Here is a 144179-nt window from a genome sequence, read left to right on the forward strand (position 1 = left end):
GAGAGCCTTGGCCCCATTGGGAGGCAGTGAGGAAAAGGAGCAGCTGGAGTGGGCGTGGCTTGCATTTGTTAGGATAAAGGAGGATAATGGGAAATAAAATTATCCAGACAACGATGTCTCTTGTGACTGTGCGCATAATGTAATAAGCACTAGGGAGCCATTAAGGAGGATTTTCTTCAAATATTAATATTCTTGTATAAGTATATTTTGTATTGTTTTAAAAGCAACATAGAATTCTTATTTCAACTGACAATTTCCCCTTTATTTTTTTTATTAGATTAAAACGTAAAAACAAAACAAAACTAACTAATCTTCGAACCTATGGGGAATCGTATATGAATACAAATAAGAGAAATAAATGTAAAATAGTTACCATTAGATATTAGTAGGATAGAGTGATTATATTGCATCCTCCTAGAAAAACGAAGAAGTGAGAAGATGTCAAGCTTCCAAGCAATGAGGATGGCGGAATACAAGAAGGGGAGCACCCCCACGGGTGGTATCTCTGTGGCTTGGTTTCTCTCTGTTGGGAGTGACTGCCAGCCAGCACAGGGAGAGCCAGGAGCAGACCACCAACCACTTAGTTGCTACTCCCCAGACTCAGACAAAGATAGGGCCCACTGCAGGATACCATATTCCATGCCAAGTGCCCTGACTCATTTCAGTCTTAATGGAGGAGATAATAATGATGGTCATTTTATTTTGTAGAGAGTGCTTGCTATATCTTCTTCTATCTCTGTAGTCTTTCAACAGTTCTCTGAGGAAAGCAGGATAAATGAAATTTGTTCAGCCTCAGTTTAAGGAATTGCAGACAAGTCCAAACAGATTAGGCCTTTGCTCTTTTCTACTATAGATAATTATTTATGCCTCTGAATTTTCCTTATTTATTACAGCTTTATATGTGAGGAAAAACATTCTAGATAACAAATAATACTCTAATTGAGAGCAGATTTTAACACTGTTTTTAACCAAATGCTTTATAATCCATTCCACGTGGTTGAAGTGCTATTTACTTCTGGTTCTGTTAGTTTTCCATTAGGCACTTTTCATGCATTAACCACAAAGCACTTCAGTGGATTCCAACTGAGTCTGTTAGTCAGATGGCAGTAAGATTGTATTTTTACTCCTGTAATTCATCACAGAAAACACTTAATTAGTTGGGAGCTTTAAAGCATGTCTCTAGAACTAAAGATCTGGCTTTTTTTTTTATTGGGACAATCTAAGATCTCTACTAAAGATTTGGGCTCTAGCTTGCACTCACTGGTTTAAAATCTTGGGTGAATTTTATGCACAGTTGTTTTGTTTTTTAATTTAAAGTTTCTTCCGTTCTCCTTTGCTTGCTCTCTCTCTCACACACACTTAGTCTCATCTCATTTTTTTTCTTTGTTTGTTTTTTGGTTGGTGCTGGGGCTTGAACTCTGGGCCTGGGTGCTATCCCTGAGCTCTTCAGCTCAAGGGGAGGGGAGTGTGCTACCACTTGAGCCACAGCCCCACTCCCAGTTTTCTGGTGGTTAATTGGAGATGGGTCTCATGGACTTTGCTGCCTGGGCTGGCTTTGAACCTCGATCCTCAGATCTCAGCCTCCCAAGTAGCTAGGATTACAGGCGTGAGACACCAGCACCGGGCCTAGTTCTTTCTCTTTTTTTGGTGGTACTCAGGGCCTTGTACTTCTAGAAAAGTGCTCTACCATTTGAATCATGACCCTAGCCTATACTGTTCTTTAAAAAAAAAAAATGGTCGCAGGGCTTGAACTCTGGGCCCCGGGCTCTGTCATTGAGTTCTTTTGTTCAAGGTTAGCACTCTAACATTTTGTACCATAGCTCCATTTCCAGTTTTGGTGTAGTTAATTGGGGATAAAAGGATAAAGGGGACTTTTCTGCCCAGCTGGCTTCAAACAGTGATCCTTGGATCTCAGCTTTCTGAGTGATGTGAACAACCAGTATGTTGCTTGTAATGTTTTAATTTTTTATTTTTTTTTCACCTTTCCGTTGTTGTTTTCTCACTTTTTAACCTGGTGCTAGCCTTAGACTAACATTCTCCTACTTATATTCACTGTGTAAGTGGGGTTACACATGCAAAGGTTTTTGTTGAGATGGGGTGGGGGTTACTAAATTTTTACTTAGGCTGAGCATGATGCTCCCAGACTCTGCTTCTAGCTGCATCCAGTTTCAATTTAGTTCTCCTTGCTATCTACTCAGCTTGTTTTATGCGATGGCACATACATTGACATTGATACAGGGTCTACCAGGGTCACAAGTAGACTTGAATCCTAGCCAAGCCAAATAACACAGAGGAAATTGTGTGTGTGTGTGTGTGTGAAGAATTAGAGAGAGTAAAATTTTTCTTTATGTTCGAGTTCTTTCAGCGTCGGAATTGGGGAAAATTCAACATAGTAGATTCAGCCATATAATAAAATTACATAGTATAGAATAATACAGCATGAAATTATATGTGAAATTGCAGGCTGAATATTAAGTCTATGGTTGAGAAATATTAATATAATTAAATGAGAAGATGTTGGGACACACAGGAAGGAAGACAGCAAGTTTACTCTTTCCATGTGAACCAAGAAGGTCATTTTAATGTTCTTATAGAGGAGGAGAAATGGGGACTTGACACAAATGGTTTATTTTTTTAAATGCTTAGACATTTGAGAATTTCAAAAGACAAGAGGTCACATACCATTGGAAGCAAAGCTTATTCCCCTTTCCTTAGTAAAAATAGCATTTAACTAAATGAATTCCTTTGTCTACATTCTGTTTGAAAATATGCAGCAAATGCTGTTCAGAAACTGAAGGAAAAACTATTTCTCAAGGGAGTTTACAAATGTAAACATAGTAATGAAAGTCTGCTTGGATATAATTTATAGTGACTGTTGATAAAAGACAAAATAGTATTCTTTTTTTCTCCTTCATTTTTTTTCTCATTTATGACTTGTTCAGAAGTTTTGATACTTCAAGAAAAATTTAGTCCTTTTTAGGTAGACTTCAATACTTGCACCCTGTGTGTAGGGTTTATGTTATACCCCAGTAATGAAACATTACAATGTGACAAAGTACTATTTCAGTAATCATTCCTTATCTTAAATAATTAGAGAGAACCTATTGGCTCAGAGACCAAGAGAAATGTTCACAATGTCTTAAGGAAATATTTACTTTATTCATGGCAAAACATTAATTTGCTTTTAGAAATATTTTCTAGAAAATAAGTGTCTGAATAACTATCTTCATTATGAGGAAGCATTGGAAACACATTTCTGAAACAAGTTATGTTAATATGGACATATTCTGAATTAAGCAGGATTATTCTTGAAGGATTTGGGAATATATTATGGACAAAATCCTTTATATTTCCTTTCTACTGTAACTCAGTAAGCTGGATTTTCTGACCTATAAGTCAAAAATAGTTATGTTTAAATACCTGAGAAAATGGTTTCTTACTCAAAGCAGACAAATGCATTTCATCAATTATCTATCTATCTATCTATCTATCTATCTATCTATCTATCTATCTATCTATCTACCTATTTATAATCTTTTCCACTTTCATGCTATTTAATGGAGAAAGTCAACACATTTCCTGGTAATTGACTCCTGACCAATTATCTTCATTTAGCTTTGATTTTAGAAAAATGTGTAAGAGAAACAATATTAAAAATTGAGCCCGTGAATATGAAGATTAAGCTTTGCTGAGGGAATTAATTTGTTATTGACATAGTGATGTAAATAAGGCAGGATGGTGCCATAGGTTCTGTTAGAGGCTGATTGGTTGGGGATCAAGCCTTCCAGAAAAAGGAAAAGAGAATTGTTGCTTTGAAATTCAGAAAGAAATACGTACTTATTTAAGGATGGATGATCAACTACAAATACATGAATAAATTGTTTGGCCTGGTGGGTTTACTGTAATATAAAACAAAATCTATTAGCTTCAGTGATCTATATTCTTTACCAAGTTTAAAATAAAGACCATATGTCACTAGCAGAAGTGGATTTTTAAGCACAAAGTGATGTCTGAGTACTAGACTGATTTTAGTATCTATTTGTATAACTTCTTTTCTTGTTTGGTTTCTTGCCTTTGCTTGTTATTCATCCTTCATTTGAAAATAATTGAATCAAAAATTAAAGTTCAAACATTACTTAATTTTCTGGTGCTATTAGATAAAAATTCTAGTAGGATGTAATCTCATATTTAATCATTTTTATGGTGTTGATATTTTCTTCTACTTTTAGCAACCCAATATATAATCAATCAGTGATTACTACATTAGAGATGTGAAAAAAATTCTGTAAAATCCTATGCTTTGATCGTTTGTACTTTTTTTTCCAAAAGCTTATAGCATGTTAGTAGTTTGGAGGCATGCTCAAGTGGTACAGTACCAGCTAATGAGCAAAAGTATAAGGTACTGAATCTGAATCCTTGACTTGGGCAAACAAACAAAAAGAATATAAACATGTGAAGTGAAATACATAAAGTTCAAAGAATGTACAAATTGCAGATCACTAGTCCCTGTATTAGCTACCCTTTCAAGATATTAGAGAGAAATCATCATTACTTATTGAGAAGGGGTTGCTTGATCTCTTCTCTCAGCCTGTAGGTGACCCAGATAAAGTGATAATTACTCCAATAGATTGTGTGGCCCTTTGGATAAAAAATATTATTATACACTCAGAAAAGTAAAGTTGATTCTCCCCAAGCATGAAACGGTGATGCAATTTCCTTGACACATGGGACATTAATTTTTTAGATTTAAGCTTCAGTCCAACTAAAAACAGATACAATATTTGTACTTGGCCCAGCCTCACCTAGGTTGAAACTTGTCCCTTTGAGTTGTTGATGTGTGTCTCTTGGAGATTCCTAACACAACCTAAGAATTTTTGAGATAGATCTAAACTAATTTAATTTAAAAATCTTTTGTCAGGTCTTTGCATGAATATATCACAAAATCATTTGTTAAGTAAAAAGGGACAGAGAAATAAGCAGAAAATGAGTTTAGATACACTTCTTCTTTTTAATCTCTTCAGTAGGAGGGTTTGAACTCAGGACTTGTTTTTGTTAGGAAAACACTTCTATCACTCAAGCTATAATTCCAGACCTCTTGCTTTAATTATTTTTTTCAGATAAAGTCTCATGTTTTCGTTTGGGTCAGCTTGGGAATATGATTCCCCTAGAGGTGCTTCTCAAATTTCTTGAATTACAGGCATAAGTCCTTGAGCCTGGCAAAATACAGGCTTTTTGAAAACTTCCTGCTGTGTTTCAACCACATCTGATGTATTTTCCCTGTGTACCATTGTAACAATATTATGGAATTTCCTTGTCACAGCCTTGTTCGTTATAGTAGTTTTCATTTTGTATTGTTTCTTTTTTAAGAATATGATTATAGAAAGATGTATTTTTGATATTTCCTTCTTATATCACAATCTAGTATAATTCCCAATTGCTTATATAAAATGTGAGTCCTGTTCTTTATCATTTGTTGGTTCATTTATCTGTCTTTAGGAAGGTAAGAGGGAGCACAGAAATGGAGAAACAAATGGTGAACAAACGCAGCAGTGGTACTCACTAGACACTATATTGAAAATGAACTCTACAACTTGTGGGTGGAGATGGAAGGGAAAAACTAGGAGACATCAAGGGAATGGGTGACATTGTTCAAAAAGAAATGTACGCTTTATCTGACATGTAACTGTAACTCCTTTGTACATCATATTTATAATAAAAACAAAATACAGGTAAAAAGAAAAATGCATTGTACATATTTGTTTGATTAAAAGTAATTTGTCACAACTACATTAAAAATGATATAATGTACTCATAAGCACCCCACCAGGAAAGAACATTTTATAGTACACACAAAGTTGCAGTTTTAAGAGGTATGTGTTCGCTGAAGATGATGCTCAGTGGTAGAGCACTAGGTTTTTTTTTTTTTTTTATCTCTAGCATTATTATAAAAGGAAGAAAAAAGTATGTTTTGTAAATCATCTTGGTTTGTGATAGGCCCTCATAATCTGGTCCATTTTTAACTGTTGGAAATCTACAGATTGTTCTGAATCCACTAAAGTTCTAAGAGTTCCCATTATATTTTGGCTAATAAAAATTTTAAAAAGGATCAAGTCAAAGGCATGGAAGTAAAGTGTAAAGCAAAAAATGTTTAGTAATTGAGCTTGTTAACATTCAAATATATTAAGAAATTTAAAAAGCATTAGACATAAATATACAGGAATAATTTCATTTCAAGGTAAATAAGGGACAGTTATAACACCTACCCTCTCCATACCTCCTAGGGTAAGGCTTTTGATTCAAGTGATAATACTTGGCTATGATATTTTTTCAAACAAATAGAACATATTAAGTATATATAAGATTAGCATTCAGAATTAATTTACCATATTTAATCCATTCTATGGCAATTTTCTTTACTAGTGTAATACAATGCCAACTCTGACTTTTATATTTATTCAACCCAAAGTAAGTAGTAGTTATAATTTCTTCTTTTCCTTTTTGCTTAGGGTAAGATGGAGAAGGGGTGAGTAATTAGATGTAAGAAAATTATGTAAATTTTAATGAATTATACATTCTCTATAAAATAATTACAGAATGAAAGGATAGGATTATATAAAAATTATGGATGAAATATGTTGATTGAAAATTCCTTTGTAATTGTAACATATAAATATAGAAAATAATTTTCATTAATATTATACACATATATATTTTTTCAATTGGCTTCTTAGGTACATTGCATAGACAAAACTATTATTTATAACCTGCATAAATTATTTCCTATTTTTGAGTGCTCTAAAATGATGGCCAAATCAATATATTTTATATTCGTGGTACTATTAAAACAACAAATTATATTCTTATTTTAGCAGTTTCAGTATATTTTCTCTATAATTCTATATGTTAGCGTATCTTTTGTAGCCCTCCACAAAACTAGAACTTCTACCTTTTCATAATAAACTTCCTTTAAGCTAGTATCGACATCGTACAAGTTTTTGGAATGCTTTCTTAAAATCGTCATTAAAGATTGTATAAATTAGTGGATTTATGAGGGAATTCAGGTAACCAAGCCATGCCAGAAAATTTGACATTTCTTCAGAAATTTTACATTTTTCACAGATATTAACAACCAATTCTTTTACAAAAAAGGGAAGCCAACATATTACAAATGCACCCAAGATTAATCCCAGGGTAGTAGCTGCTTTGCGTTCTCTTGTGCCTGAGATTTTTTGCCTTCTCCAAGATTTTTCATGTTTGAGCTCACATCTGGGACTTTTTCCTGTGCTATGCATTTTATCAAAGTCGGTTGACGGATCAGATAAAGACTTTTCTAGCACGTAGGATGTGGAGACCAGTTTAATGCTTTTCTCGTCACTCTTCAACAGGACTTGGCCATTCAGTTCCTCCTTTGCAATGCGACTTGCTTGCCTCCTGTGGTATAATGTCCTTGCTGCTCTATATATTTTGTAGTAGAGGATCAAAATTAGTACTAGTGGGATATAGAAGGCTCCAAACGTTGAGTAAATGGTGGAAACAATATGGTCGTGTTTGATGATACATTCATCCTCACGGCTAGTTCCTTGGTGTCTCCAGAAGAGAGGAGGCATAGAGATGAACACAGATATAACCCAAACGACTGTTATCATAATGCCAGCTTGCTTGGGAGTCCTCTTCCTGGCATACTCCACGGCATCTGTGATTGCCCGATACCGATCCAAAGCAATGGCGGACAGGTGTAAGATGGAGCATGTACAACAGATGATGTCGACACTCAGCCAAATGTCGCACACTACCTGTCCCATGATCCAACTCTCTCTCACAATATACACTATACTGAAAGGCATCACCAGAACAGCTACAAGAAAATCTGTTACTGCAAGGGAGCAAATTAAATAGTTGGCTGGGTGGTGCAGCTTCCGGGTCACAATAATAGCAGCAATCACCAGGGAGTTGATAGTAGTTGTCATCAGTGCCAGCCCAGACAGAGTGAGGGACACCAGAATTTTGGACGGCATTCGGTTTAACAGTTCCTCTGAGGTCAAGTTTTGTTCAGACGAGTTTAGGAAATCCATGTTTTTAAAGGTTAATATAGATAAAATATGGATACCTGTAACAAAGGAGGAGGAGAAAAAAAAAGCAGTTCAGAGGCTTTGGGAATTTTTTCTTTCGTATAGAACAGTCCTTTAAAAAGAATATGTGCATGTTTTCCAGAATATGGATTGCAAAATGGAGTTCAGATTTTCTGTCATTTATATAACCCAATGGAAATAGTAACAGTAACTACATAAATTCTGGCTTTGTCTTTCTTTTTGTCTATTGAAGAAGAAAATTAAAAGCAAATATTGTTAATATATACTTGGGCATTATATAATGGAATATAAAAAAGTATTGCATTAAGTTCATTATGAGAAATAATAAATTTTATCTTTAATTCAAAATTTCTTTGAGAACATTATTTTTGTGCTCTCATAGAGACCAAAGGATTTTTTTTACTATATTTTATGTCAGAATATAGAGGTTATATAATTGGAATAAATTTTTAAAAATCAGTATATTAGAATTTTGTGATTATTTTGTGGAAAAAGTTAAGAAAATGTCAGTGTTTAGTAATCTCTATAGATATAAGAATGAATTTGGTTTAAAAAGATTAAAAGAAAAAAAGATTAAATGAGATAAGTTGGAGTCAAATAACCACATAACCATATAACCCATTATAATAATAATGATATATGGACAAATAACTCAGAAGCTCAACTTACAAGTGAAGTGAGTTCATAAAATGATACCTGCCCTAAAAAGAAAAGTTTTTCTATGTAGGTCACTACTGTAGTTACAATGTCACCTTCTGAAAAAGGCCACTCCACTCATGGTTATAATTCTTGCTCTAGTTTATGCCTTTACTTAATTCCAAGTTTCACTTGCCTACTATATGCAAGGTTCTGGCTCCAATCCTGAGTATGGCAAAAAATGAAAAAGAGCAATCAGAATGTAATGATGTAAGATGAATACTTTTTATAAGATGTTTGTTCCATTAATCTTTCTTTAATAATTCTTGCCAGTGATTGATTCTTAGGAAAAGACACAGTGGAGGTAGAAATCTGAGGTATTATTCTCAGTTATAATTGTTACTATAGTTTCAAACCCCTTAAATATATTTACTTTAAAGTTGTAATGTTTCACTTGTTATAATTGATCGCTTAATAATGTAAACTACTTTATATTTTATAACAAGATATAACACAATCAGATATAAAACATGATTAAGTATATTACAAATACCTTACAAGTGATGAACCTTTGCTCCTCTATTTGTGTTTGTGTTGCCAATGCTATTTTGCTTTTCAGATATTTGGTGAAGCCAAATGCTGCTAAGTACATGGAGTGGCAGAAGAAATTTAAAGGCCTGCATTCTAGAAAACTGGTAGAAGTCCATTGTGTAATACAGAAAAAGTCGTCTCCAAATTTCCCATAGCAACACAATTTGTAGAGGGCAACTAAGATAATTCTAGAAAAAGTATGCAGTCTTAAGTCATCTTTAGAAATCACCTGGAACATTTATTAAAGCACAGATTCCTGGGTCTCACCTCTAGAAATTGTGATTCAATAAATGTTGTGTGGAGCCATAAATTCATGTCTCTTAACAAGGTCCCTGATGTGAGTGGTTTGAGAGTCAGCTTGTATAGGCTTAATCAACATGGGTTCTCTTCTGTTTATATTTTTGTTCAGTACTATAACATCTAATATTTTTCTTTACTGAAAGCAGCTCTGATATATTTCAGCTATACAGCTTTTTCAGCATCTCTATTAGGCATTCTCATTTCTCAATGATGCCAACTAAAATTCTTAGATTCTTTTTTCTGTTCTTATTACTTTCTTCATTACTTTTTATTACTTTCTTGGCCTTCCTGCTTTATGTCTATTAACTTTCTTTCTTTAATCATCTCCATTCTGTTTAGCTTGTTAAGAGAGTTATGGCATATGATCATATTTCTTGTACCCAGTACTAGATCAGAGGGCCTAATAAATAACAGAGTGCTCAAAAGAGCCATCAAAACAGTCATTAAAATTCTCCATGTGCATCTTTAATACTAGAAGACCTTACAGTCCTTATGTATTTTCCCTGGGAATCTATTTAGAAATGTCAATGGTCACTTGTAAGATGACATATTAGAAATGTGGTAGATTCATTTTTATTTACTTCCAATCCCCCCTTGACTCATCATAAAATTTAAATGGCTTGTTAAATTTGAGACCTGACTAGTTTCTCAGTTGGCTAATTTCTTTTTCAGTGGTGTTTATTTAGAGTTATAGTAACTTATGAAAATTGTTGATCTTTTCTATGCTATACACAAAAATAACTTTCCATTTTAATTTGCCTGACAGATAGTTTTGGCATTTGAGATCATCTTCAAAGTATATTTTAAGTGACATATTTGACAGGAGACCCTGTATGGAAATAGATATGTAGGCTTTAATTATAGATATCAATGTTGTAGGAAAGTGGACCAGCTTAAAATTAGAAGGTAAATCACTTGATAGTTCAACTGATTTCTCTAAGTATCACATTTTTTAGCAGCTACATTATCCTTAATAAAACGGTTGCTAAATGCTAGTGTGTGTGTATGTGTGTGTGAGAATAAAAACTTTTGTCATATTTTAGATAACAGAATTAATCTCATATAAATTAATTTGCAGTTTGCCAGAAGTCCTTCCAATGTTACATTCAGAAGCCTAGTTGACTTTCTAAAAGTGTAGTAGGTGCTTAAATGCTGCTTTTGTTAAGACTGACCCTTTACTTGAGCCCTCAAAAAAAAAAAAAAAAAAAAAAAGCAAGTGAAAGTTTGGCATAGCTTCTCTGCCTCTATTTGCTCTAAGCTCTTCTCTCTGCACTCCCTTTGCAATCACCTTGGGTTTCAGGAAGGACAGGACTGATTCATTTTTATGACAGGGGACTGGAAGCATTAGGAAGTTTCAGTTTTTATCTGAATCAGTGATGACAGTGATAACCCTGTCTTTGGAACCTCTCCCTAAACAAGGACTGAAATAATGATCAGCCAGACCATACTTAGACCATGCCTTCTCCCAGTTCTTTGGCTCTTCAACACGATAACTTCATGTCTGTACCCAAAGTGGACTGAAATGTTGTATTCCTGTGGCTGCTTGTATCATGAAACAAATTTCGTTTCTTTGTCTTTCATTTCTTAGTCCCTCCCCATCGTCATTTATTTATGAGGTGCATGGGCTGGGGATGGGAGAGGGCTGGTCCTGACAGATAGAATTCCAGGAGTTTGGGCCTGGAGCATGAAACTCCAGTTCCAAAAATCACAATAATAGAAAACAGAAAAAATAAATGCAGGCAATCACATAGGGGTTTCATTTTCCTTTTGCATTGTTTTTCTCCCAACTCACAGTTAGAAATACAATAAACTATTTACCTTCATTACCTTCAAACAAGAATTTGTACCAGCTTCCTTCATGAACCTTTGTATTTTAAGTTTCTACTGGAATCCTCATTGTGCTGAGAGATGGGGTCACTCAACAGAGACTGCATTTCTCATGCCTCTTCTACTCTTATCACACACAGTACTCTGAATCTGAAATAATTTTACTGATAATCAAGAGTATTCTAAATAGAGTTTGTGGTCTCATCAGTTATATTCAGCATTCATATTTGCCAACTTGTTGATTTAGGATTGTGATGTATTTACTTTCTTTTTTTGTTTTTCTTTTTAATATATATTTTATTGTAAAGATACTTTACAGGGGGCTTACAGTTACATAAGTAAGGTAATGAGTACATTTCTTATTGAGCATTGTTACCCCACTTTTGTTTTTTGCCTACCATCCCTTCCCTTCACACCTCCCCAACTCCTCCCTTCACCCCCCTCTGATAGAGTGTCTTGTACATCTCATTGCTACAGTGGATCAACTGGTATCCTTTCCTTGTGTGTTTTTTAAGTTTTTTAAAATTTAAAAAAAAAATTATTTATTTATTTATTTATTTATTTTTGGGTCCGGTCGTGGGGCCTGAACTCTGGGCCTGGGCACTGTCCCTCAGCTCTTCGGCTCAAGGCTAGCACTCTACCACTTGAGCCACAGCGCCACTTCTGGCTTTTTTCTTTTTGCTTATGTGGTGCTGAGGAATGGAACTCAGGGCCTAAGGCATGCAAGGCAAGCCCTCTACCACTGAGCCACCTTCCCAGCCCTTTATTTATTTTTTTATTGTGAGAATACCGTAATGATGTATTTACTTTCTGTCTGTACACAATACTTTTAATCTAGTGCTTATTTATGCTCAGGTGTCTGTGTTATTGTGCTATCCAATTACATTGTCCTCAGGTTAAATCATTAGCTCTTGGGGAGTAGTTTAAGTCACTTTCTGTTGGGAGTAATTGATGGAGGGTTTGCACAAAGTTTATATAATATTTAAAGAAGAAAGATGGTAAAATTAATTCTGTGAGGGCCTCACGAAATTCTAGTCGCAGGCAATTTCAATTTTCTGAATCTACTTTTGCAAATGCTATACTGTTAGAATATTTTTCTTTTTCTATTTTCTTTTCGTGGTTCTGGAGTTTAAATCCTAGACCTTCGCTTGCTAGGCAAGTGCTCTAATTTTTAATTCATGTCCCATGTGTCCTACTCTCCAATTCTGAAAGATACTCTGATGTAGGTACAGTTATTATTTTTCTCATTGAAGAGCCAAACTCACTTTTGTAATTAATCCACTTTCATGATAATTTATTTACTCTCATAGTAATGATATTAACTCGTTATTTATCTCATAGTAATGACATTAACTCGTTCACAAGGGCAGAGAATTCACAACCTGCACACCTGCATTGTGGGTTACATCTCAAATACAGGAACTGTCAGATACACATCAAACCATAGCAATTATCAAGTCTCATATTGTGAATCAAGCCCACAAGTTCAACCAACTTTCATCCAAAGTCTGACTCCTCCATTTACTAGTGTAAGCTCACTAGAGTTGCTTCAACTTTCAAAAACTCCCTTCATTATCTTCATGTGAAGATAATAAAATTCAAACCAGATGAACATGAGTATAAATATGGATATAAATATGAATATAAATATCAAAAGGGCCTTACAACTAATATACTCAGTTTGTGACACCTAATATACTCAGTATGTGTGCCTATATATATATATAATTTGTTGGTTGTGGGGCTTGAACTCAGAACCTGGCTGCTATTCCTGAGTCCTTTTTCTCAAGGCTAGTGCTCTACCACTTTGAGTCACAGCTCCATTTCTTTTTGTTTTTTTTTTTTAGTTAATTGGAGATAAGAGTCTCCCAGGGACTCTTCTACCCAGGCAGGCTTTGAATCATGATCAGCTTCCTGAGTAGCTAGGATTACAGGCATGAGCCACAGGTGTCCAGCTCAATATCTATCTATCTATCTATCTATCTATCTATCTATCTATCTATCTATCTATCTATCTATCTATCTAAAACTATAGTATCGGGTCAGAAAGTTCTATCTTCAGGATTGTGGGAAGAATTGGGAGTGCCATGAAATGTCTCTAAGAAGTTTTGGTTAAAATAATAAAGGTGGGCACTTGTGGCTCATGGCTATAATAGCCTCTGAGGAGCCTGATATTTGACCATAGTGGTTTGAATCCAACCTGAGCAGAAAAGCCTGTGAGACTCTTATCTTCTCTTAACCACCAAAAAAAAAGGGGCTAAAATGTTAGAGCCCTGAGTTCAAGCCACAGGACTGGCATGCACACACACACACACACACACACACACACACACAGAGCTAAACACGAAAGAATGTCTGGTTGTGATTTCTAAATAGAAACTGGTTTCTGTGGTTTGATACTAAGCAGAAAATGTGGCAGCAGGGACCTGAACAATTATTGTCTGTTGTTTTAGAGATGACAGCAGCCCAAAGAGATACTTGTGATATTGTCACCTGCCTCTGGGTCCAGATTTTCTGTGAATCTGACATTTAGGTTCACATTTGGTCATGGTACAACTGGTGATTTGAGTTTCCCATACTCACATCAATCTTTATAAATAGTCCTTCTATAAATACATTTCTTCCTCACTATGTACCACGAGAAAGAGGATAAGTGAAGTACGTGTATAGCTAGTGAGTTATGAGTGTATATATGTTGTGGCAGTAAACTGAGCATTTTTTAAATGTGTCACAAACCATTTTCACTTTGAATGGGAGCCGTTGTCATCTGTTAAGGAGGTGGAGGCGTGGATCACGAAGATAAAGCACAGTTGCTAAGAAAAAGGAATTGATCAATGACAAAGAAAAGACTTATGTGCATTGCTTAAGGCCATTTAGAAACCAATCTACAACAATACAAGTTTTCTCTGGAAATGCTCAGGGGCCATGTAAGAACAGAAAAGGAACTTTGTGATTGATATATCTTGCTCTGGAAGGAGCACAAGGTTCCAAAGGAGTTGAAGACATTAGCAGAGATGGAGTGAAAGTCCAATGATAATACACACAACAACTGGGAAATTGGTTGTTATTACAAGAAGAGGTAGTATTGATTTGAAAAAAGATAATCATTTTGAGATGAAGCTCTTAATCTTCTCTCATCTTAAAGTTCTCCTCTTACTCCAAGATTTTTGTGTTTATCTTTCAGCCTTTGAAGGAAGATTCCTCAAGTAAGCTTCTTTCAAAATGGCTTGAGCTAGTGTTTCTCTCAGAGAAACATTACAGAAGATCAGGCACATTTCCTTTCAGACTTTTCTTCTAGCTCAGTGGTTCTCATGGTGTAGTTCCTGGGCAAGAATCATCGGGAGGGGGGGGGGGGAGAGGGGGGGGAAAGGAGAAGGATTGGGATTGGGGGGGGAGGAGGGAGGCTGGGAAGGGATGTGAAGGGTAAACCAAAGGAGGAGGCTGCAATGCTTGGTAAGAAATGTACGCATTATCCTGCCCATGTAATTGTAACCCCTCTGTACAGTATGTTCACAAATAAAATAAAATTAAATTAAAAAAAAGAATCATCAGCATAACCTGGGGCTTTTTATGTGTACATTCTTGTTTCCATCTATAACACACTGAATCAGGAACTTTGAAAGTACAGTCCAACAGTCTACATTTTAATCTCTGCCCCAGGTGCTTTTCACTGCATTGCAAGATAAAAGCATTGCTCCTGCTGTTCATGACACCTTTCCTAAGACACATTTCATTGAAACTCTCAATTATCCATAAATCTTTATACAAATTTCTACCACAGCTTAAAGTGAGAAGTGTTTTCCTCTCAAAATGGTAGTTACTAGAGGCTAGGGAGTGTAAGTAGAGGTAGGAGAAATGGGAAAAGCTTATCAATGTTTACTAACTTCGAGTTAGATAAGAGCTAGAAGTTCTGGCGTACCTTTACGAGTTGCGAAACTACAGATAATAAGAGTATTCTGAACCTTTCTAAAAACTAGAAGAAAGAATTGTGGTAGTTTTTGCCATAAGTCTATGATAAATGTTTGAGGAGATAAATATATTGAATCTAACTTAATGTAATATAGACATATATTATTCATTAATATGTACAACATTGATACTTTTGTATATCTGTTGAAATAAATAAACAACCAAGTCAGTGAATAAAGAAAATAAGTAAATGAAAAGAAAGCCCTCTAGTGCCTTTCATGATATGTAGTTAAAGTGAGATGATACCTGTCTGAAGAAAGCAGGTCTTTACCAGAGCCCAAATCTGCTCTGACCTTGATCTTAGAGTTTCCAGCTTCCAGAACAGGGACAAATGCATTTATATCATCTTTTTTTTTTTTTTTTTTTTTTTTTTGCTACAGTAGCCTGAATGTTTGAAAACACTCTCTTATTGTCCTACTATGTGTAGGAAGAAGAATAAATATACATAGTCCCTAGAAGGCATTATAGTTGGGAATTCCAAAGATTGTCTGAGATCAGACGAAGATAAAAAAATAAGGAGGGACGTCTTGCAATTTCAATTGGTGGGGCTTTAACCCAAGTAGAGATAGCTTTAGCCAATAACTTTTTTTTTTGTATTGATTTGAAGAATTCATGGTCACATGGATGTCACTTGTCTTTATATATCTTGGCTAAATGGTATGTTGCATAAGACCTCTAAAATTAGTGTTTTGAGAATATAATCCTTGTCATTTGTGTTAATTCTGTGCCTGCTTACTGTCCTCAAAATGCTTTGCAAAAGTTATTACTCATTGGGTGTCTTGCCAATTATTCTAAAGATGTTATCATCTAGTGTCCTTGGAATATGACTATTGACTTTATTTTTATGAAGGCAGCATATTGTCAGGCTCCTTTTTTGCTTATATGGAAAGCACAAAATAAAATAACCTGTCTCTTCCTAAATCTTGTTTTGGTTCATATGGTCCATTTCAAATTTATAATTTTTATTCTCCTGTTTCATAAATTGACATACTTACTTCTTTTACACAAAAGTTTGCTTTCATAATATAAATGAGAAAGTAAATAATATGCAAATGACAATTATATTTTGGAATAACTTATAAAGGTCATGTAATGCAGTATATTTGCATCTAGACCCTCCACTTGTTCATTTTGTTAATGGAATTAATATGGATTTATGGAGGATGTTAAACCAGATTAAAGAAAGGAGGTCATTCATAAGAGACTATACTACACAGAGGATAGGATGCATAGTAAGTTATTCAGGACCTGGGAAAGACTGGGAATGGAGACCATGCTAATGTCTTTCTAGATCCAGTCATCAATACAGTTTTCTTTGGTATTTACTCTTGATTATTTCTCTCTGTGTGTATATCAATTCATTATGAAGTTCTGGCCCTAGAGTGGTATAACCTTTTTGTTCAACTGGTCTTCATCCAGCAGCTAATGAATCCAGAACTTCCTGGAGCAATATCCACATCTGGAGGAAAGAATTCAGATGGGTTTTAGAATAAGGGGCTGTCAGATGACATCTGAGAATGGAGTCAAGAATTAAGGTACAGAGAAGAAAGAGGCAATAATAACTAATGTCAGCGAAGAGGAAATTATTTCAAACCATGAATGTAAATGTAGTACCAATTAGTTCTTGTTGATTACTACCGCTTACTTATTTTTGGTGATATGTTTACTGCCAGGGTGTCAACGTCTAGTGTGCTGGGGTCTCTGGGTAAGGGTCACGAAATCACCAGGACACAGGGGATGCAGCGTGCAAACAGCAATTGCCACTGCATGTTGTGCTTTATTGTTAGTGGGTATTTAAAGACAAGCAAGCATAATCTTTGCCAAGATTTGATCAGAAGACATCCACACAAAAAATTTCCACAGATACATTTTTGCTTGACCTATGAGACAATGTCTAGTTATATTGCTATCTAAACTATTTTAGAGCAAGCTCAAACCACTTCTCCAATCTCAGGAAAATGCTTGACGAGTTGTTCATCTATGTTTAAGCAAGCAGAAGAGCTACTTCCTCAGCTCCCAGGAGTCTGTGACATGTGTTTTGAGATAAGGAGAGAGAACATTTTCCCTCTCTAGCCTGGCGTTCCAAGAGCTTTCCTAATCCAAAACACAGTCCTCAGATAATCCTGAGGCAGGAGCCTGCATCATTCTGTCCCCTCAACATAGACCCAGAGTCTTCACACGAGGGTAAATACATGACAGCAGAATACTGGAGTAACTTACTGTAGCTATACTCTCAGTGGGAGATGAAAGGATTCAGATCAAGGATAATGACTATTCTGTTATATATCCTACCATGGATGAACACTTTTATATCATGGATAAACAACTTCAATAGTGAATTTATTTGCCATTAGAAGATCCCTGGAGAGTTTGAATATGGTGGCATTCTTCCAAGGTAAGGAAAACCAGATCAGATGAATATCTGATAGCCAGGATAGTTTTGGAAATTTGAATCACTGTGGTCCCACCTCTTTGAAATGTGGTCAAATCTTGGTCTTAAAGTCACATGTGAATGGTAGGGGCAGTCTCAAAGGGAATGACTCTACTGCTTTTTAGAGTCCCAGACTTTTATGCCTTCTCTTCCTCTTAGTTCGTTGTGAAGAGTTAAAGTAAATCTTCAAGTAGAGGTAAGTGGGGAGTTATGATAATTGTTTCCCCACTATGCAAAAACATTAGTGGTAAACAACTTTATGGGGCTTATTTGGGTATTGGAAGGAGAGGGGGAATCAAAGGATGTGGGATCCTGAGTCCTGACAAAAGGACGGAAAGCAAAACAAAAATCTAGCCTAGACTACAAAGAGTTCCTGGAGCTAAGCAGAATTGAAAAATACCTTTGATTTCTCCATATTAATCTCTGAATATTTCATGAGATCCCGGTGCTCAGGGACCAGAAGAAATAAGACCCAAGTATAAAACAATTTACAGTACAATTGAACAGACAAAACACATGCCAGATAACTTTGAAAAAATTAGTGCTATGAATTTCATGCTAGTCAAAAGCCCTGACCCTAAAGTGCAAGCATAGATCTTTCTCTGCAATTCTTTCAACAACATGGGTGCCAAAGGGTCCTATACCTACAAGTCTTTGGTTCTGAACTAAAACAATGGATTTCCTACACAGGACCCAATGTTGTTAGATTCTGAAGCTAACAGAAATGTTAAAAGGCAGAGTCTGGGGGTAATCCTGAAGAAGGAGGGAGAAAGAAGGAAGGAAAAACAAATTAGAGGCACTGAAGTTAACACAGGGTTTCTTTATATTTGGGTAATGAGGAATATTAGGATGACCCTGTAATTTGGTAGAGATACTAGAAATAATTTTTGCAGGAATTTTTTTCCTGCATCATTGAATACTTTTAAAAGCAATAGTACAACTTCTGATTATTGGTAAAAAGCCCATTTTTTTTTTTTTTTTTTTTTTTTTTTTTTTTTTTTTTTTTTACTGAGAAGCAGTTGCATGTTAGTCCTTTTTTTTGTTTGTTTTTGTTTTAGCTAGTAAGGGCTTGAGACATACCCTCCAAGAAAGCTTTTTGCTAGTTAATTTGAATTTTTGGCTCAGGATGTCTTCAAACCTCAGTAACCCAAACTCAGACTCCTGAACTGCTAGTATCACAGGTATGAGTCACTAGCATCTAGTTTATATATTACTTCTATCAGCATTTTAAACAAAAATGTTCTTAGGGTGAATTTGAGTTATTTGGTAAATAAGTCAACTGTGAAAAACAAATCAGAAAAACTAGGGTATTCCAATGAATATGGCCAAGGATTCATATATGGTTGTGTTATTGGACAGAAGGTTAACTGACTCATTATTCTTTACCTAAGATGATTAACTTCCTGTTCATTAAAAAATTTAGTAAACTGTTATTATAACAGTATAAAAGTAGTATTTAAAACATTAAATAAAGAGGACTCATTCAACTTAATCTAATTATTGTATGTTTTTGGAATTTATCAGGAAAATGGAATTTAAAAATGAAGCAGAATTATTCTGTCGATTAGGATCACCAGGAAAAGATTGCATTTGCCTGATTTACTTGGAATCAACTTATTTTTTTTTAATTTTGAGCAATCTTCCCAAGTAAGGAAAAATAAAATTTCGGTGATTTTTTTCTTAGCTACTTGAGAAATTATGTACATATAAAATTGAAGAGTAAAAGTATTAAAATAAAATACTTAGCTATGCATTTGCAAAACAAGGTTCAACTTCTCTGACTTTCACCAGTCCTCAGCTCTTTTATGGATGTATTGTGACTCATGACAATATTAATCTGTGGCACTAATCAGTATTAATCAGATTAGCTATAGGGAAAGAATGCTGAAACCAATCCACTCACCTGCCAGACTCTCAGGAGCTCTATCTCTTTTGTAGTGCCTCCCATGGCCACACTGCATTGGAGGTAACTAGTGGTCAGTTGTTATTTACTTCTTAGGGGGCAGAGAAATAGCCAGTTCTATTAGCTAGTTCTGTAATATCTGAGTTGCTGAGTTGCTATTCACTGGCACAAAGTTAGAAAAACCCCAGACAAAGGCTGCCAGTAGTCAGCCTTTGTCCCTTCTGCATGCTTGCTAAAAAGCAAAAGCACATCTCTCCCTCAGGCAAGTTTACCAAACTGGCAGCTTTGCAGAAGGCTACTGACAACCTTGAGGCTCATCACCAGCTGCACTGAGTGGCTGTATTAGTCAGGAGCTTATAATAAAAATAATTTCTGTAATAGTGTCAATAGCACTGATAGTATTGGTCATGCTGACCAAGTCCAGATTCTGTTTTGCCTAGGATCCTGTGACTCAAGGCTATGTTTTTGCTATGTTTTGCTTCTGTAACCTTGCTTGCTTGCCTCAGTAGCAGGGCTTTAAGCCCACCAATTGAAGACCGCAGCCGAGTGGTCCCACTAAGGGCAGCCTGTTGCAAATTATTATGTATGATATTTACCATAAAGAACAAATGAATGTAAAGGTCATATAACTATAACCAATGAAAATGTGCCAAACCCGCCTTGCATGGCTCCTCTATGTAACCTGCCCTGAGTAACCTACAGCTCTGGAGTCTGTGCCGCATCCCTGTCAGGTCAGCTATCCACTTCCCCAAGAAAGTCATCTTTTTACATGAGGCTGTCTGCGTGGTGGACTCTAGTGGGATGTAAAATCCCCACCTGGAGCAATGTGGAATTCCCTCCCCTGGACCCCATAACAGTCCTTAGCCTTACCTTTGTGCAACAAGCTCCTACTTAAGACTTTATGAATGGTATTGACTAGCTGGATTTATCACTTACCAATATTGTTGGGGTGGGACTACGGAAACTGCTAGTCGATGCCTGTTGGGGGGAGAAGTCATCACACAAAACCAGAGAAATTTGAAGGGAGTGAGTCTGGCCGAGATACATTGGATGTATATATGAATGTGTCAAAATAAAACCTTTTTGTACAACTAATTGATGGCAATAAAAATCGTGGAGGAGAGAAGAGATATCTGAATTGTATAACTTTTCTGAAGTGTCTATATGTTATTTTTCCTTGGGCTTCTCTTTATGGGTACACAGTATACTTTCCCCGAATTTATTAGGCATGTAACCTTTGGGTATGTGTCCTAGCAGACACTGTTAGTGTTATCCCGGTCTTTGGTCCTCAGCTCCACCCAGACCAGAGCTCCGCCCTGCCCTACAGTTCCCGCCCTACAGCTGGCCACTCTCTCTCTGCCCACACCCACTCGCGCTCGCACATTACCTCACTTCCACCCTCACTGCCCCTGAGACCGACCCTCGACTTGGATGGGCGGCCGACGCTGTGTGCTCCCTCTCCCGAGGAGGTATGGCCCCTCTAATAAACCTTACAATAATGTTTCTGCTGTGCCTGCCTGCCTCTGTATGTCCCCTGGGAGGTTCCTGAAGGATCCTTTCAGATACATTTGCGAGTTCTTGGAACGACAGCTTGGAAATGTGAAAAAAAAAAAAAGTTCCAGGTGCTTTTCATTCGATGTCAATATCATACATAGGTTGCCTGCGGACTAGAGTAATTATTAGAAACTAGTCTAGACAAGTATGAGCAGGTTGCATCAACAGCATTCATTTCAAATGACTAATCAGATCACGAATCTATTAATTTAAATAGAGAATACAGAAAAGTGTAGGAAAAGGAGAATTTTGGAACTAACTTTTGACATGAATTATAAAACACATAAGATAGATGATACAATTTATGTAATTTTTCATATCTTAATAACAAGTATACCATTTCATAGTTAAGGAAACTGGAGCTCAGAGAGATCTAGTTATTCATTTATTGTCTCACACTGACACAGCTGGGATTCAGTGCTGTTTGCTTCCCTACCCATAAGAATCCATTTAAAATTGGTTTCCTTCACCACTATAAACCAACAGTGACTCTTTGATTTATTAACCACCATGACAGGTACCCTTTTCTGGTGCTTGTAATGTTTGATTCATTTTGTCCTTCATCTAGAATAAATTTCCAAAATGCCATTGGGTAACCACCCTAAGAACTATCATCAAATGGTGACTAGGCAGTTGTTTTCAATTTGCTGGTTCCAGAAATTCTGCCTTCACTGATCTGTGGTGTGACATGGACACTGAGACTTGGTAATGACCTAAATGATTCCAGTGTGCAGCCAAACTGAGAGCCATTACTTTCATACATCAAGATGGACATATAAATATTTTTTTAATAAAGACAAAGGAAATGAATCAATATTGTTTTTCATTTAACAAACCCATTAAAAATGCTGCTGGGTCAAAGAATTTTTTCAGATGGAACATGAGCAAGTTAAAACTTGCTGTTTTCCTACTTAATAATGTTCATATTCAGTTGGGACACTGTGGTGTCAATATGCACTTATTTCATTAGTTAGGTTATGGAGTCATTCCCATTTAATCTAGAAATCTCATAATTCTTATAAAAACCATGGTGGTTTCACATGACATCCCAGTGTAAATTTAATTATTTCACTAGGAAATCACATTATCAAAACAGCATGACATATCCCCATATCAATATCTGAAATCCTTTTACCAAAGCATTCTTTTTACATCATGTACTTGTTTTTCTCATTCTATCACAGTTGGGATTTTCATAAAATGGGTGTAAGCAAACTACCACGTTTTCAAAGTTGTTGCAATATTATTTGAAGCTAAAGTTTGGAATTTTAGAAGTTAACTTTTTCCTTTTTCCTTTTTTCTTTTTTTTTGGTCAGTCATGGGGCTTGAACTCTGGGCTTGGGCGCTGTTCATCAACTCTTCAGCTCAAGGCGAGTGTTCTACCACTTGAGCCACAGAGTCATTTGGGGCTTTTTTTTCCCCTGCTTATGTGGTGCTGAGGAATCAAACCCAGCGCCTCATGCATGCAAGACAAGCACTCTACCACTGAGCCACCTTCCCAGCCCCCTAACTTTTTTCTAATATGCAAAACTGATTGGGAAAGTTCATTAGATTTTTCTACAAGTGATGTAATCTTTATTTTAAAGACAAATACTAAAGTAGCATTAGGAATAATAACTAGATTGGGTTAGAAATAGCTTGGTAGGTTGGTGTGTCATGCCAAAAAGGCTGGCAAGCCATCACACTGAGCAATCAGGCTGCTCCTTTTCTATCCTTAACCCAGCAGGCCCTGACCCCTGCTCACATTGAGCTCTGCTTCACAATCGGCAAGGATGTGGCTTAATTAACAAGATGCAACTAAAATTCAAGGAGTTTCTAACAACATGTCTTAATTAAAGTGCTCAAGAAAAGGATATATGTAACTAAAATGTAATTAATACGAGGCAAGCCATTTGGCCAAAGCAGAGCCTTTCAGAAAAACAATTCTATCAAGATTAACAGAAAGGAAGCAAACTACTTTGATAGAAAAGATACTTTTCTCACATTTGCAAATGGGAAGAGCTCAACTTGCCAGTCTAAGCAACTAAATGGGTTTGGGAAGCAAAGAAAAATGTAGGCGGAACAAAGCTGGCAGAACATTAATATACACTAGAATATTATAGTCACATTCCATTGAATTACAATATCCTAATCATGTAAATGGAAGAATTGACTATCAGACATAGGACATTAAACCGGAGTCTAGATAAATTGTCTGCAGTCATATATTGTACACTATGACTTCTCTCATAATGTTATGTTTTCATTTGGAGTGACTGCTCACATCACATTAGAATAGGTAGAAAATAGAAAATAGGTAGATATGTATATATCCCAAGTCAAGAATTTTAGGATGAGGAATTACAGTTTTAAGTTTGTGCCTAGATATACCTAATTTGGGATTCTGGAACTACTTTGAAAAAGACATCAGGGTTTAACAATGTGGATATGAGATTCAGGAAAAGGTTCAGAGATGTGGGGACCAAATCTGTGGAGATGACTGAGATAATGACAGTGAGTATATCACCAGGGAAGGAAGTGGACAGAAGTATTCATGTTGGATCCTGTTTGAACCCCTCTAGTTGAGATGTGGATAAAGCACAACTGATTACAGAGATGAATGCAAAAAAACAAAGAGACTACATGGCAGAAACTCAGGAAAGAGAAGTTGAAAAGAAGGAAATAGCGATTAGTAGCTTTAAACACAGCAGAAATGAATTACAATAGGTAAGGGGATACTGAATGTGGCTGTTAGAAAATAGACTTTTAAGGAATGAGTTTAATAGCCTCTTAGGGCTGAAATAGTAGTCTATGTTAGATTATTGAGTTAAAAAAAAGACTGTTTAGAGATAGCTAATGCTTGTAGAGTGCTTTCTATGGGCCACACATTATTGAAAGCTTTTGCATCATTAGTTAACATGCTTAGTTGGGGAGTCAGTGTGTTTAAGGGCACAGAGAATTAAAGGGGAAAACAGTGTCTCAATAACAGGGCAAATTTCACTGCTCTTTCAGAAAATGATAGAAAAATTAGAACATAAGGGGGATAGTCAGGCTATGCAGGCTCTAAACAACAGAATTGACCCTTTGGCCTAATTTATATGATAGCACACATTACAACAGCAAAATATAACTAAAACATTAAGTATCTGGAAATCAAACAATATACTTCTAAACAATCTCAATGTCAAATAAGAACTTGCAAGAGAAAGTTAAGATATTTTGAGCTCAATGATAAATAAAAGCACTAAATATCAAATTTTCTGAAAAATTTAGAACTTATTTTCATGTTAGAAATCAATGAACTATGCTTAAAAATAAGAATAAATGAAGTCCAAGTAAATAAAAGGAAATTAATAAAAAGATAAAATCAGACATTATTGATATTAAACACTGAAAAAATAAAGAAAATTGTTTAATAAAGTCCAAAGGTAGTTCTTTAAAAAGATCAATAAAAATAATGAAGTTCCAAGTAGATTGATCCAAACAATATAAAAATATATGAACAATATTAAAACAAAGAAAGACAGATTTTCTATACAAATCACCCAAATGCTAAAAGGAAAATAAGAGAATATTAGGAATGGTAATGTGAACAATTAAACAACTTAAATAAAATGGACAATTTCCTGGAAAGACATAAATTACCATACTTTTTTTTAAAAAGTCAGCTTGAAAACTTTATAACAATTAAAGAAACACATTGTTAAGAAAGCTAAAAAAATAGAATGGAAGAAAGACAGCCTCTTCAGTAAATGGTTCTGGCAAAATTGGTTAACTACTTGTAGAAAACTAAAACTAGATCCTTATATATCACCCTGCACCAGAATCAACTCTATATGGATCAAAGGCCTCGGAGTCAAAGCAGACACTCTGAAAACTTTACAGGATGGATTAGGAGAAACCCTAGGTCTCCTTGGCACAGGCCGAAATTTTCTTAATAGAGACCCCAGAAACACAACAAATCAAAGAAAGGTTGGACAAATTGGATTGCTGAAGTTGCAGAGCTTCTGCATGGCAAAGGACATAGCTAGCAAGATCAATAGAAAGCCCACAGAATGGGAGAAGATCTTCACTAGCCATACAACGGACAAGGGTCTCATATCTAAAATATACTTTGAACTCAAAAAATTAAATCCCCCAACAACAAATCCTTAAAGAAACAACTGCCCAATAAATAAGTAGGCTAAAGACTTAAAGAGAAACTTCTCTGAAGAGGAAAGAAGGATGGCCAATAGACACATGAAGAAATGCTCAACCTCCCTAGTCATAAAAGAAATGCAAATCAAAATGACATTGAGATACCACCTCACTGCAGTTAGAATGGCTAAAATCAGATGCTGGAGGGGATGTGGACAGAAGGGAACCCTACTGCATTGTTGGTGAGAGTGTAAACTTGTTCAACCACTTTGGAAAGCAGTATGGAGGTTCCTCAAAAGACTCCACATAGAGCTCCCCTATGACCCAGCAGTCCCACTTTTGGGCATTTACCCAAATGTTTACAAACAAGACCACACTAAAGCTACCAGCACGACTATGTTTATTGCAGCATTATTTACTATAGCTAAGATATGGAACCAACCCAGATGCCCCTCAGTAGATGAATGGATCGAGAAAATGTGGTATATATACACAATGGAATTTTATGCCTCCATCAGAAAGAATGACATTGCCCCATTTGTTAGGAAATGCAAAGGCTTGGAAAAAATTATATTAAGTGAAGTAAGCCAGGCCCAAAGAAACATAGGTCCCATGGTTTCCCTTATTTGCAATATCTAGTATATGTCTGAGTCAAGCAGAAAAGGTCAGATAAGGTGATGTTAGGGAAATGAACCCTAAGATATGTATTCAAATGTTTTTTTTCTTTTATGCGATTGTTTCTAACACATTTATAAGATTATTTCTTTGTTGCTTTGTATGTCCCTCCCTCACAGTATAACCCCTGCTTTCACTGTATTTGATGTCGGTATAATTTGTGGAAGGGAAGGAGAAAAACAAATCGTTTAAATAGGGATACAGGTGGACCCATTGCAACAATGAGATGTACAAGTCGTTATGTGGAAAAATGAACTTTGCAACTTTGGGGGGGAGGTTTGCGGGGAGGATTGGGTGGGGGGACAGGGGAGGATGGGAAGGGATGGGAAGAGGAGGCTACAATGCTTGATAAGAAATGTACTCATTATCTTGCCCATGTAATTGTAACCCCTCTGTACAGTATTTTCACAATGAAAAAAAAATAAAAAAAATAAAAAAAAATAAACTGACATTGTTTCACTGGTAAATTCAATCAAATATTTTTAAAAAGCATGCATTTAAAAGTAAATTTAATGCAAATGCTTTTAGCAGAACAGAAAGGATCATTTCCAGCTCTTTTCATGAATTCAACATTGTCTACATACAAAAACATTTTATAAAATACATAAAATGCAAAAATAAAACCCCCAAATTTTCAGGCACCTAAAATACTTACTAAATGAAATGTTAACTATATCTTTTAATATTTAAAAGGGGTAACACATCATGGGTAAGTAAGATTCATCTTAGAAGCACAAAGTTATATTAACATCTCCAAATTATTCTATGTAATCTTACATGTTAACATTTCAAAGGATTCAGAAATAACACTGACAGAATTTATGCAAAAAAAACTTTCTGAAAATCAGGAATAGAAGGGATCTTGTTCCTTTTGATAAACAGCTGTAAAAAAATTCTCTACAGAACATTGTACTTCTTTGAGAAAGCTTCAGTGCTACTTTACTAAGGATAGGAGTAAGAAAAGATGCTTCACTGCTTATATTGGACACTGATGTCATAAATGTGGCAAAAATTCCAAACATCCCAAAATAAAATTCAACCAAATAAAAACTCACTAAAACAATTTTTTAAAAATTCTATAATGATCTGGAAGAGGAGAAAAAGCTGTCTCTATTTGCAAAGACAAATCCATTTTATTAAAAAACCAACAGGAATCTGAAAACCAGCCGTTAGAGAATAAATAAATTTACCATGTTGGAGGACAGAAAGTTAATGACAGTAATTATAGCTTCATGTACTACCTGTGAACAGTGGGAATTTTTTTAATGTCATATACAAAAACACTAAGAAGATAAAATCCTTAGGAATTAATTTGGTGGTAGATATGTATACCATCTGCTCAGAAAATTATAGAACATGATTGAGAAAAATTTAAAGAAGATCTAAAAAGTGGAGACATATTTAAAGACTGAGTAAATTAAGATATCAATTAACCTCAAATTTATCTATAGATCCAATATATTCATAGTTAAAATTCAAGTGAGATTATTTTAGAAATTGGTAAAATGGCTTTAAATTTTATATGTAAAGATAAATGAATTTAAATTTGATTTTGGTACCTTGCATCTTGTATATACATTGCAACAGTGATACTTAAAAGACATTATGTTGGAAATGAACTTTACAACTTTGGGGGCAAGGCGTGAAGGAGGTGGGAGAAGGAAGGAATAGTAGGAGAAAAACAAAGGAGGGAGTAAAAATGTTTGACAAAAATGTATTCATTACCTTACTGATGTAATTGTAACCTCTCTGTACATCATCTTCACAAGAAAATAAAATTTAAAAAACAAAACAAAAAAAACTCCAGGTAGGAGTTCAGAGCATTGATATAAGAAAAACACTATTAAGAAAAAGTCAAACCACAGAATTGGAGACAATATCCATATAATACCTTTGAGACATGCAAATGACAGAATATTTGTATCCAGGCTTTATTCAGATATTTCTGAACTAAAAATAAGATGACAAATAATTTGTTTTTAAAATAGACATAAAATTCAAGCACTCACAAGAGGTGGAGGTATGTCTCTGGAGAAAGTAATTGTAATTGAGTAGAGATCTGGTAGGAGATCAATGCTTTGTTTTCTCCTGGACATGGATTATGTTGACTATTAATATAAAATAAATCCCATTTTCTGGCAATTAGCTTTTTTTTTTTCCGTCATGGGGCCTGAACTCTGGGCCTGGGCTCTGTCCCTAAGCTCTTCAGCTCAAAGCAAGTGCTCTACCACTTGAGCCACAGCACCACTTTCGGCTTTTTTTGCTTATGTGGTGCTGAGGAATCGAACCCAGGGCCTCTTGCATGCAAGGCAAACACTCTACTACTGAGCCACCTTCCCAGACTGCAATTAGCTCTTTCACATTGTAAATTTCAAAATGTGCAAAATAGCCCCTGCTTTCACTGTATTTGATGTTGGTATAATTTGTGGAGGGGAAGGGCAAAAACAAATCGTTTAAATAGGGATACAGGTGGACCAATTGCAACAATGAGATGTACAAGTCATTATGTTGAAAAAGGAACTTTACAACTTTGGCCTGGGGAAGGGAGGGTGGGTGGGAGATCGGAAGGGATGGGAAGGGAAAACAAAGGAGGAGGCAACAATGCTTGATAAGAAATGTACTCATTATCTTGCCAATGTAATTGTAACCCCTCTGTACGGTATTTTCACAATAAAAAAAAGATATTGTTTAATTTTTACTTGAAAATATTGTTGCTAATACCAGCATGTACAAGGTCTAAATCTCCAGAAGGTTATTTTAAGATATAAATCTATGTCTTTTCCTTGGAAAAAATTATATTAAGTGAAGTAAGCCAGGCCCAAAGAAACATAAGTCCCATGGTTTCCCTTATTGGCAATAACTAGTATATGTCTGGGACAAGTAGGAAAGGTCAAAAGGTATGTGCATATGACCAGATAAGATGAAGTTAAGTGAAATGAACCCCAAGATGGGGACACAAGTGGTTTTTTCTTTCTTGCTATTTTTTCTAACATATTTATAAGGTACCATGTGATTTTTTTTTTTTGTTGCTTTGTATGTTCCTCCCCCACGGTATAACCCCTGTTTTCACTGTATTTGATGTCCGTATAATTTGGGGAGGCGAAGGAAAAAAACAAAATGCTTAAATAGGGATACAGGTTGACCCATTGTAACAATGAGATGTACAAGACATGTTGAAAAAGGAACTTTACAATGAGGGGGGGAGTGTAGTTGTGGAGGTGGGAGGTAAGGGATGGTAGGGGAAAAACAAAGGAGGCAACAATGCTTGATAAGAAATGTACTCATTACCTTGCTCATGTAACTATATTCCCTCTGTACAGTATTTTCACAATAAAAAACATAAAAAATCTATGTCTTTTCTTCCCAGTTCTTAAGAGAGGACAGTATCTGTTTAATAACAGGGCATTATTATAGGATTAACTAAAATAATAATACAGTGTCTAGCACATAATATATACAGTACATAATATACCTTGTACATAACATATCAAAAATATTATTATTGCCAGGTGTCAGTGGCTCATGCCTGTAATCCTAGCTACTCAGGAGGCTAAGATCTGAGGATTATGGTTCAAAGCCAGCCCTGGTAGGAAACTCTGTGAGACTCTTATCTCCAATAAACCACTCAGAAAATTGGAAGTGGCACTGTGGCTTAAGTAGTAGAGAGCTCACCTTGAGCTAAAGAGCTGAAGGATGGCACCCAGGACCAGAGTTCAAGCCCCACAACAGACAGAAAATATAAACATATATATTATTGTTGTATTATTATTGTTGATATTGTTATACATGTCTCAGCACTTTTCTTTATGCCCTTCATAAGATATTATTAAAAATATATATCATCTGAAATATGATGTATTAGAAATTGCTTTGCACTCAGCAGTAGTGGAATAAGAGTAAAATCTCTTGGTAGGTTTTCCTAGGTTTTGTAGGCTGGTGATTAGAGGAAATTGGGGACAGTGAGGACTATGGAATTGCAACTGAAGAAAGTGAAATTAGAGGCATCTTCAACTGCAAAGCAGGAGTCAGGAATAGATTTTAAATGAAGAATTGAAAGGGGAAGAGAAAAGAAAAGAGGGTTTTAGCTCATCTGCTTTTGAATTTTCCAATGTGTTTAATTGGAGTGATGTGAAAGGTTGAAGGCATAGCATAACTTGTTAGACACCACGTGAAAGTTCTTTTGCCTGGGCATTGTGTCCCAACAGTGCTTTGTGCTTTGAGTTCCCAGGAACCCTGTAGGGAATTGGAGAAAAAGAAGACCTAAAATCTACAGTCTTTGAACTTTAGGTCCATAAATAGTAATAGTAGGGTTTCTAAAAGAATTATATAAAGGAGATGGTGTGGATTTCAAGTTGGCTCTTTGAAGTCATGATAGGACAGGAAGGTTCTGGAAGTGACCACAAGAATCAAAAAGAATGTCAAGTGATCTTCCTGGATTTATACAACACAGAAAAGAGATGATTGTGGCCTTCAATTGGACTTTATAATCTGCTGTGATATTATTTTATTTCCTCAATATCATTTCCCCCAACAGTATTTGTATTAGACTTGAATTAATTTAGTCTTCTATAGGAGCCAATCTTTCTGAAGAAAGTCGTTGTTTCTTTGGGATTGGGCAAAAAGAAACATGGCTATATATTCTAAAATTATTTTATTTTTTGAGATGTCATCTCATACTTTGAAACTGCTCTATTATATAATTGACTCTACTGTCAGAGGTAGAGAAACTTTAGTAATGAATCATGTCCTTAGGAATTAGAATGGAATTATTTGTAGGGTAGAATAAAAAATAGCCCTATAAAAGATTTTGGACTCCTTATTAACATGATTAGCTTCTGCTGGTGTGTGTGTGTGTGTGTGTGTGTGTGTGTGTGTGTGTGTGTGTGTGTGTGTGTGTGTGTATGTGTGTATAAAAATTGAAAGACAAATATACACACATTTTCTCAAGGTGAAGGTCTAGTTTAATAATCATTTAAAAATCATTTTGCAAACCTAAGCTGTGCTAAGATAGACACTAATGGAGTTTGTAATTTTCCTCTGTCTCATACAACAAGCATGGATGCTAATATAGTAACTATTTTAGGTCAATAGAATGATCCTGAAGATAAAGTAATAGACTGAGGAAGGTACTGAAGAAAGACAGTATTTAGATTTCTGACAACATTGTTAGCTCTTGGCTCCAAGCTCAACTTCTTTACATAAAAGATAATGAAACTTGCTTTCATGTTTACAGAAACCTCTTTTCTATTTATGTAGCTGAACTTCTGACAGAAGCCGACTGTGGATCTCAGGAGTTGCTGCATTTGTACAAAATGTACAAATGTAGCCATTTAAAGGGAAAGAGAGAAATTATGACTGAATGCATTGTATCTTTCAGACAATGGATACTATTTAGTATTAAGCAGCTAATGTATATCACAAACATTTGCCTCGTTTTTTTGCACTGTTAGTCTAAGTAGGTATAATCTTGGAGAAAATTTTGTACAAAGAGTCTCACAAGAGGTATCTTGAAGCCTATAGCTAACGTATGGGGGGATAATAAATAACACCAAAATTTCAATAGCTTAGAGTAACAGAACTTATTTATTGCTTAGGGTGTAAGTGTAACACACGTGCATGTGGGTTTTGTGCATGTAGTCCCTCTAAATCACATGCCTCTCCTTTGCACAACGCAGGAAGATTGGGTGGTAAACATCAGTATTTAACTACTGGTTACTTACTCTTCATGCTTCCTTTACCTCAACTAATTATATGACCATAACTCCTTCCAAGAAATGGGTAAGAATTGTTTCCTTTATCCCAGAAATAGAAGAGAACTACACAGTTGAGAACATTAATACTATCTACTAAACTGCTAATTTGCAAAAGAACTATGGAAAAAATTTCAAGGTACTATTTTTATATTTTGATATGAAGTACTACTTTCACTTATTTAGTAAGGTTGCTCCCAGAAAGGACAAATAAAGCATTTCCGATGAATTTCTGTAAGGCTAATCTCTCTTTAGCAGGTGATAGGTAATTTACTTGAGAAATAAGTCTCTATTCTTTCTTGAAAAGCGAAGCACTCAATCTTGAAGATTCACACTCAGTCAAGGCTCTTCCTCCATTCATTCTGCAGACACTGGCTGAGCATCTGCTAAGTGCGATTCATATAAGACCTATTGCAATCAGGACTTATGGAGGAGAGTATAGGAAGGGGAAATGAAACTGACTCTAACAATTCTAAAATTCACTCCTAAAATAGTTTTATTTTGAATACAAGACTGCATTATAGCCTCCAAATATGCCACCAGATTGTTTCTGGAAGCTAACTGCATCATCATCATTAACATAAATGCTGTGACATTTAACCTAACTGGGGAATTTTTAAAAGAAAATATTTAAGCATCTGTGATATGGTACCCTGAGGGACAACAATTTGAAGTCTGGGTGTAAGGACAATGTGATGAAGACCTGCCAGGCATATCAGTGGTGATGATGGTGTAAAATAATTCAGGTTTAAACAACTTCAAAAAGTTCTAGAAACAGAACACTAATTTTGAGTGCTATAGTATATCAATCTTTCTTCACAGGACCATGAGTTAATCCCTAGGGGAAGAGTTAAATTAGGAAATGCGACCCACCTGACAGAAATAGGTCTCCAGTAGGAATGGAGAGTTGGATCATTGAGACCATCTGCTATCTTCCTGTCTCCCTCCCTGTCTGGGTAAAGGAGTTCTTTAACCACCTGTTCCTGCTGCCAGGATGATCTTCCCAGATTCCTAGGGTCAAGAATCATGGACCTTGGGAAATCAGGAGTTAAACCCTTCCTCCTAAAACTGTTTGTGCCACGTCACAGCAATGCAAAAGTAACTAATAGAGAAAAAGTTATTGTACATTCATAGTCTTTAACATTTCCCTTGAACTATAGATCAGGATATGCTCTTTTTAACAAGTAATAATTTATTTTTATTGTAAAATAAAACATAAACTTACAGTGCAATGACTTCTTATAACGTAATCGCACTTGTAATCATCATCCAAATTGAGAAACTGTACCCAACTAGTTATTTCAAGTTATTTTTAGTCTCAACCACCCTCTGCCTTCTTCCACATTATCTTGACTTAAATTAATCATCAAAATATGCATCCTTACACATAATGGCTTTGTCTGAAACCTTTTAATTTATACTATCTTTGTGCCAATTTCCAAGAGAGAAGAGTAGAATGATGCTTTCCATTTTGTAAACAAAAAGCCCTTAATATTGATAAAGTTATACCTTAAGTCCTTGAAGCAAGAAGAATGAATGACATTCATGAGGACGTTCTTTAGAAGAAATTCACTATCCCCCAAATCTGACATTAATCACTGAAGGCATACACACTAGGGTTATAATGTACATATTTGGGATGACAGTCCACATGGAAGTGACTTTTGTACATGCTGTAGGTTGTTACAACATCACATGTGATACTGTTCTTGTTCTCTCTTACCTTTCACTACAATGCTTCTACCAGACCCAGTTCTCAGACACTTTTCTTTTCTGTGTGTTCTCATTTTCCCCCTTAGCCTGTATGTATATATTTTGAACAGTTCCAAATTTACATCCTATCCTATATTTATAAACACAGCTGTCCCCTCAAAATCTCCACATCCTTTCTAATACACACCTGAAATTAACATGTCCAAACAACTTCTTGCTCCTTTCCTTCAAATGTGCTTCTCTCGGTCACTTTCTTGCTTCAGTGATGGCACATCTGTCATTCCCATTGCTCAAGATAAACTTCTTAGAGAAGTTCCTTCACTCCTCTGCTTCTCTTTTGTATTTAACCCACTAGCAAATTCTGCTGGCTCTGATTTAAAATATATTCAGAAACTATTTCTTGCTGGATTCTCAAGATACTCTCTGGCTCAGTTCTCCATTATTTTCTCCACCAACGCAAGAAGCTGTTTTTCTGGCTCCCATCCATCTTCTATCTTCATTACTCCAGCAATCAGAATGATCCTGCTGAGATAAAAGATCATGCCATCCATTGCTGGAGACCCTACAAAGTCTCCCATCTTATTTGAATAAAGGTCTCCAGGACCTTTGCTCCAATCACGTGAGTTCGTGACCACTCCCCTGCTTTTACTCAGTGCCAGTTACATAGGTCTCCTGGCTACTTGCTGGACAGGGACAGAGGATTCACTCCACATTACCTCTGCCTTAAAAGTTCTTTGCAGACACACACACACACACACACACACACACACACACACACACACACACCACACACACACACACACACACACACACACACACACACACACATATGCAAGAGTTCTTTTCTATTGCTTCTTTTAAGTCTTTGTTCAAATGACATCACATCCGTGAAACTCTGGCTGTGTTACTTAAACATAAAGCAGTGCACCATTTCCCCTCCTTCTTCCTTCCTTTTTCTTTATACCACTTGCTATCAGTTTAGAATGCCATATAATTCAAGTTTTATTTTCACTTATATCTGCCTCTCTGCACAACATGTAGAGCTTATATGGAAAGGATTTTCACAGTTTTGAGTCCATGATGCATTCTCCATACCTGCCAATATGGATGGGCTGTATTACAATTTTGGATTTATGTATGCAGAAACATCTTTGAATCCCTGCATTGAACCCAAGGTTATATGCTTTTTTTGGACTTAGGCTCATTGCTTATGCAATGAAGGAGAAATAGGGTTTGAATATATATATATATATATGTATATATATATCCATATGTATATATATATATATATTTTTCCATTCCTGTGGAATATATTTTGAAGTGTGTTTTTGCTTGTAGCACTGCTGGTGAGGATTCTTCCTTTTCCTTACTATTTTATATAGTATCTTATGCTAGAGTTCATTGTTTCTTTTGTAAATTGAAGGTTCAATGTTTCTGTATTTCATTGAGGTTCTACCTACTATTCACTACTATTTCCTCTTATTTTTCTTCTGCTCCTGAGCAATTAATCAAATTATTTTGTTTGTGGAGAAACAGGAAAATATTATGTGTCCCTAATCTACCATAGGTGTAGATATTTAAAATTATGCATCAATAAAATAATTCTTATTGTTTTATTGTAGTGAGATGAAAATGAACCTATAACACCTAATACATTAATAATATTTATAGCACAAGAACAGTGAAGGGAATGTTCCCTTTGTGTTTAAGACAGAGAAAACAGTGGCTTTGGTCTTAAATAAATTATTTGTCTTGATTAGCACTATCAAAGGTCAACATTTACTAAATGTATACTTTAATTTTGCATAATAAAAAATGTAGGAGGCTTAAAGCAGGGCCTAGAAGATACACATTAGTTCTGTTATAGGAAATTTAGCATTGGTGCTCATTACAACATGCTAAGTATATTCCAGTGTTAGCAGTTTCAAAACAAAAAGGAAAAGGGTAGTCTTAAGCATAGTCTGTTTCCTTGGGGAGGTAAAACACAGGAAATGTTAGATGTTTACCTTAGAAGTAATATCTAAACATCTACTTTTTTTTTTTTTTTTAGGTCCAGTCGTGGGCCTGAACTCTGGGCCTGGGTGCTGTCCCTCAGCTCTTCAGCTCAAGGCTGGCGCTGTACCACTTGAGCCACAGTGCCACTTCCGGCTTTTTTTTCTGCTTATATGGTGCTGAGGAATAGAACCCAGGGCCTCATGCATGCAAGGCAAGCGCTCTACCACTGAGCCACCTTCCCAGCCCAAAACATCTACTTTTTAAAAAATAAAAAATGTAATTTTTTGAGGTCTCAATGAGCAACACCTTTTACAGGAGTAATTTCATCAGGAAAATAATTAAATCAGAATAATGAACAAAATATGATGTTATGAAAATTAATCTATTCAAACATAGGTAAAGAGAGAAAAAGAAAAAAATCATTAGCTACCATATCTGATTAGTTATACCAGTTAGACCAGTATATGAAAAGTCCTGATTTTATGATTTTACATAAAAAATCATTTTCATATGAAATTAATCATTTTCTAGAGAATATAAGACAAGACCTGAATCACATTACAGTATAATACTACCTAATCTTAGTAGCAGTGAATTCCCCAAGGCACGAATTTATGACAACCTTTTTGTCACCTGCCAACTATTCCTATCTTTTATGTCTGTGCCCACAGAGAAAAATGAACAGGAGCTGAAGATATTAAAGTGAAAGGAGTCACCCATGGCCTTCAGTAATTTCATGTTTCTGGGCTCATTTTGTGTATCTGTAAATGAGTGGCTAATCTAGAAGAATTAAGATGAATTTGAAACTCTACTATTCTTAACTCTGATTGCATAAGTAACTCCAATTTTATAGATCTGTAGTAATTTATCTCAGGGCTTTGGTCACATTGTACTGTAATTTGGGATCTTATAATTATTTTAGGTTTATTATACCATTAGTCACAATAGCCAACTGTTATTTCTATGTAGTCTGCTTTTTCTTTTTTAGGTTCCACTTATATATGAAAGCATGCAATATTTTTTCTTTTTTCTGACTTATTGTACTTAGCATTATGTCCTTTTTGTCCATCTATTCACATTCTTTTTAAGAGTTGAAATAATATTTCAGCGTATCCTCTGTATGTGTCCCATTTTCTTTATCTGTTCATCATCTGTTCATCATGTATTGGCTATTTTGACTAAAGTTATGACATGAATATGAGAGGGCAGATATCTCTTCCAGAGGTGATTTCAATTCTTTTGGGAATATACTCAGAAAAGGAGTCATCAATTCAAATGGTAATTCCATTTGTAATTCCTTTAGGACTTTCCATATTGTTTTCCATAGTGGTTACCTCAGTCTACATTTGCACAACCAGTGTGCAAGGTTTCCCTGTTTTAACTCTGACCAACATTTACGTCTTTCCTTTTTGATAATAGCTACCCTAATATGCGGTAGTATACTTGCAGTCATTTTTATTTATATTTCCCTAATAATTCTAATTATCATAACTTTCTTGGACATTTTAAATGAATGTTTGGAAATATCTTTCAGGGTACTTTTTCCACTAAAGGTGCCTGCGTTTTTTCTTGCTATTGAGCATATGAATTCTTTTTACATTTGGCTATAAATTTTTTCTTAGATGTATAATTTGAAAATATTTTTCTCAACCTAGAGGTTGTCTTTTCATTTCATTGGTTACTTCTTTGCTCTTCAGTTTTCAGTTTGAGGTAGTCCCATATATTTATTTTTGCTATTTCCAGCCTAGGCTAGTGCTGTGAAGGATAGATAAATGGATCTATTTTAAAATGTAAATCACATGCATTAATTCAGATAGCCAATTTGAACAAAGAAATAAGGGACATTCTGTCTCGGGCAATGTAACATAATGACGTGAAGACAAATGTTAGCAGCACAATGCCTGGCATATGAGGCACAGGTAGAAGATAGATTCTCTAAGCCCTTTTCTGAATGTGTAGTTAGGATGCAGGCTCCACCTACTCTTTAGGAGAATGTCAAGGCTACTGACTTGACTATTACTTTATACTGTAATAGCTAAAGTCCCTTTGAGTTATATCACAAGAGTCAAATAGAATGGTAAATCGTCAGAAAGGTCCCTGCTGAGAAGTGCTAGGGAAAGCCTCATTTCGATAGAGATAAAGAGATGTCTGTTTTTCATAGCAATGGTATTATCCCAAAGTAAAGAAAATCAAGGATTTACAACACCGTTTTATTCCCGTTTTGTTTTTTACAGGCATCTGTAGTTTAGCCATATAGGTGACATTTTGGAGAACACTTCTTGCAAATTCATCTTTTGGAAAAGCTTCGGCTCATTACTACCACAAATACTTACTCATCCTGGCACCTGCCAGGGTTTCTCTCTTCTACTGTCTTTTTTGTTTCTGGCATTATTAACCTTACTTTCATCAAATTTGATAAACCATTAGTCAGATGCCAAAAAATCTCCAAAGTTTTAATTTTTATTTTAAGGAATTTAAAAAGGTAATGAATGCTAATTATAAAAGCTTTATCTACAATTATAATAGAGTCATCCACTTATTCTAGCAAGTAAAGATCAATTTAAGGATGATACTCGGACATTTGGAAGAAAAGAGATTAATACAAGCTGATGCAAATATGTAACTTTAGAATTTTTTTTAAAGTTAAGCCCTATGACATGCAATGTTTCTATTTTTGACCTGGAACTGAAAATTCAATTATTATTTAGATGACATAATTGTAGTCACAAACTTAAAGTAAAACAGAAAATCAGTATGCGCGAAATATTTGTAATCTCTCAATGATATAAATAAGACATTAAAAATGTCTGTGTATTAAAATAAAAAAGAATCCCCTACTTTTTAAAATTTTTTACAACTCTTTTCTCTTCATTCTATTTGCTCTTAGACGATTTATTAAATGAATAGTGAAAATGAATTAGTATGTGTGAGAGCCCCCAAAGTCAAGCTGTGAGACCCTAATGGTTTGGGAAGATGGAATGCCTCCTCCCAACATGAACTCAGAACACTGAGAGTTTACCCAAATAATCAATCAGTCCTGGCTTGATGGGAATTCGGATTTCTATCCTGGGTGTAGGCTAACTCCACACGAAGCTCTCTGAGAACTTGGGGATAGACAAAAATCTATGCTAACTGTAAGTAATCCAGTGCTTACACCTGCTTCTTAAGAGAAAGAAGTTATTTATCACTGGAGTATGATTATGCCAAATGATTGGTGCTTGCGGCTTCAAGGAAATCGATTAAAATTACATCACATTATTGGTGTTTGTGACTTCAAGGATATTGTGACTTCACTTTCTGCACATCCGCCTCTGTACCCTACTCAATAAATACTTTGTAAAATGGACCCAGAGCACCAGAAGCTGGTGGAAGACTTCAGGCCCCTGTTGCTCCCAACCTCAATTCCACAGTCTGGTGTCTGCTACTGTCTTGGCCCTGTTCACAGCAGGTTGTGACAAGTATGGGGCAAGTTATTTGTAAAACTTTCAGTTATAATAGTGCAAGAATACACATACATTTTCACACACACACACACACACACACACACACAGATACACGTACAATCTATTCTTTGGATAACATCCTAAACTGTATTTTAAAGCTGTGAGGTACAAATGAGCTACCCAAAACATTGCTGAAATATTCATCTGACTTCCATGTGTGGGGTGGGGCCTAAGATTCCATTCTGCCATTAGCCCCAGATGATGGGGGTGCTGCTGGCATCTGAATCACAAATCTTTCTTTTTCTAGACACACAAACTGAGTCCGGTTACTGGCCATTAAAATAACCTATATTTTTTCTTATATTTGAGTCTGGTATTTGCTAGGTCTCCCAAAGAGCCTTTACCTGTTTTGCAAAATAAATCTAGCCCCTTCATTTGGCCTCAGATAATAATTACAGAATTGAGAATGTGTGTGAACATACATATAAAGAACACTGTGTTGTTTGATACCTACCATACCTGTTAAACATTTTTTATATAATTTCCCAGAATTACATGTACGACTATTAAAAATTGATATATTTTACATACTTAGCTTTATTGAGGTAGGTTAAAGAATTAAGGATAAAGGAGAATATCTTTTATAAGATGTTGAAGCACCTTAATATCTATTTCAGAAATTATTTAATTTCCCCAAATAAAAATGCATGTCAGAATAGAAGGTTTTACATAAGAGAGAATGGCCTAGGAAAGTAAAGGAAATGTATTGGGAAGATCAAGAAACATCTCCTGTTATACACTATGAAATTCCAGTCAGAAGCATAGGGAAGAGGGCTAGCAGCTGAAAAGCCAGACATGAGACACTTCTAGGTCTGCTGCCTTTCCCCAAAGAGCACAGTCTCTTGATTCCAGTGCTGTCCACACATCTGCTTAATTTCCTGTCTGTTATTTGCCTTCTTTTGCACTACATGAATATAAATATCACTGTCGCAGCTCTAGAGACTCATCATTTCCTCGGTCAAATATATTTGAATATAATTTTGTGTTCTAAATTCAAATACAGAGAAGAATGGGTGTGACTAGTGTCTCCTTGCCCTATTGATCCCCTGCTACTCAATTGGGCAATTAGGAACAGTCTGACAAGTGAGCTTAGACAATGTAGTAGACTGGTTTGTATGGTCACATGAATGTAGAGCTGGTGCCAGAATACTTGAACCAAACTAGCAAAATATAACTCACTGACCATAGCAGAGGAATGCCTCCTGAAACTGAAAAAAAAAAAAACCAACAAATAAAAATGACAAAATAAGATGGCTGTTTCAACTCAGTCACTTAGCACCTTGCATTTGTGTCTTTGCTGCATAACCCTACTGAACAAGACAGAAATAAAGGTTTCCTGATCAAACCGGCTAACTCCAAATGTGACATTAGAACTAAGGCCTGAACTACATATTTTAGCAAATGGATATTAAAGAGAGAAAATGTGGATTTCATAAGATGTAGTGATAAAAGCCTTTGTAATTAAACACTACTCATCACAATTCTAGTGGAGGAACGTGTTTGAAATGGGCATCTTACCAGGGTTTCATGGTTTAATGTAAATATAGTCAAATTGGATGCAGAGTATCTGGATTTTAAACTGAACTAGCCATATAAACCAAGAGTTGTGCCAGATATCAGATTTACTGTTAGCTCTTTAGTAAAATCTGTACATTGGAAAAAAAAAGAAAAGAGTTTAAATATGTCTATATACAGTTCTTTCTCCATGTGTGTACTTTCTCTGCATGTGAATTCAATTAATCATGGATAGAAAATATGGGGAAAACTGCATCTATATTGAATATTCATACTCTTTTAAAAGTCATGATTACTATGCAATTCATAATGACAATTATTTACATAGTATTTATATTGTATTAGTTATTATAGAGTGATCTATAGATGACAGAGTACATGAGAATGTACTTTGTACAGATGTGTATGTCATTTTACAAAAGGGATTTGAAGAGATACCTATATGCTGTTGTCTTCACTCACTAACTGAATCTGAACTAAGTTGGCATTTTGTTACCTATAGGCAACAAGTCTCTAACAGAATTTGTAACTAGAACTGTTAACATATCATTACAAGAAAAATGTGGAAGCCAAGTGCATGATACACTTACATTAAATTCACAATTAGGTTGCATAATTCCCATGATCACTTGTGTTTTTTATTGAGCTTGTAAAAGTTGAAGATAATTTACAACAGAGAAGTTTTCTTGCTGAATTTGTGTGTGTCTGAACACACACATAAGTTATTGAGAAAGATTTAGTAGTCCAAGTTGGCCTTAAATTCACACTTTTTTTTTTTTTTTTTGTCGGTCGTGGGGGCTTGAACTCTGGGCCTGGGCGCTGTCCCTCAGCTCTTCAGCTCAAGGCTAGCGCTCTACCACTTGAGCTATAGCGCCACTTCCGGTTTTCTGGTGGTTTATTGGAGATAGGAGTCTCATGGTCTTTCCTGCCCGGGCTGGCTTTGAACCGCGATCCTCAGATCTCAGCCTCCTGAGTAGCTAGGATTACAGGCGTGAGCCACCAGCGCCCGGCTGGCCTTAAATTCAATACGTTGCTCAAGTTAGCCTTGTACTTTCTATCTTCCTACCTCAGACATCCAATTATTTAGATTTGGATTTATTATGTTAATTGAGGTATCTAAGAAATCCAATTGGTATTATACTTGTAATTTTTAATTTGGATTTTCAAGATTATTTGATGATACAATTTTATTTTAAGATGACATAATTAAAGGATGTAGATCTTATCCTTATGAGTTTAAATAGATAATTACAAAAAGAGAGCTTGTTGGTAGATTGCACTTGAGTAATTGAAATAATACTTTTATGCTCTAGAAATTTAACCTTAAGTTCCTAAATGCTTCTGATCTAACAGATTGTTATTTATTAGATTTGGAAATTATTCTTGTTAAGTGATGGAAATACTCGAGGGATTGTGATGTGTAAAAATTTGTAACTGCAATTTAAAATGTCTAGGGAAACTGAATTAATCAGGTTTATAAATGATGGTAAATGTTTTGAGGAAATTAATCTGTCAAATTTTTAAGGCAATTGAACACTTGATCAAATTGAAAAGACATGAATGTGTTATTATTATCTTTAAGTAGTGGTACAAGTAAGTTGCCCTTTAACAAAGCAGTTTCAAATATAATGCCCAATGTCATCCCTTTGAACATTCTTACCCATTCCTCCCCTCCCCACCCCAACCCTCACTCTTCTTAATTTTCTAGAATATACATTGAATTCTCGATTGCATTCTCCCTCTTTTCTTCATTTGTCTACCCATTTCCCTTGACCCCACTCCAGCTCTTTCAAGTACATACTTCCTCGTGATGTATTTTTGTTGAACTTTGATATGCCTTTTACAAGAAATTACACTGTTGGAGTTCTCCATTAATCTACCACATTTCAGTTAGTACATTTGTGTACACTTGCATACTACCCAATGTATTTATTTATAGGTCTGTAAGTGAAATCTAGCTTCCATATATTTTGTCCCTCTGGATCTTACTTACTTCACTTGACATAATTTTTTCCAAGTCTTTCCATTTCTTTATAAATGGCACAATATTATTCTTCTTAATGGTTAGTAAAATTCCATTCTGTGTGTGTGTGTGTGTATGTACACACACACACACACACACACACACACACACATTTTCTTGACCCACTGAGGGGCATCAGGGATCCATACCTTGTCTATGGTGAATACTGCTGCACCGGTTGTGCTGGTGGCTTTACTGTATTCTGTTTATTTTGTTGTTAAAAGCACTACATTATATTTACATTAATATAATTTCTCTTGGAAGATTTGAGAATAGTAAACTTGTAATTTTAAAAAGTGAGTGCAAATTAAAATGTCAGGGATTGTGTATTGAAATCATTCTGTACAGCTACTTTTCAAAAGGCATAGGCTGGGTGCCATTCTCTCACACTTATAGTCTTAGCTACGCAGGAGGCTAAGAGATAAAGATAATAGTTCAAAGCCAGCCATGGCAGAAAAGTCCCTTTGAGACTCTTATGTCTATGCAAAAAGTTGAAGTGGAGCTGTGGTTCAAAGTGGTAGAGTGCTAGCCTTGAGCCAAAGTGCTTGGGGACCAGTGCCCAGGCCCTGATTTCAAGCTCTACAACTGACAAAAAAAAGAAGTAAAATAGAGGTCTGAGGATTGCAGTTCAAAGCTAGCCTGGGAAGGGGAAGTCTGTGGATTTTTTACCTCCAATTAGCTACCAGAAAACTGAAAGTGACAATGTGGCTCAAAGTGGTAGAGTGCTAACCATGAAGCAAAAAGCTCAAAGACAGTATCCAGGACCTGAGTTCAAGCCCTCTCACTCCCCAAAAATGTCAGTGTCTATTAGCATTCTTTTGTATTTATATACGCAGATCCCTATTTTGGACATTTAGAAATAATTGATTTAACTTAGAGTTGGGGGCCAGTTTCAGCTGAAACTTATAGTTTAATATTGATTTTTAGAACATCATTTGGAGTAATTTGGAATACTGAGACATACCTTTCCCCTTCCATCATTTCAGCAGGTCCATCATATTCATGTGGCCTTACTGGTGGTGTTATGACAGGTGTATGACAGGTTCTCCATTGAATTTTTTTTACCCTTCCCTTGAATATTCTTCCTGGCCCATATTCAAAGGAAAGTGTTGGACAGCTTTTGTGGCTGTAGTACCAGAAATAATTTACAAGGTATTTTTATGCCATTAAAATGTATTCAGTGTTTTATTGAAATTATAATTACATTTTCAGCACAAGTGTTTGGTATAAGAATTGTGATCTAAACTCAAAGGCCACCAGGTATAACTCAGCATTAAATTATTAATATAATTTTCATTCATCAGGTAGTAGGTTAGCAGTTACTGAATGCAATATATTTCTAGTCATAAAATAACCAAGTTGTAAAAGTCAGAGTATCAAACATTCTTCTTTAAGGAAAACAAAACATTCAATCTAATCATTTAGATAATTTAAAAAAATCTTATTTTAAAAGTAGCTTTTAGGGGCTGGGAAGGTGGCTCAGTGGTAGAGCCGCTTGCCTTGCATGCCTGAGGCCCTGGGTTCGATTCCTCAGCACCACATAAGCAAAAAGAAAAAAGCCAGAAGTGGCGCTGTGGCTCAAGTGGTAGAGCGCTAGCCTTGGGCTGAAGAGCTGAGGGACACCGCCCAGGCCTAGGGTTCAGGCCCCATGACCCGACTCCCCCCCCCCCAAAAAAAAGTAGCTTTTAATCACTTACTATTTTCCTTGTAGCTTCTCAAACCTTGATATATGAGAGATTTCTATTTATGTCTAAATCTTGTTAGTGAAAAATGTCCTAATTTGGAAGAGAAGAAAAGTTGTTCTTTAAATTTAAGTTGATAAAAATAGATCTTCTGTGTTTTAGAAACCATAAAACCTTTCAACAACCTAAAATCTAAAAATGGGCAATGACAGGTGGTAACATGAAAAATATGACTTTTTTGTATTATAAATTGTCATTCAAAATTTTATGGATATACTTTCTTTTGTTATTCCTAAACAATAGTAATTACAGATGCTAACCTTGCTTATTTTGTATTCTACAGTGTTTTAAGCACTTAAAGTTCATCTGCTCATTTAATCTCTTAATCTTGGGCTGAAAATATTCTTCCAATATTGCATAAAGGACACTGAGTTTGAAATAATTCAGTAAGGGATAGGAATGCATGGACTGTGGAAGTTTAGTTACTATTATAACATAATCAATAATGACATCTCTTGATATGAAATTGTCTGAGGTTAAATAGTCCATAAAGTCCATTTTCTTTATCTCACAATGACACATCATGTTTGGAAAGAATAACTTTAACTTTCATAAAACCCTCAATTTTTTCATAAGAGGAGTTGATTGTCTTTAAGGGTTGCTTTCTAGTGAAGCTCTTTAGAGAAATCTTTGTCTAATGAGGTGCTTCTCTGTGTCACACAGAAGATATTCATGAATGGATCCTGGAAATTTTCTATCTGCAGAAATACTGCAAATGTGAATAAAAGAGGACAAAAAGAAAAAGATGAAGTTTATTGACAGTTTTTGGAATATGACTTGTTTGCTTTCATCAACTCAGCCTAGATTAAAGGAATTAAAGCTCAGTAGTGTAGGCCCGTGCACACACAGCCAGAGGGCGGCAGAGCCTCTGTGGTGGTGGACAGTAAATAGCTCTGCCTGGGAAGCCTGTGCGTCTCTCCACCCAGCTGGCACATCAACAGCAGCTGTTTAAATGCGTTGAGTACTACTGAATCACAAGCAGTATGCCAAGCTATTCTCGGGACACAAAAGTGAGACAAAGTAATTTCCTGAGATGGTTACAATTTTAATGTGCATTCCTTATGTGATTAAAAAAATGGTTTGGGAAATATTCAGTGCCTTATTAGGGGCAAAGCATGCTAGAATGCTCACATATAAAATTATATACATTGATTCCAAATACCTTCCAAACTAATGAGTACTGTGAAGCAAAGTACTACTATGCTACTTACAGCAGAATTTTAACATCAGGATGAATGTAACCACACACAAAGAAACAGTGACAACTATATAGACTAATCATCTAATAAACTAAAGAATATGTGAGATACTTCTTTGTATACTACTAACAAATACATTGGGAATTAGTACAAATACAGAATTGCATGCACTTGGCTTGCACAATTATTTGTGCTCAGTACAATTATGGGATTTGACAAAGAAAGAAGTATTTTTAGTCATAAAGTCATAAAGCAATTGTACATATTTATGTATATAGAATGACATTTCAATATATATCATACACACATTATATATGTGTGTGTGCATTTATGATGTGTAATACTTAAGTCAGGATGATTAGTGTATTGTAACCTCAGACAGGTACCATTTCTTTATGTTGAGAAAATGTTCATGCCCTGAATGAACCTCTTGGAGGTCTAGATGTAGTTCTAGTGGGAGATTCTGTCTTAGCACGTCTGGGTTGGGATCTAGGGTCTATTTTTCTAAATAGCTAGCAAGTGAAGCCATGTAATGTTAGTGCTGTCTGCCTCCAGCTTACTTAGGAAAAGTTTGCCTGCTGACTCGTGAAGCTCCTTCCTCTTTCAGATTTAGACTTGTATTGTGTTTGGCATATTGAGAATGGTATTGTTTTAGTGAGGAAGTTATTTTTTGTAAATACAAATGCAGTATCTTTGGACCCCAAATATACCAACAAGTTTTGAAGATTTTATTGGCTCTAAACCGGTATAGAAAAGTAATTTCTGCAGACATGCAAGGGCGATCTTGGACCAGATGAGACAAGCCTGCTTAGATGTGGGCTTGACTTATACACACAGTGTTCTATACATGATTTTGTGCAGTAAACTTGAGACATACACTCACTACGTTGGGTATATTTATCTAGCTTCAAGAGTAGGACAAGCAAGTCACTGATGGCTCATGCCTCTAATCCTAGCTACTCAGGATGCTGAGATCTGAGATTTAAAACCAGCCGAGGCAGGAAAGTCAATGAGACTCTTATCTCCAATAAACCACCAGAAAACTAAAAGTGGTGCTGTGGCTTAAGTGCTAGAGCACTCACCTTGAGCTGAAGAGCTGAGGAACAGCACCCAGGCCCAGAATTCAAGTCCCACGACTGACAAAAAAAAAAAAAAAAAAAAAAAAGGACTAGGGCAAGTGGTGGATGCATTTCCTCACCTGCAGAACAGGAGAGAAAAGAGGTTTGCTTCCTGTCATTTGTAACCTCAGTGATTCCATAGGATTTTAGCTACAAAAACCAAAGTCATATGTGAAGACAGCATTTCTTTATGGCTTTATCATACAAAATAACATTCTATTAGGACTTCATTCTTATCGCTGTCTGCAATGTGACAGCTTACATACTAAAAAACCATCTGGTCTGGTTGGCCTTACTCCAGAAACCTAATTCAGGCCAATTTTGTAATATACAGTATCTTTTTAGTCTGATTAACCATTTACTTGGAACTAATGTGCTACAGTAATGAACAGCAATAATAACTTCTTGTGCTAGTATTTCTTGATTTCAATGAAAGAAAACAGAGCTGGAGAGGGAAATACACACACACACACACACACACACACACACACACACACACACACACACACACACACACACACACACACACACACAAACTGTGTTGTGACTACTGTGAGTTTTAAAAGCCCAGGCTTGCAAAAGAACTAGAAGCAGATTAATATCATGCTTAATTTTATCAAGTAAAAGGAAGCTATTGGTGAAAGTTTCACACAAAATACCATTGTACTAAAGCACATGATATCAATATGATAAAATAAAGTTAATAAACTATCTGTACATCTAAGAACTAAGCTGTATTTGCAATCATGGTACTGTATTTTGGTATTTGAAAAGGTAGCCACTGATATTTGAAAAAGAATTCATGAGGCATATGAGGTTGGATTAAAACTTGTAGTAGACTTAGACTACAATGCATAGAGGAACAAGGGTAAAGTGATCTGGAGATGATGTCATCTTGGTACAAAGAAAGCAAAAGAAAACTGTAAGTAACAGTGCAATGACCCAAGTAGACAGTTTGGCTATGAATGAAGTTTTATTGGCTTAATCTCAGAATAGGAATGTAGCTCTGAAGACATTCACAAGGAAACATGGACCAGATGAAATGTCTGCTCAAAACCTAGAGAAATATTTTTTAGAAAGTAAGCTTTCAGATTTAGTTGTATGCTAGTCAAATGAAAGTCACACACTAGATTTCCTTCTAGATTTAGCCATTAGAAAGACTACTATATTTAAAGAAAGTTGAGTTACTCTAATTCTATTTGCTTTTCTTGTTTACTATTTCCACAATGTGTACTCCATTTGGTTTTCATTTCATTTCATTATTGGATAATATTGCAACAATCTAACTGTAAAACTCTTCCTTGCTGAAGGGACAAAAGGCCATTTAAACAATAAGAAAGGCATGAACTATTGATGCAGGTTGGACTTCAGGGGCATTTTATGGAGTGAAAGAAAACCGTATAGTCTCTACATTTCACATGCTGAATTGTTTTGTTTATAACCTTCTCAAAATGACACAGATTGAGAGATAGAAACTGATGTGCTGGCAATTAGGAAGTGTGGCTATGGAAGGAAGTGCAGGTGTAACTACAAAAGGATAGTATGATCGATTTTTGTGGTGATATAAACACACCTTGTTTCATACATAGTGATTACTTGAATCTACACAGTTGATAAAATGCCAGAAATAAACAGGTGCATTATACCATACCTAATTTTCTGGTTATGACACTGTATTGTATTTAGGTAAACTGTAACTCTCTGGGTCCAGGTCAAGTGTGCAAGCAATCCCTTTGTATGATTCTTGCAATTTTGTGTTAACTTAGTAATTATTTTTAAATATAAAAAGGAGTATCATTATTAGTAAATGATAAAATGTCTTTAATCACTCACAATCTTACCAGCAAATTTCACATTTAAGATAGATTTTTACATATTCTGCTATACATTCGAGATACTAAATAAACCCCCATGGGAAATCTTGGAATGTGTTTTTCATAAAGTTGAAAAGAAAAAAAAACAATCTTATATGTTCAGTTACCTCACCTGCACATTATATTTTACTAACCAAAACTTTTGAAATGTAAAGTCAAAAATAAGAAGCAAACAGCAACAGTTGAAATAAAGAAGTGTTTCATGGATTTTTTTTTTTTACTGATTTTTTTTCTGTGTAGACATAAAGGTTCCTTCTGTGTCAGGCTACAGAACATATCTTCTGTTTGAAAGCTCCTGTATAGATTGAGGATATAAATTGATGAATGTGATATTAGTTTTCTTAGAAATGGGGCCAGCCTTGAAACAGCAAAAGTATGTTCAACTTCTCCATGTGGTTTGTTATTCAGTACTACGAGGGCTGAGTATACAGACCCAAGAAAATGTAACGGAGTGATATTTAAATCCTTACTTATGACAAGCAAATTAAAAGACATTCAAGAACACATGAGTGGGCAGTGTAAAGAGACAAATGGTTGAGTTCAACAATATATGAATCTACAATATCTGTGGAAATTGGTAAATATGATCCCACAATAATTTGGATAAAAGTGAATTGAGTTTAGTGGGAGTAACCATTGAGGAAAAGTGAAGAAGTGATAAATACCACATGAAATTATTCTTGGGATTATGGTTGTCAAGGAAAGGAGGCAGATGCGACAGTGGGTAGAAAAAGATGTTTTGTTATGTTGTTTTTTTCTCCTGCAGTATATGTGTACAATTCAATCAGGTTTCATTTCAGTCTATTTCAGAGTGCTCTTGCAACTATTTAAATTTATAACTCTTCAACTACACAGCAATAACATGCGTTACAATAATATAAAGAACAAACCATTGGAATGTACAGTCGCTCTGATGGAGTTTAAGAACATAGCTACAAGGAAATCAAAGGCAATTGCAAGAGAAAACAACAAACTATTGATACATACAGTAACTTGGATGGATCTCAAGTGCATGTGTTGAGTAAAAAAATGCCAACATCCAGGTTTTATGTAGTGTATTATTTCATAACAAAATTATACAGATTAAAAAACAGAGTAGATTTTTTTGGGGGGTCCGGTCGTGGGGCCTAAACTCTGGGCCTGGGCGCTGTCCCTCAGCTCTTCAGCTCAAAGTTAGCGCTCTACCACTTGAGCCACAGCGCCACTTCCGGCTTTTTTCTTTTTGCTTATGTGGTGCTGAGGAATTGAACACAGAGCCTCATGCATGCAAGGCAAGCGCTCTATCACTGAGCCACTTTCCCAGCTATTTATTCCTCTACTATTTTTAGTAGAGGAAAAGTTTGGGTTGAAAATGGAGGGAAGTGTATGCGTGGGGAAAGAGGTGACTTAAAGTACTGACGTGAGTGGAAAGGATGGGATTCAGAGCAGGGGTATGAGAAGGGCTCGTGCTCCATCAAGAGGAGACAGAGCACAATCGAGATGGTTTAACTAGTAACCACTTTGACGTTTACTCCAGGTCACTCAGCCTTTTCGTCCCTTATTAGGAAGTAGTTATTAAATCATTAAGATTGCTTTTATTTATTCTTTACTCAATGCATCCTTTTGCAAATATGTCTAGTTTCTTCCTAGAAAGATCTTTTATATTCTAAAAGAAACTGTTCAATAGTCTTAAATATTACTTCCAGATGGCATACATAGAGACCAAATAAGTTCTATAAAAATACCAAGAACCACGTTAAAATACAACACTGATTATGGGGAAGAATTAAAAATAAAAGTATCAGCTATCAAAATTCTTGTCTCAAGTCTCAAAAATCTCAAGTCTCTCACATAAAAAGTCTCATGTAAAATGGCATTATATTTGCATACAATTCACTCATATCCTCCTGTACTTTAAGATTAGATTACTTGTATTAGTTAATAACATGCAAATGATCTGTAAATAGTGGCCATACTGTTCTAGTTTAAAAATAATGACAAGAGAAAAGTCATTAGTGTTTGGTAAAAATGCAATTTTAAAGAAAAAAATATTGTCAATCCATAGCTAGTCCAAACTTCAGATTCAGAATCTATGAATATGGAAAATTGACTGTATATCATCCTTCATTTAGAAATGTAACTGAATAAATTAAGAACATGATTATTGAGTAGTTTGCAACAATTAGAATGTTTACCCTATTAAGCAGTTTCTTATCATATATAAAAATACTCCTGGGTTAACCAGCAGCTATGTATATGAGAATGAAATAATTTTCTTTTAAAAATAAGATTAAATATGTAAGGACTAATTCTAAAATTAGTTTTTGAAACTGCAAGTAACTGCTTTTTTTGTCCAGGGTAAAAAGGTAAAGAGGATTCTTTTTATAAGTGCTTTGTAGTGCTTTGTAGGGGTCTTTGAGTTGCTCATTGAAGACCTATTTCCTTGTTTTCACCTCAGATGTTATGACCAGGTTGGAAATAAATAAGGTTAAAAATGTCTGAGATGGGTGCGGGTGCCTCATGCCTGTAATCCAAGCAACTCAGGAGGTAAGTTCTGAGGATTAGGGTTTGAAGCTAGCCCGGGCAGGAAAGTCTGCAGACTCTTTATCTCCAATTAATCATTCCCAAACTGGTAGTGGAGCTGTGGCTCAAAGTGGTAGAGCACTAGCCTTGAGCACAAAAGATCAGGGTCAGTGCCCAAGCTCTGAGTTCAAGCCCCCTGACCAACGAAAAAAATATCTGCATCTTTTTAGCAAGTAGATTAAGTTATTTTGGTATGACAGGCTCAGGGACAACACTTGGGAAATTACCAGAAAAGCACTATCATAAAGAACCTTAAGGTGAGGAAATAGTAACCCCAGGCATTTAAAAGCATTCCAGCAGTTTAAAGACAAAAAGCAAAAAGAAATAACATCCCTACTTCTCCACAATGCATTAACTTGGGAAACTTGATAAAAATTCAAATGTTTTTAATATAATTTTCAAGCCACTATCCTAATGATACAAACTTTTGATAATGTCAAGTCTGGCAGACAATGCTGCTGCTTGATTCTTCCTAAGGAGGTAGTTTTCCTGTCTTTATTATGAAGTCATTGAAATCTGTTCAACTTTTTGGTTTCTGCTTATCGTCTTTCTGCTATTCTTTACATGTGACTAATTCACTGCTCATGATCAGTAGGTGATGAAGTATCTTAACCATGAATAATAGAGTCCACACAAGTTAATTCTTAGCCATAAGCAAAGTTAAAAATATATGTACATATATGCACACACACTGGAACATGATAAATTATATAGGACTCTAGACATTCACATATTGAGGCTCAATATATTACATGTTGAGGAGGATGTGAATAGGAGTAGCTGACAAAGCTACTCAACAGCTATGTGCAGATGATCAGATAAAATAATATTCTATGAAATGAACTTCAAGAAAAGGAAACAGGAGATATTGTTTAATTGTCATTGTTGCTGTTTTTGCTTTCTTTTCCTTTTGCCTTGTTTCTTAGTTTGGTTGTATTTGGGAGGCTAAGAGAGGGCACATGAAAGGTGGAACAGGGTTGAATGAATACAACAGTAATACTCACTAGACATAATGTGGATAAATAAACTGGATATCTTGTGGGTGGGGATGGGAGAGAAAACCCAGGAGAGCTGGACAGAAGGGGAGACATGGTTCAAAAAGAATTGTACTCATTACTCATGACCTGATCCGTAACTATAGCCCTCTGTATATCAACTTCACAATAACAATGAAAAAGAAGTTTATTGTAAGCAAAAACTTAATGTGTTCCTAAAATAAAATTTGGGATTATCTGTAGACACAAATGTTCTATTCTGATTCATGTAACTATAACACCTCTATATATCAACTCTACAATCATCATCATCATCATCATCATCATCATCATCATCATCATCATCATCATCATCATCATCATCTTGTGAGACAGGTGTCCAAATGTTTCCCTTAGCTTTGGTCTTTAGCTCAGTGAGGAAGGCCTGTGAAGAGAACCTTAGAAATTCTCTGGGTGGTAGTGGGAGAACAACAAGGGAAGGGGTAACCATGCTTGACAAGAAATGTACTCATTGCCTTACTCATGTAACTGTAACCCTTCTGTACAGCATCTTCACAATAAAATAAATTAAAAAAAAAAGAATGAAACTCTTCAGGATTTATAATCAGAGGGAAAAAGAGAAATTCTCTCGGTTACCTTAGGACAGAAAGGTCCTAAGTTAACCTTCACTTAGACCAAGATGGTAGGGATAAATGTTTTAGTACTAACTTGAAATAGGACAGAGATTTGAAAACCAAGTGTTTATTTCGAAGGTTGTTCAAATTATGTTTTATTGCATTTCAGTTTATTTTGTATAATAAACTGGCGCAATATGCTTAATAATCTAATAACTTTTTAACAGGGGCTTTGGAGTTTCTCAAATTTGAAATTTCAATTATAAAATACTATCTTCATGCAAATAAGAGAAAAAGCATATACTGTCAAGTTTTTCTCTAGGATTCTTAGTGTTTTTGGGAGGAGGAGGGGTATTATATAGAAATAGTGTTTCCATAGATATAGTATTTTTTAGGACACAAAATACAAAAATTAGTACAGTTTGACAAAGGAAGTTCAGATATAAACATTTTAAATAAGTTCAATAGACACAATGATAGCACCTTCCATTACCTGTTGGTTATTTGTAGAACTTCAAGCATCTTCTAGATGCCATGATGCTGTTATTCACTAAGGACAAATAGTGCAAGGACAAATAGTACAGAAGTAGAACTAACAGGGCAGAACACATGACAAAAGATACATTTCAAAGTACACCTAAGATAGGAAGTGCCTGAGTTTCAGAGATGAAAGTAAGGTTGGCCAAGTTTAGTTTTATTTTTGTTTTTGTCCGTTTTAGGGCTTGAACTCTAGGCCTGGGTGCTATTCCTGAGCTCTTCCTTCAGCTCAAGAGGAATACCACTTGAGTCACAGCACCACTTCTGGTTTTCTGGTGCTTAGTTGGGGGTAAGAGTCTCATGGACTTTCCTGGGTAGCTTTGAACTGAGATCCTCAGATATCAGCTTTCTGAGTAGCTAAGATTACAAGTGTGAGTCATAGGCACCTGGCTTTAACCAAGTTTAAAGAAGAACTTATCTAGGAATACTGAGAGTTAACAAGACATACAGACAAGGAAAAATATTCTTGTTGAAGGGATGGATCACATAAGGCACCATGAACTTTATGAAAAAGTCAAGGAAGGAAAAAGAAAAATGAGTAGCAAAGTTGATTTGCTGTGAGAAAATATATATGAGAAAAATATAAAAAGAAAGAGTAATTTTTCATTTTGCTTATAATATAGATATTGATTTCTAATAAAACAAGAATAACAGTAATATGAAAAGAAATAGTTTCCAATATTGTTGTGTCAGAATCAGAAGAGCCATAGGAATAAACAGATTCTCTGAGACAAAATAGATGCTTCATCCAGGTTGCCTAATATGTTTAAGAAGGAAGAAGTAATTGGTTCTCAAATGACAACAGTACCAGAGGGTTAGGAAAGCATGCACAGTTTCAGGGTACCATCTGATGGTTCTTAGATTTGGTAGCAGAATACAAGAGGGAAGAACTATTTGGTTGGTCATCCAAATGTGTCAACAAGTATCATTTAAAATAATGTCATCTCATTTAGTTCTCATAGACCTGCAAAGTTTTAATTGTTATTTCAAAGTCTAATATTGGTTAAACAAAGGTCCAGAGAGATGAATTACCTAAGATCATAACCTCTGGGGGGGGGGTGAATAGAGAAGGATTTGAAACTCTGCCTGTGAGGTATTGCAATGAAGACTCATCTCCTACCTCAAGTATAAAACTCGAGTATGATTCAGGGATCAGGCTTTGGGACATGATTCTGAGAGAACTCTTTTCTGGTTTTGTGGGAAAGGAATATTATAGTCAAGAGCGAAATGAATGCACCTCCACGAGTGAGAATTGATGTCTTTTAAAAAGGTCATGGTGCCAAAGGAAAGAGAAAAGATGCCCAAACTACTTTGTATGCAGAACTCAGAGGATATGGTGACTCATTTTATATATAACATGAAGGGAAGGCAGGAATGACTTTTCTGGCAAAAGAGATTGGAAAAGAGAGGAACTGTCAACCAGCACATAAAATATGGGAGGAGGAACAACTATCTTGATTATGAGATTAAATATGACTTGAATATAATCAAGAATACTTTAGTAACTTTTAGATACAGTAAAGAGAAACCACAGAAAACTTTTAAAAATTCTAGCAATTAGCTTATTGCGGGGCCAGGCATATGACAATAAGATGCACTACAAATTCATTATTCTTGTGGTTAGAATACTGCTGAAAATTGTTATTCAGGATCATGTAAATGTATCAAATACAACTTTAAATTGTGGAAACAATATTATTCTGTTAGAGACATATTCAAATCACATTGGAGAATTCATTTACCATAGCTATAAATTTGTCAGGTAAATAAGAAAATGTGGAGTATGATAACAATGTATTACAGTGACAAATTCTAATGTTCTTTGGCTTATTCACAAATTCATAATAATTTGGCATAATAGCACTTCTTATTCTTATTGGCAAGTCTGAATACCATTTTTGGTTATTGGAGGTGAGACAAAATATATTCCCAAGTAGAAAAATGTATGAAGTAGGGAAGGGTGGTTGGAGAGATGGGTAACTCAAAATAGACAGTGAAAGATATGCATACCTTGTCTTTAAAACATTCTGTTAAAAAGTAAAATGTTAAATTAAAACTGATTGCAGTATATGCTGGAGTCACAAACTGGTAAAATAATGCTCTTGGTTTTAGATTAAGCAACCAGGGGGTTAGAGTTACAAAAATTAAGGGCAATTTGGGGAGGAGCAAGTTTATAAGGCACATGGAGAAATTGGTATGGCACATACTTATTTTTAGATGTTTATTTTTTACATATAAGAAAATGATGTATCTAAGATGTGTGGTATCTAATTAAAAAAAATCAAAAGACTTTATATACATGTGAGAAAATAAGACAATGCAGTTTGTTGAAATGGATCTAATTCAAAAAAAAAATCAAAAGACTTTATATACATGTGAGAAAATAAGACAATGCAGTTTGTTGAAATGGGTTTGGGAAAGAGGGGAGAGAGATTAGAGAGAGTGATGGAGGAAGTGAATCTGATGAAGAAGTATTATGTGCATGTATGGACATGTCAGAATGACCCCTCCTTTGTACAACTCATTGATGTTGATAAAAAAAAGTGAGAAAAATGTCTTACAGGAGTCAGAGCTGGGCTTATATTTCACAGATTTCTGCATATATAAATTATTTTAAGTGATAAGGATAACTGAGAAAATCTGAGTGTCAACAAATAAGGGAAGAAGACTGAAGAAATGAAACATTTCAATACCTGAAGTATTGAAAATGGAGATAAGTATTCTTTGAAGTAGACATTGCATGGGCAAGAATCTTGAATCAAGCTACTTATATTATCTATAACATCTGAGAATGAGTACACTGTGAAAGTAAAACTTTTATGAAGAATGATAGGGAAAATTAAGACCACTTGGATATTATAAATCTAATATATAAAATTGTAAAGTAATGTCAATGGCTGAAAATATTTGTCATATCAGATTCACTATGGATGTCCACTTAGTAAAACAACCATTTGTTAAGCAGAAGCCTCTAAGTTATATACACATACATAGCTTACATACACAGCTTAATAGTCTCAATAATCATGTTCATGTATATAAAACTTAAACTTTTATAAAAATCTGCTTTGATTAATACAGACAACTATGTAAGTTTTTGAAAGTGAATATTATTACATTTTTATGACAAGTACAATGGATTCTGTGAAGTTTATTGACTTCAATAACATCTGTACCTAAGACCAAACAGACCTATTTTTGTTACCTTAACAAAGATTTGTAGAATTCCAAGTCTGTTGTTCTTACCAACATCAGAATTTATTATCTAGTTTGATTTCTTATGGACACTTAGACTCAGAGGCAATTCATATGGATTATGTTGGTGGTGTAGGTATACAATGACTGACTGCAGCCTGAGAAGTATGCCACCTGAGCAATGCATACATGATCGTGCTCCAGATGAAATTTTAAATAGTGTCTCAACATAGAGAGATTAAAAACTACAATTTATTTTTCATCCCATTAAGGCAATTACCATCTTTTGAAATAAGGAAAAAGAAAAAATAGGATTTTTAACATGATGATTACTGTTGATAAGATTATTGAATTGAAAGTTTTGTGGGGTTTTTTTCTGCTACAGTATTTTAAATTTTATCTTTCCCTGCTATACACTTTTGTTCTTGGCTTTTGTGCACTCATCCACATGTTCTTTTAGCAATATTTCCAAGTTTCTACCATGTTTTCTTCGTGAAGGTTTTTGTTTCAACCATGCTTTCATTCACCTTTAAATGCAATAAAGATTAGTGAACTATGAAGGGAAGTTCTGTGAAAAAGCTGAATCTGTATTAAAGATACTGACTACTCATCTTTGCCTGACAAGATTATCATAATTGGAGACATAGAATGTCATCAGTGGAACCATAGAATGTCATAAGTGGAGTTATCTTAGAACATTACAAGACCATTTACTTTAACTTTTGTACCTAGACTTATATTCTTATGACTATTATGTAAATATACTGACCTGTATCACTAAGTTTAACTTAGACTTCTAGACTTTACTAACCCTGTAGCTCAGAATTCTATAACATTAAAACCTTTATAACAGACTTCCCTGCCTTACTGTAGACTGCCTACATGATATTTCTACAATGTAATTGCATTGATTTATGACTTTCTTTTGTTCTGTTACTACAGAACTTTGTGCAATTATTTCCATGGCAGCATATGTGAATTAGATGTGCTTCCATGGAAATAGTTTTAATTTATACTATATTCTTATTTTCTTCCCTGAAGAGTTAGGGGTTTTATGTTTATGGGACCAATTAATCAATGACTTGAGCCTTTCTGTAACAATATCCATACTGACTTTCATCCCTCTAGTTTTTCTTCTACTTTTGTTTTTTTGACTCACTACATTTTAAAATCCATTTTCTCACCAATTCTTGACTTCTTTTCTTCATGGTTTAAATCTGAGTGTGCTTGCCACAGTGTGCCAGTTGGACTTGCTGGCTTTCATTATTGCATTCAACTTCTCATGCTTCTGTTCTTGTGAGATGTGACTGAGAGGCTCACAGCACAAGGCCGTGTTACCTCAGCTCCTCCTGGAAAATATAAACACAGAGGGAGAGGGGAGAGGGAGAAGGAGACAGAGAGGAGAAGGAGAAATAGAGAAAGGAGAAATAGAGAAATAGAGAAAGAGTGAGACAGGAGGAAGATGATGAAGAGGAAGAAAGTAAAAGGAGTGAGAAAAACAAGGATAAGGAGGTAGTAAGAGGTAGAAAAAAAGAAGAAGAAAGAGGAAGAAAAATAGGAAGAGAAGATGACAAAGAAGAAGAAAAAGAAGAGGAGGAGGAAGAAGAAGATAGGAGGAGGAGGAGGAAGGGGAGAAGATGGAGGTGAAGAAGAAAGTAAAAGAAAGGAGGAGGAGAAGGATGAGATTAGAAAGAAGGTAAGGAAAGAAAGAAGTTGAGAAGGAAGAGAAGGAGGAGGAGTGAAAGGAGGAGGAGGTGAAAGAGAGGAAGGAAAGGGAAAATAAATGATTTCTATATATTTGAATGAAATTTTCCAGGCACAATCATCTTTGACTCTAAACAATGACTGTTTTTCTCATCCCACTCCCACAAAAACTACATTTTAAAATGGAAGAAAGCATCAATCTTAGAGGTGAAAAAAAGATGAAAGGCTTTGTTGTTGTTTGTGAAGGTCAACCATGATATCTTCTTTGCAAATATGTACTGTCACCTGTCTGCCAGGAATTAAGGCATTCTGCTCTATGCACCTGCTCGCTGCTGCGATGCCTGGCCTCACCAAGAGACAGAGCAATGAAGCCCGACAAACATGGGCTGAACCTCCTGAAAAACCTCAGCTAAAAAATAAACCTAAAAACTTCAGCTAAAAAAATAAAGGTTTCCAGGAGGAAAGGTTTATTTTTTTCAGGTATTTGATCATGGGGCTAGAGAGTGACTAACATGATTTAAAAAGAAAATTAGTAGTAATAAATTTATTAATGTATTTTAATCAAATATAACAATATCACCTCTCAGAATACACTTTTCACATTTAAAGAATATGAAAATAAGACCACCTTATGAATTTCTATTGAATTATTATTCTAAAAAGGCTTATTAGAAATTTCCAAATATCTAATTAGCCACATCTTATTAAAATTTTCTCATCATCATCAGGAAAACTAGTCTTTCTGTGGTTCATAAGTCTAGGAAATTAGGTTATTTCAATTTTTAAAATTTTATTCTATCGTTAAGATGCTGTACAGAGGGGTGACAGTTACATGATTAAGGTAATGAGTATAGTTCTTGTCAAACACTGTTACCCTCTCCTTTGTTTTTCTCCTACTATCCCTTCGTTCTCCCATCTTCCCCACTCCCCCACCCCCCAAGCCAAGTTGTAAAGTTCATTTTCAACACAGTGTCTTGTGGATATCATTGTTGCAATGGGTCATCCTCTGTCCTTGTTTCAACATTTTGTTATTCCCCTTCACCTCCCTCAGTTAGATAAATGTATATACAAGATGCAGGGTACCAAAATGAAGTACAGTGACAACAGGAGATATGCCATAGGGGGGAAGAACATACAAAGAAACAAAAAAATCACATTAAAAACATTAACATTAAAAACAACAAAGAAAGACCTCTTGTGTCCATATCGTGGTGTTCATTTTGCTTAGCATCATCTTATATAGTCCTATGGAATTCTATGCTTTCATCAGAAAGAATGACACTGCTCCATTTGTTAGAAAATGGAAAGACTTGGAAAAAAATTATATTAAGTGAAGTAAGTCAGACCCAAAGAAATATAATTCTCATAGTTTCCCTTATTTGAACAGAAAAGCTCAAAAGCTATGTACATATGACCATTTCATTTTTTAAAATTTAATTTTATTGTTAAGATGATGTACAGAGAGGTTATATTTACATATGTAAGGAAATGAGTACATTTCTTTTCAAACTTGTTACCCCCCCAATTTTTCTCCTACTTTCTCTCCTTCCAATCCTCCTCCAGTTGTATTTCCAGCATATTGTCCTGTGAGTATCACTGTTGCATTGTTTCTCCCTTGTCCTTTGTCTCACCATGTTGTTCATTTCATTTTTTTGTCTATCAGAGTTTTTCTTTGTTGTTGTTTTTAATGCACTATATGCAGCTATTTCCTTTTTCTTGTGTTTTCTCCACCAGCCCCCACATGGTTCTCCCTTGTTGTCACTATATTTGATTTTGGTACACTGTGTATTGTATACATGTTAATCTGAATTAGGGAAGGGAAGAGAACAACAAAATGGTGAGACAAAGGATGAACCAATGCAACAGCGATACAGGACAATATGTTGGAAATGAACTTTACAACTTTTGTGGGATGGTCACTGGATGAGAGGGGAAGTGGGAGAAAATGAGGGAAGGGAAAACAATGTTTGACAAGAACTACCTTATATATGTAACTGTAACCCTTCTGTTATCACTTTGACAATAAAAAAATTAAAAAAAGATTCAAACTTGCTTAGCATTACTACCTTTCAAATAGCTTTTGTTTCTTAAAAAGAATTTCACATATCAATAAAGAAAAATGAAAACACAAAATATTAGAGTTAAAAATGATATGTATTATTCATTCTAAAATCTTAATCCATGTTCAGAAAATTTAAGATATAAAATTTTAACATTCAACATTTAAGTTTTACCTCATTTTACTTAGTTCTTCATTTGTTGATACAAATAATGTATGTTTGGTTGAAATAGTAATTAATCTCATTTTGGAGAATTTAAAAAATAGGCATTTTTTTATTAGCTAATTTTCTTTTCTTTTTGTTTTTTTTCTCTCTTGGTTCTGGAGCTTGAACTCTGGGTTTGGGAACTGTGTCTGAGCTTCTTTTGCTCAAGGAGAGCACTCTACCACTTGAGTCACAGTGCCACCTCTGGTTTATTTAAGTAGTTTATTAAGAGTTTCCCTGCGTTTTCTGCAGAGATGGCTTCAGACTGTGATTCTTAGATCTCAGCCTCCTGAGTAGGTAGGAGTGAGCAGAGGGGGCCTTTTATTGTCTTATGTGTATTAATATATTACAATCTGTGTAGAGAGCTGCGAGAGGCCGCACCTGGAAGATGGCGCCGGCTTCCGCCCTCCGCCTTCCCGATGGCGAGTGCTCTCGTGGTAAACAACTCCTTATATGGCTAAGGAAAAGGATCTGGCTTGCTTCTGCGCACCTGAACCTATTGGTGGTTCCCACGTGGCATATCAGGAGTTGTTTACCACGAGAGCACTCGCCATCGGGAAGGCGGAGCGCGGAAGCCGGCGCCATCTTCCAGGTGCGGCCTCTCGCAGCTCTCTACAAATCTGTGTGTGTGTGTGTGGACTGTGGCTGGAACTCAGGCCTTGTGCTTGCTTAGGAGGTGCCCTACTTCTTAGGCTATGGCCATAGCCAAGACTTTATAATATATCAAAAGTATAGGGACACTGATCGACTATAAAATTTTCTATATTTGATATTAATAGAATTTTTAGAAAAAGAATGGTATCATAATGATGATACTGAAAGGCTGATACAAAAAAGAGCAAAATGAAAAGAACGGTCTAGTTAACATGTTGTAATTTATTAAAGATGCCACTAATATTTTTCCATGAACTTAAAAAAATCCAAGCACATGAATTTAGTGAAACCTAAACTGCCTTATAAAAAATAAGTCAAAGGATAAACTATTGGTACATTTATTAAAAATATTGAAGAGTTATGTAAAATATAAAAGCCATGTCATTTTATACCAGTTGCTTACATATGTATCAGGCTGTGCACAGTTACACTAATAGTAAATTTTTTTTCAGTGGTTTTGCTTTTTAAAAATTTACTTTTATTGTCAAGGTGTCATGCAAAGAAGTTACAGTTAGTTACATACATAAGGTGGTGACTACATTTCTTGTTCAACTATTTACCCCCCTCCCTCATTTTTCTCCCATTTTCCCTCCCCTTTGATTTCCCCACAAGTTGTACAGTTCATTTTCATCATATTATCTTGTGAGTATCACTGTTGCATTGGTTCACACTTTGTCCTTTGTCTCACCATTTTGTGATTCCTTTCCTCTCCTCTAATTCAGATAAACAACAACAAAATTCTTTAAAATAGAAATGTGCCAGTAAGAAACACATCCACAAAACATTCATATCCCTTGACCAGTATTGCTAATACTTACTTATAAGGTGGGTATTGTATTAAATAAATACCGACATATGATAAGAACTTCTTTTTTAAAAAATTGATATTTTGGATATAAATATGAATAGATAGCAAAGAGTTTGTTACAGGACCATTTAAAATACAGTTGGCAGTCTGTATCTGTAGGTCTTACATCTGTACATCCCACTAACCATGCATCAAAACTATTTGAGTAAAAAATATGATGTTTCTACTATGTATGCATGGGCCTTTGTCTTGTTAGTATTCTGAAAATAATAGAGTATCACAACTATTTACATTGCATTTGTATTGAATTAGGTATTATAAGTGATCTATATATGATTTTAATTTTGTAGCAAGAAATCCAGAGGAAGATGGCAGAGGAGAAGCTGAGGGCTAAACAGGCTCTCACGTAGGAACCAGTTTTACTGTTCCAATAAAAAGTCCAAGGCTAGAGAGTCACACCAAGTGTGCCATCATAATACAGAGAGTTTGGCCAGAGAGGAAAAAATCAGGCAGCTTGGTTAAGGAGACAGATTTGAGCACTCACTGGTGTCTGGGTGGTGTTGGCAGCGGTGTTGGCAACTGCTGCTATGGCCACCAAATCAACAGAGAGAGCCTGGGACAAAGGCACCAGAGGTGGTCTGTGAGTGGATTCTACTCACCACCAGTCAGAACTGACAAGGAGTGGAAATCTTAATTCTGCTGACCACAGATAGTCACAGATGTGGATGGCACAGAAACCAAGGGAAAGGCGTGAGTACCACACAACACATCCTCACTCCTTCTCACGGAGCAGCAGTGGGAAGATAACCCCATCCCTAACACTGGAAAAGAACTCCAGCTTTGATACCAACAAAGACTGGGCCAGAGCAACTAGCATGTAACTCAGGCCTTGGAAGATGACAATAGGAGCCATTCAGCAAGTCAAGAGACCTGACCTGTGGGCTCAGTTCGACCCCAGGGGAAAGTTGTCCTTCCCAGGAAGGGGAAGCTCTACTCTGGGAGGAATGACTTTCTTTACTGAGTAAACAGAGGTTGCCCCACCCCTCTTCAGCACAGCTAGCAGACCCAGCTGCCAGAGGGTAAAAGAAAAACAATTGGGAACTCATTACAAATAAGTCCTGAGAAGAGCTCCAGGCTGGTCTGTGTGAGTGTCTCAGGAGCTACATCCTCGGGGGAAAAGCTCCTAAATGCTGACTGACCTCAACCCTACCCACAACCTAGTCCCATCACAGAAACTCCAAGCTCTTAGAAAAAGCCATCTCCCTCTTTTGTGATACTCAAAGCAGATCACTTTCCCACTGAACTAGCCTGGGAGGAGGGTCATAGAAACCCTGGTTAGGCAGAGCTTCCTTCTGCCTGCTTAAATAAACTGATTTAAGAAACCAATAAAACCACAGGAAAAGCAAACACCACAAACCAGAGACTCCACCAAGAGATTGGTTATGGACATGGGAGACATAAGATTCCCCCCACCCCCCCAAAAAAATGAAGAACTCTTTTTATCTACCTAATTAAAAACAATGTTTTCAACTTTGTTCATCATTTTTATTTTAGGTTTTTTTTTAATTCTCTTTTTACTCTTTTCGTTTTTGGTCCTTTTTGTTTTTGTTTTACTTAATTGCTGTTCTGTTCATCTCCAGATATATATCTGTCTTCAATTATTAGACGTTATTGTGTGCATACTTAATTCAGAACTCAATTACTCAATTCACAAACTCAGCCTTAACTCCTATAATTGTAATATTCTTTCCTTATACAATTTCTTAAGTGTTTCATTTTTACATTTTTTATTTTTCCTTTTTTCTTTTTCTTTCCCTCTCTTCTCCTTTCCTTCTATCTTTTTCCTTTCCCTGAATTTAGGTCTTGGTTATATTCTCTCTCTCCCTTTTCCTCCTCACATTCCTCTATTATTTTCTCCTCACAATTCTCCTGAGATATATTAATTTCTGGTCTGCTAACTCCTTCTTTGATTTTCTTAGTCCATTGATCCCTAGTTTTTTGTTGTTGAACTAGATTGTATCTGTATTCATTTTGATTATATCAAAGAATCTGTGCAACTACAGGGCTCTGGTTGATGATTGCCTTAAAATAGTGTTCTAGTGTGAAATTGGTTTTGCTTTCATACCCCAATGGACAGAACAGCTGGAGAAACACAAGAAAAATATCAAAAAATATCCAGGTATCTCAACTCCCACTTATATTACTCAAGCAACAGGGCAGTTAATGAATAATCCAGAGAAGAGTTCCCAAAATACTCTATGAACACTACTGGTAACCATGGTGAATGAAAAGACTGAAAGCCTACAAAGGACTCTGTGTGAGGAAGATAAGGAAATGGTTAGCATGATGAGGCCAACTTAAGATTAATACAGGAATTTTGCAAGCATGAGGAGGCTAATCAAAGATGAATAGAGGAATTGGATGGGCTGGATGAGAATAAACAAAGATTAATAGACACATTCATGGAATACACAAAGAGAAACCTGGAGGAATCCATGGAGCCTTAAAAGGAATGCGGAATGAAGCCCAACAGAAGGAAGGGGAGTCCAGTGAAACTATAACCAATCAACTAAGGGATTTGAGAATGAACACAAAACCAAATTAAGGAGGTAAAGAAGTCCATACAAGATCTAAAACAAAGATCTAACAAAGAATTTGAAGCTATGAAACCTGACCAAGTAGAAGGAAAGGTAATAAAAAAGTAGAAAGTCTTGACAGTAGGTTAGACCATGCAGAGGATTGCATCTCTGGGACTGAAGACAGTCTGGACATTATAGAGGAAAAACAGACAAGTATTCAAGACAAATCCAAGAAATATGATAGATCTATTCAACATTTAGAAGACACCATCAGAAGGCCTAATTTAAGGCTAATGGGTATAAAGTAGGGCCTAGAGACAGAAGTAAAATTTCTAGGAAATTTATTTAATAGGATTCTAACAGAGAACTTCCCAAACATACAAAAAGATATGCCCATTCAGATATAAGATGCCCTTAGAACACCAAATAGACCAGACCAGAACAGGACATCTCACCATCACATTATAATCTGCACAGGCTCAATTAAGACCAAGGAAAGGATGCTTAAAGCTGTCAGGGAGAAAAGATCAATATCCTATAAAAGGAAACCAATCAGAATAACTTCAGATTTCTCAGCAGAGACAATGAAAGCAAGAAGAGCCTGGAATGATGTATATCACAACCTAAAGACAAACAACTATCAACCAAGAATACTGTACCCAGCTAAACTCTCCTTCATAATGGAAGGACAAATAAAAATCTTCCACAGCAAAGAAAAATTGAAACAATATATCTCCACCAAACTAGCAGTACAAAAGATGGTTAATGTCCTCCACATAGAAAACCAACAAGAGCATGATAAAGGCCAAGAAACAGCACCCAAACAAGAATCCAAGAAGCATTGGAAGAACCCAGTTGTCATAGCATCCAAGAAGGTGGATAACATGGCAGGAACTACAAAATACCCTCAGTCCTAGTCCTCATTATTAATGGACTTAACTCTCCAATTAAGGGACATAGATTGTTTAGTTGGACCAAAAAGCAAGATCATTCTATCTGCTGCCTTCAAGAGACTTGCACACAAAAGCAAACATATTCTGAAAGTGAATGGCTACTAAGCAAATGGTCCCCATGAACAGGAGGGAGTTGCAATCCAAATATCAGATAAAGTAGACTTCAAATTAAAATAAGCTAGAAGAGATAAAGAAGGTCATTACATACTAATTAAGGGATCTCTCCTTCAGGAGGATTTTACAATACTAAACATCTATTCACCAAATAACAAAGCACCCTAATTTATACAAGAAGCACTACTTTCCCTAAAATCTCACATAGGTCCAATTAATTGTTGGGGACTTTAACACACCATTATCCCCACTGGATAGATCAACCTGTCAAAAACTCAACAGACAAACCTTGGATCTAAACTACTGCATAGATCAACTAGAGTAAGCATACATCTACCAAATATTTCACCCAGCAGCATCAGAATACACATTCTTCTCAGCAGCACATGGAATATTCTCTGAAGTAGGCCACATTTTAGGTCATAAAGTAAATTTGTCCAAATTCAGAAACATTGAAATTATGCCCTGCATTCTCTCAGACCACTACGGAATAAAACTAGAATTCAAACCAAAAACCACCAAAGAAAATCCTGTAACACATGGAGGCTGAACAACACACTGTAGAACTACCAGTGGGTCGTGGAAGATATTAAAATGGAAAATCAAATGTTCATGGTATTTAACAAAAATGAACACACAAATTACCAGCTCTTCTGGGACACAGCAAAGGCAGTATTCAGAGGCAAGTTTATAGCTCTGAGTTCCTACATCAACAAATAGGAGAGATCTGAAATCAACAGTTTAATGAGACATCTGAACTTCCTTGAAAAAGAGCAACAAGCCAAACCTCAATCCAGTAGACAGAAAGAAATAATTAAAATTAAATCAGAGTTAAATGAATTAGAGTCCAAAAAAAAAAACATAGGAAGAATCAACAAAACAAAGACTTGGTTCTTTGAAAAAGTTAACAAAATTGACAGACCCTTAGCAAATCTTATTAGAAAAAGAAGAGAACACATCCAAATAAACAAACAGCGATGAGAATGGAAACATCACCACAGAAACAACCAAGATTCAGCACATTATAATGGAATACTTCTCAAATCTTTATGCTAATAAGTTTGAGAATCTGGAAGAAAAAGATGAATTTCTAGCAAATACTGACAAAAACCAAGATGAATTAAGCAAATTTACAGACCCATATCAAGCATCAAAATACAAACAGCAAGAGACCTCTCACCCAAGAAAAGCCAATGACTGGATGGATTTACATAAATTCTACAAAGCAATTCTACACCAGTACTCCTCCAGCTCTTCAATGAAATTCAAAGTGAAAGTTCATTACCAAACTCTTTCTATGAAGCCATCATAACACTTATCCCCAAACCAAGCAGGGACTCATCAAAGAAAGAGAACTATAGACCCATTTCTTGATGAATATTGATGTAAAACTTCCCAACCAAATTTTGGCTAATTGACTTCAACAATTCATCAAAAAAAATCATACACCATGATCAAAAGGATTCATTTCAGGAATGCAAAGCTAGTTCAATATATGCAAATCAACATAATTCATCACATCAAAAAGAACAAAAATAAGAACCACATGATTATCTCAATAAATGCAGAAAAAACATTCAACAAGATCCAACACCCCTTTATGATGAAAGCTCTGGAAAACTAAGAATCCATGAAACATTCCTCAATATAATCAAAGCAGTGTATAACAAACTTACAGCCATCATTATGGAGATCGTGAAAAGATAAAGCCATTTCCTCCAAATTCAGGAACGAGACAAGGATGTACATTCCACTTCTCTTCAATTTATTACTAAAATGTCTAGCTACAGCAATAAGAAAAGAGGCAAACATAAAGGGGATCCAAATATGGAAAGATGAAATAAAATTCTCCCTCTGCACAGATGACATGATCTTGTATTTAAAGAACCCCGTGGAGTCCACTCCCAACTCACTCCAGCTGATCTGAAACTTTGGTAAAGTGGAAGGGTATAAAATTAACCCTCAAAAATTAATGGCTTTTCTGTATGCCAATAATCAGAGAACAGCTGAAATCAGGAAAGCAACTCCTTTTATAATAGCCCCACAAAAAATGAAACACCTAGGAGTTAACTGAAGAAGTGAAGGACCTCTGTGATGAAAACTTTAAAAACATGAAAAAGGAAATTAAAGCAGAACCAAGGAAGTGGAAAAACCTCCCATGTTCCTGGATTGGGAGGACTAACATCATGAAAATAGCAATATTTCCAAAGGCTATCTACAAATTCTATACCCATCTTCACTAGCGATACAATGGACAAGGGCCTCATACTAAAATATAGTTAGAACTCAAAACATTAAATCCCCCAACAACAAATCCTCAAAGAAACAACTGCCCAATTAATAAATGGGCTAAAGGTGTAAAGAGAGACTTCTTTGAAGAGAAAATAAGAATGGCCAATAGACACATGAAGAAATGCTCAACTTCTCTAGCCATAAAAGAAATGCAAATCCATAAAAAACAAGACCCTTCTATCTGCTGCCTTCAGGAGTCACATCTTGCCCGTAAAAACAAACACATTTTCAATGTTAAAGGTTGGAACAAAATCTACCAAGCAAACGGCCCCCATAAACAGGCGGGAATTGCAATCCTAATATCAGATAAAATAGACTTCAAATTAAAATTCGTGAGAAGAGATAAAGAAGGTCGCTACATACTAATTAAGGGATCTCTCCTTCAGGAGGATATTACAATTCTAAATATCTACTCGCCAAACAATGGAACACCCAAATTTATCCAAGAAACACTACTTTCCCTCAAATCCCATATAAATCCAAAGACATTAATTGTTGGGGATTTTAACACACCACTCTCCCCACTAGATAGATCAACTCAGCAAAAACTCAACAGAGAAACCGCAGATCTAAACAGCTGCATAGATCAACTAGACTTAACAGACATCTACCGCACATTTCACCCAGCAGCATCAGAATACACGTTTTTCTCAGCAGCACATGGAACGTTTTCTAAAATAGACCACATTTGAGGCCACAAAGCAAACTTGTCTAAATTCAGAAACATTGAAGTTATACCTTGCATTCTCTCTGACCACAAGGGAATAAAATTAGAACTCAACACCAAAAGCCACCAAAGAAAGTCCGGTATCACATGGAGACTGAACAACACACTGCTGAATCACGAGTGGGTCATGGAAGAGATTAGAAAGGAAATTCAAATGTTCATGCTATTCAACAAAAATGAACACACAAATTACCAGCTCTTCTGGGACACAGCAAAGGCAGTACTCAGAGGCAAGTTTATAGCTCTGAGCTCCTACATCAACAAATTGGAGAGATCTGAAACCAACAATTTAGTGACACATCTAAACCTCCTTGAAAAAGAGCAGCAAGATAAACCCCAATCCAATAGACAGAAATAAATAATTAAAATTAAATCAGAATTAAATGAATTAGAATCCAAAAAAACTATAGAAAGAATCAACAAAACAAAGACTTGGTTCTTCGAAAAAATTAACAAAATTGACAGACCCTTACCAAATCTTATCAAAAAAAGAAGAGAACACACCCAAATAAATAAACTCAGAGATGAGAAGGGAAACATCACCTCGGAAACAACCAAGATTCAGAACATTATAACGGAATACTTCTCAAAACGTTATGCTAATAAGTTTGAGAACGTGACAGAAATGGACCTTTTCCTAGCAAATATTGACATGCCAAAACTAAACCAAGATGAGCTAAACCAGCTTAACAGGCCCATATCAAGCATTGAAATAGAAACAGCAATAAGAGACCTCCCAGCTAAGAAAAGTCCAGGACCAGATGGTTTTACAGCGGAATTCTACAAGGCCTTCAAAACAGAGCTCACACCAATACTCCTCCAACTCTTTAATGAAATTGAAAGAGAAAGTTCACTACCGAACACATTCTATGAAGCCATTATAACCCTAATCCCAAAACCAGGCAGGGACTCATCAAAGAAAGAGAACTATAGACCCATTTCTTTGATGAACATTGATGCAAAACTTCTCAACAAAATTTTGGCCAACCGACTTCAACAATTCATCCAAAACATCATACACCACGATCAAACAGGATTCATTTCAGGGATGCAAAGCTGGTTCAATATACGCAAATCAATTAATATTATTCATCACATCAACAGGAGCAAGAGTAAGAACCATATGGTTATCTCAATAGATGCAGAAAAAGCATTCGACAAGATCCAACACCCCTTTATGATGAAGGTTTTGGAAAAATTAGGAATCCATGGAACATTCCTCAATACAATAAAGGCTGTATATGACAAACCTACAGCCAGCATTATACTTAATGGTGAAAAACCAAAGCCATTTCCTCTTAACTCAGGAACAAGACAAGGATGTCCACTCTCTCCACTTCTCTTCAATCTAGTATTAGAATGTCTAGCTACAGCAATAAGACAAGATGCAGACATAAAGGGGAACCAAATAGGGAAAGAAGAAATAAAACTCTCCCTCTTTGCAGATGACATGATCTTGTATTTAAAGAACCCCATAGACTCCACTCCCAAACTACTCAAGCTGATTCAAAACTTTGGCAAAGTAGCAGGGTATAAAATTAACCCCCCCAAATCAATGGCTTTCCTGTATGCTAACAATGAGAAAAGTGTGGCTGAAATTAGGAAAGCAACTCCATTTGGAATAGCCCCACAAAAAATAAAATACCTAGGAATTAACCAAAGAAGTGAAGGACCTCTCTGATGAAAACTTTAAAATCTTGAAAAAGGAAATCAACACAGAACTTAAAAAATGGCACAACCTCCCATGCTCCTGGATTGGAAAGATCAACATCGTGAAAATGGCAATACTTCCCAAGGCTATCTACAAATTCAACGCGATACCTATCAAAATTCCAACCTCATTCTTCAAGGAAATAGAAGAGGCAATCCAAAAATTCATATGGAACAATAAAAGACCCCGAATAGCAAAAACGCTCCTCAACGGAAAGAACACTGCTGGAAGAATATCAATACCAAATTTCAAACTCTACTATAAAGCCATTGTAATCAAAACAGCTTGGTATTGGCATAAGAACAGACCTCAGGACCAATGGAATAGAATTGAAAACCCAGAAATGAACCTACAGACCTATAGCCATCTAATCTTCGATAAGGGAGCTAAAAAAATAGAATGGAAGAAAGACAACCTCTTCAGTAAATGGTGCTGGCAAAATTGGTTAGCTACTTGGAGAAAACTAAAGCTAGATCCTTATATATCACCCTGCACCAGAATCAACTCCAAATGGATCAAAGACCTCGAAGTCAAAGCAGACACTCTGAAAATATTACAGGATGGAATAGGAGAAACCCTAGGTCTCCTTGGCTCAGGCCGAAATTTTCTGAATAGAGACCCGGAAACACAACAAATCAAAGAAAGGTTGGACAAATGGGATTGCATAAAGTTGCAGAGCTTCTGCATGGCAAAGGACATAGCTAGCAAGATCAATAGAAAGCCCATAGATTGGGAGAAGATCTTCACTAGCCATACAACAGACAAGGGTCTCATATCTAAAATATACTTGGAACTCAAAAAATTAAACCACCCAACAACAAATCCTCAAAGGAACAACTGCCCAATAAATAAGTGGGCAAAAGACTTAAAGAGAAACTTCTCTGAAGAAGAAAGAAGGATGGCCAATAGACACATGAAGAAATGCTCAACATCCCTAGCCATAAAAGAAATGCAAATCAAAACAACATTGAGATACCACCTCACTCCAGTTAGAATGGCAAAAATCAAGAACTCTAACAACAACAGATGCTGGAGGGGATATGGACAGAAGGGAACCTTACTTCATTGTTGGTGAGAATGTAAACTTGTTCAACCACTTTGGAAAGTAGTATGGAGGTTCCTCAAAAGACTTCACATAGAGCTCCCCTATGACCCAGCAATCCCACTTTTGGGCATTTACCCAAATGTTTACAAACAAGACCACACTAAAGCTACCAGAAAAACTATGTTTATTGCAGCCTTATTTACCATAGCTAAGATCTGGAACCAACCCAGATGCCCCTCAGTAGATGAATGGATCAAGAAAATGTGGTATATATACACAATGGAATTCTATGCCTCCATCAGAAAGAATGACATTGCACCATTTGTTAGGAAATGGAAAAACTTGATAAAAAATTATATTAAGTGAAGTAAGCCAGGCCCAAAGAAACATAGGTCCCATGGTTTCCCTTATTTGCAATATCTAGTATATGTGTGAGTCAAGTGGAAAAGGTCAGATAATGTGATGTTAAGAGAATGAACCCTTAGATATGTATTTTAATGTTTTTTTCTTTCATGCCTGTGTTTCTAACACATTTATAAGATTACTTCTTTGTTGCCTTGTATGTCCCTCCCCCACAGTATAACCCCTGTTTTCACTATATTTGATGTCAGTATAACTTGTGGAAGAGATGGGGAAAAACAAGTCGTTTAAGGATACAGGTGGACCTGTTGCAACAATGAGAAATACAAGTTGTCATGTCCAAAACGAGCTTTACAAAGTCGGTGCAGGGGGAGGGGTGTGGGGGGGTGGGGGTGGGGAGGGGAAGGATTGGGATTGGGATTGGGATTGGGAGGGGGGAGGCTGGGAAGGGATGTGAAGGGTAAACAAAGGAGGAGGCTGCAATGCTTGGTAAGAAATGTATGCATTATCCTGCCCATGTAATTGTAACCCCTCTGTACAGTATGTTCACAAATCAAATAAAATAAAATTTAAAAAAAGAAATGCAAATCCAAACAACATTGAGATTCCACCTGACCCCAGTTAGAATGGCTATAATCAAGAAATCTAATAACAACACATGCTGGAGGGGATGTGGACAGAAGGGAAATCTACTGCATTGTTGGTGGGAGTGTAAACTTGTTCAACCACTTTGGAAAGCAGTATGGAGGTTCCTTAAAAGACTCCACATAGGAACTGAAGTGGGAAACAGAACAACATTTAACAAAGGGGTCCATCAGCTGTACTGCACATAGAAGAAAAAGAACTAAGCAACCCAAAGATAGTGATGGAAAGGGAGGAATAAGAGGGAAAGAGGGAACAGCCTACCCGATGCAAAAGGTAAGAAGCGTAATCATCACCTGATGTGGAAGGAAGAAATAATTTGTATTGTCAAAGCTCATAGAATTCACAAACTTTATAGACCATGATAATAAAAATTTGCCTTGTGAAGGTTAAAATGTGTTTGTGACTTTAACTAAGCGTCAGTATTTCACAATACTGTGAAATATGTGAAATTTATGTAATCACTTAATTTTAATTAAAAAAAAGTGAGAGAAGAGGTGGGTTAGGAGCGATGGGTGACAATGTTGTGAGACACCTTTTACTCATATACTGTTTTGTAGAATGGGAACTTCTCTGTACAACTAAAGATAATAACAATAAAATATGTTATAAAAACGATTCCACATAGAGCTCCCCTATGACCCAGCAATCCCACTTTTGGGCATTTACTCAAACGATCACAAACAAGGCCATACTAAAACTACCAGCACAACTATGTTATCATAGCATTATTCACCATAGCTACGATGTGGAACCAATCCTGATGCCCCTCAATAGATGAATGGATCAAGAAAATGTGATATATATATGTGATATATATATATATATATATGTACACACACACACACACACACACACACACACACATATGGTGGGATAGAATTCCATCATATATAATAGAATTCTATCCCTCCATCTGAAAGAATGACACCACCCCATTTATTAGGAAATGGAAAGACTTGGAAAAATCATATTAAGTGAAGTAAGCCAGGCCCAAAGAAACATAGGTCCCATTGTTTCCCTTATTTGTAATAACTAGTATATGTCTAGGACAAGCAGAAGAAGTCAAAAGCTATGTACATATGACCATACAAGATGATGCTAAGCAAAATGAATACCAAGATAGGGACACAAGAGTTTTTGTCTTTGTTTTCAATGTACTTAAAATGTACTATGTGATTTTTTTTGCATGTTCTTTTCCCATTGTATAACCCCTGTTTTCACTGTATTCAAATACAGTGAATACATCAATGTCGGTGCCCTGAATCTTATATATACATTTTTCTAATTTGGGGAGTTGAAGGGATACAGGTTGACCTATTGTAACAAGACACTATGTTGAAAACAAACTTTACACATTTGGGGGTGGATGGGTGGGTGGGAAGGGTGGAGTTGAGGCAGTGGGGAGGGAAAGGAAAGTAGGGGGAAACAAAGGAGGGGGGTAACAATGCTTGATAGGAAATGTACTCATTGCCTTGCTCATGTGACTGTAACCCCTTTGCTCTGTACAGTATCTGTACAATAAAAATATATATTAAAGTAGATTAAAATGCAAATGTCACACCAATTTATATGAGGAACGTGAGCATTCATCGACTTTGGTAACATCAACGGGTCCTGGAAAAAAATCTTCCATGAATTTCAAGGGCAAACTGTAATCCTGTGCATCAGTAATAAAATAAATATGAAGCTTTTATCAGATGCGTACATGTATTGAATTCAACTCCTTTTATATTTCATGCTTATTATTATTCTGTTTTATGTCTTAGTCAAAATCTCTTCTGTGAGAGTTTTTCCGATGAGAAGCTGACAATATGCACAGTATCCCCGGTTATGCTCTATTTGTGAATTCTCTAGAATAACCAAGAATAAACCACAAAAACTCATATTTTTCTTCCTGACAATGGTTTCTTTTGGGGATCCTAAAAAAATATGAGTGTCGTTTCTGAAGGTTAACTGACATTTTCCACAGAATTTGTACTTGTCAATTCTATCTCTGGCAAAGAATATCTTTCTACTGAGTCTTCTGAATTTGACAGAACTGTGCTTTATATAGCATAGCTTCAACAGTAACATGAACAATAGTACTAAGGTGACATCTGCACAAACCAATGAATGATGGAAACTTTGACACACATTTAAAACACCTTAGTCATCTTGCCATTTGTCATCTTTAACTTTTTCAATTTAAATGTCCTTTATGTCACTTATAGTAAAGACCCCCTAAAGATTTTCAACAATAGAACTCTTATTCTAGTTGTGTGTTTTATTTGTACCATTGTGGTACAAAAACGTGCAGTCTGGGAAAAGAATTGTTTAGCTCATATGCAGAACAATAATAAAAAGACCATAGCTCTCAGCAATGCAACAAGTGTAGCATTCCCAACTGGTCTAGTTTCAGGGACTCATAATGCTTGCTAGCTAAAAGGCCTATCATTATAGGAATTCTGTAATGGGGATCATGAGGACTATTGCTTGAGTTTTCTTATTGCATATCAATCTGCTCTTCCTTCCAATTCTGTTATAACCATTCAGTATGTCACTGTGAATAACCAAAGATGCTTTTAATAGGATATTTGTATATCAGAATACATAACATACTGATTTACACTTCTGAGTTTTTAGGAACTTAAAACAAAGAGAACAATAATGATATAACTAAAAACATTATATGGACTGAGTCTTCCATTCACATATGTGGTTATCAAATGGTAAAGTTGATATTTGGCCTACATATTTCGAAATATAGCTATTAATAAAGTGAGAAATCTAGTAGTTTTCATTTCATTATTTCATTTCATTTGTGATGTGCCGATGCGTATTTTTGTATTTGTATGAATATATGCACATATACATATGCAGATATTTGAAAGAACAATAAAACTATAGGCACATCACAATTCAGTTGGTCTACTCAATGCCCTTGAATCTTACATTTATAAAATATATTATAACCAATTTCCTGACTGTTAGACCAAACAATAATTACTGGATTTTAAGAGTAGGTGCAAATTATTATTCCCTTTCCACAGATGTGGAAGTGTTAAACAAAAATCAAGGACATTTTTGCCAACTAAGCCTGCACTTTGCTTCAACAGAGAAGACTATAATCCAAAATAAAGTCACCCACACTAAATTTTATAACACCCAACTAATACTAAGCTGTTTATCCAACCTTTCAAGAAGTTATAATTGAAGAAATGACAGCTGTTTTCCAAAAGGGCCAGTTTCATTTGACAAGATAATTAAGACCTATCTGTTTTGATCCTTACCAAAATAAGTAATCTTCAATGACCTGATATTAGCTAGTTGGTTCTTTTGCTTTTGTTCAAACCTGTTTTATAAGGAGATAACTCTAAAATAAACAATAACTTTTGCATCTTCAACTCCTATCTCTCTGTAAAAGCAAAACTTTACTGCTCAGTCCATCAGAACACTTATTTTGTAGAATAAAATGTTCAACTTTTGGAAAACATCCAGAAAGCCAATTAAAACTGTTACACTAAAAAGCTGTAATTCTGTTTTTTGATTTAAAAAAAAGTACACAAAGAAGTAGACACTTGACCATAGTTCCTGACCAGTAAAAACATAGGCAACATTTACTAAACTCTCTTTGCTAATTAAACAAGAATTTGTTGTTTTGAACTTTATGCTAGTCTCTGGTACACAGGATTAAAGACAAATTTTGTTGTTCAGAAGCTCATGGCATAGTGAAGGTGGAGAGACATTTTCAGACATAAACTACACATACTAAATTCAACTACCAATGCTTGATAAGAAATGTACTCATCTTGCCCATGTAACTGTAACCCCTCTATACGATATTTTAACAATAAAAAAGAAATAACAAACAAAACAATTCAACTACAAATATGCAAACAAAAGCTACAAATACACAGTAAATAAGCACGAGAGATATATGGGAAGATTTTGTTGGGGAGGTGATAGTTAATAGAATCTGAGTTATGAAAATCAGAATGACAAATTGTCTGGAGATTCATGTAGAAATGAAGAAGGAGCCAGATAGAACAATGTTTACATCTGGCTGAGATACTTCACTTTATTACCCTTCTACCCTCAGTTTTATCATACTCTTAACAACCTTCAGGGATTACACAAACAAAAACAAATTAACAAACGATGTATAATATGGAAAATAGTTAAAAGACAAAGAAAATTCAAGAATGCATTGTTACAAAAATTAATTGAGGAGAGAATTTAAGACATCTGTGTAAATAAAAGTCAAATGTTATGAATGGGTATGCTGGGAAGGGAGTTGAAGATGGAGGTATAGAAAGTAATGTATTTCATAAGAGAGGTTATGCAGTTTGAAAGGAAACCTTAAAAATGACTGAAATAAAAGTCTGAAAAACTTCAGTTGTATATCCAAGAAAGGGCAAAAGAGGTTTCACTGACCTTTTGCAAAGAGAAAATGAAGGATGGAACTGTTAAAGTGATTTTCATAAAGACTGCTACTAAACCAGTAGTGGAGGTATAAGCCAGTAATCCTAGGACTTTCATAGGTTTAGGGAGAGGACTGGGCTTTCCAGACCACCTTGGGCTGAAGAATATATATTAGGCCAAAACTGACTGAGCTACATTTGTCTCAAAACAAAATAAAAATACTTATCAAAGCCAAAATAAACTACAAAGATATTACCATCTGCTATGTGAAGGATGGTCCTTCAGTGTTCACAGTCACCAAAATAGCTTCTAATTTTGCCTTTAGCTAAAAATAATTAAGAATTTTAATTAGTTAATGTCAAATATCTCTAAGAATGTACACTTTCTGTCATGTTACTTGTCACTAAGACTTTTGATTGGTAAATTGTACCCATATCATTAATGGATAACTTTAATCAATTTTCTCTTTTATGAGTCCATAATATTTTTAGTACTGATTTGGGTAAAAAGAGAAAAAAAGAAAGCGAATGGGGAGGGATCATAATATACAAATATATGTTTAAATATATTATAGCAGTTAATATAATATTTGATACATCCACAGCAGTTAAATAGTGTAGTTGTCTTCAAATATAGTAATTAGATAAGAAATAAAAAACAAACAGTTCATTTGATATCCTGATACCCATTTGTAGTGTTTCTTCTGAACTATTTGGTTGGATTTTGCATTTGGATCCTTTACAAAACTATTTATCTAACTTTCTGCAACAGTATCCCTACAGAAATGGCCATTTTAATTCATCAAAATACTTTGGATACCAGGTTCAGTGTCAAGCTTTTCAAGATTGCTCCTATTTATTATTGGCAAAAGCTACTTTTTCATGAATTCCTGTTAGATATTGTTTCTAACATTTCCAGGATTGTATTTTCATGGCAAGTATCACAGAGTAGACCCTTCATACCTCTTCTATGTTTCTTGATGTCCTTGTCCTCAGTCACAGGGACTGTAAAATGATGTGACAAAATCAGGTCATGAAGATGATCTATATGCCATGGTCCATCGCATCTTCAAAGTTGTGTGCTTATTTTACTCTGTCGCTTCAGATTTAAAGGAAAACTAATGTGGCTATGCATTTCTCCTGAGCTCCCCCTCCTACATAAGGCCAATTTTTAGGCAGCTACATATGTTTTCATACATTAATGTTAAAAGTATTGTTATGCTCCATCTTCTGACCTCATTTTACTATTTTCTGGACAGTAAGGAAAGGATAAAAGGAAATATGAGCAATACAGAGGCTGAATGAACAATATTTATAATCTAATCATGTATTGATTACAGTCATATTTTTATATTTTAATTATTGTATGATGTTTGCAAAACAGTCATAATTTTAAGGTATCTTATGAATGAAAATATAGTCTTAATTTTTGGAAACTAAGTATGGGAATAGTGGTATTAAAGTAATTTAGTCAAAGGCATAAAAATTCAGTAAGGCAGGAAGACTGTTCTGGAGGTTGACTGATCAACATGTATGTTAGTAAAAATATGTGTATATTTTAAAACTTCTAAAAGAGTTGATTTAAATGTGCTTACCACAGATAAACCATGGCAATACACACTAAGTAGCTTTAGTTATCTGCCCCTTATGTATCAATATTTCAAGATTCCTTGTATAAGCAAATCATGTATATTGTTTTTCAAGTAAAAGATATGGACTTGCCTACATTAGGGAATTTTGCAAAAATTACATGATAAATGATGGGGCTGAAATTCACACCCATTAATATTTTTTTGCTTTTAATTGTCTTTAAGTAGTTGTAAAAAGGAGTTGCCATTTAACCACACAGTTTATGAATATAATGTACCTTGATCAATGTTGCTTCTCTCAATATTCTCATGCATCCCTCCCCTCCCTACTCCTTCCATCACAATTCACAATTGGAGGGTATGCAATGATTTCTTCCCCTCTTATTTGTCTACCTTTTCCCTTTGACCATACCTCACCTCTTTTTATACCTGATTCCTGGTGTTTATTTTGTTTGATTTTGCCTTTCTAAGGAATTATACTATTTGAGTTCTCCCTTGAATCTACCACAGTTTGGTTAATACATTTGTATACAGTTGCATACCACCCATATTTACTTACAAGTTTATAAGTTAAATCTATTTTCCACATACAAGAGAAACATGTATCCCAAAACACACATGAAATTCTGATCCTAGGGTCTCCATCAGTTTAAATGTAATACTTATAGTACATTGCCTCATTCATACTTTTAGGTAAACCATTCCTTTTATGTCCAAATATTATCTTGCCTAACTAGGGAACTTTTTTAAATTAAATGCACCAAAGATTTTACCAGTGGTTTTCTGGAATTGACTCACTGGCCCATGTGTTCATGGGCATAGTCATTCCTGTGTCCAGCTACTTCATGTTAGTAGTTGGAAACTGACTCTTGAGAAAGTTTACAAAATTGGCAAATTAAACAAATGAGTGCTGTTCTTTTCCACCCTTAGCTGGTTGTTAAACATTTATTTAAACAAACACTATTATTAAGACTCTTTAAAAATGTGGTTTTGGAAATTTTTCATTTTTTCTTACGATACATGCTGTCTAGAACTGAGTTTTCACTTACTGACACCTGAAATATCATTTCTATGTCCTTTATATTCCAGACTATTAAAAACTAAAGCCCATCAATTTCTTTCCCCTCAATTTTCTCAATAGCAGTGCTCCTTTGTTCCTTTGTAAAATTGCAATTGTAAATTATAGTTGTGCCAAGAGCTGGTGCATTTCAAATAGTTTGAATGCCTGTTTGTAGGAATGCTTCTTTTCCCAATTGAGCAGTCTTGAATCCTCTTAAATTAGCTAAACTGCAAATCTATTGTTAATCACTTAGAGTACTCCATGAATCAGAATACTGGATTATCTGCAGTTTTTTGAGCACTGTTTGTATATAATTTTGACTATTTTCTAGGTGAGAATCTATTTAGAGTATGAAATAAAAAGTGTTTCCGAACAATGAAATGAAGAAAATGCTAAGGTTGTAAGAGATGGTAGAATATCAGTATCTGTAAGTTCAGTGCATACGCATACAAAACTAGTGGGTTTTTTTTTTAAAATTAATACCCTTGTGCAAAGTGACAAAGCTATAATTCAGGGATTTTTTTTATTTTTTATGCTAAGTTTCCCACTTGACTTCATATTGAAGTAATTTATAAATAAGGAGGAAACAACTGAATTTTTGTTGGAAAGTAATGACTGCAGACATCTTCCTGGCCATTTCAGGAAGCTGTGTTTGGAATAGTGTGAATCAGTTCAATGGAAGGCCCAGAAATAGAAATACAGTTAACATTTTCCTCTTTCAGAAAAGCTGGATTTCAGGAAAGTAAGTAACTATAATGCTTTCATATACAGTCTGACACATCCTAATGGAATAACACAAAAAGAAGTGGAGTTGGGAGGAAAGGGATGGTAAGGGAAAAACAAAGGAGGAGGCAACAATGCTTGATAAGAAATGTACTCATTAACTTGCTCATGTAACTGTAACCCCTCTGTACAGTATTTTTACAATAAAAAAGCTTATTTAAAAAAAGACAATTTGAGGAGAATATATGAAGTATTATTCCTAGACCTGCATGGAGTCCAGGAGGAAGTTAACATCTAAAAATGGGTGATGTGTACAGGAAAGAATAGGAGAAACTCTAGGGCTCCTTGGCACAGGCCAAAATTTTCTTAATAAGGACCCAGAAACACAACAAAGAAAGATTGGAAAAATGGGATTGAGTTAAACTGCAGAGCTTCTACCTGGCAAAGGACAAGATCAACAGAAAGCCCACGGATTGGGAGAAGAGCTTCACTAGCCATACAACAGACAAGGGTTTTATATCTAAAATATACTTGGAACTCAAAAAAAATTAAATCCCCAACAACAAACCCTCAAAGAAACAACCACCTCATTAATTAGTGGGTTAAAGACTTAAAGAGAGATTTCTCTGAAGAGGAAATAAGAATGGCCAATAGACACATAAAGAAATGCTCAACATCTCTGGCCATAAAAAGAAATGAAAATCAAAACAACATTGAGATTCCACCTCACCCTAGTTAGAATGGCTATAATCAAGAAATCTAGTAACAACAGATGCTGGGGGGGTGGGGGATGTGGCCAAAAGGAAATGCCACTGCCCTGTTAGTGGGAGTGTAAACTTGTTCAACCACTCTGGAAAGAAGTGTGGAGTTTCCTCAGCAGTCTACACATAAAGCTCCCCTATGACCCAACAATCCCATTTCTGAGCATTTACTCAAACGATCACAAACAAGGCCATACTTTATGTGGAATTCTATGCTTCCATTAGAATGACACCATGACACCACCCTATTTGTTAGGAAATGGAAAGTCTTGGAAAAAATCATATTAAGTAAAGTAAGTCAGGTCCAAAGAAACATAGGTCTCATGCTTTCCCTTATTTGCAATAATTAGTATATGTCAAGGGTAATGTTAGTAGGCGAGCAGAATAGCTCAATAGCTATGTCCATATGACCATATAAGATGACACTAAGCAAAATGAACTCCAAGACATGGACACAAGAGGTTTTTCTTGTTGTTTTTTAATCTACTATGTGATTTTTTTTGTTTATTTTGTATGTTCTTCTTACGGCATACCCAATGTTGTCACTGTATTTGATTTTGATACTCTAGTATTGCATATACATTTACTTGAATTAGGGAAGGGAAAAAGGAGCAACAGAATGGTGAGACAAAGGACAAAGAGGGAACCAATGCAATAGCGATATACTTAAGACAATATGTTGGAAATGATCTGTATAACAGGAGGTAGAGGGAGGGAAAGTAGGAGAAAAATGGGGAAAGGGGTAACATGTTTGACAAGAAATGTACTTATTACCTTACTTATGTAATTGTAACCTCTCTGTACATCACCTTGACAAGAAAAAAGAGAAATGGTCGATGTGGTAGCACACCACAAAACTAGAGACCACCCATGTATACTGTGGTAAAGATAGCCCCACTAAATAGAAGGGAAATGTATCTATTTTTCATAAAAAATTTAATTCTTTCAATTTCCTATTATGTTACCTGATCCTGGAAGTGATTAACAAATCAAGCAATGACCACATATAGGCTATAGATGTGCACATCTGAGGGAAACTAGGAGGAGGACACAGAAACTAGGAGGAGGACACAGAAACAGGGGAAAACATAATAGTGGGATCTGTCAGCTGCACTGGTCATTAATCAAAATGAATTAAGCAACTCAATGGCAGTGATGGGAGGGAGGGAATGAACGGGAGAGAGGGAACAGCTGACACTAGCAAAAGGAAAGAAATGTACATATCACCTGATGTGGAAGAAATAACTGTATTGTCAAAGCTCATAGAATTCATAAACTTTACAGACCACTATAAAGACAATTTGTACCATGAAGGTTAGAATATGTTTGTGACTTTAAGTATCACTATCTCACAATACTGTGAAATTTGTGAAATTTATGTAATCACTTAATCACAATAAAAATTGCTATAAAAAAGAAATCAAGCAATCAGTGATATCAGTTTCTAACACAATCTATACATACTTCATTAAGTTATAAATCCAAATTGCCCAAATGCAATTCTATGAGAATTTTATAAAACACTTATGGATGATTTTGTTCTTTAAAATGTTTATATATTCATGTTTTCAGCAATGAGGAAAGTTATTAAAGTGGTATCACGGTTTGCATGTCAAGAAAATGTGTAAAGTAAAAAAATAAAGGAAAAATTTTTAGCTTTAAAGTGTAAATAGTTCAATTTATTATTATCATGAATCTGATATGAAAAAATAAAAAACATTTTAAACCAAATAATCAGTTTTATTCTCAAATATTTTAGGATCAAATAGCAACATATTTTATGTTGGAAGGTGATTGCACTAAGTTGAAAGGTAAACTTGGGTCCTCAGTTTCTTCATTTATCAGCCAATTTCTGTGAAACAAACATTTAGTCTCTCTGGAAATCATGTCCATCTAGGATATGAGGATGATCATGCCTGTCAGCATGTGAAGAAAAGAAATAATATAATAATTTAATATGTAATAATACATTTAAATGTAACTTTGAAAACCTTCAAACAGGTCCTTCTCAAGATACTATAAGTGTACTCAGGCATTATATTTCGTTTCATATTGTTCTTGTAACTGCTCAGTGGCTGGTATCCAGGACAGTAATATCTACTCTCACTTCTGTATGCCATAGAGAATCCTAAATTTATTTCCTAGAAACTTAGTTAACTATGACTAAAGAAAAGAAAATTGGGTTGGAATTTTAACCTATTCACTTGAAGGTCCCTCTCCAATGTGTGTACCATGAAAGAAATAATATTAGTTTATTTCTCCTGACAGCTCCCAGAATTGGTAGTGACAGACTGAGCCTAATGAAGAACAAGAATATAAAAAGATCTATAGATACATATCAGAGAATATGGTTCTTTAAACATTTGGAATCTATGGTCCTTTTCACGAATCTGAAAGTCTCCAAATCATACAATCTAAATGTAGTTCTAAAGGGTAAGAATGAAGAGTTCCACTGCTTTTATTTCAACCAGAATTACAAAGATTGAAGGATCCTTGGCTTGTCAAGCACAGCTGCCAAGGATCCAAAGAATAGCTAAAAGATGTACTGTTTTCATGAGCACAATATTACAGTGACTGCACAGGCGCTGAAAGGATTACTTTCCATACCAGAACTTTATCATTGTAGACATTTAAGAAGGCCTGAAAATATTCCACTAACCTATTGGTTTGTTACTTGAACCATGTAACTCAGCTGTTCTTGCTTATAAGCATGAAATAAATCTTTTGCTGAAGTTACTTAGCTGGGTAATGTCATACTTGGGAATCGTGCTTGCAAGAGTAGTTAGAAAGTAAAGCCATGCACTATGTATTTTTCAAAATATTACAAATTATGCAGAAATCAAAGTATTAGAGAATGAAAACTTAATTATAAAATATTGGGAGAGCTTCTCCCAATATTTACACATGAACTAAGTCTTTACACATGAAGTTTGCTTTAATATTATATCAAAACTCTATCTCAAAGAAGTTTTTATGCCATCAATTCTCACTGTATGAGAATATAGCGATATTCTAATTTACAAGATTAGAAGGAGAAGAAAATTTCATGATGAACTTTAGTCAAAGACCTCTGGAAAATATAGAAAAGTAAATATTTACAAAATGATGAATGGGTATCAATAACTCCTGATTTGAAATATTTTTGTTTCATATTGGCTGAAATGGTGTGTTGAAATAGAAATGTGTGAGAGAATAATAGAAGGAAAAATGTAACCCATATTGTCCCTTTCTAAAAGAATAGAATATTAAAGCAATGACAATTTATAATATACATGAAAAGAAAGGACAGTTGAACACTAAAGTGGAATGTGGAGTGAGTTTATACAACATGCTGATAGTTCTTTCCTTTACTGTTCCTTGGAACACCACCTCCTAATATTTGTTTAAGAATTTGTTTTCAGCATTGTCCTCTTACCGTTTCATGAGTTGATTCTCACTTGTTCAATACAGAGAGTAATCATGACCATTTAAAAGCCAATCTCCATGTCTCTCTCAGGCTACCCTTAGAAATCCTTCCCAAACTTGTGTATGAAATTCTATTTAAAATTTTAAATAGATAAAAATCTTGGAGTATATAATTCAAAGGCATTAAAGTTTATACAGAAGACCAAGAGTGTGGTTCAGTGGAAGAACACTTACTAGCATGTTCAACGCTCTGAGTTTAATGCCCTAGCACCACAAAAACTAAATCACTCACCCACAAAGAATATAGTGGAGTTCATCTCCCCCACCACAGCTTCCCTCCATGCAGCTAAACATTATTATCTTCTGATTTTTAAATAAATGTTCACATTCAGGCTCATTTCTTTTTGTTCTTTAAAACCTAGTACACACAAAGTCTAACTTCTAGTTCTTGTTGAATATTCTTTGAAGATCTCTTCATTTTAATGTACAGAAAGCTACCTTACCAATTTTAACAGTTAGGTATTATTCCATGGAATGAATATATACAGTTTAATTTTCTTATTTTCAATTTATAGATATCTATGGTATTTTCAATTGTTTGCTTATGTATAAAGCTGTAGGGAGTAACTGAATGTATATTACTTTACCTTAGTATATGTTTAAGATAAATCCCTAGGATTGGAATTACTAGACCTCCAATCTTTGTTCAAGCTTATGAATGGCCATTTTGACTGAAATGGCTCTATAGTTTATTTATTTTATTTTATCTTTTAAAGCAGTCTCAATCTGTAACCCAAGTTGGCACAGAACTTTTATCCCATCTCCCTCCCCAAGTGCTGGACCATAATTTGTATCTTAAAGGGCCACATACTGAAGGCAACTGGAAGATGGTGAAAACTTTAGGAAGCAGAAATTAGTTCATCAATGCTGTGCCATTGAATGGGATACAGGGCTATTATCCCTTTCCTAGCTCTCTCTGCTTCTCATTGCCATGAGATGAACAAGTCTACTTTATTATTCTTTCCTGCCTTAAAGCACATCACTATTTCAGAGTGCTAAGTGACAGCACTGTGAAATACAATTGTAGGCCCTCTGCAGTCATGAGTCAAAATGAAACTTTTCTTCATTAAAGAAGATTATTGGGGGGGAGAGGGGAGGCTGGGAAGGGATGTGAAGGGTAAACAAAGGAGGAGGCTGCAATGCTTGGTAAGAAATGTACGCATTATCCTGCCCATGTAATTGTAACTCCTCTGTACAGTATGTTCACAAATAAAATAAAATAAAATTTAAAAAATCAAAAAAAAAAAGAAAAAAAAGAAGATTATCCCATGTATTTTGTCACAGTTAAGGAATTTGGACTTGAAGGCTATACAAAATTGCGAATTAATTCTACGGCCTCTCATCTTTCACTATTTAAGCAACTTTGCTTACAGTTGATCACCACCTCCTTCTTTAAAGTACTTTATGATTTTGACATCCAAGATATTGAAAACTTTTGAATTTCTCCCCTTTTCACTGACTGCTTCATCTCAATTTTATCTTCTGGTTCCTACTTTCTTCAATACTCCAATTTTGGACTATTCTAGAGCTCTTTTCTCATCCTGAAAATATTTTATAAAATTCCATTGTTCTAAATGCCATTTATACATTGATGACTCACTCTCCTCCTTTTTTAAACTTTCAGCTCTAACTAAGGAATACTAAGTTGCTCAACACTTAACTTTCCCTTCCTAGTTTTACCCTATGACTTGGTGATAAGCGCATTCTTCTAGTTGCTCAGGTCATTAATCTAAATATAAAGTCTGATTCCTCTCTTTCCATCAGCAACTACATCTAACCCATGATTACAGCTTGTCACCTTTATCTCTAGATTTCATTCAGTTCTCACTATTTTCTTTTGCTATTACTGGTTTAAAACTAGGTGCAGAAACTCTTCTTGCTTTTTTGAATGTCTTGTTGCATCCCTTATTTTCCAGAAGACAAACAACATGATAGGTAGGCTATCTTGGCACACAAAAATGAACAGGAATTCATATGTGGGTAAAAGCCCACGTTACCTCAAAGGGAAAGAAACATGTAGATAAACTGAAGAGATTATCAGAATTCTTCCTCTCTGTAATACTCTTGTGCATTCCTGAGGGCACTTTTGCCTATTTATGTTCTTTCCAAGATACTGAAACATTTCTTTATCCATTTTCAAGTGCAAGAATCATTTCTGTCACAGATGCCAACTTTGAATTACCTGATTATACTTCAGTGATCTTTAGAGTAGAAACTAGCTTCTCTTGCCTGTCTAGTTTAAGATTGAAGGAATAAAAACGTGAGATTTCCTGTTGCCAGGCATAGGATTCATACTTCTTAGAGCTGAGATGAATGATGAGGAAGCATCACACTGAATCTTGCTTATCTACTATCTGCTCAAAAGCATTCCTACCATCTAGTAAATCAATATTGAGAAAATTCCTACCCAGCTTTTCAAATATATATTGTTTTACTTATTCATTTATTACTAATATATTATCATGTCCTTTAAGCACCCTTTCAATTATTTCAGTAACAGGTAATCAGATTCAAAAGGATCATATCTGCTAAGTAAGAAACTTTGGACTATCTCTCTTCCTATTTTCAATTAAGTTATAAGTTTTGGAATCTGAAAAAAATATGTACCTAATTTTAAATTGAAACAAAATATTTTATAAGATAGATGTGATAGTTTTATAAGTAAGTTTATGATAATACTTATAAGAAAATATACCTAGGAACTAGCTAAACCATATATTTATTTATTTGAGAAAAGTGATAAAGCTGCCTTTGCAAGTGAGCTGTAGCTGCACACAAGCATGTTTATGAATATACCATGCATACATTGTGGCTCATAAGGCAAGGTGTCAAATTCTGCATCATTCTGTAAAATATTCATTCCAAAAAGTAGAAATCATTGTTCACTGTTGAAGGGGAACAACTCCTTAATATACCCCTAAGTTCATTAGATCTTTAAATAAGCCCAAATAGGTATTGGACTAATAACATATATTAATTATAGAGTGCATGAAAGAAACAGTAACGTTTCTTTGGATAAAAATAAATAACATATATATATATATATATATATATTGTATCTGGGAATGCCTAAGTTAATGCCAGGCAATTACAACATTTGTAGAAACATCTGGCTTTGTTCCTTAATGAATATTCTATCCAAAATTTAGAAAATCACTCTTTTTTACTGCTCATTATTCTCCTTATTTCTTTAAATTATATGTTTATTATCATTGAGCAGTGGTATAAAGGAGAAAAATCACTTTTGATTGGAATAAATGAATAACAACTTTTATTAAGTCTGACCTTGATGGCAAGGTCAGATTTGAACAGGAGGAGAGAAGAGCCTTACTTTCCTCTGAGGTAACAAGAAGTAGTAATATTTGAACTTATATGAGTTTGAAGGAGGATGTGGGGGAGGAAAATAGGAAGAGCAATCATAAACACCCAATGGCAGACTCTCACTCTGTTTGCATTAGCTGTAGACATTCTCCTTCAGTGAAAGGCAGCTGAGTACAGTCAATCCCCTCCAGCAATCCCCAAGAAACCAGATAAATGGAGCAACTCCAATGCATCACTAGATTGTGCACAACAAATCCAGTCTTAAAGATATATATGTAAATGAAACCTATTTCCATTTTGAATTATTGTCCTAGTTTAGGGGACCAACTGAAATAAAATCAGATCCAAGTACTCATGCAGTTACTCCAGAAAAAGTGATCATGGTCCAGTAATGCTACCTGCTTATCAACATTAACGCTCACAAATCATTTTTAATTAGATCAGACTTGTCAAGATTCTTGGGACATACTCCATCCACCCCAGGAAAGACATGAAGTCTACACCTCAAAGTTTCTCCCCAAATTATCTTCCCACCCGGTGGTGCTCCTCTCTGGAGACACCTTTATCATGCAAAAGCAAACAACCTAAATATCAAATGGCAACCCAAAGCCAGTCTCTGTGGGTATTCTCTCTCCTTTCGTTTCTTAACTTCCTTCTACACAGCTGCAGCAACTCTGAGGAGAGACCCTTGTTCTGCCACCTGCTCCTACCGACGTCCCTTTCTTTCTTCACTCAACCGCCCCTCCGAACAAACGGGGGCCACCAGCTCTTCCTTGGGCAGGACCGGCAGCAGCCCGGGCATCTTGTGTGAGAGCCAAGGGCTCTCCCCGCTTTCCCTCATTCCTTCTTACCCGCGTGAAATCAAGTTGGAAAACTGCATTTCAGATCTATCCTTCTCCCAGTGTTTCTTATTCACTTCATCCTTTCCCCCTCCCTCTCCCCCCAGACCCGATAGAATGATGGAGTCAAAGACTTTCCTGACCTTCCAGCGTTGGAGTCTAGACAGTGCCTACCTAGTGTGTGCCAGTCTTGCCTGAGAGCCCAAGGCAGGACTTCTGGATGCCTGCGTCCTGATTTTGGGGGCAGGGGGTGGTTTATAGGCTTGACCCGACACCCCAGCCTGAACCACCTGCTCCTCCTCCCAATGCCACTCCTGCTCCGGGAAGTTCGCCCGCCCTGGGGGATCAGAGGTTATGGGCTGACCTGGAAATGGCGATTCTTGCATTCCTGCCTTGATCTATCCTAGTAGCCTGGAAAAGAATGCCCCCTCCCCCACTCTGGGTTTCTGACCCTTCGGTGGGGAGCCGGCCTGGCTGGGGCCCGGATCCCCTCCCATCAACATCCCCTTCCCCACCTGCGCTCCAGCGGCGGGCGCGACGCCTCTCCCTAGCTTGGTGCAGCTGGGCACACTCACCCGAGTAGCTACCTGCGGCTGTCTGGAGCTGGAGAAGTGGTCCTCCAGGTCCCAAGCGCCCACTGGCAGAGGCTCCTCCGCGCCCGCGGCTCCGGCCCGGGTCCCGAGGTGAGTGGCGCGTCCCGGCTGCGCTGGGGCCTCTGAGCTGAGTGTGCGCAGCGCCGGGGCGGGCGGACGGGCGGGTTCTGGCACCTGCAGGCGGAGGAGCAGATGCTGGGCGCTCTGTTCTTCAACCCCTAGCAGCCCTCTCTTCTAGCCTCTTCCTCTCTTCATTCATAACTCCCTTGTTTACTTGCTTAAAAAAAAAAGAACAAAAACTTTTCCCTCTCCATCCTCTTCCACTGATGCGTGGAGAAGGGCGGGAGGGGCGCGGGGACGGGGGAGGGGAGGTAATGTCCCGTCCCTTTAACTGGAGTGCTCCCCTGCAAATGATCGATTCATGCAATGTGGAAATGACGCCACCATCTTTCTGAAAACATCTCCATGAAGAGGATTTTTGTTTTCTTTAACTTTCATCTATGCATTGGATTGATTCCTAGTGGTCTTATTAAACCCACTGGATGGCTAGGAACCGGGTGAGATCAGATAGGGAAGGGGGAGGTGGGGAGAAGTTGAAGCAGCAGTCTTTGCAAGTAGAACTGTGAACCGGCCACTGAGTGGACACGGAGATCTATTTTACCCAGTAACAGCCCAAGAAGGCATTTCCTGAAAAAGAGTTGGGGTTGGTCTTGGTCTGAAGTGGCAGAAAGTAGGCAAGGTATTGAAGGTCAAGGCTTCTTCAGGATTTTCTTTAAACCCTTCTCCGTGGTTTATGGTGGAGACACTTGACATTCATCTCTACTGTATTGGGTTTAACCTTGAGAAATGACGACCTCCACTGTTGTTCCTCTGAAGCCTTTTTCAGACCAGTGTTTTATTGCTCTATAAACGGTGCCATCAAGCTACCAGGAATTCCCAAAATATACTTGGAGTGACTTTAGCAACTTGGAAGCTTCCTGGAGCTTGGCAGTTTTCCAGCACTGTTTCAGAGCTGTTTAAGATAGCCATTGCTGGGAGAAGTGGACGGACTTCCTCCCCTACTGTCCACAGGTAGACCCACCCGAGTCTGGATTTCACCTTGAGCCTGTAGCTGTCCTACATTCATTCCCCCCGCCCGCCCCCCAAACTCCTGTGAGAAGCTATCTGAGATCCAACTCCCAACACTTTCTACCAGCCAAAGACAAATTCATATAAATAACCCTTGCAGAATAAATGTATATTTTCCAGCCTATCTTCCTTCTTTTTTGGTGTTGAAGCATACTTTTATTACCTATATATTTAGAAAGTCCAAATCATTTTATGAGATTAAAATCACATCATCGAAAGAGATGTTTCAGAATATTACAAAAATGTCTTCCTCATTAATCTTTTCAAAACGCTGATCATTATTTCTCTTTTTAAAAAAATATTGTCAAGGTGATGTACTCAGAGGAGTTACAGTTATATAAGTAAGGTAGTGTGTACATTTCTTGATGAACTTGTTACCCGCTCCCTCATTTTATTCCTTCCCAATCATCCCCCTCTGTTGTACAGATCACTTCCAACATTTTGTCTTGTGAGTATCACTGTTGCATTGGTTCCCCCTTTGTTCTTTATCTCATCATTTTGTTGTCCCCTTTCCCTTCCCTAATTCAGATAAATGCATATACAATACCCAGGGTACCAAAATCAAATATTGTGACAACAGGGGATAAATCATAGGGGAAAAATACAAAAGGAACAAGAAATCACATAGGACATTAAAAACAACCACAACAGAGTCTTCCTTCTGTTGGTGATGTGGTCCTCCCTGTCTGGCATCATGCATCTAAATGAGATGCTGTTTATCAATGTAATGTTTGGCATTCAGTGCTCAATAAATGCAGTTGAGTTATGAGTAGTGACTTCAGATCATCATTAGCATTTATTTCATGTTTTCCTGCTCCTACATAATTCTTTAACCTCCATTTCTGGTACCATAGTTTGTACAGCTCTAGCTAAGCTCTAGCAATATGAGTATATTATACTTATTTAAGAAAACACAGTGACAATCATTTTAGAGGAAGCCAAGATTTATAGCACATAGTAATTTTCCTGAAACATATGACATTGACCACCTGTGTTTACATTTCCAGCATAATTCTAACAAATTATGTAGGTGATAGCTACAGAAAATGTCCAAGGTTATATCAGATCAAAAAGCACATTAAAAAGGCCTTCACTCCCCACAATTATTTCAATGATCATACCAAGAGCAGATTGTCTATAAGTTATGTGAAGATGTAAAAAAATGTCCAAACAGATTGAATAGAATTTGTTCTTCTGTTTTTAAGGCAACAGGAGAAATTTGGAGAGTTGAGAACCTCAACTTTATGATATTTCCAAATGTCATATTTGGATTTGTGTAATTTAGAGTTAAAATTTTGGTAATAGATTGTTTTATATCAGGCTATGGGGAAAAAGCAGCAATAGAGTTTGCTTAGTTATAGTGATGACAATGTACTTCATGTCTGGATGTATTCCATTGCTATTCAGTGCACAGAAACTTAACCTAGCAGGCTGGACATCATTTCAGCTCTCAGCAAGGGCTTATCTGAGTAACTAGAGGATACTACAGATTAAGCACTCCAGACTGCTTCTTTAGATAATTGACTATGTTGTAGAGACATGAATCTTGGTGAGAAAGTGGATGGAATTCTATTCAGGTTGTTTTTAGTTCAAAAAGAATCATATCATTTCAAACAAGCTCCTTTTGGTAGCTTAAAAATATAAAAATCCAGAAAATAGTACTGAAAGGTACCATTTTGTGCATGTTTGTTTTTTTTTCATCCTAACTGTGCAGAATGTGGGACATATGCCTTAGAAAATATTTTTTTAACTAGGGACAAATTGCCATGATTTATGCTAGACAAATAGCATAAATAGTACATTCCCTTTTTTTTGCAAGATGGTCAAGGCATTTCTTGAGTTATTGGGCTACCTGAAAAAAGATGAACTTGACTCCATATGTATTCTAGATAAGATACACTGACTAATTCTGTGGCGTCAAAAGGTCAATTTTTAGGAGCATTATATAAAGTGCTTTTTCCAACTTTGGAAAAAATAATTTAGAATGAAATGAAAACTCATAATACAGATAAAAGCAATCAATAAGCAAACTCTCCCCAAATTTATGGAAAGAGAATTTTGTAGAAATTATTCAGATTAGCTTCATGTATTCATTAAATTAATCAGATAATTGCTTAGTTCTCATTTTTTGGGAGGAAAGTCAACTAGAAAGATATGACTATGTTGAGCAAATATCACTTATTAATTTTATGATATACAGATGAATATTGATTGGAAACAACCCCTATTATAAGATAATGTTTATTTTCTCATAAATACAAAATATATGCCTTGTCTTGTTTGCAGACTACTGTATCTAATGCACCAATTGAAAAATTGGGCTCATAATTTATATTACTTCTTTATATAAGTCATTAAAATTAGCTAAATTTGTGAGCATTTCACCTGACATATGGAATATGATGTAGCAGAAAGAAGAGAATGTGAGAAGATTCCAGGTTCATTGACATAGAACGAACAAACCTTAGGCCATAAGTAACTCATCTCTAAAACTGAGTAGATAAATAGAAAGGACAATGATTTCTGATCAGTTTTTACATTTCGCTTGGGTTCTATAATTGAAGGAATTACAACACAGACTTTTACCCTCTAGACTGAGTGTTGTGTGTGGGAAAAATGTAGAGCACTCTGATATGTACACATGAGTAAATTTTTGTTTGCTTTTTGGTGCTGGCATTTGAACTGAGGATCTTGTGCTTGGCCCCAGAAGTCACTTTGAGTATGTTAGAAGATAGTGAGTGTATGAACTTTTATGGGATGAGAGTAAGGTAATTGATAGTATTAAAATCAAATGCATGGGGTGCAAGATAGAAATAAGGTATTTTGAGACTACTTATGTTTTGATTATAAATGTGTATCCACACATGCAAAGCAAAATTATAAGCCTAAATATCTTGTTGAAATGTCATTCGGGACATTTTAACAGGACAAAATAGGATGCTTTGCACGTGTTTGTATTAGTTAATATGCATTCACTTGGGGTGTCCAATGGCAAGGCTAACAGAAAGGTCAACAGATTTGTCATTGCACTGTGCTTCTAGTAAGTTCTACATAGATATCATTAAATAGATAAGTCTAATTAACAAAAAATGCTATAAAAATCAAGGTAAAACATATACTGGATTATTGCCAGCTTTTTAGTAGTGTTCTATAGAACAATCTTGATTATAATTAATGCCTACTTTTGAAAATTTATTAGGAGTGAAAAGATTCAGAATGTTTAAAGTGGAGCAAATCTGCCAAAAAAATAATAGTATTCTGGGGAATGAGTAAAATATGTTTGTAATATAGAACAAATTGTGATTATTTAAAAAAATATATCTTATGGATATAAAATGAAACAAATTAAGGCTGGATAAAGCTCTTGATATATTATTATTATTTAACTGAGTGCAATTTCAGAAGGCTTTTCATTTGGTTTGTTCAAATCTCCCTATCAAGTCTTTATCCATTTAAAGTAACTTCACAGCAATTGTCCAAAATTAGAAACAGAACCTAATGTGGCTGTCTGTTCATAGAAGTGAGCCTTATGGAGTCCTACTGAGAATGCCTGGTAGTTTCTTTGAAGTAGGGCTCACATATAAAGCTTGTAGTTATGAGGAAAGACTCATTTCTTAACATTTTTCGTAACACATTACATTTTAATGTAAAAGGCTGCAACGTTTGCAGTGACACTTTCAGATTCTACTTTGCAACTAATCTCTAAGAAATTATTCCGTGTTGAGGACTGATATAGTATCCTACAGAAATATTCAATGGTATTAAAATATCTATAAGGATAGATAAAAATGTCCATGAAAATATTATTCCCCAACTACGTACTTACATAAGGCTATATTTTCTTTATATAAATACAAATTAAAAGAATAAAAATATCACAACTAATAGAATCCAGAAACATACATACAAATCTGGTCACTACATTAAATTACAAGAATATAAAAAGAACTTTTTATCTTATTTTATTTCTGATTGACAGAAACTTTTAATTTACCTTCTGAAGCATGTCGACTCCTTGAATACTCATCAGTGCAAGAGACCTAGTTTTTAATGGTTTAGCCTAAGTACATGTCTCTAACTAACAAAACAAATCATGTGAATAAAAGCAGTATAACCAAGGACTCTGCCTTCCTTCCAAGGATCTGAAAAATAAGGGATAGTATATGAATATTTGCTGGACAAAACTATCTCTGTCAGGGTACAGAAAATGAATTACATAATCAAAAATGCATAGCTACATGCTGGTGTCTCATCCCTTGGATGAGATCCCTTGGATGAAGGTTTGAAACCTAATGGGACATACAAGTTCAACAGATTCTTATCTCCAATTAGCCAGCAAATTGCTAGCAATAGAGATGTGGCTTATATAATAGAGATCCAGCCTTGAGAAAAAAAATTTAAAAAGCTAACAATAGCTCAAGTGTCTGAGTTCAAGCCTAGTACCATCATAAAAACAAACAAACAGAAAGCATGTGGTGGTGATACAGAAAAAATAAACACAAAAAGGAGGCAAGAGTAAAAGATATGATGAGAGGAGTTTGATTTTGAAGTGGAAATGAGATACAGTCTCACTACAAAGGAAACAAAAGTTTTGAGTAAGGTAAGAGAGTGAATCTATCCATGAAGTCAGAGGAAATTCTGGGAATGTGCTGATTTTATTTGAACCCTTTGTGAGTGCTGGCTTTTATTCTAAGATGAGAATATATTGGATGTTTTTAGTTAGAAAAATGTAATATACTATTTTAACAAGATCACTGCTCTGTTGAGGATAGACTGGGGAGACAAGATAGTAGCAGTGAGACTAATTAGGAGATTTCCACATCACGAATTGTTGATGCTCAATGCTTTTGTGTGGTGGAATGATAAAAGAAAATGGATTCTGGATACATTTTGAAAACCCAGTTTAGATTTGCTAAATGCAGGACATTCAAAAAATAACTTAAAGCTCAATGCAAGATTTGGGCTTGATCAAGTAGAAGAGGATTTCACTTCTGGATAGATTAAATTTGATATGCTTATTGAAATTTATGTGGTAATGCTAAGTAAACATTGCATCTCAGATTCTGAAGTTCAAGGAAAAGATGTAGAATGGGAATATTATTTTAAGCCATGGACAAATAGATGATATTAAAGCATTGAGGCTACAAAGGAAATGCCCAAGATTTAACACACAAGGTACTCCAATATTAAACTATAGGATGACTGGAAACATTCAGACAGGAACATGAAAGGTTTTTTTTGTCAAAAAACAAAAGGGAACATTTTTCACTTTTTTCATAGATTCATATTTCTTTTAGGTGCCAGATTAACCCTATTTGAAGAACTTTAATATCTCTTGTGACATAGATCTGCTGATAATGAAATTATCTCAGCATTTTGCTGCATGATAAATATAATTTCTTCTTCATATATTTGAAATTATTTTTATTGGATTTAGATTCTGGGTTTAAAAGTTTTATTTTATAAAAGATACATTTTTAGAGCCCATAACAAAAGTAAGAAGCAGTACAGAAAGTTCTGTATCTCCCCATCTCCCCAGATGCAGGCTCTCTCTCTCTCTCTCTCTCTCTCTCTCTCTCTCTCTCTCTCTCTCTCTCTCTCTCTCTCTCTCAGTATATATATATATATATATATATATATATATATACATACATACATATATATATTCTATTGATAGTTTTTCTTTAACAAATTAGAATGTTCAGTTTTAGGACTTACCAATTCCCTCCTGTAAGGTATCTTTTCTTATTATTCTACTGAAACAAGGTTCTGGGCTGTGTTATTTGGGGTCTTGCATGTACTTGTGGAAGGAGTTTCATGTGTGAATAGATTTTCAACTGTGTCTGTGAGAAGCTGGTCACTGGAGGGTCAGCTGACATCTTGTTCTGCTACCATTGTACCTTTCAATGAACTTGGAAAAATAATTTATGTGTTCTTGAAAGAAGCATAGGCATGGAATTGTATTATAATTATTATTTAGAGGTTTACCAGTTTAGAGGAAAATTTACCAGGTAGTAATGAAAAGAGAAAGACCTAAAGCAGAACAGGAAAATTAACTGTGTGCACATCAGAAATAGAAATGAAGTCTCTCCAGTTCCCTGTCTTAGGAGACTGACCTGCGTAAACAGAAATAATCTTCAAGGTTAAAAATGCCCAGATTCTCTGATTCTTCCTTTTCCTCTCACGTGTCCGCCTTCATAGCAATGAGTGGTGAGTTAAACAATAATCAGAAGAAAATAAACACCTTTATAATTAAACAAAGGCAAGGAAGTAATGGCAAGACTACCAGAACAACAAGAATACACACACTGAAAATCACCAATTACAAGTTAAGAAAAAAAATACCCTGACAATATTGGAAAGATAAAGGAAAATGCAAGAAAAGACCATACTTCAAAATAAGAGCCAGAAGTCACATGAAAGAGAACCATCTGAAATTTAAAAATACATATATGACTATGGTTTGAAAGAAGACAAGCGAGATGGGATATAATGAGCACAAAGGATTATTTCAGAAATAGCAAAATTCTAATCAAAAGGAAAGTTGTTGTCATGACACACAATACTGACAGCTGAAATTTCTGTTCTTTTGTCATGAAGTGCGCCTTCTGTGTGCTGACAGAGTCCATGTGTCTTTCTCTTGAGCTGCTCTGTACTGCATTGCTATCTTCTTCTTCTCATACTTCATAGGCTGTTGGCTTCTGTTGTCTGTGATCTAGATCCTTTCAAAGTATCTTCAGGTTGAAGCTTTGCTTTACCAAACACAACTCTCTGCTTCACTTGTGCTAGGAGAGGTAGTGTACTCTTCTTTTACTACTTTGCTCAGAAATTAGTATTTAAGTTACTTCTTAAGCAGAAAAATGGCCTAAAAGAAGTACATTATTATTGTGGCTGCCACCTAATAATAGAAGGAACTTTAGAAGGGCATATAAGATAGTATAAAAGTACTTAAAATTGAATATTTAGAAAAAATAGTTGTAACTTTACAAATGAAGAAGTGCCAATTTCCTAACAATAAATTATATGAGACATCCTTGGGTATGTTAAGTATGATAATGTTCAGCTAATATTTGCTTCTAAATTAGAGCCATGAAAACAAAACTGCTGGCTCATGTGCAGGAAACTGCAGATCACTAAATTAAATCAAAGCATGATATTTATTATGTATCTTTTCATATAATGTCACATAGTTAAGGAAACATTTAATACACAGTTATAGATGTTGACATGGTAAGACAATGAGTGTGATTACTATACAGTGTTTCAGATAATTAACATCTAATATCTTATTGGAACTGTGAATGTTTTAACCTAGTCTGTGGCAACTACATAGGCAATTTGGGCCGGTTTTAAATGAATCTCAAAAGGCAGAACCACAACTTATTTGCAATTAACTTAATGACAAATAACCACATCTTTGTCGTTCACCAAGTGCAGGGTAGCTCTTCCAGACATTACTCCGGGTTTTATGTCTACATTATGTATATTAGAATTTAATAGGCAAATGTCTATACTAAGATTCTACATATTAATTTTATATGAATAATAGTTTATACAAAAAGGCCAGTATACTAATTTAATGTAGATAGTTTTAAACTTCATAATTCTGTTAGCCATTAGTCAAGTTAAGGTAAAATTGAAAATTAGAATGTTTTTTAATTAATCTAAAATTTTATTTATAAATTTGTTTATATAGCTGATGTAAAGTGATACTTAGTCAAGGCATTGTCATATCTTTTCAGAAAACTTACTGCATAATGAAATGGATTAAACATATACCATTGTACCCCTCACTTCATTCTGACCCATGCTACCCAATTATATAGCTTCACATAATTATTTTTCATTAAAATTAGGTTAGTTTTATTGTTCTCCAAAGTTCAGTCTTGTTTTAACATTTCATTATTCTACTGAATTTTACATTGCTTTAATGGTTTGTACTTGCAAGGAATTATAATATTTATGGGGCTATTTCTTTTCTCCTGGTATTTGCCTTGCAATTAAAACAAGCACACTCTAGGAGCACACGGTCCCATCAGGTTAACGTGGATTTTTATGTGCTAAGAGCTATAGATTATTGGATGCTTTTTTAAAATGATACATTGTGTCAAATGGATTTATTACCTTGTTTGTGTCTTTTAAAAAATTTTTATTGTGAAAATACCTTGCATAGGGGTTACAATTGTATGAGCAAGGTAATGAGTACATTTCTTATCAAGCATTGTTGCCTTCTCCTTTGTTTTCCCTTCCCATCTCCACCCCGCCCAGCGCCAAAGTTGTAAAGTTCCTTTTTCGACATAATGTCTTGTACATCTCATTGGTTTATTTTATTTTTTCATTGTGAAAATACTGTACAGAGGGGCTACAATTACATGGGCAAGATGAGTACATTTCTTATCAAGCATTGTAGCCTCCTCCTTTGTTTCCCCTTCCCATCCCTTCTCATTCTTCCCTCCCTAATCCCCCCCAACACCCCCCCCCCCACCAAAGTTGTAAAGTTCGTTTTCGACATTACAACTTGTACATCTCATTGTTGCAATGGGTCCACCAGTATCCCTATTTAAACGATTTACTTTTTCCTTCCCCTCCACAAATTATACCAACATCAAATACAGTGAAAACAGGGGTCATACCATGGGGGAGGGACATAGAAAAAACAAGGAAATATTTTATAATAGGTTATAGCAAGAAAGAAAAATCATGAGTCCTTATCTTGGGGTTCATTTCGCCTAACATCAACTTATCTGACCATTTTTGCTTGTCTCAGATATATAGTTATTGCAAATAAGGGAAACCATTGGACCTATGTTTCTTTGGGCCTGGCTTGTTTGGGCAATGTTTGAACTTTATTTTTCCATGAAACAAAGCCCCTAAAATGCCTAAAAAAGAATTCCTTGTGCACTGCCTACAAAGCTATGCAAGCAAATAGCTTCCAAGTGGAAGGCATTTCTTTCATTAGTTTATTAGAAGCTCACACACACTCCATCAATTGGTATAAAACTTGTTCTTCAGCTGAAAAGAGCTCATAGTTTGGAGATTGAAGTTTGAGTCTCTGGCAAGGGTAGCATATCAGGACAGGAGTACAATGTTCACTTCTTGCGTCAGGAATACTTTGCCTCTGACACATATACACTCTTCCAGAAAGAGAGAGAGAGAGAGAGAGAGAGAGAGAGAGAGAGAGAGAGAGAGAGAGAGAGAGAGAGAGAGACAGAGACAGAGACAGAGAGACAGAGAGACAGAGAGACAGAGAGACAGAGAGACAGAGACAGAGACAGAGACAGAGACAGAGAGACAGAGAGACAGAGACAGAGAGATACACAGAGAGATACAGAGAGACACAGAGAGACACAGAGACAGACAGACAGACAGACAGACAGAGATGGAGACAGAGACAGAAAAATCCTGTTTTAGTGCTGAGCCTTAGTTCTTTCATGAGGTCTCACCTTTTAAAGCTTTACAACTTCAAATACTGCTACCCTTAGAGCCAACACTACATATTGAAGAACTTCATATGACAGTCATACAAATTATCATCAATTTAGGGCTAATACAGTGTTTGGTATCATACTGGCTCTCAGGGACAAGAGTGCCATTTCTCCTAACAGTTTAGGACTAAGCACATTTCAAAGGAGTATAAACTTTACAAATCAAATTCTAGTTTCAATTGTATATCTAACATTTGGTGGAAAAGATCTCCTTTCAGAACAAGGTACCACAGAAGGGAAAGTCTTAACCACTATGACAACTAGAAACTTAAGTAACTGTAAAATAAATGGGAAATCTGAATAGATGTGTGGGACAGTTCTGATTGATTATTCAGTTTATCCAATATGAATCATCAACAATCTGGGTAAACACCCTGAAACTAAGGTTGTGGAAAACTTTTCAACAAGGGAATTGTGCAGCAGAAGTCGCACTTGTAAAAATAAGTAAAAATATTACCTGAGTTTCTCCAGTAACTTCTGTTTTCAAGATTCTAGTTACTGAAATGGCATCTTCTCCCTTCCTTCTGAAATCAAATGATTCGTTAGATCTTAGTGATTCTTCTTGGAATTATCCCTTGTTCATACTTGGCAAACAAAATCAATAGAGGTAGTGGACACAGAAAAGAGTCTTTTTGCAGAAAAAGTCATTTATGAAAGGGAAGAATGTTCAAAAATGTCTCAAGAAAGTAGCCAAGAGTTGAAGGAGCTACATTAAATGCCTTATAAGTAATTTTACATTTTTTACTTCTATTTATATTGAAGTTAATACATTAATAATTTTTCCTCAGAGAAAGTAACAAAGCCATTTTCCAGGGTACTTGAAATTTTTGAATTATTGTATTATTATTACTGTAAGTGTAGAATGTTTCCTTAAATTCTTATTGATGCTTTCTTGCTTATAATAAAGCTTTTTTTGGGGGGGGGTCTGGTCGTGGGGCCTGAACTCTGGGCCTGGGTGCTGTCCCTCAGCTCTTCAGCTCAAGGCTAGCGCTCTACCACTAGAGCCACAGCGCCACTTTCGGCTTTTTTCTTTTTGCTCATGTGGTGCTGAGGAATCGAACCCAGGGCCTCATGCATACAAGGCAAGCGCTCTACCACTGAGCCACCTTCCAACCCGTATAATAAAGCTTTTATATAAGTAACTGAAACAGTTTTTGCCAAGAAAACTAGCAGAAAATCACTTAACCAATGTTGTTGCATGAATGTTAACATATACAAAAGAAAAAAGTTGGCTAAGTCTTGTAAAAATATGTTTGATTAATATCTGTTTTAATGTATTAGGTTCATTTTCAGCAAAAGAATAAAAAAGCATCTAGAATCACATTATTGTCTTCTTAAAGTTATAATGGGCAAATTATGTCACTGTTTTGCCTTAAATGAAGATAAATGAAACAATTCTAATTCAAACTGTTAGGGAGCTGGGACTATATAATAAGTTTTGACTATTAGCATTGACAGACTACCAACATAGATGATTCCTTGAGTGAATCTACCTGACTAAATCTGAGGCAATATGTATAATAGCACATTTGGGAAATGTGTAGAGAATTGAATAGATAGTATTGAACAAATAGAGTATGTAGAGAATTAAGGAAACAGAGTTGAATAAGCTGAGATTATTAATAAATGTTTATCTTGCCTCAAGGACATAACTAAAATTAAGTTACTACTTCAAATATTTAAATTTTCTATCAGAAAAGCAATCTTTTTGTGTATGTGTGCTTCTTAAATTCTGATAACTGCATCACTGTTATCAAGCCTACTTTCTGAGCATTTCAAAGGTCTACTTATCTGACAAACCATTGGTGTAGGACTTATGAAGAAGTTAGATCACTGTGCAAGGAAAAAGGTTTTGCTTTCTTCTTTCAAAAGCCACAGCAATGACAATTTTCTTTTTGTTTTAAATTCAATTATTGTATTCTGTGTGAATCTGACTAATAAGCAAACTATGACAGAAAAGGCATAAGGAAAGTACTGTGTATAACATCCTTTCCCCTCTTTGTTTGAAAGGCTCCAGCACAGCCCCAAGACATTAATTTTATTCCTTGGCTGTGTATCTGAAAAGAGCTGCCAGAATACACTTCATGCTTGCAAGCATTATTTTGTATACATCTGTACAGGGAGCCTGAGCTGACAGTGACCTGCAGTAGTGTTTAGAATGTATTCATTTCCTGACAAGTTTATAGCCTTCCAGAGTCCAATGGAATGCTGCTGTCTTAGAGTCTTGCCACCAAGGATTCTACTGCCTTTTGTACACACTGGAATGTCAAGTTCAGTACTTAATAATGATTTGGAAAGTGCATTGTTTTGTGAATAACTTGGTGTAGAAAATCTCATGTAGATATGTTTAGATAGAGTCATCTAAAATACACAAATGCAATGTCTCATTTACTTTTTCATTCAAAAAGGAAGTATAGAGCCTCCAACCTTCTATGCTGTGTGTAATGATACGTCTACTAAGCAAGCAAGAGGCTCTGAGTTCAAGCTCAGTCTTGCAAACCCCACTACTACTACCACCAAGGATAAAAAGGAAGGAGACAAAATATTACAAAGTTTTTAACTTTGATTCTAAAAGCAAAGTTTATTCTTATTGAAGTTTATTTTTTCTCAGATTTTTGAATAAGTGTCATCACACTTTAAATCTGAAAATCAAGACATGTGTGTCAGTATTATGGCACATTGTGACATCTAATGATTGTGATGGCAATCCTAACTTATTAACAAATAGTTAAATGTGTTCAGTATAATTTTTTAAGAGGCAAGAATAGATGGCACCCCCAAACCTCCTCAAGATTTTCTCAATAGTGATGGGGATTTCTGTATCAGAAATAGAATTGTGTCCACAGTACCTTACTGGTAATGGTGGCTGAGTGTGAATACACACAATAGTTGTAACAATCTGGGCAGTATATGTTTAATTAGAACTACGAATTGGTCCCATCAGAGAACAGAACTTTATACAGTCAGTTTACTAGTACCTGGATTTGTTTTCATGCTTCATGTCCCCAAAGTAAGGTTTCTTTAGTCTGGCCCCAAATTTTCTAAATGGTGGACCAAATCTCTAGACCTTTGGAGATAACTCAAGAATTAGTGAAGATAACATGTTTCCAAGGAGGGAGATTTTTCATGAATTTTGAGACCATATATGTCCACTGAGTGGCACAAATCACTAGAGTTTGATGTAGCTGGTCTTAAACTTGCAGCATGAAGACTTACTGAATAGGTGTATTTTCTTAGCAGAAGAATAGTAGCAGAGGTAGTAGTAGTAGTAGTAGTAGTAGTAATCCTCAAAGGTTGAGTTGCCACTTTTTCATAGAATGCTAAACTGTAGATGGGAGTCAGATAGAACATGTAATTTCCTCCTGACAGGTGAGGATTGATGAGCATACCTTACCTTGTTAGATATATATTCTGAGCTGACCTCTTGCTAAATGGAGATGTTATGCCATAGACATAAAAATCTTAAGAAGATACACAGCTTCAAAAATGTCAGTCAAAATAATTGTTGCTTTTTAAATATGCTATATTTAGTAAGTGTGTTAGGGTAAAATGACCCCAAAACATCAAGCTGAGTCTCTATAGAAAGGGTACCATTAGTTTTTGGTGATATTAATTAGTAAAATAGACTGATTCAGGATTTTGTATGTGTGTGCTTGTTTGTGTGTCATTGTTTTATTTTTTTGATTATTTAGCTTTATTGTTGTTTATTTGAGCTAATTTGCTTGATTTTTGTTTTTTTCTCTTTTCATTCCCACTCCCTTTCTCTCACTGTTCCTTCTGGTAACTTATTCCACCTCATTCTTTTATTACATTCATCTTTTCGACTCATATGTGACTCTTGACATCACTCCTCTTCACAACTAAACCATTTATTAACACTGTTTATCTTATTCTTCAGATCAACATCTTCAACATGCCATATCCCTTTCCACAACCTTTTCCAGTATTGTAGTAGGGTTGAATGTGAAAATAAAGCTACAATAATATAAAGATACAATAGTATCTTGTTCTTTGCAAATATTGCATTGTGTTTTGAATTAGAGCCAAGATATGCTATAACCTGTAGTGGGAAGTGATATATCAACTCATCTAACCCCTTTTCTAGTGAGAATACAGAGAGAATAACCCATCAAGAAGATTTCAGGCAACTAAAGGCTCATACCAAATAAAAGTCCTCAAATTAGTAAAGCCAACACAGAAATATAAGAAATATAATAAACCAGAGAAATGCTATACTTTCAAGAAACAAAAAATTGTACAGCAAAGAAACAATAACAGTGACATGGAAGTGTTGCCATTCAGTGAGCTCAAAGGATTGTTAAAAATGTGCAATAAAATGAAAGAGGACATTTACAAGCAACTTCATAAACATAAAATTTATACAAAAAGCAATAAAAGAATGCAATGGGAACAAAGGTTAAAAAGCTAAATGAAATCCATGTAATGTACATAAATGCCTAAAGAAGCTCAAAGAGATACACAGCTAACATTATTGAAGGAAGTCATTATAAGATATTAAAAAGGATCTCAATAAAAAGAAATTTTGAAAAATGATCAAATTTCATCAGAAGCAATGATATGGAACAGTATTTCTGGGCTTGAAGACAAAGTAGATACAATTGAAAGAAAAGAAATAACCATACATATAAAGCCCAAGAATAATGAAATGAATTTGCTGGAACAACCAGACTCTAAAGTCCAAACTTATGTCTTACAGGCATTGAGGAAGGAGAATAGTAGATAGCTAAAGATACAGGAAATACATTCATCATAATATTAGTAGAAAATGTTCTAAATCTTGAAAAGTGAAGCCACTCTAGAGTACAAGAAGCCATTAGAACACTTAACAAACAACATCTAATGAGAATATTTCTACAAAACATCATAGTAAAAACATCAAACATAGAAAACAAAGAAAAAGTAAGGAAAGCCATAAGAAAGAAATGATAGATTAAGTACATGGGAAAACCTATCAGAACAGCAGCAGATGCACCACAGAAAACAAATACGGAGAGCTATTCAAGTAAGGCGTACTTTCATGCACCGAAAGTAAACAAATGACAACCCAGAATTTTCTACACAGTAAAACTTTCATTCATAACTGGAGGACAGAGAAAAACATTCCATATTAAACTAAAACTAAAACAATTCATCACCACCAAACCAGCATTGTGGAAGATACTCAAAGATGCCCTGCATGCAGAAGACCACCTGAATAAGAAAGAAGAGGAGAAAATAGAAACTGTCAGATGAGTAATAAATACAACAAGGACAGGAAAAGAAACAAAACTAAAATCTGGGGGGAGGATGAGAAGTGTTGCTGTATATTTCCTAATTCTAGTACTCAATATCAAAGGATTCAATTCTCTAATCAAAAGACATTGAATGGAAAGATGAATCAGAAGATAAGACAAAACCATCTGTCCTCTATAAGAGAAAATATAATCTGACAAAACAAACACAGAACAAACATATTTGGAATAAATCTTCCAAGCAAATGGAACTCCATCAGCAGGCAGACATAATTGATAAAGCAGATTTTAAAACAAATTCATAAAAACAAAGAATGTCCCTTTATACTAATGAAAAAAATGCTTCATCAAGGAGACAATCTTCACAGAGATGCACCAAAAGCTAAGGCAGCCAGCTCTGTCAAATGAACACTATTAGACTTAAGAACTCACATAGATTTAAACACAATGATAGCTAGACATGGCAACAGCCCACTCTCGGCAACTGATAAAATACCCAGACAAAAACTCTCAGCAATGTAGCCTCAGATTTAAATGGCAACAAAGATCAACAGATATCTTCAGAATTTTTCAGCCAGTAGTTGTACAAGTTACATTCTTCTCAGCAGCTCGTGGAACTGTCTCAAACATAGACTGTATTTTTGTTCACAAAACAAGTTGTATAAAATATAAGAAAATTGAAATTATCTCCTGTATCATCTCAGACAATGCTGGAATAAAATGAGATCATAACAAAAAAGAAACCAAAGAGATTATGCCAACTCATGCAAAGTAAGTAATACATTGGTGAATAATGAGGTCATAGAAATCATCAGAGGGTAAATACACAAGATACTAGACTCTAATGAATAAAAAGAACCTATCATCTTTGGGACACAAAAGGCAATTCTAAAATTTGCCAAAGTCTATTAATAAATAAAATACAATTAAATAAAATTGAACTTAAAATTATATTCACTGCTTTAAGAAGTGTCCTTTTGAAATTAAAAAGTATAACTTATTAATCACTTTCAAAATTATTTTTTTTGTGCCAGTTCTGAGGCTTGACCTCAGGGCTTAGGTACTGACCCTGGGCTTTTTTGTTAAAGGTTTTTTTTTTTTTACTCATGGTCTTTTCTGCCTGGACTAGTTTAGAATAATGATCCTCAGATCTCATTTTCTTGAGTAGCTAATACTACAGATATCAGCCATCAGTGCCTGGCTTAAAATTATTTTTATTAAAATGAAAACTGCAATCTAACTTTTGAACATTTAATTTAAATTTACTAAATATTTCCATAAACACTTTTTGTATATGACACAAAAGTAAAATATCAGTATCATGTTAAATGTATAATTACAGGTTCACAAATTTAAAAGTAATAAGAATCAATAAAATAAAATCATCTTGGTCATGGTTTTTTATCTGTCGATGTTCTGTGTGTTAAAGTGATTTCTTGATAGAGAGTTGGTTACATTCAAGCTGGTAGAATAAGATGATTAATTAATTATATTGCCTTTTCTCTTATTTATACATTTCTCCCACTCATATCATCATTCCTCTCTCACTCAGCTTTTGTGTCTGACACAACAGCCAAGCAATTTTTACAAACTATCGTATTGTCTATGTGTAATCATTTAGGAGATTGTGGGCAAGCGGTAATTTAAAGTCTGTTCTTGGTGTCTAAGCTGTTGTTAGCAGTGAGAACTTACTTAGAATTCCAGAGTTTGCTCTAGAACACACACACACACACACACACACACACACACACACACACACACACACTTAGAGAGAGAGGGAGAGATGTGCATAGATAGGATAGATGGATGGATGTGTAGATACATAGACATACACACTTTTTTCTTTTTTTTGTTGGTAGTACTAGAGTTTGAGCTCAAGGCTTCATACTTGCTAAACAAGTACTCTTCCAGAAATATTTTGCTCTGGTTATTTTTGAGATACGGTCTTGCATTCCATCATTCTGTCTAGGCCTGACTGTATCATGATTGTTTTATTTACACTTCTTGTTCTAGCTGAAATAACAGGCATGTATACTCTAACATGTGTGTGTGTGTGTGTGTGTGAGAGAGAGAGAGAGAGAGAGAGAGAGAGAGAGAGAGAGAGAGAGAGAGAGAGAGAGAGAGAGAGAGAGAGAGAGAGAGAGAGAGAGACAGGTGGTCTTTAAAATGTTTTATTCTGGGCATCCTTCAGACTTCAATTCTTCTGATCTCAGCTTCCTGAGGAGCTATGATTATAAGAATGCTCAGTGGCTCAGTGGTAGAGCGCTTGCCTTGCATGCATGAAGCCCTGGGTTCGATTCCTCAGCACCACATAAGCAAAAAGAAAAAAGCCAGAAGTTGCGCTGTGGCTCATATGGTAGAGCGCTAGCCTTGAGCTGAAGAGCTGAGGGACAGCGTCCAGGCCCAGAGTTCAGGCCCCACAACCAGACCCAAAAAACAAACAAAAAAGAATGCTTTAAAAAATATTCCACTATTAAGACAAGAGTTTAGAAAGATGAATAATTCAAACAAAACAAACAGCTGGATTTACTGTGTACTAAAGAAGACTGCGGAAGTTCAGCACAGTGTTCCCAAGAAAGCAGGGAACTGATTGTACACAGGTAGCATTTCAGGGAAATCAGAATGTACAGGGATTGCTAAACTTTCAAAGGCTAGAAGGAGTGTATTGATGTCAGCTAACAAGTCGGTAACTCAGAAAAGAATGTTCTTTTGCTGTTTTCAGATCTAGATTTATTGAATGCTGTCACTGACAGAATAAATAAAATTAAGATGTATTTTGATTATTATTTGTGGTTCTATGAAAAGATCATTTTTTTCCTGGGGCCATGTAAATAATCACCAGAACCATTTTAAAGAACCATTCTTAAGTCCATTTCATTTTTATATTTAAGAAATCATCATTTCTTATTAGCAACTGGGAAAATACCTAGTTTAATCTTTTCAGGATAAAGATTTTTAAATAAAAATCAATTAAATATTTTATAATTGTAGAAAAATACAGTTTTTGACTAGAATTGAGTAAGTATAGTAATATGTCCAGATAAAGATGGTGGAGAAAGAACTAGAAAGTCTACCTGAAGTTTTCTAAAATGCAAACACTTTTTATCAATGAAGATATTTACAAGCTGGTTGATGGTGGATCAGGCAAGTAATTCTAGCTACTCAGAAGGATGGTATTTAGAGGATTGAGTTTCAAAAGTAGCTCAGACAGAAATATCCTCAATACTTTATCTCCAATTAGCTAGCTAAAAAACGGGTCTGGAGCCATGGCTCATATGGTAGAACACCAGACAAATGAACAAGCAAAGGCAGCTGAAGACTCTGAGTTCAACCCTAGTAGAAAACAGCTATCAAAGGAAGTATTGATTTTCTTTTTGGTTAAATCTTTAGGGATTGTCTGTGAAACAACAAATTGTTGTTTGAGACCAGAGGATGATGACAATTATAGTTCCTATAATTACTTAAGAGCCTTAAAGGGAAATCTAATAAGATGGTCTTTAAGATTAGAGTTTTGGCAGATCTACTGTAATGGTCTCATAAATTATATTTAGAATGGAAATCATCTATGTGCCTTTCTGAGTCTATCTCCTCTTTTAATTTGGTTATAGAGGTGATAATCTTTTTATCCTATCTTTATCCTATTGGTACATTTTAAAAATCTTTACAAAATGTTCTGAAATTATTTATATTATAGTTAACATTTGGACACTTATTAATTTATTTATATAACTGCTGAAATAGGTTGTTATAATTTTACAGAAATTTATTAAATTCTTGGTTTTGAGAAACTTGAGTAGATAGACAATTCCCTGGGATGAAAATAAGAAAAGAAACTGCTTTGGAATTTTGTTTTGCCTGTCTCACATATATTACAGCTTAAAATTTGGTAGTTCATATTTTTCTCTCTCACATGTTTTACTTGCTATATTCAAAATTAATTTCCTACAGTAGGAAAAGACAAAAAACAATATTCCCTTTTACAGTAATCAAATTGGTCACATTTGGGTTATTCTCATCCTCTAAAGTGTGACCTTGTCTCTCTTCATGTAATGTAATCCCTAACCCATGACATATCCTGTCTCACAAGAGTGCTCATGTCCCAGTTTATCTCATGCCAAGTGATACATGATAACAATGGGATTTATGGAGGAACTGTGGATCATGTGATAGCAGTTTGATCCCTGGAGGGACTAAATAACTGTGTATCTAGTCTGGCCTGCTTACCTATCTTCCAGTTATCAATCTTGGAATAAGGCTCAGGAGTCCATTATTGATTTACAATGTCACTTTTATGTTGCCCTCTCCCATTACTGGGGCAATGAAATACTGCCTGAAAGACTTTACTAAGAGAAGATAAGGAAAACATACTTGAGTCTTGCTCTGCTTTTCTTAATTTTTTTTTTTTTTTGGTCGGTCGTGGGGCCTGAACTCTGGGCCTGGGCACTGTCCCTGATCTCTTTAACTCAAGGCTAGCTCTCTACCACTTGAGGCACAGTGCCACTTCTAGCTTTTTCTACTTATGTGGTCCTGAGGAATTGAACCCAGGGCCTCATGCATGCAAAGCAAGCACTCTACCACTGAGCCACCTTCCCAGCCCCTTTTGTTGATTTTTTTAATCTGAGTAATTTTATGTAATAAACAGCAGCCCTGTTATAATGGCCTTTTGTTAGGGCTGTGAATCATATTACATTACTAAAGTTCAGTGTTGTCTTGGGGACCACTGAAATATAGGATCTTTTAAGCATTCTGAAGTGGAAGTAGCCTATTTTTAGCTTTTCTCACTTGCTAAATGAAGGTTTGCTTTTCTTGGGTATTTTGTGTAAATCACCTGTTTTCTCCCTTTGTCTTCTATTGTATCCTTTGCTGCCCTCCAAACTTATCAGGTTGTCTCCCAATCTCTTCATTGCAGATTTAGTGAATGTTCAGGAGGAAGTGACATTATATGTGTCATTTAGGGCAGAAATGCAAAGTTCAATTCAAACACCAGTGTTTTATCAAAGGACATCTAAGGACACTTGTTCCCTCTAGTTGGATCTGAATAATATGTCCTGAACATCTCACAGAGTTGACTTTATCACTGTTTATGTAGATCAAAAGTGTTCTCTCATTAGCACTTTATCTCCATGGCTTTGTGATCCCTAGCTATTACCTCTTTTTCTGTTTGCTCAAATTGGACAAGAGCATATTCTTTGTCCTTGCAAGATTAGTTCATGATGCTCAAACTTGCAAGACAAAAAATTCCTTCTTTGAGTTAACATGGCTAAATTCACATCACTCAGAAATGGTGGGCAAATGGTAAACTGATTCAACAATGTCTCATTTAGACAGTATGTCAGAAATGGACTTACAACTTTCAGGGGAAGGGGATTTGGGAAGGGAAAAAGTGGGAGGAAATGAAGGAAGGGGTAACACTGTTAAAAATATTGTACTCATTTTCTGACTTATGTAACTGTAACCCTTCTGTACATCACATTTACAATAAAATTTAAATTTAAAAATCTGTTCTAGTTACATTGCTCAGGGTGATCCTAATCTATCATTTATGACCAATGTAACATAAGTTGTAAAAACTTATGACTTCAGAAATGGAAAGGTAAGAATACTATTTTATAGCAAATTAAAAATGAGCAAACTTTCAACTGTCTAGGAAGAAATTGAATAGAATATTTTAAAGAATTAACAGAAAATATGTTATCTAATGGAATTAAAAAGGTTTAGATGCCTAAATTAGAGAATATGAATTATATAAAATCAATGTTTAAGCTTCCAGCTTAAAAAAACTGTAAAAGAATGACTAATACAATTTAAAGTAGAAAAAATTAATCCTCCAAGATCCTCCCCGCCCTTGCAATGCCTCTTTGCTCAACACATATTTGGACTTAAAAATTCTTTGCACATTATTTACCCAGATGCTTCCCCCAGTAGATGAATGGATCAAGAAAATGTGATATATATATATATATATATATATGCATTTATGTATGTATGTATGTATGTATGTATGTATGTATGTATGTGTGTATATATATATATATATATATATATATATATATATAATGGAATGCCTCCATCAGAAAGAATGACACTGCCCCATTTGTTAGGAAATGGGAAGACTTGGAAAAAATTATATTAAGTGAAGTAAGCCAGGCCCAAGGAAACACAGGTCCCATGGTTTCCCTTATTTGCAATAACTTGTGTATGTCTAGGACAAGCAAAAAAAGATCAAAAGCTATGTACATATGACCATATAAGATGATAATAAGCAAAATGAACCCCAAGAAAGAGACACAAGTGGTTTTATCTTTCTTGCTGTGGTTTTTAATGTACTTATAATGTACCATGTGATTTTTTGTTTCTTTTGTATGTTCTTCCTCCATGGTATAACCCCTGTTTTCACTGTATTTGATGCTGGTGCCCTACATCTTGTATATACATTTTTCTAATTTGGAGAGGGAAGGGAGTTAACAAAATGCTGAAATAAGTATATACGTTGACCCATTGTAACAATAAGATGTACAAGACATTATGTTGAAAATGAACTTTACAACTTCAGGGGGGAGGGAAGGAAATGTTGGGGAAGTGGGGAGGGAAGGGATGGTACGGGAAGATCAAAGGAGGGGTAACAATGCTTAATAGGAAATGTACTCATTACCTTACTCATATAACTGTCACCTCTTTCTACAGTATTTTTACAATAAAATATATACAAAAATTCTTTGCACATGGTGCCAACATGTTCTCTCCTCTCTTATTCTCTTTCCAAATTCCAGATATTTACCTCCCAAAGGCAGATAAATGAACAAACAAGCCAAAAAGCACACAAATATCTGAATGGCTACAATATTTATTTTGTAATTTCCTTTTGATGATTGCTTTTTATATTGCACTTAATAATGTAATAATTGTCCCCCAAAGTGTGCAAGTTTCTGGGGGAAAAGTATGATATAGAATTCGTCATTATAATATCCAAATACCTAATTATTGCTTAGCATCTTTATGGCCAGTGGTTCTCCATGTGCAGACACTAAGTACCTGTTAGAATTATAGAATCAGACCCACAATTTCTGCCTTACCAAACCTTAGAGGGCTTGATACAAGCTAATATTTGCAAAAAAATGCATCCAATGTTTATTGAGTAGATACAGTAAAGAGCGAATGGTAAGTAAACTTGCTTTTTAAAATACAACATGATAGTTAATATATTGTTGTTCTTGCTGACAAAATTATGTTGAGATTGTACATTTTGAAATAATGGAATTTTTGTTAGGACAAATCTGATATCTGCTCCATCCTAGCAGTGATTTCTAGAATGTTTCTTTGCACAATCACTTGAAAATCTTAAAGCTTAGAGCAACAGTGTGAACTTTGACACTCATTGTACAAGTTTACAAATAAATCACTGACTTAAATGCACTGAGGAGATAAAAGTAACCCGTAAATATTTGTTGATTTTTTTCCCCTTGTTATTTTGGAAGTTGAAATGTATGTACACATGACTCAGGAAAAGCTTGTTTAAATAGTAATTTGATTTGAAAAATGTTGACAGCATACAGTTCTTTTTCCTTTTTTTAAATTTTTATTTTTTTATTGTGAAAATACTGTACAGAGGGGTTACAATTACATGGGCAAGATAATGAGTACATTTCTTATCAAGCATTGTAGCCGCCTCCTTTGTTTCCCCTTCCCATCCCTTCCCATCCTCCCCCCCCCAATCCTCCCTGCTACCCCACCCCCGCACCAAAGTTGTAAAGTTCATTTTTTGACATAATGACTTGTACATCTCATTGTTGCAATATTTCTAATATAGACCAAAGGGATGTCATTGCTGCTGGCCTTTGTGGCCTTCTTACAAGAAAAAGTCTTACACAATGTGCTTTTGAATCTAGCAGTTTAGTTCAAATCACTGTGTAAATGGAGTTGTATTCTGAGGATTTGGTGGATTGTACATCTCCTGTGACTGCAGTACCGTCATATGTGAGCCATAAATAACATGCAAGGTATCACTTAGGTGTCTTGCAGCATAACTTCTTATGCTCCCCTAAACCCAGCAATCCCACTTTTAGGCATTTACCCAAATGATCACAAATAAGACCATACTAATGCTACCAGCACTACCATGTTTATGGCAGCATTATTTACCTTACCTAAGACATGGAACCAGCCCAGATGCCCCTCAGTAGATGAATGCATCAAGAAAAAGTGGTTTATATACACAATGGAATTCTATGCCTCCATCAGAAAGAATGGCATTGCCCCATATGTTAGGAAATGGAAAGACTTGGAAAAAATTATATTAAGTGAAGTAAGCCAGGCCCAAAGAAACATAGGTCCCATGGTTTCCCTTATTTGCAATAACTAGTATATGTCTGAGACAACAGAAACTATCAGATAAGTTGATGTTAGGCGAAATGAACCTCAACATAAGGACTCAAATGGTTTTTCTTTATTGCTATAACATATTTATAAAATATTTCTTTGTTGCTTTGTATGTCCCTCCCCCACTGTATAACCCCTGTTTTCACTGTATAACCCCTATTTTCACTGTATTTGATGTTGGTATAATTTGTAGAGGGAAAGGGAAAAAGCAAATTGTTTAAATAGGGATACAGGTGGACTCATTGCAACAATGAGATGTTCAAGACGTTATGTGGAAAAACGAACTTGACAACTTTGGCCCAGCGGAGTGTGGGACCAGGTTGGGGACTGGGTGGGGGAGATGGTAAGGGGAAACAAAGGAGGAGACAACAATGCTTGATAAAAAATGTACTCATTACCTTGCTTATATAATTGTAACCCCTTTGTACGGTATTTTCACAATTTAAAAAATTAGAAAAAAAAAGAAAATAAACAGAAAATTAAAAGAAGTACCAAGACATTATAGGTTCATCTGACAGCAGTGCTTCTGGGCTGGTATGCAACTGGTTAATCCTTTTTCCTCATGTATTCACTTGGAATGTGAAGGTGATAAAAATGAGTTTGCTGTCAACAGTTTTATGGCTCCTGTAGTTTCAGCTTCACTGTCTGCCATTGACTTGCAGCAGCTGAAATCGCAGGTACAACTTCCTGAAAATTTGAGCCCTTTAGCTGGCATAGCCTTGTATCTGCTTCCTGACAGAAATAAAGGAGGCTGAAATCCAATGAAAGACTGCACTTTACTTGTTTATTGTGTAGCAAGGGTATATTTCACAATGTTATCTATTTTGTTGCATATAAACTTTAGTGGTTGTTATCTATTTTGTTGCATATAAACTTTAGTGGTAACTGAGATTTTAATAATAAATGTATTGTTAACAGATTGCTCAGAGTATCAGGGATTAGCTAAAGTGTTTGGTGCATTTATCACATACTGTTACATTCTATAGAAAATCTAGTCATTTAAATTATATAGCTTTGTAGAGCAACTTTTATATTGAATTTACAAAATGAAAAGCAATAAAACCAATAGACTATGTTATTATTCACTAAAGAAACGATACCACTCACAGAAATTAACTTCTCAGTGATCATATTTTATTGTATCCTAAGGAGCTCTTTGGAAACTATTCTGGGAATTATAGACATTTAAATATAACAGTTAATATTTAATACAATGACTCATCTGAAAACAAATTTTGCTTCTGCTAAAAGATTTATCCTCAAAGTTTATTATGAAAGGCATTGCATTAAGCATTAAAAGGAAGATGTTTAGATAATTATATTTAATTTCTTTACAAAAACATGAGAAAGAATAAATAAGCAGGTAGAATTTTCTAGATGGGTATAAATGGGATTTGGAAACAGAGAATAACTATTTTAAAATGATTTTGTATTTAATGCACATGGTCAAACATCTGATTATTTTAGAAAGGTGTGATTATTTAAATCCTTATGTACCATAGCAATTACTGTGCTTTTTTTTTGGAATTTGTTTTTCTATTCAGATTATTAAGAATTAAATGTTGGTACCTAGTTTTATAAAAATAGTTTTGGATAAGTAGGTTTTATTTTTCAGGTTTGGGATAGACTTTCTTGTGGCTCTTTTTTCTGTTATTTCATATTATTTTCTTAAAATATTTGTTTTTATTAAGTACTTGTACAAGGAGTTTCAACTCCAGAAGTCAGGTTATGAATACAATGTATCTTGATCAATGCCATCCCTTTTATTGTTTCCCATTTCCACATTTAATATACATAGAAGATAATGTATTTGCTCATTCTTCCTGCCCTTCTCTTTCATTGTCCCTCATTCCCAACCTATTTTAGCTTTCTGGAGTTAATTTTGTTAAATAGTTTGGTTCCTTAATTGTTCAAAGGAGCTATACCATTGATTCCTCTAAGTATAAAATTTTGTGTTTGAAGTTAAGAAAGTTTCCTAATGAGTCTATAATTGTTTTATCTATATCGTGAAAACTACGTTATCATGACAAATTAACTTCCACCTTAACCGTAGTAGGTAAAGATAATCTGATAATGTTAAATATGCATATTGAAATGAGGGCTTAATGTTCCTTTTTTCCTCCTTTCTTTCCTCCCTCCATTCTTCTATAGCAATATATCTTCCTTCTTTCATTGATTCCTTCCTTGCTTTCTCTCATTATTTGTCATTCAGTTTCCTTGCTTTTATGTTACTCATATTGGAGTTATTAATCCTTTAACCTTTTCAGGGAAAGAATACATTTTAAAAGATGTGGTCAATCAGATTCCAAGGTCTCCTCCAATTCTCTAAAATAAACCTTATTTACATACATTAATTGATTGATTTCTTTAAAAATTTTGCACTAAATCATTTTGATACCAATTTTATTATTATCTCTTTTTCTTAGGCCATAATCTCTCAGGGAATTATCTCTATCTCTTTAGGAAAGGGAACCTATAAATAGCAATGGGCATAAAGCTATAAGAACAAACAGTTTTTGTATGAAGCAAGTTTTAATAGTGCTATCAGTGCTATCAGTGCTGTCAGTCTTGGGCATAGCCTGAGAAATTGCTCTTTCTCTCCCATGAGTGAGCCCATCAGCTGTTAAATGAAGCCATAACTTAGCTTAGCCTAGTTAGGTTCTGTATCTTCAGTCACCTGAACATTCAGACAGAAAGCTTAAAACTCACAATTCTTGACAAGGAGTTTAAATTTTCTTGCTCAAGAGTTGAATGAATCCAGAATTTTTTTAACAAAAATATTACAAAAACACTTGATTATGGGAATATAAGTTTAAACCACATGCTTTGTTTGTTTTATTGTCAATAGTTGTTTTGTAAGACACGGATAGAATGTACGTGAATTCTGACAGACAAAGCCCAAATATTGTCTTGGTAAATAGCTAGCCAACTTGATTCAATCAAGACATTTTATGATTAGATTTTTATTCATTTATACTTTTCACTCATTAATTCAATATTCAGGCAGTGAATAGGTAAATGCCTCCTGTAGGATTGGACTGTATTATTATAAAAATGGTATGCAATTAGTTACAATTGTACTTTTTGAAAATCTTCATCAAAATCATGTGACTATGTGAAAAACCAATGTGGCCCTTATAATTTACTTTTCCTTTCTCTTAATTTAGAATGAGACATATACTAATTAGTTTCAAATGTGTTTTTAAGGGCAGTAAAGAAAGATGATAGATTAACAGTGGAGTGGGGAGCAGACTACTATTTAAATCTCAACTCTTTAAGCTTTGTAATTTTTGTAATTGTGATTTTACCACATTGGGCAATATAATTTGGCAAGCTACAGGTAGATAAGCAACAGAATACTGATAATTACTATTTGAACTACTGGGAAGCTTTCATATGTGGCCTTTCTTTTCTTTCTTCTTTTTCTTTTAGACTATTCATTTCTTCCCTGGCTCTGTCATTATATATAAGATTAAATCCCCAGGCTTTCATGATAGGCTACATGGCAACCAAACCAGTTTCACAAAGAATGTCTCTTTTAATGTTAAAATGGGTATAATTTAAAGAGTATGTGTGTTTTAGTAAGCTAGGACAGCCAGAACAAAATACGAAAAGCTGGATAGCTTTCTGTATTGAAATGTATTGAAATAAATTATAAAGGTTATAAAGTGTAGAAGTCTTTGTTATATTGAGGCAGGATCCCTCTATCTTAGTTTCTTTAGGGATTTTATGATGAAGGATTGAACTTTTTCAATGACTTTTTCTGTGTATATTGAGGAGATCATGTAATTCTTGCCCTTTATTCTATTTATGTATTCACATTTATTGATTGCATATGTCGAACCCTCCCTGAAGTCATAGAGTAAGACCAACTCAATTATGATGAATGATCTTTGAAATGTCATTGAATTCAGTTTTCAAGCATTTTGGTGAGAACATTTTTGTGTATGTTTACCATACAAATTGTCCTAGAGTTCTACTATTCCACAAGTCAATTTAAGAATATAATACATCTTGCTGGACATCATTCCTTTCATGGTTCTTTCATAGCCCTTCCAACCCTCCCATTTCCTTGACTTTTCTTAATTTTGTAAGCTATCCATTAAAATGTATGACTATATTTTTCCCCTCTCTTGCCCCCATCCATCACCTTTTTGTACACATTTCCTGGTAATTATTTTGTTGCATTGTGAGTTAATATTTTTAAGGAATTATGTTGTTTGAATTTTTCCCTGAAAATACCATATCATGACGAACACATTTATGTATGCTTGCATACAACCCCAAAGTGCAAGTGCATTTATAAACTACTTCCAGCTTCCACCTATAAGAGTAAAAAATCATCCTTTGTCCCCGTGGGCCTGACTAACCTCACCTGATATAATTTTTTCTAAATCTATCCAATTGCAAATCATTCCTCTTAACAGATGAATAAAATTCCATTGAGTGTGTATATAGATGTATATCACATTTTTGATCTATTTGTTTATTCTTCATAGCTTAGTTGTTTTTATGATATAATTTTTTCTAAATCTATCCAATTGCAAATCATTCCTCTTAACAGATGAATAAAATTCCATTGAGTGTGTATATAGATGTATATCACATTTTTGATCTATTTGTTTATTCTTCATAGCTTAGTTGTTTTTATGAAGCATCCTATGACTACAGTATGTGTTATATAAAATGAAAGTAATAGTCAAATCTAAAATGCTACCATAAGGACCAAATATTAATTTCTGTAAAAAAAGAAAATACTGTTTATTTTTGCAATCTAAAAAACACTTGAGGATGGGTTTTCGTCACACTGTTGTCATGGCTTTTGGATCACAAATACTCAACTTGATGGAAACACTTTTACATAAAAATAATGACCTGTTCATGGGCATGCAACATTTGAACAGATTTTAGTCCCTTCACTGTGATGAGTGAACAAAATTTAGGATTGTTTACCATCCTGACCCTTTTCAGCTGAAATAATGATAAGTAGTTGCATGCATGGTAATTATTGTTATCTGGAAATTTAGGAAATTGCCTTTGGATTTCGGACAAATGCTATAGACTCTTAAATACTAGGCACCTTTCACACGATTTTGGTGTTTATGACTCATTTCCTGAGATAGCTAAAGTCAAAAAAGTCAAAAAAATTTTAATAAAAATTTTGATTAAAAAATTAATCAAACCATGAATTTAAAATGTAATAAAAATTTAATCAAATCTTAAAGTGATTATTTGTTTAATATTCAACATTCATTTGTTATGAATTGTTTTAATTTTTGTGATGATATTAAACATAATATAAATGGTCTCCAATTCTGTTTTAAAATGTACATGTGTGCAGTTTCTGTTTTCTTGTGTTGTGTCATCTTTCACCTATGATACAATTATATCACTGCAATACAGTTCAAACTTCAAAGTATTCAGTTTACTTCACAACAGTTGAATAGATATTAGATATATTTTTCATCATTTTTTTGGAGACTATTACTGAGTACATGACTCAGTCACTTTCTAAGAGCATATTCAGTGTGAGATTTGAATCATATTGTATACTTGAATTCAACATTACTTCCAAGTAACCATCCCTTACCAGTGAGAATCAAAACAATATTAATAATAACAAATCACCAACTAATAAATGAAGCATAGAAAGATTTGGGGCAGAGTGAGATAGCAACAGAAATCTGTAGAATATATTTCCAATTACTTTCTTTCCATTATAAATGGAAAACATTTCTTTTTTACATTGATCTAGTCCCTAGGATTCAGGATCCTATAGTAATTTTAAAAAAGCAATCAGTGCCATTTCAGCATATCTCTAATCAATTATTAATGTATGCATTCTTTAAAATATTTTTCTTATTTTAAGTAGTTGTATAAAGGAATTTCATTTCAATATGTCAGTTTATGAGAATGATACATTTGATCAATGTCCTTCTTTACATCATTCTTCTGCATCCCTCCCAACTCTGTCCACTATCTCAGGTTACCCAGTTCCCTTTATATTATATGAGTATTATGAGCTCCCTTTATATATATATGAGTATTATGACTGTATTCTTTTGCTATTTCTATCTCCATTCATCTGTATCTACTCATCTTGTCCTCCCCACTTTTCAATAACACATATTTCAGCTGCGTGTTGCTCATTTTTTTAAACTATAAATTACTTCTTCAAAGGAGTTACACCCTGGAATCCTCCCTTGAAAATTCCATGAAGTATGTATTGTTATGAAATGGTCATATATTATTTCTGAGCCAATTTATTTGTCATAACAAGGAAGATATACATATTGCTTACTCAAGTACAGAATATCGAATTAGTCTATAGCGTAAGATTAATTGAACCAAATTTTAGTGTTTGAACTCTCCTGTATGAAAATTGAATTTTTCTTTATTGTTTTTTGCCAAATGATCTGTGATCTGTATGTGTGCGTGTGTGTGTGTTTGCGCACGCACGCGCACGCGCGCGTGTGCATACACCAGTCCTGCAGCTTGAACTCAGGACCTGGACACTGTTTCTGAAGCCTTTTGCTCAAGGCAAGCATTCTACCACTATCACTTGAGACACAGCTCCACAGCAGGAGGTTGAGTTCTGAGGAGGCTGAGATCTGACCATCGTGATTCAAGCTAGCCCCTGGCAGCAAAGTCCATAAGGACTCTTATCTTCAAATAAGTAAAAAAAAAGCCAGAAGCAGAGCTGTGGCTCAAGTGGTAGTTGGTAGCTTTAGTCACAAAAGCTCAGGGACAATGCCTGGGCTGTGAGTTCAGGCCTTAGAAAAGACATTCCTTTGTCCCCCCCTCCTCAAAAAAAAAGAGGTTTGAGCTACTTATGTGTTTTATCATTGTTAGAACACATGTGTTAGAAAGCCATTTTTCTCTGCAACTTGTGCCATGATCAAGCTTTTTGTTAGTAGATTGTGTTTTGGATTGGGAAGTGGATTTGTTTTGTTTTGTTTTGTATGTCTGTTTTGTGAACAGATCTTAAATCATAAAAAATTTGTATATTGTCTGAAATAAGCATATTGCGTACTTACAATAAAAAGGATCTGAATTGGTGATATATTTGCTCAGATTTTTTAATTGTCTTGCTCTTAGCAATAAGATTGTGATATCAATTTCCATGATAGTCAGTTAGAGTACATCTCTTTACATTCAGAACTTGCCAAAACATAAAAATAACCAATTGCATTTAGGTCCTTAAAAGCTTCAAAGCATGGAGCTGTCCAGGGCCTTCCAGAGTTGAATTCAGATAATCAATATGTCTTAGAGGTAACAGGAGTCTCTGATGTGAAGAAATCCTATGATCCTTCAGGCCAAAAAGACAGAGGAGTTTCTGAACTCTTCTTTTCACAGCAAATATGCTTTCTAGGTTGCATGCATCTCCTGCAATCAATCAGTAAGTTCTTTCTTAATGATTCAATTTTGTGTTATTTCACTTTCTAGATAACATTTATCTGCCACAATGTAGACGTATCAGAGGTAATAGCAAATCATTAAATTTGGGATAAGAGCACTTGGATGCCAGTTCCACTTCAAGAGAGCTGTCTAATAGTATCTGTCTAATAGAGCTAGTACTACAACTAATTGTCAGTTCAACGTTTGTAAAGGTAAATAATCAGGACAATAAATAAATAAATCATGCTTCATCATCAACCCTCCTACAAGTTGTAAAAGAGACCTATAAATGATAAAATCAGCCTATAGTAGGTTAGGGATGTCACTTGGCAAAGTTATCTTACTTAAACTACTACTACAGAACAGAACGACAAACCCAGGGGAAATATTTGGCAATCTAGTTTAATGTTTAATATCAGGCATCAACTTGACTAAAATAAGGGATACTTAGAGAGTTGGCAAAGCATTAGTTTTGTATTTCTCTGAGAGTATTTCTATAGAAGACAGGCATAGCAGTGGTGGGATGAGGGATCAATCTACCTTCAGTGTGGATAGGCAGTAACTAACCAGAAGACATTTCAGATAAAACACATAGATAGAGGAAAGATGCATATGGTCTTTTTCTTCCTGGAGCTGAGACGTGTTTCTTCGGACATTTGTCAGACAGTAGAATTGCAAGCTATTCATCATTTGGGTTACAAAACATGCACTAGAGTTACCTTATGATCAGAGGACTTTGACCTCAGACTGAGACTTACATTATTGGTTTCATTGCTTCTGAGATTTACAGACCTATTCATTCTACTGGTATTCTTAGGTCTCTAGCTTCATATGGCAGACTCCATAACTGTTTGAATCAATAAATATCTATCATTTTAAAATCTATATATCTATGTATGTATAAATGGTTAAACTTAAAAAGATCAAGTCTAAGTCATTTGTGGTATTGTTCATTACTCTCTCTCTCTCTCTCTCTATATATATATATATGTATATATACACATATACTAACAAACATACCCATATATGTATATCCAATATATATTTGCCTAGGCTGCAGGCATCTTTTAATAGCTCTTTTTTCTGTAAACTATTGAGATGCAGTGTTTTGCTTTTGTAACTCTAATAGCTGGCATCTTCTCAGAATTATTTCTGTTTTTTTTTTGTAATCAATTATATTGTATATTTGGAATTTAAAACCTCACATATCTTAATCCTTTGGGCTTGTCTTCCATAGTCCCTCATTCTTTTACTTTATATTCTTGCTACCAAACATCTACTTGGAGAATATTTACCTTAGATTTTAGCCAAATTTCTTGGACATTCTCTTCATGAGTCTGCTTTAATCCTCACTTCCTGCCAGCATAAACCAGATCTAACACATCATAAACTATCTGCCTTGAATTGTCTTACTATAACTTAATCAGTAAGTTAGAAGATAATGATATTACTTATTACTTTTGATATTAGAAAATATTATAGGATATATACAGGAAACTAGGTGAAACAAGTATACACCAAGACTGGAATTGTGTTTTTTAAAGATAGGAAATGCAGTATTAGATCAAAAAATTGAGGAAAAAGAACTCATTTTAGCACATCTGAGAAAGCTAAAACCTGGTAGCCCCAACTCAAAATTTGCTTCTCAGAGAGACAAACAAATCATAGTCTAAAGGTATTTGAGATGTTTTTCTTCAAAATTTCTACCAGTTGGTTTTGTTTGTTGCATTTAATCTGTAAAGGATGCTTCTCTAAAGATAATGTGACTAGAATTTGAACTCAATCAGGTATTCTGAAGCTGAACTTCACTTTATGTTCATCAGAAGAGCTTTCAAAAATGCTGGTGGCTGAACTTCACTTCCAAAGTTTCCGATTTCATTGGCAATAAAGAAAGCGCTCCAGAAAATTATGTTACACAAGTGGGCTGTAAATGTACAATGGGTCCTTGGCAAAAAGGTGGGAAAATGAAGTGAATTATTTTCTATCACTCACTTTAGAGCTCCACTTCAGAGGCATAACAACATGTCCTGGGGAGTTTAGGAACTCTGAAGTCAAGGACCTTAATGGACTTCCTGCATCTTGCTGGCTTTGAATCTGGGCCTCTCTCCTATGGTGAACTCCATTAAAAATTAAGATATGCAAAATAAATAAATAAATAAATAAATAAAATTAAGATACACATTTGTCATCGAAATGGACAATTAGACAATTAAGATTGAACATGCTTAGTTGTTTTGTAAAATATTCTTCTCTACAATCCAAATGAAGGAATCTCTCTTTTTGTAGTAAAAATAAATAGTTTTGTAGAAAAAATAATAAACTCATCATGCCAAGACTGACTCTCTGTCTCTTCAAATGACAGAAATAGATGATTCTCTATCCAATATACAATTTGCTTCTACTAATATTAATAACTGTAGGAAGTCAGTTATATTTCTGGAATAGCTGTAGCTTCTGATATTCTATTTACCTAATATAATCAGAAAAAGCAATAACAATGACAATAAAATGACCCAGTTATGATGTAGAAAAATGCTGAATGAAAATATATGAATATTCCATATGAAAATTTCCTGTTGAAGAAATAAATTGGCAACTTCTGTTGCACTGAATTATTTCTTAATACAAGTGTCACTAGATTAAAAACCAAACAATAAGGATCTAATTTTAGTTTTCTGCAGGTGTTTAACCAATTTTTCCAACATCATTTACTGAAGAGACTGTCTTCCATTCTGTTTTTTTTTTGACTCCCTTATTGAAAATTAAGTGGGTATAGGTCTGTGGATTCATTTCTGGGTCTTTGATTCAATTCCATTGACTTCAGGTATATTCTTGTGCCAGTACAAAGCTGTTTTGATTACTAAGGCTTTGTAGTAGAATTTGAAATTTGTTATTGATATCCTTCCAGCACTGTTCTTTCTGCTAAGGATTATTTTTGCTATTCGGGGTCTTTTATTGTTCCATATGAATTTTTGGATTGCTTCTTCTATTTCAGTGAAGAATGAGGTTGGGATATTGATGGGAATTGCATTGAATTTGTAGATAGTCTTTGGCAGTATTGTCATTTTCATGATCTTAATCCTCCCTATCCAGGAGCATGGCAGGTTTTCCCACTTCCTTAGTTCTGCTTTAATTTCCTTTTTCAGGTTTTTAAAGTTTTCATCATAGAGGTTCTTCACTTCTTTAGTTAAGTTAACTCCTACGTATTTTATTTTTTCTGAGGCTATTACAAAAGGAGTTGCTTTCCTGATTTAAGCTGAGTTCTTCTCATTATTGGCATACAGAAAAGCCATTAATATTTGTGGGTTAATTTTGTATCCCGCTACTTTGCCAAAGTTTCGAATCAGCTCCAGTAACTTGGGAGTGAAGTCCGTGGGATTCTTTAATAGATCATGACATCTGCAAAGAGGAGAGTTTTACTTCATCTCTCCCTATTTGAATCCCCTTTATGTTTGCATCTTGTCTTATTGCTCTAGCCAGGAATTCTAATACTAAATTTATTTTTGTTGTGGTTGTTTCCTTTGTATGTTCTTTCCCCTATGGCTTATCCCTTATTGTCACTGAACTTGATTTTGATATCATGCATCCTGTATACACATTTGTCTAATCTGGGGAGGGGAAGGGGAATCACAAAACGCTGAAACAATTACACAGGATGACCCATTGCAACAAGAATACCCACAGGACAGAATATTGGAAACGAACTTTACAACTTTGGGGGGAGGGAAATGTGGTGGGGTGGGGAAGAGAGTAGGAGGTGGGGGAGGGAAGGGATAGTGGGACAACAAGGAAGGGACTGGGTAATAATGATAGAGAAGCAATGTACTCATTGCCTTACTCATGTAGCTGCGACCCCTCTGAACAGCATCTGTACAATAAAATTTTAAAAATACAAAATTATATAACCACCATTTGCTTATACTGAATTTGTAAATTCTCAGCTGAAATTAATTTAAAATACATTACACCAACTTGATACTCAAATGACAAGATTAGCCAAAAATTATTTGCATTTTAAAGCGAATGTTATTTTACTGGGAACAAGCATAAATAGTGAATTTTAAAGGTTTTAGAAGGGGTCAGAAAGAAAGTTGGGACTGGACTTATGACTTCCCATTAAAATTCATGTAAATCAATTTGTAACCATGACAAAATTATGTTTTTGGATAATCACTTTGTTTTTAGGGCTAAACCCATTAAAATCAAATAAAAAGGCATTCAACCTAAAAATATAACCAAAACAAACAAACAACTTTAACCTTAACTATTCATACTTAAGTTATTATTTATTCTGACTATACTTATGAATGTAGCAAACCTACTTTGAGATTCAATAGAAGACCTATGCTATGAATCAGAAGTAACAAAACATCTTTGGAAAAATAAGACAAGAATGTTATTAATTTATTTAATTGAAAGAAAGTAGATTTATTTTTGGCAAAATCATGGTGGCCTTGTGATTAACTGCTCCAGGTGTGTGTGTGTGTGTGTGTGTGTGTGTGTGTGTGTGTGTGTGTGTGTGCGTGAGTGTGCATGTATGCTTTTATATATGCACATGTGTGTGTATAATTATGTGCGAAGTATCTTTTCAATATCAACTATTTCATCATTATATCTTGGGAGATATAATGACATTTGGGAGATAGCATTACTTAAATAGATATTTAACTTCAGAAATTATTAGTGAACTTGTAGAAAACTAAAACTAGATCCTTATATATCACCCTGCACCAGAATCAACTCTACATGGATCAAAGACCTCGGAGTCAAAGCAGACACCCTGAAAATATTACAGGATGGAATAGGAGAAACCCTAGGTTTCCTTGGCACAGGCCAAAATTTTCTTAATAGAGACCCGGAAACACAACAAATCAAAGAAAGGTTGGACAAATGGGATTGCATGAAGTTGCAGAGCTTCTGCATGGCAAAGGACATAGCTAGCAAGATCAATAGAAAGCCCACAGATTGGGAGAAGATCTTCACTAGTCATACAACGGACAAGGGTCTCCTATCTAAAATATACTTGGAACTCAAAAAATTAAATCCCCCAACAACAAATCCACAAAGAAACAACTGCCCAATAAATAAGTGGGCTAATGACTTAAAGAGAAACTTCTCTGAAGAAGAAAGAAGAATGGCCAATAGACACATGAAGACATGCTCAACCTCCCTAGCCATAAAAGAAATGTAAATCAAAACAACATTGAGATACCACCTCACTCCAGTTAGAATGGCAAAAATCAAGAACTCTAATAACAACAGATGCTGGAGGGGATGTGGACAGAAGGGAACCTTACTTCATTGTTGGTGGGAATGTAAACTTGTTCAACCACTTTGGAAAGTAGTATGGAGGTTCCTCAAAAGACTCCACATAGAGCTCCCCTATGACCCAGCAGTCCCACTTTTGAGCATTTACCCAAATGTTTACAAACAAGACCACACTAAAGCTACCAGCACGACTATGTTTATTGCAGCATTATTTACCATAGCTAAGATATGGAACCAACCCAGATGCCCCTCAGTAGATGAATGGATCAAGAAAATGTGGTATATATACACAATGGAACTCTATGCCTCCATCAGAAAGAATGACATTGCCCCATTTCTTAGGAAATGGAAAGACTTGGAAAAAATTATATTAAGTGAAGTAAGCCAAGCCCAAAAAACATAGGTCCCATGATTTCCCTTATTTGCAATATCTAGTATATGTATGAGTCAAGCAGAAAAGGTCAGATAATGTGATGTTAGGAAAATGAATCCTAAGATATGTATTTTAAATGTTTTTTTTCTTTCATGAATTTGTTTCTAATGCAATTATAAGATTATTTCTTTGTTGCTTTGTATGTCCCTCCCCCACAGTATAACCCCTGCTTTCACTGTATTTGATGTCAGTATAATTTGTGGAGGGGAAGGGGAAAAACAAGTCGTTTAAATAAGGATACAGGTGGACCTGTTGCAACAATGAGAAGTACAAGTTGTCCTGTCAAAAACGAACTTTACAACTTGGGGGGGGGATGATTGGGTGGGGGTGGAGGGAGGATGGGAAGGGATGGGAAGGGTAAACAAAGGAGGAGGCTATAATCCTTGATAAGAAATGTACTCACTATCTTGCCCTTGTAATTGTAACCCCTCTGTACAGTATTTTCACAATAAAAAATAAATAAAAAAGAAATTATTAGGAAGACTAGTGTATCCATCAAAAATAGATGGTGTAAAAACAGAAAAATAATTTGCAGCTTACTGGTAAATAGAAAGAATGAAGCATCCAAAGATTTGGCATAAGCTAGCTATATGACATTTAGCAACTAACTCTTGTCTTCTCTATCCTTTTAAAAGTGGCATTGGAAGAAAACATGTGCTAAAACATTTTTAAATCTCTCTTACGGTATTTCAAGATATATAACACTGTGGAGTGTTACAAGAAACTTTACAATTTTTCTGGAAAATAGAATCATGGTTGGAAAACCAATATATTTAGAAACTTGCTATACTCAATCTAAGGAATAATTTCAGATCACAGGCTTAATTGTATTTTATGATTTAACAAAAGAATAAAACATAAATGTAACTGTAACCCCTGTATTCAGTATCTTTACAATACAAATATATTTTATAATAAAAGGAGATACCTAGAAAAAAAGAATAAAACATAAGCCAAAAGGTTTCCATTTAAGGTTTTAAAAAATTAGCAAAAAAAAGTGTTTATATTTTATGGCATGATAATCAGTAGTTAGTTCAATATAAAAATCAATAAAATTTAAATCAGTTCTCATATAGTTTTGAAAAATTTATTCATAAATCACAACAAATGGTTCATATAATAGAATCATGATAAAATCCTACATGCTAGTATAGAAAAGAGCTTACTAGAGGCTGACAAGACCAGGGTAGATGGAGGGTTGGGGGAAGGTTTATTGGTTTGTGTTAAGTCAGGAATAAGAATCACTCATTAGCTATAGTATAAAAAGGGAAGAATAGAAAGTAATGATGCACTATATCATTTTAAAAATCTAAAAATAATGATGCATTATATCATTTACAAAACTAAAAATAATTATTTGTGTGCACCATCATGAAATGATATATGTTTGAAGAGATATGTTTACTCTAATTTAATCCTTATATAACATATATATATATAACATATATTTAATTTATATAACATATACCTGTACCAAATGAGCACATATAAATAATAGGAATAAATAAATAAATAAATAGGAACAAATTTTAGGTTTTAATGTATTTGTTAAAATGCCCTTAAAAAGTTAAATCCCCCAAAGAAGTAAGCCTTTTAAGGTAAGTGGAAGTAATTAACACACTGTTTCTCTTTTTTTTTTTTTTTTGGTAATTTCTAGGAGAACAACACTTCTCTCCTCTATTGAACATGAAGACACACTAGGTGACTTGTGTGTTAGTAAGTAAAGCTATGGAAGAAACTCATTATCTTACTCATGTAACTGTAACCCCTCTTTACACTATTTTTACAATAAAAACTTATTAAAAAATTCCAATCCACAAAGATTTTCTAGTGCAGTTTGTATTTTCCAGATCAGCCTACACATTGTGATCCTGTTTGAAGAGGATTGCAATAGCTATCCCAAGAGAAAACTTTATAAATACAATGAGGACTACATCAGTAACAGGTCAGTGAATTGTCACTTGCAAGTCTTAAAATTTTGCATCTATGTATAGCAGAGAAGAAGAATTTCAGGAATTGCTGACAGATTATAAGGGACATAGGCAAGATTCATTGAGGAAAGGAAAGGCTGACATCGTTAAGGCACAAAGCAAACCTTTGTGATGGCCTATTCAAAAAATTCCAGTATACTACAAATTCTTTTCTTCTCTTACTTTGTGTTTCTGTTGGTTCCTTCGTTTTTCAAAACAGTACGAATTTGAAAAAAAGGAATAAATACACATGAATATATTGAAGGAGTAAATTTAGTGTTTTGAAATGTAGTTTGAATATTTGTTAACCTTTTTTTACTTCATATAAATATATTTTTGGTATAATTCAAATTGGACAAGTGTCAATAGTTTTAGTAGCTTAAAATATTAGAGTCACGAATGAGTTGGTTTTTACTACATTTTCTGCAAGATCTTGAGGTAGTCCATTGATCTATGAGGTTCTTAGTATCATTTATTAAGTTAAAAATCCTGGGGGAGGGAGGAGGAGTGGGTAGGAGGGTGGGGGTGAGGATGGGATGGGAAGGGGAAACAAAGGAGGAGGCTACAATGCTTGATAAGAAATGTACTCATTATCTTGCCCATGTAATTGTAACCCCTCTGTACAGTATTTTCACAATAAAAAAAATAAAAAATCCTATAGAAGCCATGTAGATGCTTTAATGACTGATGGAAAACAATTTATGACAAATGAGTGTTACAGATAGAATGGCTAGAATATCAGCTATATTTTTTCAATAAAAATATAACCTACAAATTTGAATCTTTGAGCATTAAAGACATTTGAAATCTGATGGAGTAGAAAAATCTTATTGAAAGAGAGAATTAAAAATGTAAATCCTCAGGGTTGGGAGGGTGGCTTGCTTTGCATGCATGAGACCCTGGGTTCAATTCCTTAGCACCAGAGTTCAGGCCCCAAGACCAACAATAACAACAACAAAGTAAATCCTCTAAAAAGATAAATCACAGAAAAATCTTGTTACTCTATTTGGTCTCTAGAGAAATTTTAATCTATTTCCTTATATGTAAGAATACATAGAAAAATACCTTTTATTTCTAAGTCAGTATTTTCATTATCAAATGAACAAAATTAGAGATATGGTTCTAGTTATACAAATATTAAAAGGATAATTTATTTTCTTAGTAAAGGATCTTTCAGAAACTCTATTAAGACCAGAATAAACCACAATGATTAAACAATGACAAATACAAAGACTATACAAATTTTTGACATTTGATTTTTATAGTTAAATGAAATAACTTTTTATCAAAGTTTCACATGATGTGAGTAGACTAAATATTCATTATCAAAATTGTTGAGAACTTTTACAAAAGATATAGAAGTATACCCCTTAACTTGGCAGCCGGTGGCTTATATTTGTGAACGTTGCTATTCAGAAGACTGACATGTAGAAGAACTTGGTTTGAAGACATCCTGGGCAGAAAAGTCTGTGAGACTCCATCTCCAATTAATAAGCAAAATGTCAGGATGGAAGTATGACTGAAGTGGTAGAGTGATAGCTCTTAGCAAGCAGCCTAGTAAGAGTATAAGACCCTGAATTTAAACTCCAGTATTCTCTCTCTCTTGCCCTCTATTTTTTCTAAGATGCAATAATCAAAAATCACAAGGGAAAAAAATATCACAAGTGGGCTCTACTAGTAAAAAGATCACAAATGTTCTAATCACATTTGTGGGGAAAGTGGATTTGGCCAATAGTACAAAATATTTTTTCCTCTTTTTAAAAAGTATTTCATTTCATACATTCGTTGTACAAAAGGGGATCCCTCTATATCATATCCATCCACATATATACAATTTATCCTAACTTCCAATCCTTATTGGTCCATTGATTTTATTTAAATTCCTTATGCAATCCATACACACCTTCTGGTGTATATATATATATATATATATATATATATATATATATATATATATATATATATATATGGCATATATTATTTATCCATTCATCTGTTGGGCACTTCAGGTAACTTCACAGTTTGGCTATTGTGCAGAGCATTGCAATAAACTTGAATAAGCAAGCATTTTTCTTGTATGTTCATCTCCTTTCCCTCACCCCCATTCTCACCAGCATTTGTTGATGAACTGTTTTCTTACTTTATATTAGCCTTGACTGTCATTAATTTCTTTCTTGAGCAATTAGGAAATAAAACCTCTTAACCTTGTTATGAAGAATTGTACTTATTACCTGGTTTACAGAGTTGCAATCATGTTATAGAACTACATAATGATAACAATTAAAAAGGACTTAAAAATTCATGAAAAGAAAAACAATACTTAGATCCCAAATAAACTAAGTGCAAGTGTATATAATATATATACATTTATACATAATAAAATTATAATCACAGAAAATACCATATGATCTTAATTTCCTTAAGTAAGTAGTTATCACTTATAAAATAGATTTAACCATATCTTGTGTATTATCTCATTCCATGGAGAAACATAAAGAACATACTTAAAACATTGTGTCTAGACAGATATTCACTAAAAGCAATATATCTTGTTTGGTTTTGAGGCCTGGGTGCTATCCCTGAGCTCTTTTGCTCAAGGCTTTCAACCACAGCTCCACTTCCGGTTTTCTGATGGTTAATTGGAGATAAGAGTCTAATGAACTTTCCTGCCTGGCCTGGTTTTGAACTGCGACCCTCAGATCTCAGCCTCTTGATTAGGATTACAGGCATGAGTCACCACTATCCAGCCATTTAAAATACTTTTAAAGAGAAAGCATAATGTAGTATTGTAGTTTGATTTTTATTCTGCATGTGCAACTTTAGTAATTCAATCCTCAAATTTGAGAACTTCTGAAAAGACAACAGTACTCTCTTAAAGAAGGAACTCCTTGCCATCCCGTTAAGAGGAAGGCTCTGATAAATTATTTTGATTTTTCTCTTATCACAGGGATACCAGATATTTACCAAAAGGAAAAATACTCAAACTCTATTCATTATAATCACATTTTGTCTTGAGAACGAAACATGAAATGCAAATAACTGTGTCCCTCCACAGTGCTAATCATTGCACACATGTTCAAAACAATTGGCCATCTTAGCCTGGTATCCAGGCATTACAGTGTTATTTAATAAATGTATTTCTGGTAAGTTTTAATATGTGAAACCCTTAAAGTATAGTGTCTGGAGAAGTCCCTCTTATCAGTTTTGAAAGTTGTGCTTGTTTTAAAAACAAGTATATTGATTTTCAACTGACATTCAGGAAATACTCAGAAAATAGCTGGCTGAACATCAGCTTCTTGAGCTGAAGAAAATTAAAAATTATCCATGTTCCAAGGTTATCAGACAAAATAAACTCTCAAATGTTCAAAGTTCTTATTTTGAATTAACTGACTAGAAGTTCTTACACATGAAAGAAGAGTAAATCAAATGAGCAACAACAACCTCTGATCAAGGCTGTGTTTCATTGCTGATTCATGTGTTTATTTCTGTCTTACAAAGTGTATAATCTAATAGGAAAGAATAAAAGTGATGTAGTGAGGGATAAAATCAAGGGCTAATTTAGTTTGAGATCTGTAGGGCAACTTCCTAAAGGGTAAAATAGAAACTGATGAATGGAATTTATCTATGTGCAAGAGCAGGCAGAAAATATACTCGCACATTCCATGAAGCTTAAGTTACTTCAGGGATAGAGAAAAGACAGGAGGACGCTGAGGATGTAGCTTGGTGGCAGAGCATTTGTCTAGCATGCATAAGGCCCTCGATGTGATCTCCAACCATATTAAAAAAAAGAAGAACGGGTTGAGTATAGTGCTTATTGTAATTTATAGATATTACATTCTGTATCTTGTTAGTTCTGATTAATGTTCTGGAATATTCAATGAACAAATGAAAGTAATGAAATATAATAACAAATCAGATTTTAGTTAAAAACATTTTCATCTTACTCCTGTATTGAGGAAGTCAAGAAGGAAGAGCTACTAGAAAAATCATCAAAGTACTATTAAAAAAATAGTGAGATTTAGAGTAAAGTAGTAAAAAGAAAAGCAGATAAAAGTTAATACAGAAATTATGAAGTAGAATTGTTAAAGATTATTGATTAAAAGCTAGAAACTAGTGGTTCATGTCTCGGATCCTAGCTACTCAGGAAGGTAGACCTAGAGGTTCATGGTTCAAAGACAATCTGCACTTAAACATCTGTGAGGTTCCTTCTCAAAAATACTCAGCAAAGGAGCCAGATTGAAGATATGGCTCAACTGGGCCAGCAAGCTAGCTGAACATTACTACTAGCAAAGAAGAGATGTTAAACATTTCCCCCATAGATTCCTTAAAGGCTCCAGCTGCCATGTGGAAGAGCTGCCATTTACTGAGAAAAGGACTTTGGAGGAGAAAGGTAAATGGTCTGGATTGTTTGCTATGTCTCTGTGATAGACAAGTGGAGGCATCAGTCAGGTAAGTACATATGATTTAAAGAGAGCGATGTCTTGACTAAAGGTATACATGTACTGACCAAGATAATGAGATTTGATGAAGAGGGATATGTGTAAGATGATCCTTGGTCAATTCTTAACTCAGGATTATGTTAATGGTTTACAGATGTGTTGAAGCACCTTCACATTTTACTTCTCATATACACACTTGGTCAATGCACATGCTATAGATTTGTTTAACTTTTACTAATAATGCACCAAAAATAGTCCCCTGTTTCTTAGAAACACAATTAACAGTTTAATCTAATTATTTCCTAATTTTGCTTCTATGTTTCTCTTGATTAGCACTTGCCATTATCAATTAAAAGGTAATAAAATAGTTAAAATAAATTCTATGAGAATTAGAATTGTACAATTTAAATTTTATAGACTATTAATGCCTTTTAATATTTTATTTGCATGGAGAATATACTAAGGTAAGTCTTTATTTAGAAGTATGAAATAACATATACACATAAAAATTAGTTCAGAGTTAGCACTTGAATGTTATAACTAATTAAGTGTCTTTTTAATACATTTAAGGATCCTAAAAATTCTTTTTGTTATTTTTCTTTTTCAAAAAAAGCAGCCACTTTTTATCTAATAAAGAGGGAAAAGTTACATTGTTGGAAGGCTCAATGCTGTTATTATCTATTTTAAAATTCCAAGAAGCCAGCTGAAAGATATTAAAAATAAATTAGCAGCATGTAATTACCACAGGTAGATATTGTGCTGTCACCAAAAAATAATGGATGAATGGCAGAAAAAATGCACGGTTGATGAGGAGTTATTCATAATCCAGAACATGCTTCCTGATAAATCATAAACTGTTTAATTAACTGAACAGGAATGTGAACACTGAGAGATAAGTTTGTCTAGTATCTATCACTCAAAGTTGGGCATTATTTGGTTTGTCGAGCTTTTATTAAATAATTAAACTACTTCAGCTCAAATAACTTAGTTCTTTTAATCAAGGCAATAGATAGATACAGAGTGCAAGTTATGCTCTGGGTTGTGAAAGCAACTGTGGCAACATTAGGACCATTTCTCTAACTGTCATCTCTTTCCTCACTTTCTTAGTGAGGGTATTGTATTCCTTTTTAGAGAGATCAGTTTTGCTCCTCTGTAGGAAAAACTTGGAAGTTTTCTTCCAATTCTATTTCTGATATTAAAATATGGTAGAGAAATAAAATAATCAGTTTCAGTAAACATGCAAAGGGTAATTTTCTTTTGGCTGGTATTAGGGCTTGAACTCAGGGCCTGGATGCTTTTCCTTAGCATTTTTGTTCAAGGCTGGTGTTCTACCATGTGAGCCACAGCTCTGTTTCTGGGTCTTTGGTGGTTAATTTAAGATAAGTGTCGTGTGAACTTTCCTGAATTTGAATGGCAGTCCTCAAATTTCAGCCTCCTTGAGTAGTTAAAAGTGTAAATGTGAGCCAAGAGCGCCCAGTTAAAGGATCATTTTTTGTTATTTTTTAATAAACATTAAAAGAGTAAATGCTAGACAGTCTTCCTACTCTTAGAGACTCAGTGACTAGAGAGTGTAAATTATATGAGTGCTTCCATATAACAGGTGTTAAGAGGTGGACACAATGGAAGATTAATATTGAAAAGAGGGCTATGGAGAGAGTTAAATTCATTATGGTATGGTGTTAATCAAAAAATAAGTGACAATCACTGGGCAGTACAACTTGGGAAGAGCCTTTTAGGTCACTATAGTCAAATCACATGAAAGTATAAGGATGTGCTACATGTAAGGACAGTTTGCATGCATTTCAGTAGAACTTCCAGGACAAGTGTGATCTAGTAATGCTCTCACAGATCTGCAGAACAAAAAAAGGTAAACATTACATATGCTTATTCACACGCAGGAGTGTTTAATCTGTGAGCCTGAACAAGTCTGATCTAGTGATGCTCTGACAGATCAGCAGAATGCAAAAAGGTAAACATTACATATGCTTATTCATACGCAGGAGTATTTGATCTGTGAGCTTCAGGTTAAAGTTTTGCAGGAGAAATGTTTAAATGAGCTTTGATGAGGCTATACCAAAAATAAGTAAAAAGGAGAAGTGGAAATGTGGCTCAAGGAATAGAGTTTCTGCCTAGAAAGTGTGAAGCCCTGAGGCTAAACCATAGTAACACACACACACACACACACACACACACACACACACACACACACACACACACACACAACTTATTTTTCCATGTGATTCAGACAGTTGTGTGTGTCTGAAAGTGTGTCAGTAAGTGTGGATAAATGTGAAGAGTAGAAATCAAGTGATATATTTTCCCTGGGACTGTTGTTAGTAAAGCATATATACTTACTTCTTTTTTGTATTGATGACTTATTGATGTTTGGGCAGACCACAGGCATCTTTTTATATTTAATAAAGGCTCCCAGTAAAATTCTAGTATTTTCAATTATGACTCACCACGATATAGCCTGAGCATGGCTCTTAATTGGAATTCTATTAAAATGTACAGCTTAAGTACAGACTTAGAACTTCTTATTTGCCCATTTGATTCATTTAATACAAATGCTGTATATTTTCATTATGAGCATTGTACCAATTCTGGGTACATGATAAATGATAGTCCTATTCTTAGAGAAAGATGGGTAGAACATAGGTATATAGAAAGGAGAGGATTTATAAATTATTTTTTCATATTAATGTGATTCATTAACATCTTCATGGTGCCATTTATTTGTAAGATTCTGAGAAACGAGATGATATATTCCTGTAAATTACAAATTCAGATAATTGTTAAGGCTAGAATATTGCAGATAAAATTAATAGTTTCTTAGAATAAGTTTTAACTGGACAAATAGGATGTTTTTATGCACTTTGTACTACACATTTTTCAGTTCAATTCAGATGGGCAAATCTCATCAAGGAGTAGGCATTTTTATTGTTTATTTGTAAGATTACCAATATATTCCAATTCAACCTGATGACGAAGCAACTCAGTTCCAACTACTGAGCTGCTAAATTTGCCTTTGCCATTTTCATTTCCTCTGTAATTTAGAAATCGTGAACAACAATCAGAGCAAAGTTGCAGTGGCCTTGAAAGGGCCCAGATGTGCTTTTCAGTCCATTTATTTTTAAATTCTTGAGGTAGAGTTTCTCTATTGTAGAAAAAAAACATTTCTTGGTAATTTCTGATTTTAAGTAATTTGGAGGAAAAAAAGTAAAGCAAAGAAAGACATTTTTCTGTGTTTATTTGTGCTAATATCTAAGCTTGGTATGAAAACAAGCCCCTTTTACTTTAAGATGGTTTCTTGAATAAGCTATCTATCATCTATCTATAAATATATAATCAAATATACTATATATTGTTACAAATGCTCAAAGAAATTGTATACCTATAGTTATTCATATTGCATATTGAATGGAAGAATATTCAAGAAAATGAAGGAATAAGAAACCTTGGCAAATTTCATAACCTTCAAGTCTTTTATGCTTTTATTCTGAACATATCAATACTGCCTGATCTTTACTGATAATGTTCAATATTAGTAGGTAACCTGTATTCACATAAAAAATATACACCAAGTAAAATAAAATTTCATTCTCAATTACCCTTTTCTATATATTTCACTTCATCTCTCCCAAATGGTTTTGGAGATAAAGATTTTACAACTAATCATATAGTTCAATAAATATGGTATTATTTGATCATTTGATGTCATTTAGTAGGAACTGATTGTTTTTGATCAAACTACTATAATACTTTATTTTAACATAATACTAAATGATTTATGGATTTTATAAATATTGAGTTTGTATCAAAATTATTTTGTAGTGTCAATTCACAAATTGAGTCTCTAGGATATATTTTAGCTCATTTCAGCCAACAACAGTTGAACTCATCAAATTGATGTATATTTATAAAACTTAAACGTAGGTCCTATGGCTTCCCTTATTTGCAATAACTAGTATATTTCTGAGATAAGTAGAAATGGTCAGATAAGTTGACGCAAATGTTTTTTCTTTCATGCTAATGTTACTAACATATTCTTTGTTGCTTTGTATGTCCCTCCCCCACAGTATAACCCCTGTTTTCACTGTATGCTGGTATAATTTGTGGAGGGGAAGGGGAAAAACAAATCATTGAAATAGGGATACAGGTGGACCCATTGCAACAATGAGATGTGCAAGATGTTATGTCGAAAAATGAACTTTATAACTTTGGCGGGGGAAGCGGGGAGAGGGGAGAGATGGGAAGGGATGGGAAGGAGAAAGCTCTTAAATTTTCTTCATAAACAATTAAATTGAGGTCCAAGACAGAGCTGAGTGACAGGGTACAATCCCAGCACTGCAAGAACACTAATGTCTTCTTGGAAAAAAAAATAAATTGAGAAGTTTTCTTAATGAAATTGAAAATGAACACTTCTCCAATCTTCAAACATCTTAAATCTCTTAAAGGATTGAAAGGACTTTTTCACCCAAAGCAAAGCTTTATCCTGTTGTACCTATGTCTAAATACCTAATGCTTCTCTGTTATTTTCTTATGAAGTGCAGTATCTATAGAATTGAGAAATGTATACTACAGCATTTACAAATTAAGTGAATCTCTTCTAACTTCAGATTGCTGAAGATTTAAATTTGCAGCCTTCTCCTGAGGGTTGTTCTTAGTGAGAGAGAGCTTTCTTCCCCCAGAGGCTATGAACCCCTCTATAGAATGAGTCACTGAGGTGGAGATATGGAAGGCAGGCTCTTTTCTCCAAGTGGGTCAACTGTATCACATTAACTCATGCTCCAGAGGTTCCCCAGAGTCTCTGGAGACTAGAGCTTAGAGGAAAAGTCATCCTTGCTTACCTCCTTCCTATCTTCCCAACTGACCTTTCTTTGACAACACTGCTACCTAAATCCTATGCGCTCCATTTCTTGGGCCATGTTTTGTTTCTACAGAGATACCTAAAATAGATACTTGGAAGAAACAAGAAATTGTTTGTTAGATACTAAGAGCAGACTAGTTACAGATATATTTAAAGTTTGCCTTCAAGAAATTGTTAATGACTTCCTTGGGTAACGTTATTGGAAAAAAGAAGTGGCAATGTTGGGTACGTTAGATATATTGCATATTTTAATGAGACATAAAATGGACTAACCAAACAGAATTTTTAGCACACAGGTTTCTACAACTGTAATTTTGATAGAATTGAGAGCCATTTGTAAGAAAGAAAATAAGGAAGAGATAAGATACTACCAAGACTAGAAGACAAATAACCCAAAGAAGGCTGGAAGAGAGCTGGGGAAGTTAGCTCAGTGGTAGAGTACTTGCCTCACATGCATGAGGCTCTGGGTTGGATTCCTCAGTACCACATAAGCAGAATAAAAGCTAGATGTGGTGTTGTGGCTCAAGTGGTAGAGCGCTAGTCTTGAGCTGAAGAGCTGAAGGACAGCGCCCAGGCCCAAAGTTCAGCCTTCAGAATCGGAAAAAAAAAGTCTAGAAGACAAATAAATGTGACTTAAAATCAAGATAAATATTTTTATTGAAGGATTCTAGTGAGATCCATACCTGTTCTTCAAATTTTGAGAATTATTTGAGCTTTTTGAATTAAAAATCCAGGTGCTGATATAAAGTGTTTCTATTTGTGAAGTGGTTTTGAATTTCAACTTTCAAATAAAAAGCATGCCAACTCCCTGAGGCTGTTCCTGGTATGGCTAACAAAGTCTTAAAAACATAAGAAGCACAAGTTCTAAGTTATCGTTATGATGAATTGTTCATTTTTAGCTTTATTTCTTAAATACAATATTACTGTGTTTGAACTTTAACTAATATTAGATGAAAAATTTAACAGATAAGAGCTAAATTTCTAGGCCTGCTCCTCTTATTCAATAGTGTGCACAGCACGGTCCCTTACACAAACATCAGAGATTTACCTCCACATGTCAACCCTGCACAAAATGTTCTGATGTTTCTTCTAGATCTGCCTCAATGTTTAAGCAAGTTCAGTTTTTCTAAAATACAATTTCAATACTTTGCTGTCTTTTATGTCTCTTCTTGCTAAAAAAAAAAAAGAAAAAAGAAAAGTCTTGCTTCTATATGTGTCACATCTTTAACTCCTTGCTAGTCAGATTTCACATTTCTTTATCTCTCACAGAGATAGTAGCACTTTGAAAATATAACATGATAAAATAAGCAAGTATAGCCCATTACTAAACATAAACATGAATATAGCCTATAATAAACACAAATTTACTGAATTTGATAAATGATAGAATTCAACCAAAATGCTGGAAGCTGGGTACTGATGGGTTACATATATAATCCTCGCTAATCAGAATGCTGAGATGTAAAAATTGAGATTAGGAGCCAGCCTGGGCAGATAAATTTAGCTTCAAACAACCAGTAAAAGGCCAATGCGGGATATGACTCAAGTGACGGAGCCATTCTTTGACCAAAAACAAACAAACAAAAAAACTGAGATAGAACACACAGCTCTGAATTCAAACCCAGTATTGGCACACACACACACACACACACACACACACACACACACACACACACACACACACACCTTGCTGTACATCATGCTATCAAGTTGCACACCGTTGTCAATACAACAGTCTTAGTAATAAAATTCCATTGTCATTACATGCATTTCTTATTGTTTTTTTAATAACAAATACATAATAGCCAGTAAATAATTAACCATTATAGTTTAGAGCCAGGAAAATAACTTGAATTAAGGAAAATTCAATTCTAGAATTATGTTTTCCTTGTACTTTTTTGATTATACATTTTTTAATAGCTGGTCACATAAAGAAAGATTTACATAAATTTCTTCCTTCCCTCAAGTACTAAGCAGAAATTAAGGGAAGGTTTTATGGTTGCTTTGGTTTGGAATGAGACAGATTGGGCATGATCTAGAAAAAAAGAAAAAAATTATATCATTATAATGCAGCATATAATGTTTAGCTTTCTAAAATCAGTGATCAAAATTTCACTGTATAAGAACTCATAAAATGACAAGGAACTATCATAAGATTAGAACTAAATACATATACATCCCAATGTGTATGCAATCATAAATCACACCTATTCTGGGGGAATTGGACTTGGTTGGGAAAAAATGCTAACTACTGTGATTGCAACATGCCTTTGGGTAGGGGAAAAACAAAGGAGGAGGTAACAAGGCTCCATAGGAAATGTACTCATTACCTTATTCGTTTACCTGTAACCCCTGTACAATATTTTTACAATAAAAAATATAAAAAATTTACTTTTTGTTGGTTGTGGGACTTAAACTCAGGGTCTGGGCACGGTTCCTGAGCTTTTTCACTCAAGCCTAGCACTCTACCACTTGGAGCCACAGTGTCACTTCCAGTTTTCTGGTGTTTTTTGGAGATAAGAGCCTTATTTGCAATAACTAGTATATGTCTGAGACAAGCAGAAACGGTCACATAAGTTGATGTTAGGTGAAATGAACCCCAAGATAAGGACTCAAATGGTTTTTCTTTCTTGCTATTGTTTTTAACATATTTATATTTCTTTGTGCTTTGTATGTCCCTTCCCCATGCTATAACCCCTGTTTTCACTGTATTTGATGTTGGTATAATTTGTAGAGGGGAAGGGAAAAAACAAATCGTTTAAATAGGGATACAGGTGGACCCATTGCAACAATGAGATGTACAAGATGTTATGTAGAAAAACGAACTTTACAACTTTGGCGGGGTGGGGGGGGTATGAAGGGCGAGGGGGGGAGCAGGAGATATGATAGAGGCGGAGGAGATGGGAAGGGGAAACAAAGGAGGAGACAACAATGTTTGATTAAAAATGTACTCATTACCTTGCCCATGTAATTGTAACCCCTCTATACGGTAGTTTCACAATTAAAAAAAAAAAAGAATATATAGAATGGAAAAAAAAAGTCTCATGGACTTTCCTGCCTAAGCTGGCTTTGAACTGCAAGCCTTAGATCTCAGCCTCCTGAGTAGCTAGGGGATTACAGGCAGGAGCCATGGACAACTGTTATCAACATGCTTTTTATTTATTTATTTTTCTTATATTAAAATTGTACTTGTTCACCATGAAAATGAAGAAGCCATTAATTAGTTTAAATGATATTTATTATACTGTCCTATGAATTAACTATAATCTGCATAGCATATTTGGAACTTTATCTAAGAGAATGTATATGAATTCATATATACATTTTAATTTTGAATATATGTATCTTATATATGTATATACATGCACATTACTATATCATAAAATGTCATGCAATTTTTTCTCCAAAATAGAAATTATTCCTATATATTGCTATTATGCTGACCTAAATTATATCTATGCAGATGAAATCGATTTCATATATGTTGTAACAGTCAAGTTATTGTATAACAACTTTCATTCTAACTCTATATTAAGTTAATTTTTAATTTGTTACATTCATTATAATACTCATAAGTAAGTAGCAAATATTGAAGCAGATCTTCCATTGGTCAACATTGTAAGGAAAATGGAATAGAAATTAAATATGCTTTTATAATGTAGAAACTGCTGGATACAGTTTTTGAGCTGATGAGTGTTTTATAAAAGATGAAATGAAACAAGAAGTTTAAAGTGTTTACATTATGAAAATAATAAAAAAATTTAAAACTGGATGTGACAAACCTGATTTCTATTCTTCATTTTTACTAGTTTTATATCCATAGGCAAGTCATACTGCCTCTGAATTTTAAATTATTTATAAAATAAGGAAATTGAACCAGACTTTTCCAGTTTTAAAATTTGATGAATTTACCTTACAGACAGTTTTAGAAGGCTCTTTTCCTCAAAAAATTTTCTCTGGTTTATTTCCTTACAACAATGAAGTACAGTTTGACAGCATCATACATACAAACAAAAAAAAAACCTCATGAGCAATGAAAAATCAAAACAAAAAACCCCAAAGAATCAAATTAGTTGATATAGTCTTGTGACACAGAAAGAAATGTCTGCACATACTTAGTCATTTGCAGCTAGTTCAGCTAAACACAATGAGCATTTGATGAGCTATAATTTGAGGTATGTAATTATGTAACATTACATATGAAATGTGTATTACCCAGCATATTCTTACATGCTGTATGAAAGCTTTTTCCTTTAAATGTCAGCAATGTATGTACCACTAAAAGAGATGATCATTTAAATTAGCATAACGGAAAGTGTTCCAAATGATTCCTAAGACCAAATTATTGAGTGTGTGTGTCTGTGTGTGTGTGTGTGTGTGTCTGTGTGTGTGTGTGTGTGTGAAGGTGACAGTAAGATTGTGCACACTACAGCATTTGTTCCTATAAATGTAGAGGAATCAGGTTTTAACTCCTTCTAGAAACAAACAGACCTTCTGAGTGTCTTGCTGTTTTGAATTTATTCTTAAACCAAGATATATCTCTCAAACAGAATTCCAATACATTGATTGCCTACAGGTTAAACTCTGCCTTTCAGTATTGCCAGATACGGAGGTGTTATTTCAATAAAGACTCACTTAAAATATCACTTTCGTTTTAAGGGAACAAGCTCTGTTAAAAACCATTCTGTGCATTTGTAAAGAAGGTCATTTTGGTTTTCAATGGATAAGTGGAATGGATCAGCTAAATTTAGTCAGAGTTTTGAATGTCTAATTTTATTTAATGTTACATTTTTTTGTGGTACTGGGTTTATAAACTCGATACATTAAGCTTGCTAGCCAAGCCCTTTCTGAGCGGAACCACGTTCCCAGTCCTTTTTACCACCTTATTTATGACCTTTCTGTCATACACCACCATGCCTGATTTGCTTGTTGAGATGGGGGTTTCACTAATTTTTTTCCTTTTCTAGACTAACCTGAAACAACATTCCTGTCAAATTCTGCCTCCTAAATAGCTGGAGCTACAAGTAACACCATCCTACTTACAAGTAAGACAGGAAGGCTAAAATATTTATCATTGCAATTGTTACTTTTACTAATTTGTGCTTTTAATATATTGAAAGGCTTTGTTAAGTATGAAATCTAATCCCTGGATAGCAAGTTATGCAAACAATCATTATAAAATGAAGACTAAACTTGCATTCTCATTAGAGTCTACAGTGAGAGACAATTTAGTCAGGGAAACCCCAGAATGAAAAATAAGTCAGAGAGATGGATAGGAAATTTGCAACAATGAAGAATCCATTTGATTCCAATTCTTGACTAGTTTGTCCATTGAGAAGCAAAGCTGATGTAAGTTAAGCTCTCAGGACCCATCCTTAGCCTGTAGTTCCCTGTTCCTTTCCTTCTCTGCTTAACTAGAAATCCCAACTGAGCCCAGTGTGCATGCGCTGTCAAGGAGGTCAAGACCAGCAGTAGTCTTGATGTTTGTAAGAAGCGCATGCATTCTGAGGAATCTTCCATCGTGTACATTTCTGACTTTTGATACAAACGGAAGCTCATCACTGACCATATAATCAACACAAATTGTTTGCATTCTTAGAAAATGTGGTTTACCAATGGATTGGAGAAAAATGAGTTCACCAGCTACAGATGGCTGAAAGCTGTTTATATTGTCTCGTTTGGGGTGACCTATAGTTAGTATTTCTCTAATTAGATGGTGAAGTGGAATCTGGGCAGAAAGGATTGAAATGAGTCATTGAAGAATTTTTAGGACAGAATTTCAAGTTAACTAAGGTCATAGCATTTATGGTACAAGTTTTTACTTTTTAGATGAAATACCTACAAATGCTAAATGTAGTAAATTTGAATTAAGACTCAGAAAATAGCATCTTTAAAACAAAGAAAGCTGAATTTTGTTAACAAAATACAAATCAAATATCATTTATATCCTTTAGGAAGTCATGTAATAAATTTCCAGAATGTGAGAATATGAAATCTTTTTCTTCTAGATGTAAAGCAATATGTTTGTCAGTAAAAGAGGTTTATTATGCTCATCTAAATTAGCTCAACAGACATTGATACAAAGTATATGAATAACTGAAATTTGACCTTATTTTAGGTTAACTTTCAATAGTGCTAAGAGCATGCCAAATACCTTTTGTTAGTTGGATAGATGAATGTCTTTCAGCGTAAATTCTACATAAAATTCTAAAACATTACCCAAAAGTGAGCTATTACCATTTCATCTGATGTTTTCTAGAATGAATACATACTATAAATAAAATGGTAATTAGGGACAAAGACAAGTGAAGTCAGGTAAGCAGAAAGAAGTCTGAAAAATTCAAAACTAAAAAAGAATCAAAATTTACCTGTTTTGTAAAGACATGATTTAATGGAATGGGACAATTCTAAATGCTTTATATCAGGAAGAATTGTGTCCTAACATCGGGACTTCCAAAGGACAACAGAAAAGCTTTTTGAGCATTATTCTGCTTCACAGTGACTTTGTGTTTCTCTCCATTTTTTT

At 34.9% G+C, this 144179-nt stretch overlaps 1 protein-coding gene across 1 annotated transcript; it reads right to left on the minus strand.

Annotated features, from left to right (window-relative positions):
• Positions 1-6727: 6727 nt before the first annotated feature.
• Positions 6728-89095, minus strand: Htr1f (5-hydroxytryptamine receptor 1F). The gene is made up of 3 exons (XM_070028774.1): positions 89017-89095; positions 57612-57776; positions 6728-8107 (listed from the first exon to the last, which is right to left on the minus strand). Exon 3 carries the CDS (start codon positions 8070-8072, stop codon positions 6972-6974), a length of 1101 nt encoding a protein of 366 aa, XP_069884875.1. The 5' UTR covers positions 8073-8107; positions 57612-57776; positions 89017-89095; the 3' UTR covers positions 6728-6971.
• Positions 89096-144179: the final 55084 nt, after the last annotated feature.

The sequence above is a fragment of the Dipodomys merriami genome, unplaced genomic scaffold (assembly GCF_024711535.1).
Source record: "Dipodomys merriami isolate MVZ:Mamm:240054 unplaced genomic scaffold, mDipMer1.0.p SCAF_2, whole genome shotgun sequence".
Classification (NCBI taxonomy): domain Eukaryota; kingdom Metazoa; phylum Chordata; class Mammalia; order Rodentia; family Heteromyidae; genus Dipodomys; species Dipodomys merriami.

Coding starts and splice junctions, on each gene's coding strand:
- Htr1f (XM_070028774.1), bottom strand. CDS start 8,072: ATGGATTTCCTAAACTCGTCTGAACAAAACTTGACCTCAGAGGAACTG.